At 41.9% G+C, this 144,179-nt stretch overlaps 1 protein-coding gene across 5 annotated transcripts; it reads left to right on the top strand.

Annotated features, from left to right (window-relative positions):
• Positions 1 to 54,497: 54,497 nt before the first annotated feature.
• casz1 (castor zinc finger 1) lies at positions 54,498 to 126,909 on the top strand. Of its 5 annotated transcripts, none has more exons than XM_026153741.1 (19): positions 54,498 to 54,987; positions 95,945 to 96,505; positions 101,856 to 102,756; positions 104,536 to 104,601; positions 107,226 to 107,322; positions 109,688 to 109,852; positions 111,457 to 111,629; positions 111,984 to 112,852; positions 116,041 to 116,173; positions 116,605 to 116,668; positions 117,683 to 117,846; positions 118,204 to 118,326; positions 118,415 to 118,735; positions 118,840 to 119,038; positions 119,844 to 120,015; positions 121,604 to 121,752; positions 123,055 to 123,292; positions 124,090 to 124,461; positions 125,251 to 126,909. In XM_026153741.1, exons 1-19 carry the CDS (start codon positions 54,939 to 54,941, stop codon positions 126,534 to 126,536), a joined length of 6,102 nt encoding a protein of 2,033 aa, XP_026009526.1. In that variant the 5' UTR covers positions 54,498 to 54,938; the 3' UTR covers positions 126,537 to 126,909. The 5 variants fall into 5 exon arrangements, with proteins under 5 accessions (XP_026009526.1, XP_026009525.1, XP_026009524.1 ...); XM_026153740.1 differs by lacking the exon at positions 54,498 to 54,987 and adding an exon at positions 81,992 to 82,093 and having other exon boundaries at positions 107,226 to 107,316; XM_026153739.1 differs by lacking the exon at positions 54,498 to 54,987 and adding an exon at positions 81,992 to 82,093.
• The last annotated feature ends 17,270 nt before the right edge of the window (positions 126,910 to 144,179 follow it).

Genomic DNA, 144,179 nt, shown 5'->3' with positions numbered 1-144,179 from the left:
TACTGTAACTCTATAGGTTGAAATAGCTGTGTTGGTATCACCCGAGGTGACAGGCTATTGCCAAAGTGCTGTATTTGTTGGAACCATTATGAAATAAAGTGTGTGGAAAAGGGCAATATTCAGTTTGAATTGATTCTTGGAAAACTCAAGAAGTGAATATGCTTTCATTTTGATGGTATTACTATGGGCAAAATGTGTTGTGTCAGTTTCACCTCGCCATTACTTTGCTCCATTAAGGCAAAACCGAGTGATTTTATTTTTGCCCAGTCTATTTTCTGTGATAAAATGAAAATCTGAAAGCTTTATTAAGTCTGAGTGACACCTAAAGCTGAGAGCCAACAGGAAAATAAGTCATGTGGGATCTAGTTTCAGTTCATTTTTGCTCAATTCCCATCTCCTGATCAAATACTGCACTTTCCAGTAGGGGCTTAATGGGAGTGTCAAGTTCACAAAGGCCCTCTCTCTCCCACTGACTCCATTACCTGATAACAGCGCTGGTTTTGGCACTTATTTGCACAGTGCAGGGCTAAGCTCGGCTTGTGCCGTGCGCATTCGAAGCAGGTTGTAATTGAAGCTGTATTGAGACCATTTTATTAATTTTTACAAATCTTCCCTGCCTGTATTTCCGAGCTACTACGGGCACTAACCCATCTCATTTTCCTTTGTGTACTCTGACTACTTGTGCTGCTCTTTTGAATGCTGCTTCTCTTTAAGCCAAACAAACATGACCACTGGTGTCTTGGGTTCAGGGCCTTTCAAACAACCTTTCAATAAAACAAGATCAGCTGTGAGACATACAGGATCTCACATGCTGGGCAGCCCCGCTGAAAATACCCTCCCTCCTGTTTCAAAGCCATCAGCTTTTGGTTCCCCCAGGAGAGCCAGCATTATCCTGCAGGGTTTATTTAAACTTGTTGGGAAGGTCTTGCCTTTTCTTTTTGATACACTAGGTTATTTGACATTTAGGCGAACCCTGTCACATTTAAAACCTGATTTTATTCGGCTTATTGGTTCAGATTTCAAAACTTTAGTTGCCAATTTCCCAGTAAACGCAAACAGTGGCAGATTTAAGATAGGGGTCGAGTAATGCTGCGCCTGCCGCACTTGCAGCTCGTCCTATGTTTAGGCATAGGATGACTGATGATGCGACGCCTGCGAAGCCTGCCATGCTGCTAGACTTAACATTTTGTGAGAGACAGTAACCTGAAAGAGAGGAGAAGCATGAGGAAAAAGGACGGGAAAAAAAGCGACAAATAGGGACAGATGACACAGGCATCTTTTACAGCTTGATAGTGCAGTCCCCGACTTGTTTTTATTGACCTTTTCTATCTACAGTAGAAGATGTGCCACTTAAATAAATGTCATTTGACCATCTTTGGTTTCAGTGTCACACGCTGACATGTGGTATTTTGATAGAATTCATCCGTTTGTGTGGATAGCGTATCCACTTCGGCTGCTGTGTTGCGTCACCTTATATAGGGCTTTATTTCACTCGATGTGGGCACTTTCAGAGCATCCTTAACTGCCTCTTAAATCAACAAACTGGTCAGTCTCAGTGCGTTACTTTTTTTTGTACCACCCTAGGAGGACACTATGCTTTGGCTGAGACATTATTGGACCATTAAATCGCCACCCCTCCCACTCGCAACCACTTTCGGTTCTGTTTTAAGGCTTTGGAATTACGTCCAGGTGGTGGGGGGTTGCAAAAAAGACTGCTGGAAAGGCTACTTATTCTCTTAATGATGTCTTGTCCTTTTTAAAAGTCGTCATCTTCATTCACAAATGGATGACTATAGCAGAGGAGCACCCCGAGGGACTGAGGTCATCCCAACCTCCTTGTCCCAGCAAAGGAAGTTACTGTGTATGAAATGAGGCATGACAGTTTGCGTTAAAAATTAAATTTGTTGACATCGGGTGGGGGGTAGAATGTAATGGCACATAGTAATTATTATAGGGGTGGATTAGTTAGGCAGGTATTTATGATAAGTTTCCTGCCCATTAGTAGCTGCGCCCAGGGAAATGGGGAATGTTTTGTTGCATGCCAAATCTAAATCTCCAACTTAATAGTGTATTTAAAATGTGACACTGTTAGTTTTCACTAAACTGCTGTAAATACTGTATCTTTTTATTCAAGTATACAAAGTTAAAGATGTTTCAAAGCTTTTGAAATTTAAGCCTTTTTTCAGTGTCTGATTTTATGACTAGAGGCTCCTTACTCTGGTGGTTTACACAACTGCTTAACACGGGAAAGATTCCCGGTTCAGTCTTGGGAGGAGATACGAATGCCTTTGGGGGTGTGACAGGAAGGGCATCAGGTGTAAATAAATAAATAAATAAATCTGCCATATCAAACATACAGAGCTACCTGCTGCGGTGACCTCTTGTGAAGAAGAAAGTCCCTTTCATGAGTGATGCAGTGACTAAAAGTTTAGACCAAGGATCATTATTTTTATCAAATACTTTTGAAATATTAGAAGGTTTTTACTAATGCACAGACTTTATACAAACTTGGATGAGTTTTGCTCCTTCGGGTAATTTTTCTGTCCTGTTTAGTAAATAAAAATTTAACTGGAGGAACTTGCTCTATATATTTTCTCATTTTTAGTGCTGTAACTTTTTAGAGTTATGCTTTTTTTGTCCTTTTGTATGCACTGTAGATGTATTTAACTGTGATTTCATGGGAGTATAATAACATAAAAATAACAAATAACAAAACAAAAACAACTGGACATTCAAGATTTTCCCAAATTATATTTGAAAGGTTCACAGAAGTTTGAAAAGTAAATAAGGAGAGCACCTGAAACAATAGTACAGTTTACTGCATGTTGCCTTTTCCTTCAATCCCCGAACCTTTGGACTGCCTACAAGCTCACATCAAGCGAGCGAGGTGTAGTCGGTGATATACATGACACGCGTCTCTAAGGACCCTCTGATTTGTATAATATCCTTCAGACAAGGTCATAGCATTGCCTACATCTTTGAAGATAGAGGAAAGAGAACATGTTCCCCCCTCATTGTGCCTGTGGAATAGAACAAACGTGAGATCACGGTGTCGAGGGGCTTCCACTCTTCAAAGTTGATATGAATCAGACATGAAATGATTTAGATAAAGTGATAGTTATCTTGATTCCCGGCGCCGTCCGTTGAATAGACACGGCGACGCGCGGGGAAGCTGAATGGCTGTGTTTTAGTGTGAAATCCCGGGGAAACGTATCCATCTGGTATATGAATAATTTAGATGGCTGAAGTTGGTTCCTGTTGCTGTTGTGTTTGCGCTCAGCTTTCTCTCTCAGCTCAGCACCCCCACCATCACCCTCCCTCCTTGACATCACTCCTGAGGTTTGTTTGTGATGCTTAAAGGGAAGTTGGGCCACATGAGGAATCGAGGGGAGGAGAGACTCACTTTCCCTCTCTGCTGTGCTTTCTGTGTCTTCTTTCTTTCTTAGATCTACACAAACCTCAGATAAACAGTTAAACACCCGCTGACACACATAGCCTGTCAGCCAGCCAGGCATGTTGCATGTGGGAAACACTCTTCAGATATCGAGACGCTTTGTTTTATATGGTAGACATTGCACACGTTTGAAACTTGTATACACTGGATTCTCTTAATTGAAATCTGATTTTTTTTTAGTGTTCACTGAGCATCATGGTAATGAGGCTGGGTGTGACTGCAGATGGATATTTATTTGACACATATAAATGGATATTTGGTGGAAGGTCTTCCAATATGGAGCAGTGTAAAATGGATTCAAAGATCTGAATTGTCCCTGCAGCACCAAGCAAAGGCAAACACACGCGTGCACGTACAACAATCACACGTATGCAGAATTTACGGTTTCAGCGCAGATGTACAAAATTGCAATTGTGCACATGCACTTGCATAACAAACAACAGCAACAACAAAACACGTGTTCTGGCAAAAATGTGCAAAAGTGTTTGTGGACAGATAACACACAAACATGCAAATCCACTAATATGCCAGGCCAGCTATACTAATCCAGTCCCTGTCTTTAAGGGAACCAGTCAGGATGAGGAGGGGGGATGGGGGGGGGCATTGAGGAATAGGAGGAGGGAAAGACAGAGAGAGGGAGAGAGAGGAGGGAGAGGGAGGGAGGGGATGTGACAGGCCCTTGGAATCTCAACCTCTCTCTCCTGGCGCCCGCACTAATCAACCCCTGTAATTTATGCAGAAAATATGATTTATATTTAATTTCACTACACTTGCATTGTTAATTTGAGATGTAATTAACGCGTCGCCACGGCAACTAATTTCTCAATGCCGTAAATTATCACCGCCTTTTCATCAAAATTCAGTTACTTTGGCTCCTGTGTGCAGTGTTGTGATGCAATTAGGTTACCAGGGCAACCCCAAAGTGTTAATTTTCTTTTGTTATATTGCAGCGAGGCAGAAGTTTTTAAAACACAAATCATATTCACTTTTTTAGTGAACAAAGAACTTGGGACTTTTTTTTCTTTCTTTAGTTAAAAAAAAGGGGGGGAGGGTGGACGCGATGTTGAATGTTGGATACCGTTCTGTCGTTTATGAGCCGTTCATATATAACCCTGCACGCTGCTCTTCACAACACTTATATATGTACTGTCGTGACGTGGACTGAGTGATTGCTGAGAATTCTTTGATATTGCGAGCAGGGGTGCTTCAAAGTTGTCCTTTGGGAAAGGGCATGTTTGTCAAAGGAAATCTATATAAATGAGAAATATGTACAAATTTAAGAGAGCTCTCTTTTCTCTCTCTTACTTTTTTTCCTCATACCAATATTCTCTCTCTCACACACACACCACAGCACATTTTCAGTACTCACACTCTTTTTATTCCCCCAACAGTGACTGTGAAATGACTCAATATTTTAATCAACTGTATCTAATTTGCACTCCAACAGAAGATAGGGCCACATGTGTGCTGTTGTTGCCTTTGCTGGCAATGAGTATGCCCACCGGATGGCTCTGAGCCGCCCTGGATTGCCACGCATGGCAGTCTCTGTGGCCCACTCGGTGCGTCCGTCTCCAATCCATCCCCCCTTAGCTAGTCTTCAGTGGAAATATCAGGTCATTGGCTGCTAAGCTGTGGTTAACTGCAAAGGTAATTAAATTTGGGAGCAGGCTTTTTGAATCTTTTTAGCCTCTTCGGTAATACCAGCAGGAATTACAGCGTTTTTTCGAAGCGAGGTGCTATTTTGACACCCTGGCAGAAGGGGGCCAAGTACCAGTGACCGCACAGAGTTTACAAAAGCCAAAGTACCGATTTGCAGGAGACTCTTTAGGGAGACCAAACCCCCCCAAAAAGATCATTTAATTTTTCCAGTTTTTGAATATTACCCATTGTAAGAGAAAGACAAAGCCCTGCATGTCTGGTGTTTAAACTGTGCATAGCAAAAGTGCACTTGCCTTGCTCATCACACTTGTGATAAATACTAGACGCTGTGCAGAAATCTGAAAATGCAAAATTGATTCCACTGTCTCCAAACCAGTGATTTGTAACATATTGTCATTAATGTACTGCTGTTTTTTTTTTTTTTGTTGGGTTTGTGTACAAAAGTTAGAAGCTTGAGTATCCCTCTTCAGCCTCAAGCAGCTGACAAAGTTATTTGTCCAGTGATGTCAAACTTTCTCTAAATAACAATTAGAAGTCACAATGAGGCTGAACCGCCTAATCAAAAGCAGCATAATAGGACATCTAACCTGTCTGGCATGTCTTGCTTGATTAGAACAACATAGTCAAAATATACTTGCTATTGTCCTGGTGGGTGCAAAGTACGGCTGCAAGGAAAGGTCATCAAGGAAGTTTTTATGTAACTCGCTCTGTAAAAACATTACGTTGATTAGACTTGTTTATTTATTCAGGTCCAAAAGAGTATTTGCTTTTGTCGCATTTATTCCCATTTTGCCAGCACAAGGGGCCCTGGAAGACGAGTTACCAAGGAACACAAAATTTTAATTAGTGTATTTTAATCATTCAGGCTTTTCAAGCTAATCCACAGACCCCTGAGAATTCCCAAGATGCAGCTCTGTGCTGCTTTACCATTTATTGTTGAGTCTATTATAATTACTGTTAGCAGGTGGGGGCAGGGAGACGTTTATTATGTTTTTCCATCTTTATTATAATTACCAGAAAAAATGAAAGGATGCTGTTTCATTAAGTTTAGAGATGATGCCATTTTCCCCCTGTTTTCCCCTCAATCTCCTTCCTGCCTTTGTTTCATAAAGCTATTGTACTGGCTTTCATTCCAGGGCTTTCATACGTTGCACAGCTTTATGAGAAAAAAACAACAAAAAGAAACAGATCTTTTATTAAGAACAGAGGGGGAAGATGGTCTTAAAGAACTTAATTTCTGAGACAGTTTTCCTCCCTTTTTTTCTCCTAAATGCAGGCAGTGCTCTGAGAATGAAGTTGACACATCCTCTGAAACACAAATGTTTAATCGAGTTGGACTGGGATCAGAACAGAAATGCAGAAAGTAGAATATGTTTGCCTCTCTTTCACACTTGTCAGTAATGAAAGATAAGAGGACTGCAGTAAATCTTTAAGCCCCATGCTTTTGGTGCTCTGCAGGGATTTTAGCATCATCCAGAAATATTTTATGTTTGTCTGTTTGTTTAAATATTATTTTGCCACTCCCTCTTCCTCTGCTCGAGTCCCAAATGTGTGGCAATTGTGTATCTAAAACAATCAGGCTGCTGAAGTGATGAATCAAATAAAGTGGAGTTTTCTCAATTAGAATCCTTTTTGTGTCTGTATTTATGATACTTCTTGGAGGAGTAAATAAAGAGCCAACTTCTAGCACAGCAGTGTTGCTTTTTAAATGAAGAGAGGCTGATTTACGAAGTAAATGTGCCTTTTGTGCATGACAGAGGAAAGCACATCAGCCGTTTTCTGCTGGTGCCGTGTGGGTTGACTAGTTGATCAGAGCTTGTAGTATGGTTATGTTGGAGTCAACTACATCGCATAAAACTTAACGCTTGCTATCATTTCAATGTCTGTCAAGGGCACCATTTTGGCAATGATCTCATCAATTTTCTTAAGTGAGCAGATCTGAAGCCGTCACTTGGCCAGAAAGCAGTATGCCCAAGAATTGTATTTCACATTGATATGATTAGACTTCCAGTTCTGTAAATGGTTGCGGTGCTCCAAGTCTTTCTTCATAAACACCTGAAGGGCAAAACTGAATACATACAGTACCTCTGCAAACACTCTGGATTTAAAACAAACTTTAAAACGGTAAAAATTCATTACCCAGCAGCAGCTATGTAATAGTCGTGTCATTACCACAAGTCATGACAAGACAGGCGTAACTCTGAAGACGCGAATGGGCAGATTGGCTCAAGAGATAAACGTTGGGGCTTACTTTGTCAAGCACTTGAAGATTGTTTGCATCCACGGTGTAATATGTAACAGAGATCTGAAGCTCACTGCACCTGTGTCAGTAAAACAAAGCACAACTTTCATGTTGGTTGTTAGATGACTCGTCTTTCTTTTGATTTGCAAGAATTAGCTGGAAATTAATAATAAATAACGAAAGAGAAAGCGATATTCTTATTTGTAGAAAAGCTGTTTTACAGGTCTTGCAGTACGTGAACCTGAACAGAGCATGTCAGATGTTCTCGTTGACAAACTGTCAGATCATTCCAGTTTATGTGGGTGCCATGTGTAACTGGTTGTGATGTTTTATCTCTGTTCTGCCCAGTAAGAACAAGATTTGTTTTATTGTGACATGGTGATCTTTGCACTGCATGGGTCTTGCAATATGCTAATTAATTAGCAAAAAACAAAAGAACAAATGCTAACTTCTAATGGATTGTTAGCATTAGCATCCGTTGAAAAGAAGACGACTGGATTTCCTTAGGTTTTTTTCTTTTTTAATGTATAATAAAATAAACTGTAATGACCTGGATGAGTGAGAACCTATACAAGTATACATGCTAGCTAGCTACAAACATTTAGCAGTTGCAAAACATCTGCACAGGAATGCAGTTTTACATTTGTGAAAACTAGCCAACCTCTATTTCATTTCATTTTTCTTTTTTTAAGTGTGTGAAAATGTGAAGAAAGTTTAACCCATTATGATAGCAAAAAGCACATGACTTGTATATTGGTGTCTGCCACAAACATAGTCCAGTAAAACTTGCCACTGTTGGGGAAATTACATCAAACATACTTTTAGTGTGCTACCTTTCAAACAACTGTAGTGGGGTGTTTTGTTTTTTTTTATCATGTTGTTTCCAGTGATGGTTTCCAGTCACATGGGCCTAGGGACCAATTGGCAACCTCCTTGCAAACTCCTGGCAACTATTAGTCGCTATGGCAAAATTGCTAGAGCATACCGGCAGTTACTGTGAAATCATCTGCTAAATCCACGCAGGCAGTCATGCAGGTCTAGAGAACAGTCAGTGAACCTCCTGGTGATCATAGCTCACAAGGGAAAAATGTGTATTCCCCAACCAGTTGTCAATTGTTTGCCGAAGGTTGTTTGCTTTGGTTAGTTGAAATTGATTGCAAAGAAACATGCTGCACCAAAAACCTTGTGATTCTTTGATCACTAGCAGATTGCTACGTCACCTGTAGTTTGGATGGAATTGCATGGAAGTGGTAGTGAAACTGAAGAGTGCAATGCACACCAGAAACAGAGACTGTCACACTTTTCACAGTTTCACTACCACTCTGCGGTTGGCTGGCAAACTATTGTGCAGACTGTGGCTGTCTGAGCCCAAATCAATCATCAGGAGGTTTTTGGAGCAGACCCTTCTTTGCGACTGATTTCCCTTAATGACAGTCAGCAAATTCCAGCAACTGCTCGTCAATTGTTTGAAAATACAGTTTTCCCCAGCAACCAGATGTTTTCAGGGGGTCACCATCCAGTCTCTAGGCCTGCACGACCTTAGCAACTATCTAGCTGTGCAGCTATGGTATCATTTGGCTGGGAGTCACTAACCAGAAAACAGCACCATCCTCAGTAACTTAAGCCTGTCATGAATGTATTTTCTCAGTGGTGAACTGTAACCTCTGGCTCTGACAAATTTGTTGGCTAGAGTGAGGGAGAAAACACTGCCGAGCGCTATGGGTGGATGTAAACCTGCCACTCTTCAACAAGCACAGTGTGTTTTAAAAAGTGTCCACTTAAAGCAGATTTACATTTAGAATGATAGGTGACAGCTGTACCTTCCCATCCTGACCTGACAGTTTCATCCCATTCTCATGAGCTTGGCATTTCCAGAAGGCACCAATTTCATTTTGTGGTAAAAGTCACACTGTACGGCCACTAAGCTCACCTTTTCTCACTTCTCTGGAATACTTTGAGGGTTTTTTTGGGGGGTCAGAATTGGCACACATGACCACTTGGATGGACATAAGGATGGACTGGTACGACTGGAGTGATCAATGCCAATGTCAGTAATCTCAAAACATCTTTTGGTTATAAATCAACTATTGATTCCATGTTTATGAAAAAACACAGGGCATCATAATGTTACTTTCTGCAAGTCCAGAGTCTTCACTACATATATTTTGTGAGCCTGCTCAAACATTGATGTAAGCTGCAACTCGGCATAGATCCAAAAGTTTCTTTTTAAAAAAAAAAAATTGTATCTATTGTGACGCCATGTAAATCTGACACTCTTGAGGTTTCGCCTTATTGACTATTATTAGCTTTTGGACATCAAAATTATGCTCTAAGTATCTAACACCATGTCATGGCACTATTCTGGGATGTTTTGAGAGCAGAGAGTAGAGAACAAGTGATGATCTCAAGTGGAAATTTTTATGTTTTCATGAAAAATTCCTCATCTTCTCATGAGGTGGCTTTCAGGACCCCCTCACCCCCCCTCCCCCCCAGATATATTTCAGGACAGGTCCTAAAAAAAATGAATGAATAGACATTTGAAGACTGAAAGAGTATCCTAATGCAATTACAGTGTCTTTGTGAAGTGTCATGATTTTGGAATTATAAAATCACTCTGGATTGGCAGTGGTAATTATGGTGGGTGAAGGAGACATTCTCTCAGGCCTGTGTTGATGCAGCTTGTCACTGCCCCGTCTTTTCAGTCTGTTAAAGGGTTTCGTATTTTTATAGCCTAGTGTTTTTATACAGAGCTTTGTAATTGTCAAAGAATTTAGTTATGTAATATGTGGCTTTAAATTAAAAATACATTGCATGACATAGCATAATAATTAAATATTATACTTCTCATTATATAATGGCAAACACCTTCTACCAGAGGTGTACTAATACTGTGTTCACTAAACATAATATAGAATTATTTTATATTTATTTGCCCTTTTCTTATTTTCAAATTCTTAACTTTGATTCATAAATGATTTTGTAAGATTATATAAAATCAATCTAGATACACATTCATTCATTTATTCATTCATCTGTTGTTTTATCTCTACAGAGCAATGTTTTTGAAAAGTTTATGAAACCGCAATCGCAAAATATGTTTTACAGATACTTTTAAAACCCAAAATCTTCCAGTTTCCTTACTACTTGCTAACATGTCTGTGGTACAGTAACTGGGCAGTAGCACGGCCTTGATAAGCATTGCAGAATAATAATGAGTGCATCTGTCCTTCACACACAGCCAGCCAGGTGATGTTTAGGTTTTTGTATAATAGTAGGGCAAGTGATTCCATTAGCATCCATGATGGGTCTCTTGGGGTCACTGAGGACAGAAAACATGGATGCCCGTTCTGCCTTTTCTAGCCTTTTATTTAAGCTTGATGTCTGTTTTACTATGATACAATACAGAAGCTCTTTACCCAGTCTCAGCCGAAGGTCCATGCGCTTAGTTTGAATGAGGCAGGCTAACCAGGCCTGATAAAAGTGGCATTAAAACATCAGACTTTTCCCCTCACACAGCACACATCGACATCATACAAATTACTGCTCAATTTGGCTGCAATCATGCTCTTAACATGGAGCTGGTTTGGAGAGGAGCTTTTCTAATTATGGGCAATCTGTAAAAGATTGTTGTTGTGATTACAGCACAGACATATGCCCCAGTGCTGAGTACTACAAACTAGACACCAGTAAGCTAAAAGCCCAAGACCCTTTAGCTACTGACCTACTAATGAAGGTTTTTGTTGATATTTACATGGTAGTGCATCATGACTGATATTAATCATTAAAACAGCCATGGCTGTTTTCAAAAATATGTGTCCAGTTGTGGAGTTTTGACATCAAAGACAAACCAATTATATGTCACTGTGTTATAACAAACTGGAACTTCTCAACGTTTGGAAAAAGGCTTGGGTGTAATTGCGAATTAAGATTGAGACATTGTGACTTTTGTTATTGTCAATAACATATCTTAATATAATGATTGCAGCATAGGTTTGCATATGCATATCTATGTGCTCTTTAATGGCCATGAACAAAACTGCATGGACATCTTCACACATACAATTATGTTTTTAAAAAGGTTATAAATCCCAGTTATTTGGATTTTTCTATATATTATGGCCAATTCACAGAATGAAGAATTTTAAGTGCCACAGGCCTGGCAAAAACCAACCTTGGGGTGTTTTTTTGCTAGTATAAACTAATATATAGAAATACCATAACACTGTGTCCAAATTTGCCACTAATTAATTATTTGTAGGTTTAACAGTAGTTAAGGCAGAAACACAAATGGTTAACAGATTTTTAAAGAGTGGAATGAAAAGTCTAGAAATGAGTTATTACCTTTTGGTCTTTTCCTGTTTTTACCAAACAGAAGTTTTGTGGTTGTGACACTGAGGCCATGTGATCTTGGTGTAGGTTGTTCATACCGTAATAGGGATTTAATTTGTGGTGAAAGATGGTGTCAGTTGCTGAACAAAATGCGTCAGTATCATAAATGTTTTCTTTGATAATCCAAAATGCTAAGGAAAAATCTTTTGTTAGTGTAGCCACTGTGGATTCACCTATTGGTTAGTGGACTAACCATAGACTCTGACCATATACTTTTTATATTAATTAATTTTTGTTTATTTAAATGATACTGCTGGAGAGTGAGGTTAACACTTTTCATAGAGAGTATAAAACATAAACTTAAGCCTGAGTTGAGAATTTACATCAGTGCTGAACTGCCTTAACCCTGTAAAGTCGGTCGGAGCGGGTGCGCTCCGTTTTGCGTAACTATTTTTAAATCCTGGTAGCACTGCAACCACGTAAGCTAGCGCAATAATTGTTTTTGCATATGAAACCGGAGGAGTTGTACTTACATCTTATGCCATCAGCTTGTCCTCGGTCACAGTTTCCTTCCACATATAGCTTTGCAAAAACTGCATAAAAAGCACTTGCAGCAACAAAAACATAATATTCCAGAAACACGCTTTGCCGATCCGATCAGCTGTTTGTAACACTTCCTACGTCCATCAGCGCGAACTATCGCATGTCCGCCATGACCTGCCCGAAACCGGAAGTGACGTCATTTTGCGGAAATGTAGTTTTTTACCATCAGGACCTTATGAGCCTATACTGGTGTTTTTAAAAGTTATGTTTGACTTTATGACTTTACTGTGTCGTTTCTGGGATGCTTAGGACTCAAATTGCACTGCTGGAAATAGTTTATTTTGATGCATATGCTGTTTTTTTGCAAATTTGCATTATAATATTTATTTTCGTTTTTCCTGCAGTATATAAAAATTGGTGTATTTCAAAAATAAAACTATGAAGACACTTAAAATAAATCTCCTCTGGTGGGAAACTATTTTGTGCAACTTTTTTGTATTTACAGTTTTGAGGGATAAGCCTCTTAAATTTCTCTAACTAGAAATATATGTTAAAAAAACAAAAACGATTTAATTTTTTTTGTAGTTTATTGCACTTTTTTGCAATTTATGTAATTACTATGCACTTAATGCATACATATTATTAAAATTTGGGCTATAATGGTTGTATTGATGTATATCAACTTGAAATGCTCCCAAAAATGGCACTACAGCATGTAAAAATATAATATAAGCTCTGGCGGACTTGGTTCTATGGTAGGTCTTAAAGGGTTAAACCTGCGTGCTATTAAAACGCCATCAGATAGTTGTGATTGGAAAAACACTTCTGGTCATATAGAAGTTTATGGGAAAACAGCTTTCTGTGATGACTGCTGTAAACACTTTCCTGCTGAGTTTATGAACTCAGTCACTCATTTTGGGTCACACTGAGTAAAAAAATTATATGTTTTATAAATCTTCATCATACCAAAATGGAGAATTTACTGTGGTATGAAACCCTATGCTCACTTGCCTAGTTGTCAGTCACAAGTCAGTAGCCAATGAGTGTGCAATTTCAGTCAGACCCGCCTCTAACTATTATATCCAATACTTAAAAAAATGGGGCTTAACAAAAAAATGGGTGATTTCACTGAAGGTGGAACCATTCAGCTACATATGACTTTAAATATAATTTAAAGGGGTGTGTTTTATAAGCGTTCATCCTGATTACAGTTTTCACGAGGAGGGATCGATTCACTATTTGAGCCAGTCTCAAGTGGACTTTCCATTAATTGCAGTTTTTAGGTACACAAGATTTAAATAATTTGCGATATTTGTTATTGTAATGGCCTTTAACTTCTTTCAGGGTACAACAAAAAGGTCAAAGCCAAAAACATTTAATGCCAGAAAATGCTTGGGATTGGATCGGACATTAAAAAATATTGTCATTGTGTTAATTTGTTTCACCGACATTTAAAAGGTAAGACAATTTAATAGAACATTTTTGACGACATTAGCAAGATTCATTTAAATCCTAATTTTAAAAAATGCTTAAAGTACAAACATTACATCCAGTGTGACTGTTTTTGATTAGAAAATTAAAAAAGATGGATTGTGAATTGACTGTTTTGTGTAACTGCCTGGCTTTTCCACGGATACTGTCTTTGTCTGTTTTCCTGCGAGCGTCCAGGTCTCTGTCTGTATTGCAGTGTTCTGTTATTAATTCAGTTTTCTGTGTCCTGATCAAGAGGGTTTGAGTAGGACACCAATGCAGCTTTCAAAAAAAGACTTTGGCTCCAGCTCGCCTTAAAAAAACTCCTCATCCACCCAAACCGCCACACGTGCCCTTTTCCTGTCTCCTTTTATTACGCAGCCATGGTCCTCTTACGAAGGCTTCCTCTCCAGTGGAATACCATATGTTTCTAGTTAAGCCCAATGTCTTTTTCTCATCATTCAAGACAAGCATTTGCCAAGCCAAAAGCATTGAGAAAGCCCAACTTCTGCCATTCTTTTTCTTTTTTTCACCCGCCTGACATGTCTCAGAATATTTCAAATTGCTGAGGTTTTAAATTAATTTACAGCCACAACAAAAGAGCTCAGCATTTTAATAGCATTGTAAGTAATTTTAAGTTAATTCAGTAACCTTTGAAATAGAGTTCAGGCAGCCACTAAATTGTGGTTGCTGTTGATGAACACAGAGGTCACACAGAGGGTTCCAGCTTATTCATCAGAGGATTACTGGGATATCATTTTTAAATTGTCTATTTTTTTTTAATCCAATGGCACAGTGTGTCACCGAAACACTGTGGAGAACTTAAAAACATTCGCTCGTTTGGTTTGAATTATTTTTCTGGCTTCAAAGTTTTCGTTTTCACTCGTTCCGTCTTTGAATTGTTATTGTGTTTAAAATTAGGCAAATACTTTTTGGAAATCAGCAAATTTGTCTTTATAGATTCTTTCACTGGACGGCTCCGCTGCAGGATGAGCGTTTGAGGTCAACTTTAATGTGAATTTTCTTGCTATGAGGAAAAATCTTCCAGATGAATGCAGAAATGCAGCTTAAGTAAGTGAGAACAATCTGCATTACTCAAACTGCACTTTTTAACTCCCGCCGCCAGTATATTATCTACACAGTCTTTAAAATCCCTTTTCAGCCATCACTGTTTCACAACCAGCATCAAGGAATAAGTGGCTTCCTTCATAACGCATTCAACAATATGAGAGTATGGCTGTGGTGTCAACTCCTTTTTAGTGTGAATTTTCCCCCCACATTAAATGTAAGCTGTTATAGGGCCCAGAGGAGCTCAGTAGTCTATTTTCCAATGATGTTGTCAGCCATGTGGCTTACACCCCTGAGAGGTGAAGGTAATCAGCCTTTTCATCTCCAGAGAAGAGGCAATGTCGAGGTCCTGGCTGACTCCATATTTTCCTCAGCCGTCCTCGCCGCGTTTGACCAAAGCGTCCTATTTATGGATTAAATCTTTAATACTAAACTGGAGCCATCTCCCTAACCGTGCTTTAGTGTGACACCATGTTTGATGATGATTGTTATCATTTTGATGATGAATATGTTTGTGTGTTAACAAAACAAATGGCTTATTTTTGGATTATGAGCACAAATTCTGGTTAAAGTCTGTATCCACAGGTTAAAGGTTTCACCTTTACAGTTACATTGAGATGTATCATTTTATCAGCATGTGTAATATATAAATATGCCAGCGTGTTGTTATTTAAGTCTCCAGCCTATTCAAGTAAATGTGTGTTCTTGCTTGTTCAAACCTGGACCCAGATTTTTTAATGCATCCTATTTAATTTTTAATTTTTATTTTTGGAAAGCTGTAATTTGTTTCAGAGTCAATATATTGAAAAATGGAGGCTCCAGTTTGTAGCGCGCCGTGCGGTACATGGCTCTAAAATGAATGAACAAACAGTAATCAGCACTTGGGGATGTGATCAAAACCCAGTTTTAAGAAAAGGAGCAAAACCCTAAAGTTCCTCATTAAAAGCTTTGAAATCACTTTTCTTCTCCGAGCTCATCCGTGTTTGCATTTCTTTTGTGTAGGTGTTGAAACAATTGCTCTCTTCTGTGCACCTCCCTAAAATAGCAGACGTACAGGGCTTGTAAGAAAATTAGTCAATTTAATTTCCTTGAGTAATGAAAATGTCATGCACCATTTAATAAAACTGCAAGAAAAAAGTCTGCGTTTCACACGCTGGAGATAGCTAGGGCCCCGTGGATTTGAAACTTTGACAGTTGGCCCTTTTGATGTTTTCTCTGAGTTTTGTTTCTTTTCTTTTTTTTCTTGATGTGATTTCAAATTAATCTCAACAGCTTGGATGTAAATATGAAAATGAGACTTGTTTGGTCTTCCCCTGACAACCCAGAGCACTGCTGGCTGAGGTAACTGATATCTCTTTCCCCTTTAAACTGCAAATTATTTTACGTTTATGAGTTTGTCTCATCTTCAAGGTCAAAAATGTAATTTTTGCTCTTTCAAAGGGTTATAACCTTAAAAGAGAACCTCAATCCTTGCTGATTAATAAGAGACTCCCGCATTTGATGTTTCAACTGTGACATTTTAAACTTTAAATATTTTATATGCATACCTATGAAAAAAATGAAGATATGCATTCATGTGGAATAAACGCTATTGCAGAGAAGAAAGGCTGGGCCGGGTATCATTTTAATAGAACAGTTAGAGTGCAATGGTTTTTCTTGGTGATTTTTATTTGAGGTTTTTATGTGTGCGCAAGCTGATTTAAAGGCACACTAAATCATTGGGGATGGGGAGTAGTGGATTATGCATTTAATCAAGGAGTAGGCCTTGGGAGAGTGGCTGGCCGAGTCACTAGGGCATCAGTGAGGGGTTGGCTGTAACATGGGGTCTATCCTCTTTGTTCCTCGTTATAATGGACCATTTTTACGTCGTTTGTTAGGAAAAAAATGATAGAGCGCGTGCGCTTGCTTCAGCTTTGTTCCTTTACTGGAATTATGCGACTGCTGAATGTGTTTAAAACGCTATCATTAGGCAGTGCTTAAACTCAGGAAGCTCTCAGTACCATTTTTGCTTTTTGCACAGCATGTTTTTACTTTGGTAAAAGTCTAAAAGTCAGAGTTATTGTTTACAATATGGAGCAGAAATCACATGGTTCTGCTTGTACTGCACTGAGTAACTTCACAGCTAGGCTTGTTTGCACATGTATAGACAGCACATATAGTCTGGCACAGTGCATATATTCTTTTAGTCCATCATACAGGTCGACTGGTGAACGAAAATTGCTGCTGTTTCAGATCCGGTGACTGATTTTTCTCTGGTTAATTAAATGATTAGTCCCCTTAAGTTAGAAAAAAAAGTTTGCTGGCATTTTCAGATTTCCCGTATCACATTTTACCACTCGTTGTGACTAGGACCTCTTTATTTATATAGTTTTAACTGGAACTATCTGTCCAGAATGCCACTTTGCCTTTTGTAAAGATACTTGATTTAATTGCTGAAATATTATGATATAATTGAAAGCAATCCAGATTACATCAAAGAGTTTGGCCTGTAATTGCAATTGTAATTTTCATTAGTGATTTTTTTTCTGCACTTTTGTCAAACACATCACGGAAACAAAAAGCTTTGCAAACTGCACGGTGGACTCTGCAGTGTTTGTCTCGCTTCTGTTATTAGTCTTATCGTAGCTCCTGCAGCGTTTCCCATGAAATTAAAATTTTCCATCAGCGGTTCGGTTTTTAGACATGGGTTGACTTGTGACGTCACGTTGAATACTTTCTCGCACTGACACTGTACATTATGGGTAAGGGTGCATGCATGTTTAAAAACTGTCTACAAAAGGATTTTTTCGCCCACTATGGTTAAGTATTTAATATGAGTGTCCTGTCAGCTTCAGACAAGTCATCGCCACTGTCTCCAAGATGTTCCCATTACCACTAGTTCTTTGAAAATTAATATGTGTGCTTAATGCTTGATGACTTGCTTTCCTACTGGCCAGTAGAGCTTAATTTATAATTGAAAAGCCACAGTGTGCTTTGTATGTCAGTGCTGTGCAACTGTCTCAGGTCTTAATCAGGATGACGGCATACAAATCAAGAGTGATTTTGGAAAGCAAAGAGAAACACTCACATTTCAGTTTTAAGTTTCATGGATGAGCTTGTGAGCTAGAAAGCACACGCTGGATATTCTTCTCATAGGTTTTGTGCAGATCATTTAAGATACTGGGGCTTGTGTGTGTGTGTGTGCATGTATGTGTTTGAGGGTGTTCAGTTGTTACTTATGCTAAGATTGCAACTTTTTTTGTCTGTTTGTTTCTTTTAAACATAGGTTTAGTCAGCAATGCAGTTGAAACTCTTTCCCACCTACCAGCGCATGCTTGACTCTTCTGCACAGTTAGATGGATAGGTGAAATATTTACCCAAAGTAGGATTTAATAAACAGGGACATGTTTTCTATAAGGGCATGGTTTGTTTTCTCCACCTCTTCGCTCCTGTGGGGGATTAATAGTGTCAATCACATTGACTGGCACCTCTCAAATCACACCCTTGCAGCAAAGTGGCTGATTTTGTCAGGGAGAGAATGGCGTTATCGGTAGAACCTTGTTTAGAGACTCACAAAACCGCTAAACCCGCAATTCATGGGAGATCTGTTTACAATCTGCACCGGCCATTGACTGCTAAACAGCCCGCGCAGATCCATCCTGGGCCACTCCGAGGAGGAGAGGAGCAGAGCAATTACATCCTCAAACAGCAATCTGAGGCTAGGTCGGCATGCAAACAGACATCAAGTGCACACACAAACACTGACAGATTCAGACACGAGCAATACGTTTGCTCAAGACTTTGCAGAGTCCTGTTAAGCTTTGGGTATGAATATGCTTGGCCTAGCTATAGTGGCGGATGTGTACCGTGCAGTACAGTTATTTTGCTGATTTGTAGGCCCGAGTATCTAATGTTACTTTCCTTCTTCCGGAAGCAGGATAAGAAATTTGCAACGTGATACCTGAAATTTCTTCATACTTGAAATACTTTTCGGGAAAAGTGCTTGGATTAAAAGAACGCGAACAAACGGAAACAACATTTTTGTTTACAAAAAACTACAAATGACCAAATGCTAAAAGGGTACCAGCATCAAGTTTGCATTAATGTGACACATTAGATAAATTAATAAGGTCTGTTGGATGGAATTCCAATTTCTGTTCTCCTGTCACTTTTCTCATTCAGGCAGTTTGTAACATTTTGAATCATTTAGCACACAACGATCGAGACATTTTTGGCACCGTCGCCAGATTTCAAACAGCAAACCTTTTAACAAATATATTTGCCCAAATAGCCAGATCTGTATGTTTTCACTAAACTTGATAAAATCCCAAACAATTGCAAAACTAAGCTGAATTTCCTTCACTGAGCCTAAAACTGCAATTAAACCTAGACAGCTTCATTTCCATGTAACAGGTGATGCAGCTACTCAAAAAATCTGGATCCAAGTGCTGTCCTTTGAACTGACTCCGCGCCAGACGGGGAGGTTTGTTTGCCTTACAAAGCAACGTAGCAAGCTATAAAGCTATCACCAGAAGATTAAAAGCATTAGAGGCAATGTCAGTGGATCATTTTATTTTGCCTACCTTATTGCTCGTCAGCATGTTTTTTTTTTTTTTTGGTTGTTAAAGGACATATGGTCTTTTAATCCAAAGTGGTTGATTGTTGTTTTTACAGCCCCGGATGTGTTTCTCGATCAGAGTGCACTAAATCATTGTTTCACCCAGTGAAATATATAAATTGCTTAGGGTTGTCCAGTGGTGCACATTCTTGTGACGTACTTAAAATAGAGATGCACTTATATACTTATATATATATATATAAGACAGACATAATTATTCTGTTACGTTATGTTCAAGAAATCAGTTACCGTGTGTTATACAAATGTATTTCTGGATGAGCGCTCACTGGTTTAAAAGTCCTGCATAGGACAAATTTGTCAGTTTAATATTTACTGTACATTAAAGCAATATGTAACAATAGGTGTCGTTCACGCTTTACGGTTCTTGAAATGCAACTGCTATTCTCTATAGTGCCTCTGGCATTAAAACTTGAGGATGATGCAAACAGCTAAGTATATTGCTCCATCCATTAAAGGATTTTAATAGTTGAGTTACATTATTGATTTTATTTTACAGTGATAAATACATCACTGATTGAAGGTTTTTCCACATCAAAGATGAATTGCATGAGTCTGGCTTTTCATACAGTGGGAATCGAGATTGGATGTGTGAAAGCCATAAAGTCTGTGTATGTGACATCTGTGCTAGTACAGCCTTTTCACAGTATTGTTTTACAAAGCAGTAATGAGTAATCAGATGAAGGAACCACAGTAGCCGTAGTCTTAACGCATTTTAATTTGTTGTCCAATGTACGGTGCGTCTTAAAAATCAAAATACACCAAAATTGCGCCGTTCTCTACTTGAACGTACTGCACGTGTTCACAGCTCTTACATAAAAATCAAATTGATTTAGTTTATAACATTAAATGAAAAAAATAACATTAAACTCAATGCAAGTTAAAGATTATTTATGTGTTGAACGTATTTATTTATTTATTTTATGTAGACTGCAGAGGGTAAGAGATTGTTGGTTGGTTAAGCATCTCCTGTCAACATGCCAAAACAAGACACAGTGCACTGTAGAGCAATAACAAACCAATAAACAAAGAAAAATGAATATATCTAACCACGTGCATGTGAGAATTTTTATCAGAATTTTGGTATTTAGAAGATTCAGAGTGAATGATGATATGTGACAATCAGTCACAGCAATTAGTGTTACTGTTAAGAAGCCTTTTTGTTTTCTCTCACCCATACAGAATGTCACAAATAAATCCTCACTTACATTTGCATATTAATTGGATCTGAGACGTCAAGCATCTTTCATTAAGCAAAATGATCTGCATATTTGGAGACATAAAATAGTTTATTTCAATGTGGGAAAAGAAGTCATTGAAAATTGACCGCATATGGGATGTAAACTTTGGCTGATCCATTAACCCTTTTACCCCCTGGCAGCATATCGTACACAAAGCAAAAACAGGCTGATTAGCAATGGGGATGATGTTTCTCAGCCTCAAACAATGCTAAGTAAAGGAGCAACGAGATCATGTGTGTTATGGTTTTGGAACAGGTGAAACTTTTTTGTAACGTTGCAGTTTTTGTGTTATTGAACTGAAAGAGCAAATCTGATTTAAAAAACAAGAAAAGGAAAATTATCTGTGCTTCCTGCGACATGGAAATTATACAGAACTCCACACAGTGACTGATTGGTTGCATTTATTGGAGGTTTATCTAGAGGTCGCACTAATACAACCACAAAATGAACATATAGAAATTCAGTCTCTGTGGTTAGATGTGGAGGTATATCATATTAGAAATCAGAGATGCAGTCAGAAACCGGCAGGAAATAAATTATCCCCATGACTTTATCATGTCAGTGGTTGCCCGGGTTCATCAGACAGTTCAAGTAGCTGGTACTGGAAGACTTCTGGTAACATTTTGTGATCGGGGAAGCCATGAAACATACCCGTGCCGAGCATTGGCAACAGCTTCGGCTAATTTGAACACTTTTGCTTTAACTTCCTAAAAGCTGTTGATGTCCAGAGAGGGCTTACCTCGCGTGAGAAAGAAAACTCGTCAGTTTGGTTTCCTAATTTGCATGGGACTGCGTGTGCCTAAAATACTGATACCTAGTGAATTTGGATGAAATGTCACGCAGTATTTTCCCAGAGAATAGACTGGACATTTCTCTGGAAAGCTCTGAGGAAATTTTGAATTCAAATATGACATAAATATTACCTTGAACTTGAGGATAAACTGATCTGACTTTGGTGGTTGAAAAATGACAAAACAGGTCACATTTTTTTTATCACATTTTTCTAATGTGATAAAAATTCCAGTGTTATCACGTTTTACATCCAAAATCCTCTAAATGGGCAAAGTATTGGACCATTCTGTCTTACTCTTTGAAGGATATTTTCAATCCCCTTGGCATAGGGCTATAAAATTAAGTACATGGAAATGCAGTCCACATTTATGAACATTTGTGAAGGAATGGATTGTTCTGTAGAGCTCACTGAATTTGAATGTGGTCCTGTGATAGGATGCCACCATTGCAAGAAGTCAGTTTGTGAGACTTCTTCCTTCCTAGATATTCCACCATCAACTGTAAGTGGTATTTCTGCAAAGTGGAAATGTTTAGGAACCACAGGCACTCAGCCGCAAAGTGGCAGACCACGTAAAGTTACACAGTGGGTTACTGAGGGCTGAGGCGTAGTAGTAGTGCATCACAGTTACGGCGCCTCAGAAGCTGCAGAGCTCCAAACCTCCTCTGGCATCAACATCAGCACAAAAACACTGCACTGGGAGCTTCATGCTCCTGTAGGTGAAATGCAGGGGTTGGGGGACTCCAGGCCTCAAGGGCTGGTGTCCTGCAGGTTTTAGACGTGTCCTTGATCCAAGAACCGCGGATTTAAATTGCTAAATTACCTCCTCACCATCCCTTGAAATTCTCCAGAAGCCTGGTAATGAGCTAATCATTTGATTCAGGTGTGTTGACCCAGGGTGATATCTAAAACCTGCAGGACACTGGCCCTTGAGGCCTGGACTTCCCCACCCCTGGTGTAATGTGTAGGTGGCCCAATACTTTTGTCTATACAGCTTGAAGTCAGCACGGACACTTTTCTAGTAATTATTCTAACTGAAACAAATGGCAGTTTTGACTAGCTGGACTATGTTGCTGGGTTAGAGACGTTTGTGAAGTATTCATGCTTGTTGTCTACTTTTGTTGACACGTAAAGCCACACACTATATAACTTATGAGTCTGGAAAAACATGGATATTAGCCATAACTTGATTCATTAGTGGACTCATACAACTTGGTATTACTGTAATTGAACTGAATTGTGCCCAGAGGTGTGTCCTGCACGCACACACAAACAAACAAACAAACAAACAAATTGCATTAAACAGTAGAGCTCTTTCATCGTATATCATTTTACTTAGCGTCATCATGGATTCATGATATTGGAGCGACTTTATTCATTTGTAGGACATTACATGTTCTTTCTTTTGCACTGCACCGCAAAACAGAAGTGGTACAACCAGTCCAGAAAGCTGGAATGTACCACAAACGTTATAAGCAATTGCACAATGTAAAGAACCATATTTTCGAGCTCGACATTTCTGCATAAATCATACTTGCATTTGAATCAGCACTTCTGTTTTTATCTCCTTTTCGGATTAGGCCTTGAGGGACCCAACCCCGTGATTATCAAAATCCCTCGTGTCATCTGCAGTTGTCTTTCAAAGTTATTCTCAATAGCTCCGACTCTGCCCTGCTAATTACTCCAACAGCTAACTTCCCTTGAAAGCATCATTTGAACATAATGTGCTATTGTCTTAAGATTGTGTACTTCCAGTGATAAAATTCTCTTTCTCTTGGTGCACTCTGTTCTTCAAAAGTAAATAAAATCCCAGGACAATAAGAAATGCCAAACAAAGTGGACAACGGGGGGAAGGATGTTGTTTGTCTGAAATCTTTGTGTGTCAGACACAGCCATGCTTTGTTTGCTGTGTCTGTTGGCCAATCTAAAGGGAAAAGTGACATTGGTTGTTTCGATATGATTAAGACACAGAGGCTGGTAATGGAAAGGCTGTGTATCGCGTGGTCTACATAGTTAGGGGCTAGACTTGTGAATAATTTGATTAGGTTGCAGGGGAATATATCTGGAGGATTATGTAAATGGCGGTGCCCCCATGCAGAATTCTTTTGAACTCTTCAGAACTCACATCTGCCGGGGTCGACAGCTAGACAGGATGGCTGCCTTCTTGTAGCCTGATTCCTCTGTGTTGGAGGAAGGTGTTTAAAGGTCATTTTTGGTACAAACAGACTTGTCCTCAAAGACCTCTCTCTTCTAAAGAACTTCAATTTATTTTTTGTTGATGCCCGTGCAATTATCATTTTCTTTGAGTCAACAATAGCTGAGCTTAGGACAATTATTGTTGTATACTAATTAGCCAGACTGTGTGCGTGTGTGTCACCGGTAACCTCTTGCATGCACAGGATATGTACACAAAGGAATAGCTTTGACCTGTTTACAATATATTTAAGGTTATATCTGCCTCTCCCTCTGTGCCGTCTGATTATGAGATTTTCCCCCAAGCCTTATTTGGTGTATTTCTGGGTGGGGATATGTTTGTGTTGTGCACTATGGCAACCAAAGTCAAGGTGACCAAGAGCATGTAGCACACATTAGATTACCAGAATAGAGGCAAGCAGACAATGCAGTGAGCACAAAATGGCATTTATCTGCAGCCTTATTGTAGGGAATTTTGAGACCATCCTTTGGCTGACTGTGGATTTATTGTCTTGGTGAGTCTGACCACTGTTAGGTGTATTAAATCACAGGGACCAGTGCTTGTGCAGTGGCTTCTGTGTATGCTGTGTGGCTGGTCACAAGCACCTTAACAGAAGTGAAGAAGTGGGTATTTTGGCTTTATTTGAACCACATTTCATAATAGAAAGTGTTTCTGTGAAACCTCTTTTAACATTTGAGGAGCTTTGACACCCTTATGAAAAGATAATCCTTAAGTATTGTTGAAAGACTGAGCGAGTGCAATAAAGTAGGCATTTTACTTGAAAGCCGTTTGAATTTCACTCGAAGCAATTCCATTATTCTGCGCTGTAAGTGTTCTGAGCTTATTTGATCAATCGCCAGAAAAGCTGAAATGGTGTAATATTAGCAGCTGGTTGAAAATCTGGTCAGCTCAGAGCAGCACGTGTAGAGTATTTCTGGCAAATTATGCTGTGCTGCGGCTGCAAGCGAATGTTTGGGCCTTTGGAGATGAATTTGTGTTTGAGGCTGCTCTGCAGAAATCCGAGTGCCAAAACAGTAAAAACACGATCATTTTGGCAGGCCGGGAATCTGTGGGATTTAGTCTCGCTTAAGAAAAGTGGAAAAGAAAACAATCAGGCTATTATCGCTCTTAACCTCTTGTAACTTCCGTCCACATATGAACATCTATACCGTGGAGGATATGTGAAATGTGTGGAAAGTGTGACTTTCTGCTTATGGGTGTTCACAGCCAGTTTCCTCTCTCACAAAAGCCAAAGTCCTAAAATATTGACTGAAAATAAGCCTGACAAACCTCCCACTTCCCTTCTTTCAGAATGCTCTCTTTTTTTTTTATTCCCAGGAATGTATGCAGGGCACTAAGCGGTTACTTTACCAACAGGAAGGATGATACAAGGACATACTGTAATTATGTTCAAAGATACAGAATCAGCCCAGTTTTTACTTGTAAAACTTAAGCAATCAGTTTTGGAATCTAACAGAATCCTCTTTTGTGGTTGTCATGTGCTATTGAAAGAGTCTGTTTTGCCCCGGCTTGTGACCACTTGTTGAAGGGTTTGAGAGTGATTTAGGGAGGGCAGCTGGATAACAGAGATTTTATTTATCTATTCTGAGAGCCCTTTATTTTTGCGAGCAGTTCTCAGCTTGCAGTTGCTTGACTTTATGGCAGATTTTCTGAATTGTGTGGAGTGAGTATGACTAAAGGGAGGAACAGCTGTGGGGGTGAATGTGTGTACTGTAAAAAAATGTGAAGAAAATGGAAAATGCCAGAGATGTTAAACAGAGGGCAATCTAGATGTTTGGAAGTGCTGCTTCAAGTGCTAAAAGCTGATTTCCTGTGGCTCTGTTCTGGTGAAAGGAAAGAAGGGCAAAACATTTTCCAAAGATCAGGGACTTTTGCATGGGAGATGTATAGTGTTAATGCTCTCTTAATTCAATATATTCATATTTTGACTTTATAAATGAAAGCTTTTGATCAGGTATGACCTAAAAAAAATCACAAGAGTCGCTAGAAATAGGAACTTTTTCGACTATGTTTCTCACAGCTTTGTGAAACCTCTCCAGGCATCTGAATGTGTGATTGTTCTGTGCCGCTACGTGTGTGAGGATAGATACAGAGGCATTATTACCCAGGAGAGGTCATGGGTCAAGTATTAAGCAAGCTGCCTGCTTGGAGCCCTGCATCAGAGATTTCACTCTGTTGGCCCAGGAAATACTCCTGTGTCTTGTCTAAATAATCAAGGAGTCCTTCAGCGTACAGTTTTAGAAACTGATAAATAAACACAAGAGACTGAGACTAAGAGGAAGTATCACTGCGAGAAGCCCACAGTGCTAAAGTGAAGATTTTCTTCCTCTTAATTACAGATCAACAAAGTGGTGTTTACAGGTCCTGGCTCTGGAACAGGAATGCCCTGTTGGTCGTGCGCTTTTACCTTTAGTCTCATTTTCTTCGTTTCATAACAATGTTGTTTGACCTTCTACATAGGAACAATTTGTTTTTAGCCTCATTCCTCTAAAAACGCAGGAAAACAATAGAAGCGGCTTGGATAGGAAGTCACATCTCACCCTATCAAAAACAGATTAGAAACGCGAGAAAAGGCCAAAAAACATGTATGCATGAAAACAGCAGCACTGCTGGTGAAAACAATGAAAGCACTCTGGATGATTTTCATTTGATTATTCTGTCCTGTTATATTTGTGTACCTGCCTCCTACTTACTAATGCTATTCTGAGTATAATTAGTATAGTTGATGTCAATTTTGTGATTATTTGCAGTTTTATTAAACATAGTTTCAAAAAAAAAAAAAAAAAGACCTTAAGCTCTCTCTTTTATCTGATCAAACTGCCATCATCTGAAAGTTCCTGGCTGCCTCCTGTTAGAATCTCTAAAGAGGGACAAAGTTAGAGTGAGCATTATCACACAAACTCAAAATAACCCCAGAATTCAGACAGTGCCTTATTAGGTCATGAATCCACAATGGGAAGGAAGTGTACAAAAATTTATTGACAATGCGAGTGTTTCTTTGAGTCCAGGCACAGGACAAGATAACCTAAGTTGGAGCTGCTGGCCGTGACTTCTTCTCTGAGACCAATTAAGAAGGTTTTGCATAGTTTAAGATGGGTTTAGTTGAATTAGTTAAGGTAAAAATATGTGGGGCTTTGAATATGCTCGGCATACACAGACACACGTTACTACCTCAGAGTAACTGGATAACTTATGTATCTTAATCATTTCTATATTATTCTATAGCTGTAATATCTTGGAAGTGACAAAATATGGGGAAAATGTCCTCCACACCTCTGTTACTGTCTATTTAAGAATATTATGGTTTAAGTTTGCTCTCTGGTCACATGATAGTCAAGCCTCAAAACTGTTATTCCAGTTATGTATTAGTTACTGTAAGAACAAGACAGCTTAGTTTAGAAGGTAAACTACATTTACATTGTAAATGAAAACAACCGCGACCTGCCTATTTATAGATACGTTTGTAAAAGCACTTGTCTGTTCCCCAACAAGCCTCACTTGTGTTTTGTTCCGAATCCTGTCCTTGAAAAGGACAAGAAAACTGACAGTCCATGGGTGTGTGCTTGCCTGCGTGTCTGCGTTTGTGTGGCAGTTGGATAGGGTGGGGTGTATGGCGTCACAAGTGCTCCAGTTTAGGAAAAGTGACACTTTGCCTTGAAAGACTCTTCAGGTCAGCTAGATAAGGAATTTAGTGGCTTTATCACAAATGCCACTATTTAATTTAAAAGGGTGAGGCACTTAGGATCTGGCAGCAGTCTTTCAGTCTAGTGATAAATTTGCAAGAAAGTGGAAAAGATTGGAGCCTGGGAGCAGATTAGCAGGATACAAATATAGAAGTGACATTATAGTGGGTATTAGTCAGGTGCTGAACAAGTGGCTGGTTTCTGATAGCCCTGAGAACAGGGCCTGACTGCAGGCTTGTAGAGTGGGTGGGTGGGTGCGGGGGTTCTGGACACACTACAAATAATAGAGCAGTTAGTATAAATAAGGCCAGTTGTAGCGCTTCTAAACACCTTAAAGTGCTGTAGAATATTTATAGTGCCTTATCAGTCTCAGTTTTGATAGCATCGTGTTAAATAATGAAGCTATTGCATTAAACTTTGTTGATTCTTTGTATAGCTTTTCCTGTCATCGTTCTATTTTCTTCTGGGTAACAGTTGAAATATGTAGAAGCCTTAATCAAAACAGAAAGAAGACTTACCCTGAATTACTCGTTTTGTTAGAATAGAAACAAACACTCACACAACATAACTGCAGTTGTCATGCACAACCCTGAAATAACCCGGTTAATGATATTAATTACTAATGTAGTCAAAAAGAAGTTTATTTTTAAATTACATTTAATCCTCCAATTTTCTTCATTTTGCTGATGTATAAAATGTTGTCAATTTAAACTGACCCGTAGTAATTTCAATATATGTGCTGTATGACACACACTCCTTAAATTTGGATACTTACACTGGTACATTTGCACCATGATGAATTTATTTGCATTGCTTCTAAATTTAGACAGGGTGTTTCCTGAAATCAAGCACGGCACGAACGGCAACACAACACAACGCGTGTAATGTTAATGTCTGATAAAATAATATGTTAGGTTGTTGGCTAGCATCAGTATTTAAGGGGCGTCCACACGTGAAACGATTTGCTACTACGTGGCAGCCACGAATCATAGGAAGACGGTGACATTCGACAACTTCAAATAACAACGGGCGATTCAGTTCTGGCAACTTTGAGCCGAGTGAGTGAAGTGACTTCCGGTGAGTCGCTGAATCACATATGGCAGGGGGATAAATATGTTAAAAGGTCAAGCAACCAGAGCCTGGGATGTCCACTAGCAGCCGACTAATGATAAAGTCATATGCGATGAGCACGCTTGAGTGCAAATTAAAGGTACGAAACATTGTGACTTGAGACAGGGCCAAAGAAATGCTTACGTTTGAAAAGTTCTAGATAAATAATAGTTAATATCAAATTTTAATGATACGTTTTCTTTAGCTTGACCGACCTCATTTTTTCACCTAGTAAGAGTTAACAAGACATTTCATTTTGTACTGCTCAGACTTTAAAATGTCATACTTTCATTGCAAATCAAGTTATAAGCTAACCAAATATTGCTGTAATAACTCAGCAGCAACTTTTAAAAAAAATATAATGTGTTTGGTTACATATCTCCTACATACACCTGCATATCTGCAGATGTGGGAAAGCCACTTCTTTTACTTTAATTCCACTCTTGTTCTCATTAATTTCAATACTCGATATCTCATTAATATATAACTAGAATAACCAAGTTTAACAGTGGATTGAGTCCCCATATGAGATGCTGGAGCCAGCCAATGGTTACTATTTTGCTTCATGATGAACTAAATTAACCTAAAACTAAATTAAGCTAAATTATAACTTTATCATAAAATGTGTAAGTGATACTGTGTTTAATATTGATTGATTGGATTTTCTGTGGCAACATCTGTCTCTCTTTTTCTCCCCATTTTCTCCCCATACATTTCTATCTTTGTATCCTCTATTTTTTAAACTAAACTGTCCTTTTTCCACTTGTCCGCCCTCCCCTCTTCCTCTCTCACGTTCTTTTTTTGCAACAGTTGGTGTGTGTTCATCTTGGCAGCGCTCCATAGTCTGTTTGATGTGGTTTCCAGAAGTCCTGAACTGCAGTCCCTGGCCACTCTTTCTGTCATCGGTAGACCTGCTGTCTCTTTAGCCTCCATTGACTCCTTTTAACCTCCTCCTACCTTCCTCACGTCGAAGCAGCTGCTTTCTTTCCCGCTGCACATTTCTGCATGGAAATGATCTGATTCCCATTATTTGCTAGTAAACTGCCTTTTGCTGTGGACCGCATACACAAGCAAACTCTTACTAATGCAGTGTGCGCTCTAGTCAGGCATTCACAACATTGCAGAACATCTTCTAGGCTCTGTTCCAGGCACTGGAGAAAAATGAAAGAAGCCTACTATTTCCCCGTTGTAAATATAAATTAGGGAGGCCTAAATTTATGATCTGCTTTTTAAGTCATGAGCCTCCCAAGGCTTGTACTTTTTCCATCCCAATAATATGTAAAACTAGATCAAAGTTAATCAGCTCTGTTGAACCCATTTCTACCAGTGACCTCTACACACTGTAATTTGAGTGATAGAAGAAGGAGGGGAAGTAGAGACGACCAGATAGTAGCTTCAAAGAGGGCCTGTAGAGGACAGTCAGTGACCCTATATGGGTGCCTTTCCTGCATATAGCAGCACGTTTAAAGGGAAACTGATAGGCAGGTGAAATATCTGCCACTTACAGAAAAGAGGCAGTGACTGGGGAGGGCAGACAGGACAGAATGGATATGGATTGGGTCACAAGGCTGACGAGGCCATCCTAAGGAAATGAATATTCCTTGCAAAGTACACTTGGTGACTCTTGGGTCTAAGGACAAAACACAAGTGCAAAGGAAATTCATTCCTCACTTTTATTTGGCATGGAGAAGCAGTGGATCATGTTTTTAACATCGCATAACACTTTACATGCTATGTTAGGCTTTTTATAGCGATACTACTTCAAAATGTGCTTTGCTGCGTCCTGACACTACTTATCGTAACAATGCCGAAAATCTTTCAGTTTTCAGCTGAAATACAAGGGGGGATGTATCAGCCAACTTCTCTTTTTTCTTGCTCTGAAGTGTATATGTATCCACTTTCACCCCACCAGCGGAGATGCATGTTATTACCGGGTGGACTTCCACTTTGTATCAGATGAAGGCGGTGCGGTGGAGGCACAGCTAAACATGCCCAGGGGGCTGGAGTGAGATTGGTGTCTCGTTTTCAGGGGCAAACAAACACATACAGGGAGCAGACATGGCTGTCACATCTCCCTTAGCTCCCCTGTCACCCCTGAGGGCAGTGGGCAGGGGCAACCTCTGTGCTCCGGTGATGCCTCAAAAAATCTCCACGTACTCTCGGAAAGAATACACAACCAGACGCACGCTCGCATCGTTTGCGGCGCAGACACACAGATGCGTCAGCATATGTTGCATTTGTTCTGGCTGCTGAACAAACTTTCTAAAATACAGCAAAATTAGTCTTCGGCATTCCCTGGAGATCCCCACTTTGACCTTCTAAGCTGAAAAGCAGCGTGTTTAGTCCACAAACCTGGCTCCATTTTTAACTTTCCCAGATTGATCAGTGATTGTACTGGCGCCGAGCAGCTGTATAGCTTTACATCAGCGAGGAGGAGGTTTAGCGGTTTTCAATAGTATTTCAGGATATCCTTGCTGCTGCTGCTGCAGTTTTTGGCAGACTAACAGCTGCCACCAGCATTAGTGTACAAGCAGACACTTCTTAATGTTCCCCAGCCCTGGCCTCATGTGTCACATGGACTCCATCCAGCCTAACCCACTTGCCATCCGCAGTGGCTGAACTGGTTGAAAACCGTGTGAGACCAGCAATTTGCAGCATGCCTGAAACTATCCTTTCATACCGGTTTAAAGTTAGTAACATTAATGTGACCGTGTTTTAGTGGCAAAAGGCAAACAGAGGACAGACACCTTACTAATTATGTGCGATTTATTATCGCAGATGAAAATTACTTAAGGTCTCTGGACCAAGGGAAATTAGTTACATAGCCCTGTTGCTTATAATTTGACAACACTGCCTTGAATTCACTGAGATGTAAAATTAATTCTTGCAGTTGTTTTCAATGGGACTTTCATGTTTGCTTTGCTCACAGTTAAAAATCTGAGAAAAATACAAATGATTGGGCTTGGCTCAGTAACTTCATTGTGCAGGGAAAAGAAAGCCAAACTGGACGGGGTTCAGTGGTTTTTAGGCCTTTTGAGGGTTGGTGTGTCAGGATTTATGTATTTAATTACACACTCATTCTGCTAATGTAAGTAGAGAAAAAAGGAAAAAGGATAAAAAGCTCCATCAAGCCTATAAGCTTGTAGTTTCCCTCTTACTGAAAGTTGGCCACTGCTGCTGTTTAGCTCCCCTTGAACTGGCCTAATACTTGTCTATTCCGATTAGGATTAGTATGTGTAGCATGAGCTCAGGGACCCGGGCCACGTAATCTAATAAATCAAGATAAAAAACTCTGAGATTGGTTTACAGAGGGCTCGGATTTACTATTGGCCATCTCAGAGAAACAGGGATTAGCACAGCATTTGGTGCTGTACTTACACAACCCCCCATTCTGTGCATAGGAAGAGCGAGCAAGCAAGAGAGAGACCGAGGCAGCGGGAGGGAAAAAGACTTAGAGGGAGGGGGTGGAAGAGAAGCACTGGCTAGGGTTTTATATTGCCTAACAGACAGCAAGTTAAACTTGCAGTGACAAGGTCAGGTAAGTCCTTGTACAAAAGGCTTTGTTCCATAGGCAGATTAAAGGTCTCTCTGACAGTTTTTACACTTTTGGATCATGTTGAACATATTAGAAGTTAATCTTGTCTGTGAGGGGCAAGAAGCTCTGTGGTCACACGCATGAGGGAAAGCAGGAGAGAAGATAGAGCTTCACAAAAAATAATGAAACTTTTGCGTACATTTTCAACAGCTGATGTCTTCTTATGACCTGGGTGGTGCTTCCTAGTTCCTTATTTCCCTTCTCTAATCTCCTTATTTAGCCTCCCAAAGCCACATGTAACACATACTTACACCACTTTGTGCTGTGTTAAGATTTTTACATTTAAAAGCAAATTTTCCTATTTAGTAATAATGAAGCCGGAGAGTTTTTTTTCCCCCTGTCATCCGATCAGGTGGTACAAATGGATAAATTTAGAGTTTGGGTATCACTCTATCTAATGTGGTGAATGCATTTTTAAAAGTTCTGTCGGCATCAATAATAATAATGCATCATTAGCAACATCACGTGGAGCTGCAGCTGAGCTGGTTGACACAACACTGCATGTGCCTCTCTTTAAAACAATAAGATTATGTTTCCTGGAGTCTGGTTTCATCTAAATATTGTGTCAAAGATGAGTTTCAGAACATTTGCATCAATTTGCAAGTATTTAAAGAAGTCCAAAGGTGGGGTCTGCAGCTGTGGCAATAAAAAAAAGCTCAGTTTTAAAGACAGTCAGTTTGAACTGTACTGTGAGGATTTTATCATCTGCTTCTTTAAAAGATTCAGAGAAATCTTTGTTTGCAAGGATCAAGGCCAAAAAACAGCACTGAATGCCTTTGATTTCTGCACTCTGAGATGCCATAATATTAAAAACTCACGTTTCTCTTCTGCAGTGGAAGCACTGCATGGACTCACTTCCAGGAAATCCTCAGGAACACAACCATTGTGAGCAAACACAGTTCATCTCTGCATCTACAGGTGTTAATGCAAATCTGTGCCATGCAGAGAGAGAGAAACAGATAAACAAGGTCCAGACATCCTGCTACCGTCTGTGAACCTGAGCGTGTTTAAGAAAGACTCAGGTTAAGTGGAAAACTTTGTCCCGCTTTAATTTTGTTCCAAATCGTGGATGCTGCCGTGTTCAAACTAAAGACAAGAATGACCATCTTCAGTGTTATCACTGCAGAATGGTCAGATGGCATCGGGGTGAATTAACATGGTCATCTTGCACCTTTGTGATTTCACCTTTAATGCTGCACAGTACTTACAGACTTTGGCTCAGCATATTGCTGCCATACAGGCGAGTCTTTTAGAGAAGACCTTGCTTATGTTAGCAAATAACAGTCTAGATTTTGTAAAAGTCCAAGAGATAAACCGGCGTGCCTGCAGTTCAGACCTCTAGTTCAGAAAACATTATGAAATGAAGAATACTGTAAAGAAGGACCCCTTTAAAAGTTGCTTTTAATATTATAGCAGATGGTCTCCACACTTCCTAAATGTTTATAGAGTGCTGTTAAAGAAAAGGAGATGCAGCTGCTAAAAACACAACAACAGTATAAAATATCTTTATACTAGTTTCAGTTGAACTTTAAATTAATTATTTGACATTTTATACAACAAATCCAACATGTTTGGACGCAGAGTAACAGGTAACGATTAAGGCGCAGTGTTTCTGATTTTGCAAAATGTAGATTTAAAAGTACAGTGTGTAGTTTCAGTGTAGGACAGCGGTTTTTTCATTTTTTATTTTAACTGATAAAAGTTCTTAAGATTTAAAGAATTGTGTGTCTGTGTGCGTGAGTGTCAGTTATCTATAGGTGTTGTTTTTTCCCCAGAAACTGAGACTAAATGACTAAAAAATATCCACCTGAAATTTGAGCTCTTTCTATTTTCTCTCTGCCTCCAGGGTTTCACATAAAGTTTTACATATCAAAAGTGGAATGTCCTTTCATCTGCTTGCATGTCTTGTTAAGCAATATCAAACACGGCAAATTCTTTCTACATCCACATATAAAGGTTGAAAAATCCTAGCAACACATCCCAGCTTGTGCAAAAGAGGCCTTTTCTTTTCTTTTCTGTCTTTCTTTCTTTCTCGGGGAACTGTTAGCAATATCACTGGGCAATTAGCAAGGAAACGAGAGAGAATTGGAGAAGCCAATTACTTCTGCGAGTTAGCTAAAGGCCATTTTAAACTGTGTGCCCATGACATAATAATGTTTATGGTAAATATTATAGTTGGAGACAGTGAGTGCATGGCGTGAGAGGCAATGAAAAAAAAGGGCATCAATCTCAGATCGAGAATAATTTATTAAGATCTGAGATGCGGCAATTACGTGGAAAGGACCAAAAAGAAAAAAAAAAAGAAGAAGCCAACTCTCCAGGAACCGCATACATGATTGCAATCTTGATTAAATCCCCCTGGATCTAATGAGTTGATTTTCTGCTGTTAATATTGCATTGGCTGATGATGGATTCGTTAAGATAATGGAACGAAGCTAAAATATAAATGACTCCCTGTCAAGGAGCAGATTTTCGTCATTTTCTGTCTGACACCTCCGCCGTGGGGATTTGGTGAGGCCTTTTTGTGTTTAGAACCATCAGGATCTGGAATACTAATTGCTCATGTGTGGACGCTTCTAATGCTTCTCCTCCTCTCTGCACCCCCTCACCACCGCCGCCACCCCCTGCCTATCCTCTTGGTAAATATCTGCTCCACATCTCTACGCAGAAACAAAGAGAGCAGCTTCTTTTCTTCAGTGCTGATGAAAGTGTTCCTGTGCACGTTTGATATATTAAAACATATAACATGATACACCAGTTTCCACATAAGTCGGCTCATGTTCTGTGAGCAAAAACTGTTAAGTCACAGAGATATGACACAGTGCCAACAAAAACAGAAAAATAGTTTCTTATCGACCTGTGCTTCTTTTAGTAATATGGCCTCGTTTGGCGCATGCAGAGCAGCTGAGCCAGTCTTTTTGTTTTTTGCTCCGTCGCCCGTCTAACGTATAGAATATTGATCACATCAGACATGAACTACAATCCTGCGTGTATAATTTTATTCCCAAATGTGGTGGGAACCTGTAATAATCTAGAGCAATGCTCGGATATGAATGTCCTGCGGTGACGAGAGCGTCATTTCCAAAAAGAAACCCCACCACAGTATTTAGAGCTACAGCGAAGCGAGTTTTCAGTCGTCTGATTCCAGGGAAAAAAAATCACACAGTTCATGTAAAAGAATCTGATATGTAGCTCAACGTAACACACCTACCAAATTCCAACCCGTCTTTCTTTCATTTTCGTAATTACCATTGTCGTCGAGTTTCATGCTTTGGCCTGACCCTTCCTTTGTGGCGATTATGATATTGTTTCTTTTCTTTTTGTGGTTTTTTTTTGTGCGTTAGTACAGGGAAACCCGTCTGATTGGGCCATCTGCAAGATCCCTTTTCTTCTGTGTGTCACTTTTTGTGTCCTTTAACATGGTTTTACTAAAAAGTCTTTTTTAATCAATCAAGAAGCAGGCAGAAAATAGGCTTTGTCATGGCTAGGCCCAGGGTCGTGTGATGCCTGCTTTGCCTGGTGACAGGTCTTCAAAAGGGATAAAAAGGAATATTTTGGGGGCAAAACGGGGGTTTCCATGGCACCGGCACTTGTTGCACATTGATCACCATTCTTTGGTTCTGCATGAGATTGAGGTTTCAAAGGGCTGGACAACAAAAATTAGGCGAGGAGGGGACAGCGGAACTGTGTAGGTAGCTGCCCTCAAGCCCCTGACTCTGTCCTCTCCTAGGGGAAAAGGAGAATAGGAGCCAGAAGTGACAGAACAAAAAGGGGCCTACTAGGTGCTGTCAAATATGCACGAGTAAATGATCAGTTGCTCACTCTGCAGTGCGTTTAAAAACTCAGAAGGAAACACAGGCTAGAGGACATAAAGTACAGACCTATTCAGTGAGAAGTGTATTCTTGTTGCGGCTTCCACTTCATGTAATTAGAGGTTGTTTCATGTAGAATGAGGTCACGTAAACTAGTAAGTTTCTGAGTTTATGTGTGGGAAATGAAACCAGGAAACTTAGACAATGGGCTGGCAGTCATTACAGCAACGAGGGTTATTATTTAAAACTGTTCTGTTGAGCTGAGTAGCTTTTCATGTGTTCCTGTTATTTAAATTGGTAATAATTGCAACATTACAGAGGGATATATCTGCTCGTCTTGTGTACCATCTTTAAGTTTAGAGAAAGCTTTAGTGTATGCGGTTGTGGTTTGCCTCGTGTGCGTATACATACATATATATGCCATCGGCATATGCATGCATGAAAGCAGCTGCATAGTTCGTAGATGATTAGCTTGGAGCTCCTTGAACTTCTGTAAAAATGTTGTTCGTGCTGATTACCTTTGTGCTCCACCTTGAATTTCTCTAACAAATACACATTATTCTGACTTTGGGAAATGGCATTGCGAGGTCAAGGTTTTTTGCGTGTCAGGAGTCCTTTAAGCAATTTGCAATAATTTCCATAGCATCATCACTGCCACCCCAATAACAAACAAGGTTACACACGTGTTGCTCGCACAATCAACGCCAAACATGTTTTGGTGTTGGAGGGCTTCAGCTTGTTTGCACTTGGCTAAAAAGAGGTCAAAAGCTCCAGAAGCACATTTACCTGCAGGTACCGATCCAGACCGAAGACTTTTTTGGCATTTCGAAAGAGTTGCATATCCCTGCCTTGCTATAATGACAACTTATAAGGGTGAAATTTGCAATGTAGGGATTGTGTAGCTGCATGCTTTTCTAATTTTTTGTGTGTTTATATATTTATTTTGCTATTTCAGGTTCTCAACAATGAGCTTCCAGTATGTTTAAAAGGTTGCTGCAGTTGGGATATGTTTCTTGATAGGATTTTATCATGCTAGGCATGCTCTGTTTCCTGATGAATATATTAAAATTATTACTGTGCAAACAGAGTTTCTAATTACTGACCTGCTTGCCATTGTACTGTGCATTCTGTATGCCCCCCTTCTTCTCCATGCCTTGTTTATTTATCTGCACCAGTGAATACAGAATAGTCTGTGCAATGTCATTTCCATCCACATGAAAATGATTTTGAAAATGCCAATCTTGCCTATTATACAGTGTAATTACTTGTCTGCTTTTTGATTTTATCATATCTTCAGCCAGTGGGAAGATACTTGGAGAGGCTAAACATCTTAGCAAAGCTTGTCAGCAGATGATTTGGAGTGGAAAAAAATATCCCAATGAAAGTGCTATCTGTCACATGTACAAAACCGATGACTGTAGTTTACTGAAGGGTTTACCCAGTGTGCGTATAGCTTCTTTTAAGACTCGGGCATTGAGTGAAGGCATGCCATTAAAGGTATGTATGTAGAAGGAGAGGTTTTTTCGGGACAGCTAATAAAAATCTTTGAGACGGTAAATTTGTGATTCTCATGAATGACGTTTTTCCCAACTACTCCCTCAACAAAAACATTCTTAAAAGGCATTTAAAATATGGGTAGATGGCACTACCTTAATGCATTCTTGCACTCTGATCAAGCATTTGTCTTTTACCTTTGTTTCCACTCAGCAGGTTTTTCAACTCACATGGCCATAAACGATATTTTTCAAGTTCAATTTGTTTGTCGCCGCTGCACCGACATGCCGTTTCACTGTTTCCTTGGACATAATGTGTAAATATCTGACCCTATGTATGCGTGTGCACTGTCACCTATGTTACCGGAGCATTTGCACTACATCCCAGAAAAGGGCAACCCTGTTGTTTACTTGTCTGCTTGCAATGTTGCACAGGGGGTTGATCAGCAGAGTTGATAGGAGCTGCAATTTAAAAAGAGGACACTGCAGCTCTGAACAAAAACAATTAAAGGAAAATGAAAGACGGCCCCCAAGGGTTAAAAATAGAAAATTATCAACATGCATGCTGGAATTCACTACCCCGCACACCACCTCGTGCACCAGCACCCACCCCCCCTCAAACTTACTGGGCCTGCATTGTTATGTATGATCAGATCTGCCAGTTCTTCCTCTAAGCTCCTTGTCACATTTTGACTTAATGAAGTGCAACTTAGAAGGGAATTGGGTTCATCATGCTAGTCGCACGATGCTCCCTTGTTGTAGCAAACAGGAGTGGCATGGGACCGAAGCGCTACAGCGCGAGTCGTTATCATTCCGGTCAGTCTGTTTAACACAAAATTAAACAAAGAACTAATTAGTGCCTCATGAATTAATAACTGCACTGTTGCCGAGAAGAAGTTAGGTTGCTGAGGGGAGATATAAAATAAGTAGGAAGATCAGGTTAGAATTATTATTACTTTTTCTGGGATGCATGGGCTCTCAAGGTTAGGAAACTTTTGAGAGGATTTAAGAGTGACTCAACTGGTTCTGCCAAAGTCAGTTTCTGCCCTGATTTAAAACTTTGTCTGCGCTTATTGATGTCATATACGAGGGTGTGTTTGTCTCCGCATGAGAAAAAGCAGCAGGTTCATGTTTTAACAATGAATGCCATTTTTCCACAATATGAATATGGAGATATCTCACCACATACTCTGGCCCCGTCAGCTGTGTTCGTTATCTAAGTAGTATTTGAATCTCTGTATCTCTGCCAACAAGTAAGCTTTGCCCCCAAGGTTTCAAAGGGAAGTGATTTGTTTTATTGTTTGCTCTATAAGACTGTGTCAACTCACCTTCAGCTAAGACGTAGGAAGCTACTATTAGAATAGTCCAACTTAATTTATTTCTGGCAAACGGCTGAAATATGAACAGACGTGGTTCATACACAACTGTACTCTGTACAGTTGCTCCCCATGCTTCAATGGGCTTTACAAACTATAGTCTCCTCCTTCAGTCACTGCTTTCCCCCAGCTGGGACATGGGGCCTGGGTATCTGTGCACTATTATTCTGCATATCAAAAGGAAAGGAGTGAACAAAAAGTACCCATCTTCCTCTTGCATCATCTGGAGGCTCGTTACATTATGTCAGCCACTGCAGATTAGATTGAGCTGGGTAAATGTATGGATTTCGCGAGAACATGTATGCACGTGCATATACATTGGAATAATCAGTGCCTGGGTTTATTTATTTTTTTAATGTTTTTCCTTTGCTCTTCTTTTTAGATGAGGTGAGCTCCTGTACGCAGTGACTCCCCAGGAAGAGAAAACGAGGTAGGACAAATCCCCAACATGACTGATTACTGTCCCCACCATCTCCCCTGTTCATATCTCCAACAATATCAGGCATCTTCATTAATCCCCGTGGATCAATGTGTCTGGGGGTTGTAAAAATTGACAAATGACTTATTAGAATCCCACCGTTTTATTTTCCAACTGATTAACTCACAGCGATGTTGTACACTATACAGGCTCACTGATGTATCTGTTTTCCAAAGAGGGCCCCCCCTTTCTCTCTTTCTCTCTCTCTCTCTCTGTGCCTTTCTTACTATGGGTGATCTATACGGAACCAAATGCACTCCTAACACTGTTTGTGAGAAACCCTGTCAGGCTGACTCAAAAACTACTACAACCGAATTATGCTTTTTCCTATAAATACACCCATTTTGTTTCCTGACATAAACAGCTGTTGAGAAGTGTGTTAGCTGACTTGCTTATTTACATATAGAATATAAAAATACAACTAATAATCTATTAGAGAACTGGAACTTTGCACTGGCGGTAATAAAATCAGCATGTTATAGCGCTGCAGTTTCTCCATTTTTGCACGCTATACTCTTATTATCAGGGGAACTGTTCTTTTATGCCTGTTTTATGTTTAGATGTTGTTGTAGCAGCATCCCACATTGTCATCTCGACGAAATAATATAATTTTTTCCACTTTATGGCATTTATTACTGTAACAGACATTAGACACAGACATCTAAGTACAGATGACATCCACCAAATTAACAAGAGTATAAAACCTTTAGTTGCTGATAAAAAAAAAAAAAAAAAAAAAATCTGCCTCTGTACAATTTGACTCTCGAGAGGACACTAATGACTTGTGACTTGAAGAAACTGGGTTGCTTTTTTTTCTCTCTCCCTGAGATGAAACCTTCTGTGCTAATGATGTTAGCTGGTATGAGCACAATGCTGATGTGGGAGTCTGTCATAAGGATGCATACAACAGCCCTTGCCCCTGGCCTCCTAGTCAAGAGGGATCTAAACATTCAGAAGTGACAGTCTGGGCTGTCTCATGTCAAACCAGAGACCCCTCGCTATCACCGGGTGTGGGGGGGGGGGGGGGGGTTGGCATGGCCGGGAATTGAGGTGGAGGGCTACACCAACACTCCTTTGTTTCTGGTGGTGTCACTCACGCACCAGAAAGAAGACACACTCCCTGTATCAATCAGAACCTAAGATGCACACCCAGCGCGCTTCCCAGATTTCCACAAAGATTGGATAATTCATAGCAAACAGGATGGTCAGCTGAGATTTCTCTTTACACAGGTATGCACTCGCACTCGGGGACATCTTTAAACAAGTTCCTTTGGAAGTCGAAGCAAAGTTAAGATTCGACTGCTGTGTAGACTACTTACAGACTCCTGCCTCTGACCGCATAACAACAGCATAACTGGTTACAGTTAGTTTAATTGGCTTTTGATATACGTTAATGCAACTAATCATAAAGGCCAGCTTGCTCCAACACGGGGCTGGCATGACACACACACACCACCCCGCCCCCTCCTTCTCTTTTTGGCTCCCACAGACGTAGAGGCTAGAAAGTGGAGTCCCTCTCTTAGACAGTGGGAGGAAAATTAAACTGCCAAAATTGTTTTCACTGGTTACAGGGGGTCTCGGGGGACCTCAAGGCTTTTAATTGAGCTCACCGAGCAGAAATTTGTATGGCTGCTTACAAACAACATTGATGTCTCCCTTTTACTTCTCTTTGGTCGCAGTGATAGATGAGGCAGACTGGGTGTGATTGTTAAGTAAGGTGACGATCTGCTAAATTGTTTGTTCTATATTTGTCCCCCCCCCCCCACCAGCACTTGTAGATCTTTAGAGAAAATTTATGACTGAATTGAGAACGATAGATAATTGAAACTCAGACTCTTTGTTTGGTGTTTTGTTAGTTTTTCAGAATTTGTGTGTAGGAGGGCAATGATTCTGTAATAAACACGAGTTCATTCAGTCACAAATAAAAGTAAATAAAGCCCACAGTTCGCCGTAGGAAAGATAATTTGTCTCACTGAGAAAAAGAGCAACAAGTCATGTAACTCAATTTAGTATTATTGTATCACTCAGTATAGTATAATAACAAAAAAGAGAGGCTGCCTTTTCGTTTTCTGCGCTTTTCTTTCTCCTGCACTTTTTTTTTGTCCTTTAAAATTTTTCCAGTGTGTCAAAACAAGCAAAGGCTACATGGAAACGGCAGCCCTGTGTAAATATTTATGATGTAACATCTCCATGTGAATAGACTTTCTTCCCAATCCATCCATCATTACCGGCATATCGTGAAAGCCCACCTCCCGGTGGCGGCTTAGGGCCTTAGGAAGCTCAGACAGGAGCGGCGTGTCCCCCTCTCATTCAAAGTATTTGTTTTTCTTTTGACTTGGGGCAGCCCAGCTGTGAGGGCATTTCATGTGTCAGCCCCTCCATTTTCATTCAGGGCTGACTTCAAAGCCCATTTTGCTCCATTGTTTGTGTGACGTGGCTGCTGGACCTGAAAATGCCCAAACAGAAAAATGCGATGTAGGTCAGGTGCCCCTGGAAAAAAAAAAGTGATTCTTATGGTCAAAACATAAAGCCCTGGTTACCGCCTAACACTAGCTCCTCTGCCTGTTGTTGCTCACATTCCTCTTTATTTGTTCACAGAGGAGCTAAATGGAAGTTAAGAGTAAGAATAAAAAGGCAGTACTTCAGAGTGCTTGGCAGAAAATCAATGTTTTAAGTCTAATCCTTTTTTTTTCTTTTTCTAATTTATAACATTCCACTCAGGAACAAAATGTCAAATAGCTTACTTGCTGAAGATGTTCGCTAAATTATATTAGGTTGGAGATTGCGCTGAAGCTCTGATATTTTTTGGCTTTATTTGCTCCCGCTGCTGCGAGGGAGACTAACAGAGAGACACAGAGTATCTGTTGGGGCCTGTGCGTGCACACTTCTTTACCTTGTGCAACGGTCTGAAATGTGAAACATGTCTTCATTTGGTACAAACAAAGTGGGATGAAGGATCTGCTGGAGTTTTTTCAGGCTCGACAGTCTTTAAGAATGTGAAGGTGCAGTAGATTTATGAGGTTGTGTGTTTGCAGAAGTAGGTAAGTCTACTGCCTTACCTAAGTGGATTACAAGGTTTTAGGCTTTTCTTCTTGCACAACTTATCGGCAGAAAATAGGCGTTGCAGACGTTAGCGAAATATTGCCACCCAGACTCTCATAACATTATCATTAGCCATGGAGGATTGCTGAAATGTGATTAATACATCACCATTTTGACAGAGTGAGGCTGAAAAGGTAATATGGATTATTACAACGGTTGTAGAGCTCAATACCGCCATCCAAGTTTATCCATTTATCTGCAATGATGAGACTCCTTTGTGTTGTATGGCATTGTAACATCTATCTAAATAACAAAAGATATCTCTCCCATACACAATTGTTGTGCTGTTAATATTCAGCCCATGCAACAATGCACATGGGAATGGAGTGCGGAGACAAAACTTGACTCAGAACGGGGAAAAGACCATAGAACGTTATGAGCATTACGAATCGATGCTCAAGCCTCTAGTACTGGCCACTTTTTCCTTGGCTTAGGTATCTGATTACCTTCAAACAAAAATATTGCTCCTGTATTGTTCAATTACAACTGGTTGAGTGCTGGATGATGCAATTCACAATCTGAGAGCTATTTTTTCTTTCTTTTTGTATACACTTTGTGTGTGTTTCATTTAGTTGGCCTTGGACGATACACGTTGAATAAATGCCATTTTTCTGCCGTTTCAAGTGCCTCTTTTCTCTCTGGATCCATTCAAGCTTTCAATACCTTTTCTCCCCCACTCTTCTCCTGTCTCTTTTTTCCACGAGCAGGAGGGTTTTACTTTACTCCTTTGTCATCCTAATTGATTGCATTAACCTTTTGAGTATTGAATTTCCTGTGCATCACGCCGAGCACAATGTGGAATATTATCATAATCCTTCCAAGTAATGGACACAGGGCAATCAACAATGCTTTAGGAAAAGTACATCTTTGAAAGATGGAGCGTCATATTATTTTCAGCCCAAAGACCTGGATAGAGTAAGACTTTTAAGCTTTAAGAAACTTTGTCAATAAGTGAAGTACGCTTGTTTTTAACTAGTTAAAGAGGTTAGGAAGGCTGCTGCCAGTGTTTGTTTTGCAGGAGGTAAAAATGTCTTGGCTTAATGAAAATTACTTGTGTCTAAAGACTCACGCAATAGACTTTAGATTCACTTAAACACAGTTTTATCATTTGTTAGTGTGAAAATAATTTTTAAAAACGCAGTTTTTTTTAATGTCTCAGAAAAACACCTTAGCAAAAGAGTTTTATTTTTGCCCGCAAGAAATAGGATAAGTGGTGGGGTATGACTCGACATTATCATAAAATTATCGCAAATTAACAAAATTACAAGGTTATAGTTGGGCTCACCATTATGTAAAGCACTGGGAGTTTCAAAGTTCGCCTTCCTGTTGGGATCCTGTTGTCCAACTATATGCACAATGTTCCTAACAGAGCAATTATATGTTGGAATTGGAGGGTCACTTGGTGTGTGAACACTGACTGTTGTTTGTCATTGAGAAACAGTAATGTGGACCCAAAAATCAGAGTGACTGTCACTGTGAATGGCTTTCAGCAGTCCTGACTTTTCTTAGAAATCTCCATCTCTTATAGGCTTACTGTCTAAATCTGGAAAAAATTTAATTGTGGCATAAATAGCACGACAAATTTTGTGCTGGTTCCAGATATCTCGGAACTCTGATGTCACAACTCCAGTGATAGCGTGTTTCTGACTGGGACTCACCATTACATTGAGAAACTGAATGACATGACAGTTATTGCTAACTAGCCAGGTAGCATAACAGTCAGCTTAAGTATTTAGTACATTCAATTTATTTTTAGGATTTCAAAACAATTACACATTTTTGCTGCTCTTTCTAGCCAAGTTGCTTCTATCTTCTCATCAGATTTACTGTGTCACTGTTGGCTTTCCTCAGGTAGCTCCTCTAACTGTAGCGATAATGAACCAGGACGGTGTTTTACCTCAACAAAGTGTCACAAAATGTTTTTTAAGATGACACTTTGGTGCGTTGAACCAATGGCAGCTCTTTGAGTGTATGCACTGCCACAGAATGGTTTGCATAGATGATGAGTGGATGATTCTTCTGCCAAACTATAGCAAAAGTAATACAAGTGCCTATTGTTGAGCACTGCTAAGTTTTCAACTTGCTACAGTTGAAGAGAAATTAACACGTTATTGAAGGCAAATTATTCACTAATAACTCGAGAAAAACAGGCAGACATTTGGAAGAATCAGTCCAAATAGAGTTGGTTTCAAAGCATTATGGGGTCACCATGGCATTAATCACACGTTGAGGCAAGCTAGCCAAGCCTCACTTAGCAGGTAGCATTAGCAAAGCTAGCTGCCTGAACCAGCGACGTCGCTCCATGATTTCATTGGCTATCGGCTGCACTGCCATTTTTTTCATTCGTCGACGCCTGACTTCAGAAGTAGAATTTCTCTCAACTTTCAGTGCAAGCAGCACAAGCAAAGTAACGCATCATTATTGTCATTATTCAGTTCAGCAATGTGTGACGTGACACCATTCAAAGTGAATGAGAAGCGAGAGCACTGAAGCCTAAAAAGCATCCGCATGAGTCGGGCTTGTATTTAAATTCATTGTATTTAAATGAAATGCCTTCATTTAAATAAAAATTTTGGATTTACAGAACTCATTTTATTGATTTTTAAAAATATATCTTTCATTTTGATATTAAATTGTTTTTATCTTTGTATTTCTATATACAAGGTGCCAGAGATATTTGAAAAAATACTATAAAAATAAATGCTAAAACATGCAATTATACAATATCAAGTTGCATTACTTAGTGATTGTTTATTCGGGAGTTTTGTTAGACTGACAGTGAATTAAAATGAGGACCCTAACCCTGCATTAAAAAAAATGTAATCCTATTTTTATGTTTTAATTTTAAAGTTTCATGTTGATGGGTCAGCACAGCCAAGCTTTTGTCCCAAGGTAACCCTGTGATTTAACACAGACTTTAATCTCTTTACCTGCTTTACAATAGGCTGTTTTGGTTGTGCAGTGGGGGTGTAAGTTGATTTTCCCTGTTTTCTTTTCCTTCGAACTATCCAGGGCAAATCTTTCCATATTGTGATATTATTATCTGTCTTATCTGGCTCAGAATGATATAGATAAAAATTTGGGCAGGGACAGTGAGATAAATGTAAATGGACATCATTGTATTCCTTGTATGAAACTGCACCTAGGCTATTTTAATAATATTAAGGCCCCAAGCCTAAAACCTACAGAAGACACTCCAAGGATAACAGTACAATAATTGCTTGTTAACAAGGATGGAGGTAGCCTGTTGGCCTATTGAGTTTAATCTGTTGCTTTAGCTATTTTATTTAAACGCTATGGTAAAGGAAGAAAAAGTAGTTTATGTTGCAAGACCAATGTAATACCCATAACTGTCTTATAAAGGCTTAATGTCAGAAGGCTTTAGGGGAAGTGTCAGTAGAATAACACTGATCAGCCTTGAGCTTGGGAATTAGCGACAGCAAATCTTAGAGCATAACGTGACAACTGGGAGAGTTTGGAGTGCGCAGAAACTTTTGCTGAACAAGTTATTTTATGTAGCTTATTACAACGTATTGTATTTATTCTGAATATTATACCTGCAAAGGCCACCACACTTGATGGAGTGTTGCAGAACAAAAGCATGACAGTAACCTGCATTTAGTCAACAGCCGGTATTATGCTGCGTGTAGCTGAACATTAGTGGTAAGCAAAGATATAATTTTTTTCTTGCAGTGGAATGAAATGTTGTTGATCATCTACCATTCACGTCCCCCATATGTTTATCGCACAAACAGCCTAGTTGTTGTGTTGCTGACTTATACAGAGTGTTGTTTGCTTCTGTGTAAATATCAGCATAAATGCATTAAAGTAATTGATTGTTGAAAAACAGACAAAAACTGTTATCATGTTTCCCTGGTAACGGCAAGTATTATTTGGGCTGTGTTGATGAACTGAAGCAAAACACCCTGTAATTCATATCAACTCTATTATGTTTTTCAGCTCAAATAGGAAAAATCAATTGAAACAAGCTCTTATGCATGGATAGATGCTCGTTATGATCAATACTATTTTCACAGGGATGGTGCCTTTGAGCTTGATTGAGGCCAGCTTATACAAAGCTAGCCAGTGGTGCTCGGGACAAGTGTAGACACGCAGATATTCAGAGGGGATACAGTCACTATTTGGCCACATCTTTTGGTGCATCCCACCTGAGTTATATTGATCAAAACAGAATCATGTGATTGAGTGTGGATGTGGGTCAAAACATAAGTCAAGGTCAGTCAGTAGCACAAAGCATAATCCCGGTCCATTTTTTGTATTCCATCAGGCATCACTGGTATTCCACTGGGAACCTCTGTGCCCTCGGCATATGAAAACTAAAGTCCCCCCCCCAGTTCAATTATACAAACCCGTGAGCTTCAGAATATTGACATATCTCTGTATTCTGAAAATGTCATGGATAACGATCAGGCTGTTCACCAGAAAATGTTTCCACAGAAACCAAGATTTTGAGTCAAGATGTAGAACGTATTGAATTTGCAAACCGGCTGTAAGGTCAGGGATACCTGCCTGCAGGTGTGTTTGATAAGCACGAGAGCTTGTTTCTTCCAAGGCTATTGTTATCGCACATCCTTAGCCTCGCACGGCGTTCGCAAAATAATACATATCTTAGTGTAAACCAGGTGTTTTGCAGAAGCTGTGATAAGTGGGTTGAGTGGTGTGTAGAGGTTACATAACAGATCTAGTTATGCTCAGTGATCACTGTTAATTTCCATTATCACCAGCCCGTTGCACAGAGATAGACTTTATCCACAGATATAACAAATTGTAAAACTTGAGAAATGTATTTCAGTTCATTGGTCAGACAGAGCTGTCTAATTGCTGACTATTGTAAAGAGGACAAGGTTGTTAAGTTTTCTGAATCAATTAGGACTTTTCAAATTTAAAAACTAAAATAAAAAAAAACTACACCTGACCACAGAACGTGGTCAACCGCTCGCGCAGAAAACATTTACCGCATGGGAGAAAGTGGCTTATTTCTGTCTTACCTGTTGCACTCCCGTTTGTTAATTTGTGGCGAAGATATGTGGAGAATTTCAAAGGCACAGTTTATCCCAGCGTGGAAGCCCTTTCTATGAGCTGCCCTTGCAAAAAGAATTGGCCTGCTTATTCACATACCTTAACCTGGCTCATTCACAAAAACATATCAACTCCCCTCCAATAAAGTGGACAATGTGGACATTATTTCTCCTGCTTGGTGTTTTGGTTGCTCTGTGTTTACGTGTTTAAAGCCTCAGTTTTGCTGTATGCAGCGACAGCTACAAACAGAATCTTAATTGATCTAATCTGGTTACTGCAAGCTATTTTCAACAGTTCCATTAGAAAACTCCCATCCTCCCCCACTCTTTCTCTCTCCCTTCACCTCCCACACTCTCTACCCCCCATCTGCCCTGACCTACATGGTTGTCACATGGCCCCGGCTCCCTGGCTTGGCATTTTATGGAAAATCTGCAGGAGATAAAGCCACAGGGTTTAAAGTGTTATCCCTGCCTGTCCTTTGAGAAGGGCTAAACACTGAATGAGGTGTTATTGCATCAATGCTGTTGGACACACACAGGCACCAAAGAGGATATCTTCCTCCCTCCTTCCCTCTCTCTCGCTCTCCCCATGTGTGTGTCTCTCCCTCTCTCTCCTCAGTTTGATTGGATTTAGTAGAGTGTCACCACTGTGACTTTGGGGGATTTCTCTTTCCCTGTCACTGTCTTCTGCATGCTTGCTTGGGTTATTTACTTAACTTGTCCAGAAAATGGACTGTGATCTGCAGCTTAACGCCAAAGCTAGGGAGAGACAAGTGCTTCGTGGTAGTTAAGATATGCTTGACAGGCACCTAGACACTCAGTTGACTCTCTGGCTTGCTTACTCCCTCGCTGGTGCTGAGGGCTTAGTTTTGCATTGTGACCGAGTCCCCTTCACACTGTTGTCTGCCTGTAAATTTTCTGCTGCCCTTGCTATTCAGCCAATTACAGCAAAAGAGCTTTAGTGATTTTTTTCCTTCTTCATTTTTTTCCACCCTTCTCCCCTTCTCCTGGTGTTTTTATATATTTATTTTACAAGGGAATGACAAGCATTGCTGAAGGTTAAAAAAATGCTGAATTTCATAGTGCGTATAATGTCATCCTTTTTTATTCTGTAGCCGGACTAATCAATAAAAAACAGCTTCATCTTGTGTGGAACAAACACATACGGCGCAGGTTAATATAACTTCCTGGCCTGCTGCGTTTAAATTTTGAAGCTTTTGTGCTCCTGTCTCACGTTTAAATGAATGAAAGAACAAGGGGCAGCTTAATACAAATTTCAGTTATTTGTAAGCTTGTAAGCTTTCGCCTAATTTAAATATGAAAGATGTCAATATTCATGAATCCCAAAGGTGAAGCACATTCATAAAAATTAGCAGTTTACTTTTTGGAAAAGTGAAGATGCAAACCTTTTGTGTGGGACTTGAATGGAAGAAACTGTTCACCTAAAGTAAGTATTTAGTTAAAGTTTAAGATTGTCAGAGGTTTTTCCCTTTTGCATATATTTTAACCATTTGTTGTCCTCCAAATATTCCTCTGCTGTGTCCCTGGCCGCCAACCTTACTACTCATAGCTATATATTCAGAAAACTGGTTCAGGAATACACACCCTTAAACCTCTCTAAACAATAATGAGGTGTACTGGATTTCAGCGCATACACCATATGTTCCTCTCAGGTAAGGTTTCTAAGTTGTTTAGTTTCTTTGGCACTAGGTCGTGCTGCAAGATAAGATGCGTGTTAAAGGCCTCTGAAAGACTATCAATGCAATGTCAAATGTAATGCGGAGCCACAAAGCAGTTAAAGAATGCATCCAGAGTGCTCTGCCATGTTGCATTCTGGTGCTAAAATGACCAGAGCAAATATCTTCCCAAAATACTGGATAAGATAAGGCAGTCGGCACAGCTTTGCATCACTGTGGTGGTTGGTTGTAGTAACGCTGGAGCTATACTTGACGGGGTGAGTGCAGACTTACAACAGTCCCTCAGTGACCAAAAAAGGAACGCCACATAGGTTTTATTGTTCTATCTCTCATAAAAACAAAACCAGAAGTTACACAAGTGATAATTGTGCATAAAAGAAGTGACACCACAAAATGCGCAGTGTTCCAAAACAAGAGAACAGAAGAATAAAAGAGTCTTTCCACCAGTCTAAAATGAGCCACGCCTAGCAGTGGGAACGGAAAGCAAAACTGCTTAATGTGACAAAATAAAGACAGAAACACTCCAAGGGAAAGTTAGAATTAGGATCCTGAAAGATTTATGCCTCCTTTTTATTTATAATTTGTTTTCTTTTCCTTATTGGAATTGAGTTGCAACTGAATATTTGATGAACACAGCCTAGAAGTAAGGATGTTATGTCAGCAAGGAAACAAAAAGTAAAGAGAAACAACCAAGAAATGTATTTTGCAAAGTTCGCACTTTGGAATAAACTAACATGCCTTTGCTTTCACAAGTGGCTTGTTAATTGACTGGTGGGTGGGGGGAGGTTTGGGGGGGGGGGGGGGGGGGAGTTCGCTATCTGCAGGTTGTGCTGAGCCCTAGCGAGGCTAGCTGCGCCTTTCCGTATGCACCGCGCCGAGTGCTGGGTACTCTCCGTGCACAAAACACCATCTGCATTTTGCTGTTAACGCGCCTTCACATCCAAGGGAGGATTAGGAGAAAATCCCCAGGTTTTTTTCAACCAGTTGACAAATATCAGATTTGTCTCTAAAAAATTAGCTCCATCTATATCTCCCACCATATGACACACAAAAAAGATTATCTGTAATACCCAGCCAGCTTGGGTGGGGAAAAAGCAGATTAAAGTTTCAGTTTGGTCATATTTACGCAGCCTCTTCAAGTGCGAGACTGTCTGCAATCCACAGTCGACAGACCTCTTCGCAAAGAGTCCTCCCCTCGTGTGTACACCCACCCCCAAGCTTTACCTTCCAGAAACAAGATGTCTGCCTTGAAACAATTAGACATCATACTTAAATAATTCATCATTTCCCAGTGACTCTTTCTCTTCTACGTGTCCTTTAAACAGAGAGAGTGAGCTGCCAAAAGGGCTAAAGTGAATAACAGCAGCAGGTGCCTTTTCAGATGGAGCTTTGTAGTCTGCAGTGGGTGCTGAGCTGTTATTTTAGTGGCCCACTGGTGAGGAGCAGGGGAGGGCTGGGAAATGGACCTGCTAGCTGACCCCCAGACCCCAGAGCTGTCCTGTTAGCACTCCCCCCTCCGCTCCACGTTACCAGGAGTAACTCCTGGCTTAAGTTGTTTTTAAAATCTAACAACGCAACATGCAGCTGTGTTTACCTGTGAAGTTTAAGAACCTCGCTTCCTAAAAATAAACTCCTTTGACCCTCAAGGAGGTCGTTTGTGTCTGCAGTGACAGATTGTAAGGCTGGGCGTGCATGATTATAACACATCAGCATGCATCAGAGGGATTTAAACATACGAGTAAGATGCTCCTCTTTAAGCCTCCACTAAGTCAGTGTGTTCTTCCTGACCATTTCATTATCAAATACATAATCATCATCTGCCGAGGACAGAACCGAAGGCCTAAGGCCCTACCTGGTGTCCTGGATGTTGACTTCCTTGCTTCCGCTCAAGACCACTGCCCCACCCAGAGGTTGCTTTATGAACACAGGAGCCCCATAAATGAAATTAAGGTGTCAATTAGTCAATTACAGCATAATAACTCTGAGGGCAGACATTTAGAGACAAAGAGAACCTCAGCTAAGTTCATTTCCTCCAGCCCAGGAGCCTAGCGTTTGGCACACGTCACTCCCCACCCAGACTCGCTGAATAAGGGCCCCAGTGCTCTCCCTAATGTTATTTTCCCCTGGATATCTTTTTTGATCAACAATTTCCTTTCATGGGTTTGTTTTTCAGATGCAGGGGATGCACTTTTTCTCTCCCCAATTTGGCTAGGGAGAATTTTATAATTTAGTAATTAAAATCTTTGTTAGGCTTTAGAAATTGCAACTAATTGAATTTAATGGGAAGATGAATTTCAATTTTATTTGATTAGCAAGACCCCTGGCATAGGTATTTATGGAAAAAACTCTACAAAAATATGCTGTGTGGGCTAAGATGGCATAATAGAATTACAGATAATCGGATTTCACTGTCATGAATTTCACTCTAATTTCACTATAATTTTCCATTAGATAGCTGGTTTACAAATATTTGCTCATCTGCGATGGGAAAGGCTATCTGTCTAAAATGATTACCGAGCGAGCCTTCAGAAATATGTCCCTTTTTTTTCTCCTCCCTTTTAAAACCAGATTGCGAGGGATCAAAATTAGGAAGATTGCATTATGGATGTCTGCATCCGGGAGAGCAATGGGGGAGATATGATGATTACGGCCGGGGGATGAAAGCGGTGTCAAGAAAAATGTATGACTGAAAAACATAGGCCTATTCTATCTACCGAATCTCTGCTCTCAACACAGTGCCGCCAAGCAACATGCTATATCGTGATTCATGTAATATCAGCGCCCCAAATATACCTTCTACTTTATACACGTTAATTGCTTTCAAGTATGTACCTTTAATGAGATTTTCATTGCGCTTTTCCTAGCGTATGTATGTCAACGCATATACAGCTACACAGCAATTATGAAAATCAAATGAGTTTCGAAGGAATCATCGTCATGAGTCATGCAAATGATGATCATCAAAATGTGGTGTGTTGCGATCATCGCTGTTGTGGCTGCATCTGCGTGTAAGTTTAATATTCCGCTCCTTCTCCGCTTAAAAAATAAATATATAATGCAATATAAACAGACGTGAGAGGGAATAATATTCCACATCATAGACAACCTCGAGGAACACTGAGGTGAACTCTTGTTGAAAAGCCTCTGCTTCAGAATTAAGCTTTTACACGTTCAATTTCCTGCCAATTTTCAACAACATGACAGTGAGTATCAGGAATAAACTTGCTTCATTGTCTGCTGAAAAACAAACCGTTTTTAATTTGTTGTGTTCAAACTTTAAGACGCAGAGTCGGAGAGGTTCACGCCGGACTGTTGCTCCTTCTGTCTCTCACACCCCCACCTGTGCACTCCACCCGTCATGACAGACCCCAATACCCCACGCCGGCTCACACCCACTCCAGCCTATTCGCTCAGTCACTTTTTTGCCCCCCGAATTGCTAGAGACAGCAAGAGGGGTTCAAAAACACAATCTGACTTTCGGCAAAGGTCAGATTTCTCACTCGGCATGTCTCTGGGCTTTGGGCACAAAAGCCGCTGAATTCACATCTTTCAACTGGGCAATAGCTTTTGTCCTGGGGAATGGAGGACTCGGAGTGGGCCCTGCACCAGACCAGCCCCTCCTGGAGCGCACGGTCAGGGGCAGCCAAACGTCTGGCCCCAGCGGCCCTTTGACTGATGTACCCCTACCATGTCACATGCATAGGAGCGCGCGCACACACGCTCACACGCATACACACTCCACCTTGCCCTCAACATTCTCCCGCATGCACCATACAATACCCTCACGCCACATCAAACGAAAAGCCCCACAGCTCCTTTTGAAAAGTAATGGTTTCGCCCCCAAAGATGGCAGCTCGAGGGTCCAGAAGGCTGTAATGCATGGACGACAGACCCTGCCTCCTGTGGACATTGTTACATGAATAGAATTCACCCTGCACTCGCCCCCTTGATATCAAGTTTTTGAGATACTGTGGAAGTTTTTATTGTTATGCTCCACCTATGTGAGACAAAAAGCATCACAGCGTTAGAGCCAGGCAGATGTTCTCACCACTTCAAAAATTTCTACCACATCAGTGGCATGCGATCATTTTTAGTAACTATTATATTTTCAGGTTTCAATCTAGCAATTCACACGGGCCACAAATCCATTAACAACATATATATTTATTTATTTGTACGGAGACTGACACAAAAGATTTTTATCCAGCAACAGAACAAAAGCGCGGTCGCAAGTCAGGTCGTGCACAACAAAAACAATTCGATTTCATTAGATCCCGGGCTAATAAAAGTAGTATTTACAGTACAAAGTTAAATCGAGGGTGGAACCTTTTGATAGAAACTCTTTTAAGGTCATTTTCCTTTATGTGGGTTAGGAAGGAGGAGACAAAGCCTTATTTTTTTCCATTATTAGCCAGGATGAGTCATCATAATTTCAGAATCAACCAAAACCAGTTTTATGTACATACTTCAGACTAACAGCACTCAGGAACTGAAGCCCGACCTATGTATTATTGTATTATGGTCCAAAGCCATAAAGTTATTCATTTCCTCTTTTCTGTGTCCAGTAAATGCTAGTTATACAACACCTTTATTCAGAGTAAACCTGCCGTGGAAAACAGGAATATCCAGTTACCTTTGAAAGTTGAGACTTTCTTGTTATTTTGTGTCGCTCTGTAAATTCCACATTCTTGACACACCACCATGTTTACAGTATATGGGCATTATGTACAAATGGTCCCGAGGCGCTTTGCATGCTGCTGCGGAAGAAACTGCCAGGCAAATAAAGGGTTTGTCTTATAAAGTATTCATTGTCACCTGGTAACGGCCGTCGTTTATCATTTCACCTGAAATTACAATGAAAACTGATAGCTTATCAGAGGGAGGGAAGGAGAACCAGAGCGCTCTGAGTGAGAGACAGAGAGAGAAGCAAAGAAAGTATACCATGCAGGGCTGAAATGGAGAGGATTGCTATATTGTGAGGGAGGGAAAGAGTTATTCGCTTTAAGCTAAAGGGCTGGAAAATGTATTTTGTGAAATCTTTTTCTAAGCTTAACGCTTCTGTGATAGACATGAGGACAAGCATATTTATCAAATAGTAATGTGCCTGGCTTTATCCTGCCCTTTGACTATGTACACATCAAACATACAGTCTATGATTTAATAAGTGAGGACAAAATTGTGGAAATATTCTTCCACTTACTGTAGTTGTACTTTATATATAGAACGCTAATTAAATATGTGTTTAAAAGCAGCTTTTACATGTAGTCACACTGCATTGGATTTAAATAATTAGCCTCAAAGTATAATATGTTTTAATAAACGTATACTCTTATTCTCTAGAAAGCCCTTTTTCTTTTTCTTTTTTTTTTAAGTGTTGTGTGCCCCCCCTTCGCTCATTTGAATAGAGGCAGTGGAGGCTCCACCCAAGAGAGTTGAAAGGCTAGAAGACCACAAAGATGGAAAGGCCAGCCCACTGAGGGAGGGAGAAAAAAAACTGCTCCGGTTCCTCTGCCATAATTTCCTATCAGCCTATTCAGACAACATCACCAACAGCTTTGTCTGTGTGTGTGTGTGTGTACGGGAGCAAAGCAAGAGAGGGAGGCAGCGCACGAGAGGCAGAGAGAGAGCGCCACAGAGAGAGAGAGACAGAGCAGGGAAGGGGGAGGCTCCATATTCTTTCACCTAACCCCCCCATCACCGTCAAACCACAGGAAGGAGGGGCCAGACCCTAAGCTGCCAATCAAATCCGCTCGTGGCAGCCGGCATTATCTCAGCAACAAACTATTGACAGATTACATGTCAAGGAGTTTAGTGCTTGATTGAAGGAAGCCTCTTTTTTTTTTTTTTAATCTAGTTACTTTTCCGCTGTATTCCCCCCCTCCAACAACCAACATTCGAATGACTTTCTAACAGAGTTGAGTAATATTATGAAAGTTACATGTCTGAGAGGATTTAACTTCGACTTCCCTGAATATGGTGAGTACTCTTCTTCTTTTCTGTCTTTGTCAGATGTGTTTTATTAGCTGACAGTTTAAGGTGTGCCTTTATCTCTGACTAAATATACAGAGAGGGGAAGTTGTTCATGATTAAACTATGTGCCAGCTCGTACGTATACCCAAGTGTTGCGACACCATTATTTATAGCTCTTTGACAGTGCCCAAAGGTGACTGCAGTATCAAATATGATTGCCTGTTTCCTCAGCACACGCTTCATGACACTGTGTTACATTCAGTACACATGTGAGGAAAGTTCACACAGCAAGTTTCATTTTCTCTTGACAGAGTACGTCTCTCTTCTAGAGAGCAGCACAACTCCCTGTCAGCCTGTTTTTGTTTCTTCTTCTCTTGCTTATTAGTTCTTTCTTTCAGCTATACTTTTTTTTCTTATTTTGATAAGTCACAGTTTGAGTCTAGAAATAAAGATATTGGTTTGGCACACACGCAGGAGCTGGCAATGCCATTAGGGTAACCTGAATGGCCTAAGGGTTTGTTGCTAAGGGGACAAAGCAAACAAACTGTTGTGTTGCTTATGTTTTCCACATGTAAAGGGAACAGCAGCAGTGTTAACACCTTGCCAGGTACTTCTAAATAGTGTACATACAGTGCACAGGCTATTTTCATGCATTAAACAGATAAATTAAAAGCATTAGAGGTGAGGTAAAACTGTAACCAAACGATCCATTCGTTTGAGTGCTTTCATACGATGATTCTGATTCATTTCCTTTTCTATACACACACACACACCTGTGAGGCAGGTTTTTTTTATAAAAACCTGTAGCTGCCAGGTTAACATCAGTGATTCTGTGCGTACTTTTAGAAAGATAAACTTGTTGTGTTGTAACTGGATTATACGTGTAAGCGTCACTCTCCTCACCACTTATAAGACGGGTTTTTTTTAGTGGGATTTAAAAGAAGTCACATTTTATGGTCACATTTAGTTCTTTCTGTTTTGCGCGTGCAGTGTGTTCTCGTGTGTTTTCCATTCGCTTGCACACCAAGTGGTGTCTTCCTTTCATTGTGTGTGTGTGTGTGTGTGTGTGTGTGTGTGTGTGTGTGTGTGTGTGTGTGTGTGTGTAATAATACTCTCAGTATATTTCATTATTACCACATATACATGTTACTGCTCGGTAACTGTACATCAAGTTCTTTTAGACTTAATCGGTCCTCTTTGATCAGTCTTATCGACCCTATTTTTAAAATGCCTTATTTTAAACTCACTTGGTGTGAAAATATTTAGCAGACGTTGTGGTATTTTTTTTTTGAGTAGGGTATTTTTAAACTGATGTCAGTGTTGTAAATTACAGAAAGGTTACCGTGAAAATATATTTATTCTTTTTTTGGTCTTTTTTAAAATATTCCCTGAAAAAAAAAAACTACGCAAGTCATATTTCGAGCGAGCTTTGCACGAGGCTGTTATTTTTAATATGTTTGTCAGTTATGTCTGTTTTTATTTTCATCCTCTTCTTTTTTTTTTTTTTCTTTTCTCCTTTTTCACGGCGCTGCGTTGCACTTCAGACACTTTTGGCACGACATCGGCTTTGACTTGTGCATCGCAGGATTAATGTAAATTAAAGATGTTTTTTGCCTTATCAAATAAAACGCTGACAGACTGTATAGTAGACCACTGTGACCACAGGGTTTCACAAACACTCAGGAGAGGCAGACAGGAGAGAGCTCGGTTATTATGTCTGGTTATTTAAGGTGTCCTGCATTATCGTTTGAAATAACAACAAACAAGTTCAACTGTTATTGTGACACACCCTAATTTCAAACTTTTCGTCAGCTTGGAAAATGTTTTTCTCCCCTCTTATGAGTCATAATGTTGATTGCCTTCTCCCTCACTGAGTCGTCTCATTAACCCTTTGTGGCCCTCTCCATCGTTTACGGCCCTCCACAAAACTAGGATGAAATGAGGGAGAAAAAAACAAGCCCAGGTCTGAAGGCCCTCAATAACCTTTTATCACAATTTAGCAATAACCCGAATCAATTTGATGTCTTAAGCAATAAAATATGCTGTTGCACTCCTATTTCTGCAGCTCCTTGGATGACAGTAAATTTACATTTTTTAATTAAACTAGCTGGAATTTTTATTAGGGGGCCGGGCTATGCTAATGGAAATGTTGTGTACAGCAGATTAACAGAGTTTTGAAATAAATTTAACAGGGAGACGTTTGGAGGGAAAAAACGCGAGTCATTGTCTTTAACCTCTTTCGTGCCGATTTCTCCTGGGGGATCCTTGTATTCTAAGGAGCCTTGTCAGGGAAGAGTGCTTCTCAGCAACGAGGTGATTAGTATCGCCTTGTCAACCGAGGAAAAACACTCGCATTCTGCACATTTATTTATTTAATAAATGTTTAAAATTATACCAAAATGTGAGATTTTTCGTATTGTTCACTTATGTTATTTGAATGTAATGAGACCTCACTCTCTGCTACTGAATTTAGAAATAGATGTGTGTTGTTTAGGGTTTTTTTTAAACGGCATCTGTTTTGTTTTCTTCTCAATGTTAAAAATGAAGATATTTTATTTTAGCATTTTACTGTTTATTTAAAAAAAACTTTAAAACAACAAACCCCTTTTATTTTTCCTTACCCTTTAATTCTTTTTAGATCTTCAAATTCATTTTCTCTATTTTACAAAGTGTCACATGCAGTAGTTAATGGCAGCGTATAGTGTTTGTGTAGTTTTATGGTCCGCTCTCGGTATTTGATTGATGTTATGCGAGGCTGTGTGCGTTATCCCTGGTTTTAGCAGAGTGGCAGGGGTAGAGAAGGGGGGACACAGACAGCAGACAAGGGCAGGGAAGTGTGTGTGTGTGTGAGTTTGTGTGTGCACGTGCACGCTGGTGTGTGTGTGAGTGTGTGTGTGTGTGTAAGGGTGGGGGGGTGAAGAAAAAGAGAGGGACAGCTGAGTCCTGATTGAGCCTGTGCCCAGTCACCAGACACAAACCACCCAACACCATAATTACCTTAACCCCCATCTTTTAATACACAAATCACACCAACTGGCCTTTTTTTTTTTTTTTTTTTTTTTTTGCCTTCACCGACAGGAAGAGGAAACATCAGAGATCAAATGATCAAATAAACTCCAGATGCACGTGGGCTGCTATGCATCTTGCCGCAGTAGCCAAAGTGTTCAGGGCTACTTGATATGGGCCAGGAGTAAGGCAAGTGGCATCACCACCCCCTTTCTTCACTCCTGTGCACTCATGCAGTGGCCAGCACCTAATTAAAACCTCAAAGCTCCCCGTCACCAATCTGGAGTAATGGCCTAATTAATACTTGGTGAAGAAATATTCCAGAATGATAAACAGGTTGCACCTTGGGTCTTCATTGCCTTTATTATCTAAAACATAACTTGCTAAGTTTTTATTGTCACGGATATTGCGTGTTTGTGAAGCTGCTGTACTCAGAATAGGAGTAGTGGAAATCCTGAAATATCCTTCGTAATTATGTTCCCTCAAAATGGAAGGCAGTCACTTATAAATTATACTGTAAATTAGAAAAGCACATAAAAGAAAAAAAATAGTTTTTAATATTTCCCCCCCTCACACACATTTTTATCATCATAACCAGGAGAAAATAAATCTTTTTTCTTTTTTCTTTTTTATCTCTCAGCTGAATGTGCCGTGTCATGTATTCTGGTGCGCAGCAGAGTCAGGAGAGATGCATCCAGTAACTTTTTTCCCCCCCTAATCTTACATATGAAATTATAATTTCATGCAAAGCGAGGGAGTAGAATAATCTCTGCTTGTTGATATGCTATATAAGAGGGGAAAACGGGGAAAATGAAGAGGTAATTAGCAGAGTGCAAGACTTTGGCGCATTTGTCTGAAAGCATGGTCTCCACTGGCCATGAATGAATTTGCATGCTTCGCTTATCGGGGCGCACTTATTAGGCCAGCTGAAAGAGAGATTAAGCCGGCACAAAATGTGGTGACTAATCCCTTTAAATGTGGCAGGGGGTCTTTAAGGTGTGAAGCAGGCCGTACGTAGGTTAGTGGGCATGGAATGTGGCGGACCGCAACTTCCAGCTGAATGTGTGTGAAAGCAGTCAGCAAACGTGGGGTTAACTATCTAATGACAAGGACAGTGATTGACATGGGTAATAGATTAATTGTCTATCTCCTCACCCTCTTATCTCTGGTATACATACAGCAGGTGGGGTCAGACTGGTTTGAGATAGTAAAAGAAATACTTTGCATAGGCCAGTATCAATTGTTTTCCTTTACATATATATATATATTTACCACTGAGTAAAATTGTTGGCAAGTTTAGTCAGTCATACATGTACAGAAAAGCAAAGCATATAGAGAATAGTAGGTGCTGAAACAAATTGGTCTTCACACCTTGCTGCTGCTTTTTAGTGTTGAGTTTATCTCTCAGTTCTCTCAGTTTCAGTTTTCTGTCACCTTTCTCTTGACAGGAATTCTGGGCCTGCCGGGATATCTCTGATTTTATTTTTGATTGGAGGAAAAGAAAAGAAAAAAACAAACAAAACAGGAACAAACATTGAACCTTTTTTTTTTCCCGTCACCTTCACTGCGAGCAACAAAATGTTTGCTCTGCCGGGTTACACAGCCAATACTCCTGTCCTCAACCATAATTGACTGCAAACAGGAGCGTAGTGACGTTTAAACACTGCCCTGCTCTGTCTTTTGTGTCACCGACGCATCTTCCGCACGGTCCCCAACCCGGCACCCCTCGAATCCAGCTCCCCTTCTGCTGCGCGCGTGTGTTTTCATGTGACATTCTATTCACTTGGGTCAGTAGCAAGCAGCACCAGCAATAATTACTGTCTGTACATGATAAATCTGAAGCCCAGCTGTTCATTTCTGTCACAACAGAAAGAGAGGGGGAAGGAGAGGGGGAGAGGAGTTCAGGAGTATGCAGTTTGCCGGATTTCTTTCTTTCTTTTTCTTTTTTTTTTGCTGGGTAACTTGATAGGATTACATGATTCTAGAGTCCACACCTGTTAAGAGGCTGTTAGCAGAACAGTTGGCAGTCCCGTAGTCACAGCTTAGCCTTTTTTCTGTCCATTCTGTATCGTCTTCAGGGGATTTCACCCTGCATGTATGACGAGAGTGTGTTTCTCCAGGCTCCTGCCTCGGGGAGGAGCGAAGAGGGGAGAGCGCTCCTTGTGACACGCGAGCGGTGTATGTTTGATGTTAGAGTGCGTATCCTACGTTTGTGTGTGTTTGTGTGTGTGGTGCGCGCGCGCACGTGTGCGAGACCGGGTCGGCTGACATCTCTTTTTTCCCCTCCCTCTCCGGAGAGATGTTGCCTGCCAGCAGTCGTGCTTCCCTCTCCCAACCTCAGTCGCACCGGAGCCACCCGGGCAACAATGTATATACAAGTAACACGACAGCAAACAAAGAAAAGAATTCATTTTGGTTTGTTTCTCACAAGGGTGTTGGCAGAGTCGCAAAATGCCCAAATACAGGTTAAACCAGACAATTTAAATGATGAAGGGTTAGGTTGAGACGTTTTGTACATATTTTAGGAGTGCCAAAGCCGTGCTGTCAATTAGAAATAGTTTTGGAAGGAGTGGAGAAATGAGTAATGCATAAAAATTGTTGCCTGTTTTCGCTTGTTCGGTTATTATTAAAGTGGGGAAACTGTCCGAAGCAGCACGCTCACGTATAGGGAATACAGTCAGAGGGAGAATTGTTGACAGTCATCAGACTTAGAAAATGACATTACAGTAGGGTGTTTGGTGCTTTGGTGCAACGTGTCTCACTGCCTTATTTGGCATTCAGCAGCTACCCAGCTCTTGGGCTTCGTCACTTTCTGTGGGCCCTCAGCACCTGTTCCCCCTATTGTAACGGAATTTTCTATATTTGGCCAGAAACTGGACTCTCTCAATTTGTGTGTAGATCACTGTCAGTCTGAGAGCAATAAACTCCATAATCTTCAAGGTTGTTTTCTTGTTTTCTTCTGCCGTTTCTCAGTTTTGCTTTGCTTTGTTTTTTTCAGACGACAATAGAAGAAAACATCATTCAACTCGGGAGGACTGCGAAGCGTTTCTCACCAGGGCTTTTAAATGTCATGCTGTCCCCTTGCATGTTATTGACACGTTGCGCTGCCAAAAGTGCAAATTATCTAGCCTCTCGAGCGCAGGAGAAATAAAAAAAGAGCAAAGTTAATAGATATCTTGGGCTAACTTTTAATTGTTCTGATATGTAATCGCTAAATGACAATAAAAAAAAGGAGCAGGGCCACGTTAAAAGCTTTATCTCTCCTGCTCTGTGCCCAAAGTGTCATGTCCATAACAGCACCACCTGATCTACAGAGTAAAATAACCACTAAGGCTTATTGTTTGGACAATATTGGAGCCCCCCCCCCCCCCGCCTCCCTCCCCCGCCTCCCTCCCTCCCTCTTCAACACTCACCCCACCCACCCCCGCTCCCCCCGCTGCTCCTCTCCCCTCTCCCTTGATTCATTTCACCCACTGTCCTCGGCTGCTGGAAAATGGCGTTAATTTTTTTATTACCTGTTTGACTCTCCAGCCTTATTACTGTAGCCCCTTAATGTTCTCTGTAACCGTGGAAACCAGATGAATAAATGTCCGCCAAAGAAAATGAGATGATTAAACAGGTCACCCTTGCAAAACAAATTCGCTTGGTCGAGCGCAATTTGTGTACCAAGCGGCTGTCTTAACAGTTTGCTAACAAGGGGATTGTTTGCCAGACTAACTGACAGAGAAGGGAGGGGCGAGGGGGGGATGAAGATATCGGGGGAAAAGGGTATGATTGAAGAGATAATATTTTAGATCACTGTGTTATTTTGTCTCATCTCTTTATTTTTCATCAGAGTGGGAAGTCTGCAAAACGGGTGAAGTTTAACCTTCCTTTGCCGTGTATTACTTCAATATTAGAGAGACAGTCAGACGCCACAGAAACGACTGTTTTTTTTCCCGGCTCTGCTGTATATTTAACCAGCATTTACAAGTAAGTCTAAAGCAGCCATCCATATTATTGTCAGAGGCATTTGGTCTGTGATCATCCGCAAGTGCACCAGCAAATAGAATTCCCCTCATTTATGTGGCAACCAATCATTACTGCTAATTGTCCTTGAGGCCATCTGTATAGAATGGCTCGTCCTCAATTGGTGTTGGAATGGTACTGGTCATGGATTTACTAGTCCAATAATGATACTTAACTCCTCCATAGTCAGCGCAACCGAGTCGCAACTGCAGTGATAAACATGAAGGAGGTTTTCTTCTCAAATTAAACAGTAGCCCGAACAGCATCCTGGTACAAAGTGTTACTTAGTTTCTTTCCCATGATGCTCCCGCCCTTCCCTTCCCTTGTCCAAGTGTAATGTTCTCATATAACTTGTTTTAAGCAAAGCTCCCTGACAGCCATATGAAACGTCTGGTGTTTTCATCTGGGAAAATAAGAGAGTAGGTCGGGCAGATTTAGCCATGTAAGGATAGGGCAAACATGCAGACTTGGATTAGAATCAGGCCTGCGTTGCCATTCTGACCACAAATCATAAATGTCGGAGACATGGCGGTGGTGTTGTTTATGGAAGGATGCCACGCTGCGCCACTCAAGGGTGTTGCCTGTTTGCATTGATGCACCACCACCACTTACTGCCTCTCGCTTTAAAACAACTTCCGCGTCCCACTCAGCCCAGCCATTTTGTCCCGTTACCAAAGCAGATCCCAACTGTTCGCCGCAGCTTTAGCCTCAAGTTTAAGCAAAGGAGGGGCTGTTGCTCAAAGCGGGACTGTGGCTTCTCTAAGTCGTTTGTGCGACGGAAGATGGCGAGCTAGAAGTTTTTCCACTGACTGAGGGGGTATTTCATCCCAATACGGGGACACTATAGCTCAAAACTGAAAAGCACTTATGCATTATTGATGTTTTAATTTGTGCAAATGCCCAAGTCTTTGTTAAGTGATTATAGTGCTAGGGAGATAACAGGGGAGCTGCTTCTCTATGAAACAAGAGCTCGCTCGCTGGCCGCACTGGGAAGCCATTGGACTAAATCTAACAAGTCCACGCTCCCACTCAGCGGAGGGAGAGAGAGCGAAGCGGGGGTTGGTGAGGGAGTGACGAGAGTTGACTCAAAAATATCAACGTGTCTAAGATAAGGAAAAATTCAGCCGTTGATCTTTTGTCCTTATTTCAGCTACACCTCTCCTGTTTATGATGTTGGGTTTATAGGTCTTTTACATCCCTTATCAAAAATTATTTGATGTAAATACAATGGAACTGACCTGAAAAAGCCCCATGTGTAAATAGTCCTTGTGGCACAGTAGAAACTGACCTTGGGAGAAGAATGCAAAGTTATAATGCTTGCAAAACAAGCCAATAAAATAATACCCCGCTGAAAGAGGGGGAGTTTGGGTAAATATAAAAGAGGAGAGAAGCAATTTTCTTTTGCTGCAATGATTAACTTAGAACAAAGGTTATCAGGGATGACATTTTTTTAAACTCTGTAATTTATGTAATCACCTGCTACACTTACCTGCCAGATAATCAGTGATGGTAGGAAAGGTTGAAATTTTCCCTTTGAAACAAATGTTTGTGCATATATGCTGCGAGCTGAGCAAAAAGCATTTCCCCCCATGTCCCTGTGGAGTCAGTCTCCAACTACATCTTAGATCATTGTCACCAGCACATAGAAACCTATGTTTCCTCTATTGTGCCATTTGGTGTCTGTGATGCTTGTCCAAACTCAGCCTCAGCCTGGCTGCTCCCACACCTGCAGCTGTTCACACAGCTTGCCTTCCTCCAGCACCTAATGCATGTATAACCTGTAAATTATGCTGTATTCATTTAGCTCAGACTGCATTAATATGGGCTCTATGAATGTCAACCCATGAGATAAGTGTCTTACTTTTGGCTTTGGTTTCTGTATTAGTCATTCTCTTTTGTTCTCCGGCTTTATTCTTGCTTTATTCTTTTGGAAAATCTGCTTGAGTGTGTGGAACCAGGCTTTGCCTTCTGCTTTGAGGTCCCTGGTGGAGGTAAAACACAAGAGCACGCGTGTGCACATGGGTACACACACACATACACCCGTACACAGTAGGCTCTCAGGCTTCCCCAAGCATTTACTGCTTTATTAAGCTGTCTCATGAACCCACTACCAGAACATGAGAATACAGGAAAAAAAAAAGAAAAACCCATATTACTTAGATGATTTGATGTCATTTGTGGACTACAAAACACTAGGCTTTATTGTGTGTGCAGGGAGAAAGAGCGGGAGCAGGGAAAAAAGAAGTTGGCTTAGAAATTCAGAATTTCAATTAGGGTACGTAATCTGAACCTGCCGGCTTTGATAGAGGCTTTTTTTTTTTTTTTTTTTACTAAGAATACAGCAGCACTTGTAAAACATTAATTAAGCAGGCTTGTTTTTTTAAAGCATGGAGTAAAGTGTGCTTTATGCAGTCCTTTTCACTGAACAAAAGGCAGTTACCTCACACAGAGGCCTGCTTCACCCAAAACCATTTGGAAAAAAGGGCAATTTGAATTGAAGAAAAACACAAAAGACAAAAAAGACAAGCCACTGAGAGTAATGTTCTGAAAGAGATGATATCATATGAGAGCGCGCAGCCTTTTGCTGAAGAATAGAAATGTATCCCTGCCTCAGTGAAACCTAAGCTTGGTACAGGAAAACGAGCCCCTATTTTAATGACTTTCTACCTGACAGATGACTTTAGACTGCCTTTTGGATCACATTGCTCTGACTTTGTCTCTTACATCACCAAATCATTGATTATTAATAGTTTATATGAATTGTTAATTCGTGGTAATGTGAGTTTTTTTTTTTTTTCTTTTGACAACCGCCTTCTAAATGTAAAGAACTAAAATAGTGTCAAACATATATATATATATATATATATATATATATATATATATATACTAAATTTTTTTCATGGTGATGGTTTGTGGCAAAGCCATAGTGCTTCTGTTTGTAGAGCATGAGTCCATTTGCAATTTCAACTCTTTTTCTGGTTACTGTGGCTATGTGGAAGTGAAAGCTGACATGAACGCTCTAAACAACACTGATTAGCATTAAAGAGGATTACAGTTCATTCACACGCTTTGGTTTTATTTTCCATGAATGTATCAAGATAAAAAACAATGCTGTATATTCCCAATAGATCATTTACTAAGTCCTGGAGCAGATAATAACCAAGGTGATTCTTTTTTTCCACCTATTATAAAAATATGGTTTTATGGTTTCTGCTTCTTGGAATTTATAATAATAAAAAGAAAAAGCAGCAGAAAAGGATAAAGTCCCTGTCCCACGTTTGCACATGGTGCTGTATATGCATTATCCGCAGACTATTGTAAATCCTCTTGCAGAGGGTGATGAGTACACATACAGATGATACATTAAAACTGCCATAACTCGCACACCCAGCAAAGCTAAAAATCAATTGGAATGGATAGTTAAGCTGGCCCCTAAAAATCAATGAGCAATTCATGTCCTTGATCACAGAGTGTCATTCCTCTCAATGTTAGAGGCCGATGAGGGCTGAACATACACACAAGTACCACAAGTACTGACATTCAGCACAAATAGGCAGAAAACATGCCCACGCATTCTGTGTACTGATACAATGAAGTTTACAGTAAATTAAATGCACCCTTCAAGGACACGATCATTTTAATGTACTTTTTAAAAGCCGGTTTCAAATGCGCTCACTGTAAGACAGTGTCGTCCTTTTGAATGTTTAGGCAAACACGACTTAGTTTTGCAACTTTTTCAAACATACACTGTGATGCCGTTAAATGAGGTTTGGGCCACATATCGAAAATAGCAGGGAGTCAAATATCAAAGCTCGTTTTGTTGTTTTTAACCATGCAAAATGTTGCAATCCAACGACATTGTACACCAAGCCTGGAAAATAGAGATGACCTTATAGCCATTACATGGTGGGGGCAGAGACGCACTCACGAACACACACGCACAGTCACAGTCACCGGCTTCCATGTAGGAAGAGTAGAGAGGCGATAAGGTTAGCCAAATGAAGAGGATGAAAATTCTGTTTCAAAATAGCAATTTTGCCCTTATTAATGCCATTAGTGTAACAGTCATAATGGATCAAATCAACGGATGACCGAAACAACTCCCCTGTCTCTTTGCTATGACGGGATCACGTCGAGAACAATTTAGGCATTTTGTGTTGATGAGTGAAGTTTCGAGTGCTGTAGCGTCCTGCAAACCTCCCCTGAATTATGCCCATAGTTGCCCGCTTTGTCGTTTCTCCTTGTATGTCTTCCTCTTACGTCCAGTTTTAGTTTCTTTAAACACACACATATCAGTAGAAGTGACCCCTTTGTTGGGAACTACTGTATTTTTAACCCTGATTTAGATAATGACGCTGTGACAGTCATTTTTGCTCCTGGGCCATTTGCTGCTTTGAGGCCTCTCTTGTCACTCACACTTTGTATCCCTTCGTTACCAATTATAGCCACACTGACCAATTCAGAGGAACGCCACAATAGAAGCTGTCTCAGTGCAACACTGTATGTTCAGCTCCGAGTCTTTTTCTTGTCTTTTTGGACCCTTTTCACTATCCCCTCCCACTGGCTGTGAGTTAGCAGTTGCTTGACCTTAACAGGTGGTCCTCTTTTTTACTCTGGTAACACTGAAAGCGTCATTCAGCCTCAGATTTGGGGAGAGGGCCTTCGAAACAGTTGTCGCCTGTCAGGGGGAAGCAAAGAGTCATAAGAACCGGTGGAACAGTTGCTCGTCCCCTCGTCGAGGTGGGAAATTTTCCGGCAGCTGTCACTCGACCTCTTTACCTCGAGTTTTTTTAGGAGGGGTATTTTTTTTTTCTCTCATTTCCAATAAAGCAGAAATGACTGTTTGTGGCAACTGCAGGGGGGAGGGCGGATTCCAGTGCTGTGTCCTGTCACTCAAAATCTCACTCGTGTGTGTCCTCCTCTACACGTTTCATCAGCCGCCAATCACGACACGCACGTGAGACGTGTCTTCGCTTATATGGTTGGACGGTTTCAGAGGCTCTCTTTTAATGTTGGGTATCATAAAACTCTTGGTGTTTGGCCACGTAAAGGAACAAAATGATACGTTTATTTGCCTCTGTTTTCCTCTCTTCTCAACTGCACTATGCCTCTCTCTCCCTTTCCCTGTCTCCCTCGCTCCCCCCTTTCTCCGCCTCCCCCTCAATCCATCTGCATCATGTCGATCTGTCAGACTGCCAGTGTCTGTTCCAATTAGATTCCACTTAATACACGTAACCTCGATTAACACGCAATCAAGCCCAGATAAATCACGTCCTTTAAGTCCCCCCTCTGCCTCTCCTGTGTTGCTTTGCATTACTCAGTTTTTCCCAACAAGCTTGCTTTGCCACAGTCGCCGTCCCGATGTATAAAATCACACACTGACTGCACGAGCAGGTACCCTTACCAGATGTCTTCAGGGGTGACGCTCCACTTTAGAGACGAGTGATTTTTTTTTCTTTTTCTTGTGTCTCACATCTGCCGTTTCCAGCAATGTGGAGTTCCTCCTGCGTTTCCAGCAGACGCTTGTTGGTGCCCTCCTCACCCAGGAAGATGAAGGTGTCTTAATTACATCTTTGGTTAAAAAGCTACAGAAGACACCCTGGGCTTTCTCTACATTGTGGGAGGCTGTGTAGTCTATTGTCTCGGTGACCTTTTTAGCTAGCGGACAATTGGTTTGACTAGATTACAAATTAAGACACAGCACCAGGCACTTAGAAAGCAAGTCTGTTAGAGAGCAGTTCTGCTGCTGCTGGCCTGTGAAAGCCACCAGACCATACATTTTAAGAAGAAACGGCCACAAAGTCAGGCATCGCGTGCGCATTGTTCCATATCTATAAAATATAAAGTTACATTCGCTTTAATGATGCCTGCAATGCCATTGTGAGTCTTTGCCAGTGGCAGAAAGCGGGCAAAAACACACAAAAGTACTACAGAGCTAAGGATTCATGGCTGATTATAATTCTTTTAACAAAGTTAATAATTTACACTGTTTATGCTAATAGGAGAAAAGAGGACTGTTGAATTACCAAACAGCGAAAACCACTAAAAATACAAACCAAATGAAAACAACCTGGGGCACTGAAAAAGCACACACAGCACTCTTGGGGTCTTCTTTTATTAATCGCAGCTAAAAGTGCTAACATTGACATGTTGAACAGATTAGCCTCTTTAATAACTGGGCGGGTCAACATGGCTACCACTGCTGATCCACGAGGCTATCCTGTTGGGACGTAGATAGCCTGTGCGTTTCATATTCTGACCCTTGCCTCTGTGGGATTAGCCGCTGTGCTAAATATACACTAAATTAGGAATAATAATAACTCCTTTTAATGCATGTGTAGTTTTTACGTTTTTCCTCACATTAAAAAAAAAGGCAGGTTGAGGTATTATCATAATATCCGAGTGTCTGATAAGAGTTTTGTAGCTACGCTTTGTTTGAAAGTGGAATCTGTAGCAGTTAGACTTCTGGCTTTGCCTCATACAGCAGCAGCTTGTGTCATACAGGTTCAGGCTGCCGCTGTACAGCGTTAATGGTTTTAAATATCTCAATGCTAGTTAGAGCTGACAAGGCCTCTCGGTGTGCCATGTGTAAACAGGGCTTGGATTTAAAATAAATTAAGCTATGAGAAAGGCTCACGTTGATCCATTTCTTATCTCCCCCGCTACCTTGCCAGCCCTAAGCCATTGCGAGATGTGTGGACAAGTTAAGGGAGCAGCAGTACTCATTCATGCAGTTTCTTGCGTGGTACTATTACATATTTCTAACAAGCAATGCATACATGCAGCCACACACTTGGAGCTTCCTTGACATTGTTGTTCTCGGTAGAACCAGAAAAGAAAAAAGGAAAAAGTGGTGCATGTTTTATGTAATTAGTATTGGGTGCAAACAAATTGAATATTGAATGGATCTCTGATGGGCCCGTCCTGTCTTTTCTAAACTCTGTCCGCAGCCACAACAGAGTCGCCGCTGTCTCTTTAAAAGGGGGTGACAGTTTCGACTATATGTTGAGCTATTTTCTCTTTCCCAGAGAAAAAAAAAAGGGAATAACGCTGATGAGTTTTAACAGCTTCAGCCAGGCGATGGGCAAATATAATAAGTGTTTTCGTAGACGTCACCAGTGATTATCTCATCTGCGCGTTTTGGGTGAATGTAGTGGATTTAGAGGCTCGTCTCCCATTGTGCTGACATCACCCTTTAACAAACCAAATTAAATCATGGCTAAAATCATTTGAAACTCTCCCAGAGTCTGTCTCTGTCTGGGAAACTTGTAAAGGGAGCACTGTGTGCATATGTATGTGTGGGTTTGAGTGTGTTTAGTCTCGGGGGATAAAGGGGGGGTGTACTGTGGAAATGGGGGCAAATTTACCCACACGCTGAATAATGGGATAAGAGGAGCTAATATTTAACAAATTCTTCAGAGAATTCAAAGGATGGCCTTTGTGGCGCGTTAACGTGCGCTCAGTGTTTCTTTTCAAGCATGGAATCATGTACTTTATTTTCTGTATTTGATGTATTATTTTATTTAAACTCTAATGGATGTTTAAAAAAAAGCTTCAGACACTTCTCAGTTAGGAAAATTGGAGAAGCCATGCAATACGCAGCCTGAAGTCACTCATGGTATGGCTGTAATTGCATGGAAAATCTGTTTTGATACAGATACCACTACACACACTGTACACACAACAGGAAAGAAAAGACAAAATGAGACCTGTATATTTTATAAACAAATTTTGGTGGCGTGCCATCACAACAGGTGACATGCATGCCTGTCTCTTACTGTAACAGCCATCATTAGATGGCCTCTTTAAAACCCATTAGATTGCATGGCAGTGCAAGTTGCATGCAGTCTGTTTGCAAAGAAACCACAGTATTTTTGCTGTTTAAAAAAATGGAAATATAAAAATATATTGTGATGTCATTAGCCATAAGATCGCACAGGAACACTCAGAGATTCGTCAGCTGTCCCGTCTCATCACTTGCATGCCATAGTTGGCCAAGTGTGACCTTGTTAAATGAAACAAAGGTAAGAGAGAGAGAGAAAGTGAGTAACAGGAGTCAGTGAAGAAGTGGTGGCAAAGCAGGGAGGTGCACGGAGGTGGTGGTGGTCGTGTGTGTGTGCGTGTGTGTGTTGAGTCGGGGTGGAAGAAAGGCCTCAACTCAGCCAACCTAGCCTGATGTGACAGGATTAGCTAAGCCCCGGTGAACATGGATGGTACTTTGAGCCTCTGTGTGTGTGTGTCGGTGTTTGTGTGCGGCAGGCAGGAAGTGTGCACAGCAGACTGGAAGCCCAGAACTGCTGCTTGCCACCAGCCGAGCCAAGACAAGACATGGGAGATCAACAGCGCGTCGGCCCATCACTGCCAGCGAGCCTTAGCCCCCATCACCCTCCCCTCCCACCAATGGTAGAGAGCCAGACCATAGAAGATGCAGCCAAAGGAGTCACAGATACATTGGGGGGAAGGGGGGGGGGAGAGAGAGACACAGTGGGGGACTAGTAGGCGGGCAGCTGGGGCTAAAGTGAATGTGGGTTGGAAAATGATCCTATTAAATTGAATTAAAGAGGCAGTCTTCATTTACCCCAAGAATGATGGATTTGGATAATTAACAGTGTTAATGGGTAATGGTAAAAGAGGGCAAGGGAAAACTGGTGGTTGCAGACACAGAGCAAAGAGGCCAGGTCAGACCTGCATTGTAGTCCGTCTGCGAGGCCATTATGGATGACACCCCTTCTTCTTCTCTTCTTTTGACTTGTTCCAGCCAATGGTTACTAGTTGGGAATTATTTTAAGTTGTGAACAGTGTCTCTTCATCACCTCTTTCATTTCAAAGTGTCCCCCCCCCTGCACGTCTTTACCTTTGTAAAAGAAAACCATTTGTGAGATAAGATAATATGAGTGCAGCAGATCAAACACTGTTGTATTGTGTGGTTTTTCGCAGGGCAGGCTCAGTAGCATGCACGCGAACAGAGGGGGGAAAAAGCGATAGGAAAGTGTCGCTGATGAGCATCTAGGTTCAGTGTCGATATATTTTGTGGTAGTGTACTGCTGCAGTGAGTGCATTACACCAGTTTAATGTCCTCATCTCAGGACCTAATTATGGCAGTAGTAGCGTGTGCACGTGTGTGTATGTGTGTGCACGCACATGGTGGTGTGCTTGTGTGTCTGGGTTTTCACTTTGGTCAATGCACAAACCCTATCTGCATGTCCTTAATTCTTGATGATGTGCAGGCCTTAGGCAGTGTGTGTGTGATGGAGAGGATGCCTGTGTGCCAAGTTGAAGCAAGGCAGGGCACGGGCCCTCATCCTGGCGAACAATCCAGTTGCTTTGCTCACGGCAGCCGACTGTGTCACTAGTGTCCAGAGTCTGGTCAGTCTAGTGATACCCTGCCACAAAGGACGCAGATTTATTGGGGACCACTTAGCCTCATTTACATGGACGCTGCCTTAATAATTCAGCTTATCCCTTATGTGAAGCGTCTATTTTCCTCTGCTTTCCCGCGCTCGTGCGAGGTCAAACAGTTTTCTTTTGACACGGAGTTTCGCCAGTTATAGAAGAACCTTGGGTGACGTGTACGACAGCTTACCTGAACCCTGATTAGGCAGGGAATGTCTTAAGTAGGGGGCTCAAATAATTTAATGCTACTTTTCTCCTTTCAAAAAAATTAACACCACAGTCGCATGCGTGTGTGTAACTGAGAGAGTGATAGAGTGTGTGGAAAAAAACAATCTCATCAAGCAGGAGGCCGTTTGCTTAGCAAGAGCTGACAGTCTTTGTGTATGTAAATGAAGAATTTAGACTAATGGAGTTGAACCATTTCTAATTTTGTGATGGCAAGAGGATTTTGATTGAAAGTAATTAAGCAAGCTAGCTGTAAAATTAATTAAAGCAAAAGGAGGGGGGGACTTTTATTGGATTGGATAGCGATATAGCTGCTGTCAGGCAGGGGGACAAATGGGGGTGACCTGGATTCTCTGCCCTCCCTCCTCCCACTCGGGACTTTTATGTCACTTTAATCTCCTTAGAGCGGCTGGTGTGCATTTGTTTGAAATAATCAAGGAAATATGGTCAGAAATTGTCAGCTTTCAGATCTAATTTACCTGACAGCCTCGCGAGTGCGTGTGCACGCGCAGGCATGCATGTGACAGTGGCAGGTCCCTCTTTTTTTCCTTGGCCTCTCCTCAGCTTTGTGGAAAATGCTTTTGACAGTCTTGAAGCATCTTGGTTGTCGGAGGGCGGGCGGGGGGAGATGAGAAACTTGGGTGGTTTTAAGATGGACATTTCAATGAGGCATGTTTGGCCCAGCTTAGCACCTCTGACACTGTTGTGTGCGTGCACACACACCAACATGCTTAATTGCCTCTGTAACATATTCCGACTCCATTTGGCCACTGCACCAGCGCTTCTCAGCCTGTGTTGTGTGCAGGTAGCCTAAACAAGCAGAAGCAGATTGCAGCCATGACAAAGCCTGTTACAGCTACTTAACCGCTGACAAATAAGATTGACCAATCCCACACAAATAGAAATGAAACTTATTGATTGGTTAGTTTCGAAAAGTAATAATATCTAAATCATGTTTTGAGTCGCTCCTGATTTCAGAATATTTTTCCTTTGGTGTTTCAGACTGTGGTCTTTTTTTAATATTAGGCCTATAATTGAATAGCTGTGATATTAAAAATATCAACCAACTGTGCAGTTTGTGTTGGGCTAATAACCAGTCATAAAATAGCCCCGCTAATGTTCTGCGACATTTCTATGGATTTGACCTGCATGGGGTCCGTATTACAGGTCTGCAGAGCTTCCAGTAATTCCACAGTGGATGAGATGCCACTTCCTCTTTAAGGTGCTGGTGTTTGTGGCATAGGTTCTCACTGTGGCCCTCAGTACCCCCTGAAGAGATGGTTAATTAAGGTCTGGGCCCAGTAAACACTGCTGGGACTGTCACCCACCACACCACAGGCTTCCCCTGCTTCCAGCCCTCCTGTGGGAAAGCAGTGCCAGGACAGAGCGCCACCATAGAGGCCCCTAACGGGATTAGGAGCCCTCTGAAAATAGGACCTCAGTACCAAAAGCCTCTCATCCACCTTCATCTGCCCAACGGACACCCCCCCCCCCCCCCCCCCCAGTTCATCCCAGCCCCGTTTGCTCCTCCTCCCCCCCATAAGAAGGCTCCACCCTAGCTCTGTTTTATCAATTAATGTAATAAAAGGTAGAACAAAGAGCTGTCTTTCTCCCACTCTGTAATTAGAGGGGGTGATCTCTTGAGGACTGGCATTCCTTGGGCCTGAAAAACACGATTCACTCTCTCTCACACACACACACACACCCCTCCACTCTACCGCCACCACTCAAGTGGAACATGGCTCTTCGATGTATAAGAGTGATAATGTAAATGTAGTGTAGTCTGCCAGGCAAACCCGGCACAACCTATTTTGCAGTAGCTTTATCTAAGTGTGAACAAATGAATGCAACATTTGGAGGAGTGATACATTATTAACTCTAATTGATTCCTCTATAACACTATACATTCACTGTCACCTTCGCTTTGGCTCACATGAGTACGTGCGCTCCGAATCACTCCTGTCGCTGTCCCTATTCTAACATGTTACGTGTCACCACACACTGTTAACAAATGTGATAAAAACCACCTGAAATGAGAATATCAGGTATGGCGTCTGCCTATGTGTGTTTTTGTCTGTTAAGGTGAGATGCAGCAGACTGCGCTGTGTGTGTGCGTCTTGCGCTCTCCTGTGCTTAACTGTGTCTAGGCGGGTGTGAAAGTAAAAGAGAGAGACTTTCACAGTCACTGGAGCTTTCGATTGGAATTAGTTTTACAATATATGCAAATATCCCCCCTTGAAAAAAGGGGTCTTTAAATGACAGGTTGATATGTGATTAAACGACAATTAGAGTGCTGAAAATAAGTGTCGGCAGTAGGTCAAGCACTGGGCGGCTCAGCTAAAAGGTAGCAGACTATTGAGCAGAAAACATTCCCAGGCGGAGGCCGGGAACAAGACCCAAAACAAATTAGAGAGGTGAAGGGGGAAACGAGGGTGGCAGTGTGTTCCAATAAACCCACAACAAAAAAACAAGTTGTGTTTTTGTGCCTGAGTGACAAAAGAGAGACCGTTCACCATTAGATCTGTTTTTAGTGAGCCGTGATGGACGTGGATTCATCCCTGTACTTCAGGTGTGTACGGTGAAGAACCTGCTCTGAGTCCTAACACTGATTCAAAGGGTAAAACTTGAGCGGTGAGATGGAAACCTTTAGTCTGAGGGCTGCACCCCCACATCTCTGCACTGCCCTTTAAGTTAAAGTACATAGACATGAGGGATTCTCTGTCTTTCTTTCACAAACACACACAGGCACACAAACATAGACGGAGACATAAAAGGGCTCACGCTTATTCTGGCACCGATGGCAGATGGCCCTGTCCCTATAATCCCCTTTGATGCTGCAGTGGGCAGCAGCTCCTGAACATCTATGAAGCCAAAGCCCCAACAAAACTTGAGCTTCTTTTCCTTTAACTAACCCCAATTGCCAAGGAGCTGTTAGCTGTCAGACCTGGTTAAGAGTGCCTTTACCGGGCAGAGACTGAAGGGCAGAGTTTTCGCTCACTCTGTCCCCACTCCTTTTTCTGCTTCCTGTTTGTTTTCTGCCACAGAAGGTTCATTCCACCTCCACAGCACGGCTGTGAAAGCAGGTTGACTTTGTTACTCTAAGTCACAGACTAGATGACACTTACAGCTTTCTTTCTCATTCGCAAGCTGTATATTAGGGCCACAGATGGTAGGAGGTGGGCTAAGAGGCTTAGATTTTATCAAAGGCTCACCTTACATATTGCCAGTTGCTTAAAAAGGGATATTTTAAGTGCTTGTGTTCAGGTTAAATATAATTACATATAGAAATACAAAAAATGTATCATTTATTTTCTAGTAATTACATTTTAAAAGCCATTTTTACAGATAAAATAAATCTATTGGTTTAGCGTTCGCTGCAAATTTTGACTCTTTAATGCTTTTTACAATTTTTACAGAGAAGTAATTTTGAATTTTGTCAGTACTGTCATACTTATTATGAAGGCAGAGAGTTAAGTTAAACACCCCTGATTAAATTGAGGATCGCTCCCCCCAATGTAGGAGTAAAACAGCACTACAAAGCACTTTCCTTATTAATTTTGCACTCTAAGTAGACCTTATTGTGGTCTTGTGTCTTAACTTTCACTTAAATCATTTTCTTCACCTAATGTAGGAAACTCCATGCTCTACCCTCTAATTGGAGGACAGTAGTTTTAATGTATCCTGAGACGCAGAGGCAGCTGTGCCGATCTTGTCTGTTATTTTTTTATTTGGAAACGACCAGATTCTAACCTAAATGGGGAAACACAAATTAGCTGTACGATTACAGAGGGGGAAAAAACCCTGTAGTGTTCGATTATGTATTATCATTTGAGAGCTCTGACGGATAATCATCGCTGAGATTTGCTCACGTTTCCAGCAGGTCTGCTGAGATGTACGCTAGCTAATGGGATTGGGCTTTTTTTTTTCCCCTAACCCTCTCCTGTGGCGATATGGAGCTGGCAGCTGAACTTGAACGGATGCGCATGGTGCTGAGTCGTGCACAGGACTATTTCAAGACTGAAATGCGATTGTTTTAATACTTTAATCCACCTGTCCTTGGCATTCAGGATGTTGCAGAAGTCGCCTAATTATTTCAGTGCCCTCTATCCTTCCTATTAGAAATACAGCAGAGACAGCAGCACTCTAATATTGATAAATAAGCCTATCGGTAAATGAATTTCTTCTTATAATGCTTCCGAATTTTTAAAAAAGGTTTATAGCAGGAAAAAAGTTGATAAAATAGAAAAATATACAAGTTCTCTGAGAAAAAAGGGCATAGCATAATTGAAATTTTAAAAATGCATGTATGCAAAGAGGATTTGAAATACCCCAAATCACTTTAAAGAGCAAGCCATTTAACAGCCAGAATTCTCTGAATTGTTCCAGGTTCCAACAGCGATAGTATGCAAACACAAATATTTTCTTTTAATTAAAAAGGCCTCATCTCTCTGGATCCTCCCCCAAGCCCACTACCAGCTCTCAACATCCGCCTCAACCCCCCACGCCCCCCAAAGTGCTCATACACACACAGACACACACACGCGTGCAGCAGCACAAATGCTTGTGACGCTTCATTCAAATCCAGAATCACTCATAGCCTCATACATTCAGCCAAATCAACTGAGAGCTGGTGACCCTAGCAGTGATGGCTGCCCAGGTCAATAGTAGCCCACCAAACGGGCACACCCACACACTCACACACACACACACCTGAAAAGCAGCTGTTGTTTTATTTTTCAACCATCGGAACCTGAGGTGGCACTAAAAGGTACGGAGCAAGGAGAGGTCTGGGGTGGTGATATTGGTGTGTTTGGGCCAAAGGGGGGGGGGGGTGATAGTAATGCATGTTGATGGTTTCTGAGATACTTCATTTCAGAAACAAGGGCCTCATTAACTGTAGTCTTCATCAGGCCAGCAAGCAGCGGGCACATTAGGGGTCCACAGGAAGTTAGAGTACAGCAGGAGAGTGCATTAGGGAGGCCTGGAGAGACACACACTCTCTCTTCCCCTCAGTTTCACTTCCACCTCCAGTGCTTTTCTATATCTTAATGTACCTTTCAGAGGAATTTGGATAGAGGTCAGTAATTATGCTTTTTAAATTATTCAGTCGAGGTCCTCTGTAATTGTGCTTTTTAGAGCTCGGACATTGACAACATGGTTTACTGCACCACTTTTGGGGCACGGTCTGACCGGATGAATGAGTATGGAGTAAGAGAAGGAGTGTCTGAGTGTGTTTCACTGCTCTCACCGACAGCTCGTAGCTGATGTAGGAGTGATCTTTTGAAATGTCAATAAGTGCCAACACCGAATGAACAAAATTAATCCCTTTGCTAACGGACTTTGTCCGCACGTCAAGTTCAGATCCCTTTTCAAAAATTTGGTTAGGCCTCAGCTGTGTGCGGTGGGTATGTTGTGCCGCATGCAGTCAGAGACCCAGCAGACGACCAGCCGCTGTGTGGGAATGTTTAGTTACGAACACAAGCGTGTTATTTTTGTTACATCGACGAGAGAAAAGCCTAAACTGCAAGGGTAGCAGAAAAAAAAATCACCAAACTTTCTCTACAAAGCCAGCTCCGACAACGTTTGACTGCACATGATAACATCGTCCATCCACACAAGTCCTCTTTCAGCCACAGATTATTAACACATCACTGAAAGCGGCACAGAGCGTTTCATTGTTGTTACAGGGTCTAATATTTATATTTATCTAGTTGGGTGAGGCACTGACAAACATGTCACACACCTGCAGTTTTGTAGTACGTGCTACTGCAGTTTGGTGTAAGAGAAAGAGCCTGTACAGTAGAGTTTTGTTGGGGCGAGAGGAAGACTGTAATTACTGTCTGGCGATTCATCTAGTCACTGCATAAAATAGTGTTTATCCAGTCGCCCGTGTTTCTGTCGTGGCTGAGGGAGGGGAGGGTCATGTTTTGCAGAACTGAGACAGCTAGGGCAATCAGGAGAAGAATCGTGACTCCAAAACATTCAGCCTTTTCTTTCTTTTCTCTCCCTTTGTCTCCCTCACTTTCCCTCTCTCCCTCCCTCTTTGCAGTTGAGAACTGGTGCCTTAGAAAATGAGATCTGCCCCCCCCCCCCCCCCCAAACTACCCCCCCACGACACACCCACACACAAATAAACATAAAAAGCTAATTTGTTAGCGCCCTCATTTCAGAGGCCTGAGCAGGAGAATATTGTTGGGAGGAAAAGTAATGCTTTGTCAAATGTTGACATGTGTTGCAAACATGAGGCCTTCAGCAGCAGTATTTCGTGGAGAAGCTCGAGCACATTGTCGGCACATGAAGAGGATGCTTTGAAACAAGATTAGCCTCCAAATGCCCTCCCCATCCATACTCCTGTGCCAAATGTGTATGTGTGTGTGTGTGCCAGCACTAAGATGCTAAATGATCAGATCCACTGAATATTTGTGGGCCTGTTTTCTCACATAATGAGTGTGCATAACATGCTCTGTATGCCACTGTACAGCTGAAGTTGTGTGTACTCATTTGTCCTGCTGCAAAGCCCCATTGTCTGGTGCGTGGTCTACGCTTGGTTTCGTGGGGCCAGACTGTGGCTACTTCCCCTTGGCTTCGGGTCACGGTGACACTGGTCAGGTGGAGTTTTCAAAAAAAAAAAATCCATCACCTCCACCCCCATGCAACCCCACCCCCATAAAAATGAATAAAAATTGGAAAACAACATGCAAGGTCTGCCTAATACAGGAACACTTGCAATATGCTGATGTTTTCTTTTGCACACTGTGTTTGCTAAATTGCCTTTGACTGCGTGCATCAGTAATGAAACTTTATGTCCTTGCGGAGAGGGCAGCAAGTCCGTTCCAGTTAGGACCGGGACCATCTCTCCTGTCTGGCTTTTGTAAGATTTTTTTTCCCCTCTAATACACGTCCTTATGAATAAATGAAGCCCATGAAGTCATTTTTTCCATATTTGTGTAAATTGCTTTAAAAGCATTTTATCATGTCATAAAAAAGTGCAATTGATCTGCTGGGCTTAGCCCATTGGACAGCTGTGTGTTTTGTTAATGGCCACTTTGCTCCAAGCAGCTTATTAAAAAATTTATATAGAAATGCTAAAATTGCATAAATTATTTAGATACAGTAAGCATTTTTTTTGTTTTGGTTGGGCAGGGAGGGGCTGTTATCAGTATGGAAATTTACCATAGTATATTATCTGCTGAAATATAGTAATATATCTGCCCAGACACATATGTGTCCTCCTCACTGCACCCCCTCACATGCAGAGGCGCAGGGAAAAAAAGTATATATTTTTTGATGACTTCGTTTCAGCAACCACGGAATGTCACCCATATCCTGGTTGATTGTACTTTCGAGTTTTATGATGTTTTTCCATTGATTTGTTTCCCCGGCGCAGCTGCCGACCTCTATTGAGGGACGAACGTAATCAGCGCTGACGCAAATTAGATGGTTATTCGTTTCGAAAATTGACAGAAAAACAATAAAAAAGATGAAATGCTCCCAAATCAATAGATATAATGAAATTCAAATAATCCGAGAGATGAGGTCTCCATGGCAACTGATAATGTGGAAAAGAAAACAATTTAATAAAGGACAGACACGCTTTGAAAACAGATTGGGGAGGGAGGTGGCTGTAAAGAGGAGAGGAGAGCAGAGCAGAGGAGGTGGGGAGATGGAGGGATAGAGAGAGGGTGGGAGGGTGGTGGTGGTGGAGTGTTTGTGGCTGTAGTGGTTGCTCTATAGCTTGTTTCCCCCGGCGTGTGAAGGATCTGTGTCTGTCCCAAGGACGCCGGAATAATTAGAAAAGCTTTCAGGCCAGAAAGTGCAGATTCAGGTTTTAATACACAAAATTATTTCAGGGGCAGTGAATCGGAAAACCATTTGTTGGTGACCTTCCTGAGAGGCCTCCCCCCCTCCCCGGTACAGGGCAAGATGGAGGCTATGTGGCAGCGCTGCCTGAGTTATGGCATATTTGTGTTTTTATAGAGGCAGGGGGAATGGAGTTGGGGAAGTTGGGAGGGGGACGTGGGGGTAAATGTGTGTGTGTGTGTGTGTGTTTGTGGCGGTGGGGAGGGGGTCATAGGGAGACCTTCATGTCTGTGTATGCGTATGTATGTGTGTGTGTGTGTGTGTGTGTGTGCGTGTGTGTGTGTGTGTGTGGATCTGGCAGGAGTTTGGGCAGAGGGAGAGAGAGAGCAAAGAGGAGAAGGGAGAAAGTGAAGCAGCGAGAGAAAGGGGGAAGTTGCAGATCCGGCTGTATTTACAGATCAGTTGTCAAAAGGAGCCATTTAAGGGGAATGCGCCCGTTCCTGTGCTGTGACAGGCGAAGTGGCTGTTTAAAAAGCAAAAGAAACTATGAACCAGAGAGGGAGATAGTCAAACACAGGCTTTTTTTCTGTTGAAGACAGACAGAGCAAGGGGTGGCGAGGGAACGAGTGGGTGTTAAGTGACTTCATTTGTAGTCTATTTAAGGTATGTTTTACTTGTCCTTGTGCTGCTCCTCCAACATTTAATACAGGGGCTGCGTTCTAGTTAGCACAACAAGGGAATAATGATTGAGCGCATCGTTCTTATTTCCTGTAAATACAAATGACTTTCCTTCATCTGCCTAAAAAACTGTATTTGATTTCAGTCTTGCTGTCAAGGGAGATTTGCAACTGATGCAAACAGTGATAAGAGTAAACCAAAAGCACAGCTCTGTTTCCCTCATTAGCTTATCACGACTTTAAGTATGTACACTTTCTGGTGGCTTTATTCAACATCCGTGTCCTGCTCTTTTAACATCCTATTTTCTTTATTGCCCTTTGTCAACGTTTTGAAGGAAGTCTGATTGGGCGTTGGAGGCTTGTCTGTCAAGTCGTGACTATTTTTGTGTCATTAGAAGGCTTTGTTTGACTCAAATAAAGGTGATCCACCCTCTGTTCAAATTATACCTGCGGCAGGTCCGGGATATCGCGTCTTGGGTGCAGGTACCCTTATCCTGTTCCAGGTGGCAATAAATGGAAAAACCTACTCACCTCAACCTGATAATTGCTGTTCTGATATTTTAACTGCTAAAGATCCCGATCAAGATCAGGGCTGTTGTACAATATTAACTATCATAAAAGTTGGGCAATATTTGATAAAATTCTGGGATCAAGTTCCATCCATTGTTAATCTTCTTTCACTTTGTGTCAATTATGACTTAATAAGCGAACAACATTTGCATCGACTCTTCTGTCTACTTTAAGACAGCAATTTTATATTTGTTTTAGGTTAATATTCACTTTTAATTGAGTTGTTAACATGTTTTCGTGCACAAAAGATAATTAAAAGCTTATTTGAACTCTTAGTTATAGTTAGATCTTCGCATTTTCACCCAGGGGGATTCTGCTCTTATTCAAAGGCAAACGGAGATCTGACATTCTTCAACAGGACAGCTAATATTCTCCAGTATTGATATTGCGATGTGAAATGTGCCCCACAAGTCGGAGAGAAACTAGAAATTCCCCACTGTACACTAGCTAAGAGACTTCAAATCTAACATGCCAGTGTCAATGAAGACTGTTTTCTTTTTTTTAAGTAATAAAAAAAAAAAGTTGGAATAGAAACCTGAAATATGAGAGCCGATAGCCATCTGCTATGTGTTGAATGTGTGTGTTTATGTGTGCATGTGCGCTGCGACACACACATAGGGCACAGAGCGCATGTTATCACTGTCAACAGCAGCCGTAGCAAACAGCAGCAGTTGTTCTGTGTGTGTCTGTGTAGCGTACCAGTGAAAGTGTGTGTGCTTGTGCGTGCCCACAATCTCTCGCTCTCTCGCTCCCTCACTGGCTGCTGGCTCCGAGGAACCCACTGTAAGTCAATCTGTGCGCTCATATGCCCATGAGTGTGTTTGCGTGTCTGTGTGTGTGAGGGAGTGCGCTTCTACTGTACTACACTTCAGGAGCCAGGGCCGAGCCTAGCTCAACAGGGCTGGAAAGGGCCAAGGGCCAGCTCCCGGTGCACGCCACCCACTTCATACCTGTCTATCTCTCACACACGCACTCGCACACACAGACGCACAAACACATGCACGCAGCTAGTGCAGCAGAGGGCTCTCATTGTAGCAGTGACAGGAGGGCGCCCGTTAAGTGGCTCTCTCTTCCTGGGGCCTGTGTGTGTGTATGTGTGTGTTTTCTTCCCCCATGTGGCTACGGGGTGGAGAAGGGCGCTGAAGGACCCCTACTGGTAAAGTGGGTAAACTCGCACAGCCTCGACATCTGTGAGGAGAGAGGGGGAGGGTAAGGAGGGAGGAGAGATAGACAGCAAGAGAGGAGGACAGAGTGGGAAAGAGGAAAGGAGTGTGAAGGAGAGAGGGAGGGAGAGAGACAGAGGGGGAGAGAGAGAGAGAGAGCAGAGCCTTGGCAGAGAGCAGTTGTGGAGAAAATGCCTTGCTTTGTGGAGAGAATTCTTCCAGGGCAGGAGGGAGAGGTGAGACAGAGCGCAGAGGGCGGTTTGCTGCCAGGTAAGACTCACACATACCTTTCTCTCTCTCTCTCTCTCTCTCTTCCTCCCTCCCTTCCCCTCTCTCTCTCTCTCTCTCTCTCTCTCTCTCTCTCTCTGTCTCTTCCACTCCCCCCTCCCCACACACACACACACACACACACACGCTCACACACTCACACACAGGAGTTGAGTGCTACCTCGAGATGAACGGGTTTGCTACTATTTGCAGTTGGCATGAGTCAGGCACGCATGTGTAGTGATGTAGTGGGTGGTGTCAAAGTGTGTGCACGTCTGTGTGAGAGAGTGAGGAAATAGCAGGTGTACTGTTCATTTTCTTGGAAAAAAAAAAAAAGATTTTCGTTTCCATGTATATTTGTGCGCATTTGCACCTATAGTGCACTAAATGTCAGTCGTGTATGTAAATTTGTCTTAACGGCATTTTTGCTCGGTCAAAAGTTTTGTCTCTGACTTTTCGTGCCAGGCCTTGGAGCACTATGAGCGTCAATGGTGGAAAGTTTGTTTAAATTAAAATAATAATTGAATTAAATAATGAACACTTTTAAGGGCTGTACATTATATTGTTTTTAATGCCTAAATTTGTGTGGTCTTTACTTGCTTTAGAGGGAAATATCGTTGGACTTTATACATTGATATTTATGTATAAATAAACCTAACTAAAATTAGAAATTGTTTGAAAAGCACATAAATCCCTCTCCTCTGAAGTCAAGTGCGCCTCTTTCAGATCTGTTGTGAGGTAATTTGCGGTGTTGGTCGAGATTGATTTGGCTGTTTAGATACAGATGTTGTGATGGAGCGGTTTGTCATCGGAGGGATTTTCCACTCTGCTGATGTAAACAGTGTCTGTTGAAGAAAGGCTAAAGAGTCCTTTTTTTCCCTTGTGGAGACACGGTTCTGAGAGCAATAATCCTCCTTGTGTACAATTAGATTTTCTTCTTTTGGTTAAATAAATACTGTGTCTGTGAACATAAACACAGATTTACATGTGGCCCTGTGGGCGTCTGTCTCCCAAGCAGCACACCGCTTGAGCCCGGGCCTGATATTTCTTGTCGAGGCAGAAGTTGGCCGACTCCAACTTCACACTTGCTGTTTATTTGTTTTTATAACAAATGGAAGCAGCAGAGTGAAAGGTGAGGTCAGAATTGAATTTGGCTTGCTTTACCGTAGCGATCTGGCAACCGCTCTGCTCCCATGTACCATAGAGCTTGCTTTGGTTGTAGTGTTTGTTATTCAACTGATGTGTGCGTGTGTTTGTGTGTGTGTGTGGGAGCACACATATATGTCTTTGAGTAGTGGGTGGTGGTAGCAGCATTCACGAGAGAGACATTTTACTAAGCAGACATTTCCCCCTCTGTTTTCACTCTGACCTGGTAGGAGATTGATGACTGAATTGTGGAGTACATGTTAACAGTAACTGGTGATTTATGAAGATACTTAGGGTAAGTGAGGCCGCACAGGCTGGAGAGGAAGAAAAAGATATAGCCTTTTAAGTTAATGCAAAAATATTGCCTTTTTAAGTAATAATTGTTATTACTACTGCAGGGGTTTGGAGCGAGGTCTGAGTTAGACTTGGATGTGCACAAAGTGCAGTGTTAAGCTTTTCCTTTTCCGTTGGCCAGGCCCCTTCCTTTGTTTCAGGCTTTTCAAGTCTGACTCCTCAGAACAAGACAAGTTTGTCTGTGAGAAAAAAAAAATACGGCTTAGCTAGTTTGGTAGAATAGATTGAGATATATCAAATAATTAAATTGGAAAAAAAAAAAAGTCCTACTTTTTTCCCTGGATAAACCAGAATGGAAAACTTTTCTTGGATGAACCCTTGCACTGCAACAAGTGCACTGTGTGTTTTGGCAGCTTCTCTTAGCCAAAGATCCCTCACAAAATCCGCATGCAATTTTAGAAGAATCAGATTCTTTCCCTTTCCTTGGCTCCTGAACTTGCTTGATATTATGCACACACACACAGAATCCTCTTCTCTATTCAAATATGAGGTTCTGTCCACTTGGATGTGATCTATGGCATTTTTAAGGAATAAAGCAATTTTAGTGAATGTAGACTAGTGCTTCCCCTGAAAGAGGGATGGCTTTCATTTTTTTTCAAGGCACCTCTTAGACTGAGTGAAATGTTTCCCCCGTTCGCTCAGGGACGACTTTATTTCTTACCAGGGATTTAACACTCACTCAGTCCCCTCATAAATACAGCGTCCCTCAGCCCTTCGCTAGCCATAACTCACACACTAACTCTCTAGCTAACTAAACTCATATAGCAGAGCCAACACTTGTTTGTCTTTTACCTCAGCCTTTCTCCCTCTTACTCTTCCTCTCTGTCTCTTTTCCTCCTCTGTGCTGATTTATACGTGACACAATCGTCTTTGACTACCATCTCACCAGGCTCCTGCACTGATCTCCTTGGCCCACTGGTGGAGTGGGGTTTTAGAAGAAAAGTGCATTTGAATATGAGCTACCCTAATCTCCTCCAGGCTATTTAGAGTCAGCCTAATGCTCCAAGAATGAGTGGGAACAACACAGGGGAAAACGCGGACATCCCTCTCAGCGTGTCACAACACAGCTCAGGTCTCCGAAGAACAAAACAAGTATTTTGATTGGCTGATGAAAATCTCTCTATGCAAAGCAAAGAGCATAAAATTCCAGATAAATTATCTCGGGGCACCTGTTGAAGCTTCACTCTTAAAAAATGTCTTTCTGCCTTTAAGGCACCTACATGTCGAACTTATCTTATCCTAGTGGTGCAGCTAGAAGAGCCGCCACTAATAAAAAACAAAGTTATCAAAGGCCACACTGCTTGAACATACTCCTCCTATCCTCCAGGTTTTATGTAGGTTTGGGGTAATCTTGGTGATAAACAGATAACCAAGCAGGCAAACAAGCAAACAGCAGCCATCACATACAAAGCTGGCATAGAGCAGCTGATAAACTTTTAAGCCATTTAACTTTGAACAGATGAAAGTGCTCAGGTGGGATATTACAGTATGGTGGAAGCCTTTAGTGATCTGGTGCCGACTGGCATTTTGGGAGGAGACGATCTTTCTGGCGTGGTTCCCGTATTGGTTGTTAACAGCCTGCTGGTACCTTCTGTTCTCTCTGTTCAGTCCCACTGGCTCAACACTGACAAGTCCTCAAGCATCTGAAGACCCTCTGAAGTCAAAATCGCCCATTTTGATGTCTCGTGGCAGCACCCCGCGTTTTGTTGTATTTGCCTCTGAAAACAGAGGCCCCGCTTGGAGGAATTACCCTCAGCAGTCGCTGGTGTCAGGCAGGGGAGGAGGGTATCATTCCTATTTCCCTCCGTCTCCCCGTTCTCCTCGCTGTCCTTCCTCCCTTTTTGATCTCACCATCAAATCTTCCCCAGTTTTTATGAGTGACGTTTACCCGAGAGCAGCTTGGGAAATGGCTGGCTGAAGAAGACGTTTGAGAAAATGTGCCTGAGCAAGCTATCACCTTTGATAAAGCCATAGTTCCAGTGGGAGAGGAAGAAGAAAGCTATAGCGCGAGAGCATTGTTGGTAATGAAAAATGCCATGAAAGAGGGAACATCTCTCTGATCCCAGCCTGTTACACCAACAATGTATAGTACAACAGATACTGCAGTGGTACATCAAGCAATTTCTCCGTTGCTGTACCACAATGAGCGTTTGCCCCAGCTGACTGATCTGAATCTGGGGTAGCACACTGCGCCTTTATTGCACATCAGCTGGGCATAATCTCATAATACGGCGCTCACACATACACGCGGGGAGTCACACTGGTACTGCCATCAACAGTGGCGTACCTTCAGCTGTGTCATCAGTTGGCAAAAAGCTGGCAAGGCACTTGAGTGCGCTGCATAAAGAGAAAGAAATGATGGGGAAGTGGAGGGTAGGTGGAGGCGCAGAGAGAAAGAAATGTTAGCTTTAGTAATTACTACCTCCACAGAGAAGCAGTGGAGAGGACAGTGAGGCAAGCAAGCGCATGAAGGAGGCCCCGTGTGCAGATAATGAAGGGGTATCATTGTAGCTCTGACAGTGTTAATCTTAGAGCGCTCCACAGTGTGTCTGTGTGTGCGCCTATCAGGTTGTGTGTATGCCCTATGCAGCATATGTAGACACTGCTGGGGTGTATGGAGGTCGTGCTACGGCGCTGTTGACTCTCATCCTACCAGCGAGGCCATCCGGCCCACCTGACAGATTATCCAACCACTGACAGTCGCCGCCTCGCGCAGCTTCTGGAAGCCGATCCCGGAACTCCGCAGCTTCTCGTGTATCCATCGCAAAAAGCGCCGGGGTAGCCTCCCAGCACTCGAACGCCTGAACTTTTTCTTTGCAGGGAAAGGATTAAGAAACGAGGAAATGGGGGAAGAGTTGTCCAACTTTCTTTGTGCCCGGCTTTCTCTGTTTTCCTTTCGCCCCCTCCTTCCCATTTGAAGTTGTGATACACTCATTTAAGCCTCATCGCTCACACACACGAGAAAGTGTTATGAATATGTATCAACACAGCATATGGCAGCAGTAGCACTGGGACTAGGTGTGTCCAGAAGGTAGAGTGCTGCCGATGCATTATTCTCCATTCAAATTACCACAGTAAGAATGCAGCAGAGAGCTGGGAGGTTTTCACTCCGTCTTTAGACGGGGCAGGAGACAAACCTGGATCGTGCGAAACAGCGGGAACGGAAAAGCTGTGATGAGCACAGTAGTTGGCCATCTGAGTTTCCTTGATTTGTTAGATTTTTTCGGCAGGTTCAAACCCGGCACACTCGCTGACACGAGTGTGATTAAAAGCGATATTTCTGACACATTAGGATGCGCGCAGGAAGTAACCTCCTCTAAAGCGTTCATTATTAGATGCATGACAGACCTGAATATTTATAAAATAGGTTTTAATAATTAATAGCAGCAATCTGCTCCTGTAATTCATCAGATTTGCACTTCAACAGAGTATCCGTTTTCACTTTAAAATAATAATAAGAGGAATATTAATGTTGCAGAAATGTAAAGCGGGCAGCTGGTTGCAGCGCAAATAGGCAAGCGCTCTGTGTTGGCTTCCTTTAAACTGTCACTTTTCAAATAAAATTACACTTTAAGCCATCAACACTGCATCATTTTAAAGCCTTCGCTTGTTTGTGCTTGACAATTTACTGAGTGGCTTCTCACAAATGTGGCAAGTCATGAAGATAAAGACGCAGGAAACAAAGTGGGTTTGGTGTAGAATGCAAAAGTAGTTGCTGTGGTTTTATCAAAAGCAAATTTATTTGTTTGAGTCAACTTAGCGGCACTTCCTTTTGTATACTGAGACCCAAAATAGACAGCATTCTTTTTTCCTGTAAAGCAGCTTTGCTTCTTTCATTTTTATTTTTTCCCCTTATTGTGAGTGTTGTTTTATCACACCTTCAAATTCAGTCATAGCACACTCCTCCCTCCACCGAACTCCCAGAAACACAAATGTTCCTGTTTTAAGTGAAAACTGCCACATTTATTTCTGCCTCAAGTTCGTGTTGAACTTTTTCAGTAAACCATGCTGTTTTTCCCTGCTGTCACGACTGACACAGTGGAGTATTTATTAAACCCACCGTGGATCAGTGTTTCCTCAGCTCGTTGAAATGTCAGTGTGCATTTTTCTGTTTTTTTGGCCCGTGTGGCATCTCAGTGCAAATGATGTGACCTGCAGCCACGACACATACAGGAGCAGGAGGAGGGCTCAGAGCGCAATGCCCTGCTGTTTACAAACCTGCAAACAGGCATGCAGCACACCAGCACACACTTAATATTGGTTACAACAGTTTTACTTAACATATACAGTATGTTTACAGTGGCTTGTGCACCGAACCACACTTTCCCAACCACACACGGTACAAATAAACGCTTTGAAATGTCTTGTATGATCACAAAACCCTGTAGTCACATCTATGCTGCTTGTCAGAAAAGTAGAGCATAGCAGTTGTGGCAGGAGATTCGCAGTCACATGGGATGGAAAAAAAAACAACAAAAATGCAAATTCCTGCAAGCAGGAAGATTCGTTCTTATCACTTCCTCCCTTAAACCGAGAAACAGTGTATTTTGATCAAAATGCAATTGTGCTTCCTTGAATTATTTGAAATGCAAAACTGTGAAAAGTGATAAAAACTTAAGAGTGTAAAAAGGCCGAATTGTTGTTTTTTAGACCGGCTGCAAAAGCTGCCCACGATGACATTTTAACAGGCACCTGTGATTCATTCTGCTGCGTAGAAAGTCCAATAGACAAAACTCTGTCAGGCAGAGCAAATGTTTTAATGGTAGCCGGGGATCGATGTTGTCAGCGCAGGCATCCTGTCTGGAAATACGTCTTTCTTTTCTTCTTTTCTTTTTTTTTGTTGCTATTTTTTTTCTTGGGTCCTTCTTTCTTTTTCGAGGAGAGGAGAAAAAAAGGGCAAAAAGGGGGTGGAAGAGGGAAGGAGGTGGGACGAGAGTGGGGTTCGGCAGGATCTGAGGCGAGCGGTGTGAACCGGGCCGAATTTAGGAGAATTGATGAAAAACATTGACTCGTGCTCTCATTCGCAAGGCCTCCGTAGCTGAAAAACAAATTTGAAACATAACCTTGGAAATCAATTAAGAAGTCCCTGAGAGCCGGGGGAAAAAAAAAAAGAAAGAGGAGGGAAAGGTCCACCCTTCTCACCCCCCACCTGCTTGTCTTTTCCTTTCCTCCACTTAACAGGAACTTGGGTCTGCCCATCAGAACGCTGCCGTGTGTGAGGAGGCTTTGTCAGCAGGGGCCTTATTTAATTTTTTTTTTTACGGCACAGGGCCTTATATGCTGTCAAAATGTCTTAAGAGTCTTATTAAAGAAATGCCACAGCTCATTTCCTTGTAATGCAATTCATATGCTGGTGAAAGGGGGCATGTCTAAAGATCTAAACAGCTTTGCTTTTTAGGCTTCACATTAGGGGTTATCTGTGAGGGCTTGTCATTGATTGACATTATCTGGCCTGACAGGGCCTCATATCAAGGTTAACCTCATGGACAAAAGTGCCACCCGCATGGACACACAAACACACTCTCTCACCCACACTCGTAGTCAAATAAGGCACGCTCTCCTCGACTTCCTGTCGAGACCGGTGCTACGTACATGCGCTGGCTTCGTCGGCGTGTGCATGCCAGGTGGAGATTTCCAGAATTAATTGATAACTAATGGAGCAGCGTGTGCTGAGTTTACCCTGGAGGATTGACACTGGATGTGTGCGCGCGCCTGCGTGTGTGTCCTGTGGAGAAACAGAGGGTGGTAGGTGATTGTAAGAGGGTGTCGAAGACTTACTTAGCGGCGTACTTTTGGATTCTGGTAAATGAAATACGTCCCAAAGATAATAATGTGGAGTGACATGCGTCAGTCCAGGGGCGGCTGACCTCTTAGGCGAGCAGATCGTTTACTTCACTGCTGAAGAACGAGCGCAACTAACACTGCGTGAGTGTAATACACGCGCTCGGCACACATCTCCCCTGCTCCCTCCCAACAAGCCACAAAGGCAAAGAGAGATCCCCGTGACCAAAATACAACTGAAGCAGTTAATCTGTACAGATATTAGCTCAAGGGCCCTCGAGAGGTGCACCGCTGAGCCCCTTCTGCACTGTACTACCCACACTGCCTTGCTCCCTCACCAAGAACAGCAACCGTGAGGGAGGGACACAGGGGTCGTCTGCTCATTTACCATGGCGGTTGGCTTATCAAATTGCACTCCCGGTGTCTTGAAGCTGAACAAGAGCTCCAAAACAAAGCTTCAAGAATAAATTTCCCTTGTTTCAGTCCGCGGAAGCACGGTGCCATGTGCAATTGGGTATTTTTAAAGCCTTTTTTATTATTTATTTATTTCTTTTTTTTTTGCCTCCTGCAACACACTTGCAAATTAAATCATCATCTGGTGCCAGCTGTGAGTCCAGATTTGATGTACAATTTTAACAAGTTGGCCGTGTGTCCCATGAATTACCCTAAGCAGCAAACTGAATAAAAGTTGGCTGTTTTGGTACGTAGCTGTCAGAATGACTCTTGTCACTCATGTCAGATTGTTTTTTTTTCTCTCCCTTAGACCATTTTAGCTTGCTTGTCCTCTATTCTGGAAAATCCCATAATTACCCTGTTTGTGATGAAGCTGGAGGGCGTATTTGTCCTTAGATCTCAACTTTCCTGCCTGATTGCCCTCAAGTTCAGAGTCTTTCGTCCTCCGTCTACGCTCGTAATATACATTGTTTTCCTCAGCCATTGTCCCGTGCATTCAGCGAGTGTGTGACTGGAGCCGTTTGTGTCCGCCTTTGTCCTGCAGTGTCTTGTTTGTGTTTTACGGCGGTGTGACGGGAGCGTGGCACTTGGCTGAGGGCTTGTGTTAACAGCCTGTGGACTGAACTGAAGTGAAATAGTCCAAACAGGTCCTTCAAGGTCAGCAGCCTCAGAAAGACAGCAGACAATGTACAAGGTCAAATTCTAGACTAAAAGCAATAAGTGCTTTATTGATGATAAAAAAAAAAAAACAGCAAAAAAAAAAAAAAAACAAGCAGGCAGATGTGCAACCAACTGATTAATAATAAAATAGATCTGCGAGAGAGAGAGGGGGGCAGGGGGAGGGCAGGGTGGAGAAGAAGAAAGCTACCTCCTGACTTTATGTCAGTGTGTCTTTGCACTGTATGAATGTGTCTGCCGGCCTGCGTGTACAGTAGCTTTGGCAGCAAAAACATTGATCTTGTACTAAACCTAAAAAAAAAATCCAATAGAAATCCAGTGGTTTATAAAAAGAACAAAATGTGACACATTGGTGCTGGTGGCAGTTTCCCGTGTGCAGCCTCTCTCTTCATGCCTGAATCATTTCCTATCATTACTGCAGTTTGTGTGATCTGAATAGTACAGTGTGAAAGTACTGTTTCAAAAAAGATCACAAGCAACTCACTTCTCCTGTTTTGACAGTAATCTACATATCATATATATCTCATCAGTATCATGTTTTATGACAGAGACAACGTTCACCACAGGTTCCTTTTTTCCTTTCAGTCACTTTATGAACAATGTGCCTTTTGTATCGTGCCTACTGCGCTATTATCTTTTTATGAAAATAAGCAGAAGGTATTGGACTGTCGTCATCTTTTATGTGCCTTCATCGGTCGTTCACTTGCACTCTCTGTGTGTGTGTGTTTTTTTTTCCTCTCCCTCTCTCTCGTCCCCAACCTGGCAAACCTGCCAAGTAAGGAGAGCTCCAAAGTGGATCAGGCAGTGGCAGATTTAGATTTGAGGTGGAGAATGCTAAGTCCCAGTCCCAGCCAAACCCGTTTCCTTAGGAAGACTCTGAGGGACAGAAGGGCTGGGAGATTTCCATATGCTCTGCCACCCCCTCCACATAACCTGCAGTAGCCCCCACACCCACCCTGCTTGCTCCTTGGTAATATAAAGCCTCCTTTACAGCCCCTTTTGTAAATCTCTACTCTGCATAAACTCCTCAGATGTGCCCACCCCAAACCCCCATCTATCAACTAGTTGGCAATGGCATTGTTTTTAATCATCAGAACCTCAAAATTATTATTATCGCTTCTGATGCGGCAATTAAAACTTCAGGTCAGAGGCACAACGAGCGGTGATCAGCAGCCGAGCTGAGAAGTTTTAATTAGACGATCAGAACCATTAATGCACAAAAAAAGGTGTGCGCTGGGAAATTAACGGGAACGTCTTAATCAGGGTTAGCGACTCCGAAGAGGAGTCAAGTGAACAGAGAGCAAAAAACAAATCATTTCCGCACCACTGGGACAAAACTCAATTAAATATGCATGTGGAAAAATGGAAATTTCTCAGCATCGGCTGCACCGACTGTTAGAAAACTGTGGCAAAATCTCACGGCGGGGTCGGCGACCTGCTTATTGTTATTCTTCTGTAATAAAAATGAGAGAGGGGCCAGATGCTGGGGTCTGGGTGCAATGGCGTAGTTGTCCATCAGTGACTTTCCGCTTGACTTCCTTGCGGCTGCCGCAGCCTCCCTACCATACAGCGGGGCTGGGTGGAGGGGGGGTTGGAGGGGGAAGAGAGTAGAAGAGGAAAACATTCTCTTCCTGCAAGCCGTAAATTTACAAAAATAAAAACATGGTAATTTTCAAGACTGTCTGCGCGTGTTTGTGTGTGGCTCAGTGATTTCCCTGAAACACACATGCACGCACACTCGCGCATACATCTCCCTTGAGAGCCAGAGACATGAAAGGTTCACTGAGCTACACCCTGGGAGCTGCAGCCTTGTCGATTAATCTGCCATAGGTTCATGAAGTTATAACTAGACTTTTTCCTTTTTTTTCTTTCTTTTTTTTTTTTTGAAGAGCTAATGCACCTCTCTGTTGCATATTGTAAAATAATCCTGAGTTGAATAGACATCTCCCAGACCCTGTTTGTATTAATTAACTTGAGATATTGCGGAGGGGTGGGGGGGTTGTCCCTGTGTCAGTCATGTTGAAACTCAGCAGGAATCTACAACAGGCCCTGTATCTGTGTTTGATTAGTTGAAGAGATAAGCTTCAGTTTAAACAGGTAATATCTACCTCTCTTATATACAGACCCCTCCTGTGTGCCTGCTCCATACAAACTGAAACGCTGCGGGGAGCTGGGCTGTTTATGGGGGGGTGAAGGGGTTAGCTGCTCTCTGAATTAACAATAAAGTCGAGTTATTCAATTCTCTATATGCTACACTTGTGGCTTTACATCCTCTGTAATATGACTATACACGTATTTTGGAACGAAAGCTGCCCACTCTTTCCTTTTTTGTGTCACGAAGAGGTAAAGCCGTGACCCCGCGCAGTCACGACCATTGTTAACTCCCACACCCTTTTACCCGTAGCAGCCTTGATTACAGTCTGTGCACGTTCACACAAATAATGCACTTCCAACAGCGTTATTAGGATTTGAAACACCACTTGATTGGGCATGATATCATTCTGGCACACAAACAGACACTCTGCATCAAAAAACCAACAAGACCTGTGGGGCTCGGAGCAGAGGAGGAGTTATTCTGTCAGCGCGGAGGGCTAGACTCTCACACAAGCTGTGTCATCCACCTCTGAGAAGAAGCAGGACCCAGCAGAACTTGCGCTTATGCACCACTGCGCTTATTTTTGACTGAAGATGAAAAAGAACCTGACCTTGTCGAAATGTATTCAAAATAGCTTCTTGACTTTTTCCTCAGGTTTTGGCCTTATACAGACACTGCATGGCGCTCCTTTGCGGTCCTGCACTGTTTCCAGTAAAAATAATGTCACCGCTAACATAAGCAGTTGGGAAAAATTAGTTTCAGCTGTTGTGTTCGAATTCAGACCTGCCTATTTTTTCCCCCAACTCCCAGTGCTTACCGAGGTGTCTCCTTCCTTGACAATTAGCACACCAGGCTAAAACAGACTGTAAATAATGTCCAGTGCATGTGACAGTGTTGTTTTTCTTTCTGATATTCATTAATAAGGCAGAACGCTCACTGGACTCTCAGGGAGGTTGGGGGAGTTGGTCCCAGAGGGAAAAGTTATTCTTTCATGCAAGTCCCCACAGATTTTATCTCATTGTACGGCATCATGCACACAAACGACTTGAGGTAAACAGCTTAGCGTTACCATAGTGATCCTTATTGTAAGCAATAGCAAAAAAAAAAACCCCACAGCACAAATAATAGTTCAGACTACTTCCATAAAGCACTGAATCGCAGCATGTTCTTCCTCGGAGGGAAACTCAGAATATTTAATTTGTTTTAAATCACGCCCTACCTTTAAAAGAAAACACTGAATATGTGCTTAAGATGTCTGATAATTCAGTTTAATGGCTTGCTTAGATACTGAATCAGTAGCACTCGGTGCGCCAGTTATTCTCCTCATTGTTAACACAAAATCATACATAAATAGGCGCTAATGGAAAGAAACAACTGTGTAGGGGTCATTTCCTACAAGGAGCTCGAAATGGCAATACACAGGAAATCGGTAGTTAAAGCATGAAATACTGAACACAGTAAATAGAAAGAATGACCTCTACAGCAACACCCAAATGACCTCAATCTTCCTTTGGAGAGTATTTCTGAAAAAAAAGAAAGAAAAACTTTAAGATTTATATCTTCCACTTCCTAATAGTTTTTCCAGCTGATCCCCCCCCCCCCCCCCACACCTTCTCAAAGTTGCTGTCTTCTTAAAGGTGACCCTTTCACCCCCCGCCTGCAATTGTCTGACACTAAATTTGTGCTGTAATGTGCCTGTGATATACGGGCCCCTCAAAACTACATAATTCCTGAAGTCATTGTTTCAGAGAGGAAGCCCGCAATGTAAATACTGTAACTGAGAAAGCATGTGTGGGTAGCACGGGGGTGCATTGTCTGGCGACGGGGGTGATCTGTAAACTCCCTCAAATTGCATATCCTCTAATGATTCCACAGCTTTGCAAAAGAAAATGAAAACAGGATTTTATGTTGCACCGATGTGATTTACATAATGCAGGCAATGGCTCACACATGATTGTGCTTGGCTTTATGGCTGAGGGAAAATGAAGAGGCTCGTACTCACTGATACAGAAAGTGAATCGAGTCTTTAAGATAGAACTTTGTTACCTCTGATATCGCGCATTTTTCTCCACTGAAACGGTGTATTCGTAAGTCAATATTGTGCATTATCTTAACAACAGTGTGGCTGAGTTAAGATTCAATACGCCATCACGCAAGAAGAAAGATCTCTGATGTGGTTCGGTCTTTAACTGTTTTTCGCTGAGCTGCAACACGCAGCACAACCCCTGGTTATTGTACCACCCTCTTTTTTTATATATATATATCATAAATGCTCTTTAGTCACTGTCACTTCAGACTTTAAAAAAACAACCTCTTTGCAGATTGTCCAGAAATTGCTGCTGGGTGAATGAACTTTTGCTTGCTCTGGAAATAATGCGAAAGGTAACAGAGTGCAGTTTCTGCCCTAAAAAGGTAGCTCTGGATATGGAATGCCACATGCAGCTGTTCCTGCCTCATCACAGGACATGTTATAAAGATAGCCCCACTTGGGTTGAAATAATGCCACCCATTCCTGCCTCAAAGCACATACTATGATGTGCTATTGTTCAGAGGGGCCACGCCGGGGAGAAAAATAAAACGCTGAGACTCATTTAGATGCATAATTTCTTCTGAAGTAAAGATGTGCGAGATACAGAGACGGCGTTTTGCGCGCGTCGTTTTTCTTTTAGGAAAGAGAAAACAGGACAGTCGCTGAATCTAATCTCACTTAATAACCGGTAAGAGATCAGGGCTCTGAAAAGGCCAAAAGTGCTCAGCATTTTCACTCCACATCCTGACAGCTTTAATGCTATACAGCCCCCCCACTCAGTGGCAGGGCCACAGCCTCTTGAGGTGAGAGTGAAGATAACATTTCACAGTGTCTCTATAGCGCTGTCATGTGCTGGATTATGTAGCCGTGTATTTGCAGCTTGTACTACTGTAGGGGGTCTGATATCTATCAGCCTATGGTTTCAGCTGCTTAAGCTTGTTTTTCTCTCTTTTTTTTTTTTTTCCAACCACATCGTGCTAAACTCTGAGCTGACCAAAGAACTGTGACTTAGAAAGATATGTACAGTATCTCTGGGTGTCCTTCCAGGCTCGAGCTGTTATTGTTAAGTGCTTTTTATGTTATTAATAGCAGCAGTCCCTGTTGTATATGTCTGTTTATTTTTCCATTGTGATCTTCAAAATCAGTACAAGTTAGTGACAGGAAAAAGCAGGTTCGAACGATGTTTCCGGTGACACTGAAAGCACGCCTGCTGCCGTTCGTTCAGAGAAAAGTAATATTACTCGAGCTGTAACACAGATAGTTGTGGTATTGAGCAACTTCGCTAACCTTCTATTTGTCTTCTTCTCGTTTCCATCAGCTGAAAGGAGTTTATGCACTGAAACGACCTCAGGAAAACCCAAGATGGCCGCCAAAAGAAAAGGTGGCCTAAAACTCAACGCTATCTGTGCCAAGCTGAGCCGCCAGGTGGTGTTCGACAGCAGCTCCCAGAATGCAGAGGGAGACCAGAGTGTAGCAGACAACAGCGAGCGCGGTAGCTCCCACTACGACGACAACGAGACCAACTTCCCCGAGAGCCTGAGCCTAAATCAGAGCCTAGAGGAGGACCAGAAGCGACGCGAGGCCATTGAGAAGTGGGTCAACGGCGAGTACGGCGATGAGCCCCCAGCTCCTGACGACGATCAGGAGCAAGAACTCAAAGTCAGCAATGACGAAGATGGCCCTCCTGAGGGCGTGTACATGGTACAGCCCAAAGGCTGCAGCGATGAGGAAGACAATGGAGAGGAGGCCGAGCCTGCGGCGGGGTCTCAAGATGGCAGTTACCCTGAAGACAAAGAAGCTGAAGACAGGCCTTCAAAAGATGACGCCTACATGCCGCCGAGTGAGGCCCAAAATCGCCAAGCACCATTCTCCTCTCCAGGTATATTTTCACTGTGTCCTTTAAGCATCCTCTTTCACACGTCGTCTTCTAAATGACCCTTTCACACACGGTACATCTCAAAGCAACACTACCTTTGGCCTTCAAAGGCTTAGACAGAGGAGAGGTGACATTGCCACATCCACATAAGCTTAAGCGTGTCCATTATTGGAAAGGGAAACTCTAGAGTTACATTATGAATAGTCAGTGACATTATTACTCTAAAGAGAGATTCAGCTGGCGGGCCAGAGGGGGGCAAAACATGAACTTAACTGTACGAAGAAATTCATAACTGGAGTAGGCTTACAACGTAAGGCATTTAGGCGTTTATGCATTCTCCCAGCAGCTGAGGGCTAAGAGCGCATGGCAGGGCCAGGCTAAGCTTCATATTACACCCAGGATTACATATTGAGTCTTTGATTTTTTTCCCTAAGCTCACTAAACTTAGCCACTGCTTCAAGCTCCTCTATTACATGGAGGAGTTTGGCTTTTTTTTTTTTTTTGTCAAATCCAAGAGATCAGTTGTCAAATAAGTCAGAAATGGGGAAGTTATATTGCAGCCGCATATCACACTTAAGTGCAGTATTTTAATACCTTCCCACAAACAACAGTGGCTTCAACAGTGAATTCATTTAATAAATTTCTCAATACTGTGTGCTCTTGTAAATGACTCACAGTAAACCCTGTTTAATATTGACATGATGTTCCCTCGGTATAATTCACTGATTATCAAATAGATAAAGTTGGCAGAGACTTCACACTCTCCCCCGGAATGAGGTTGAGTGCGTGTGTTAACGCCACAAACAATCTTTTAAAGAAAGTGCTGTTTGGTGTCATACACTTTGTGACCCTTGAAACTTGACACACACACACACACAGATTCGGAAACGGTGGCCTTGTAATAGCAGAAGTTGAAAACACGGAGCTGTAAAAAAGATGAAAAAACAGAGCTCGGTTATATGAATAGATAAAGCATTCTTCACAGACGCCAGTAGAGGGGGGGGGGAAGAAGGGGGGAAAAAAAGCAATTTGCAGGTGAGACCGGTTGTTGCGGTGCACAAACAAGTCTCGTTTTGTGCGTGCTCACCTCACTTTAACAGTTTTTGTGCTTTCATCTAGGTTTAAGTATGTACCTCAGAGTCGTGTACACATGCTCCTTTTTGTCTTCATTTCTTTTTGTTTTCACCCACTGTACAGCCGTGGCTCTGGCCACACACACACACACACTCATTCAGAATTGGGGGCAGGGGCTTCTCAGAAAATGAAGCAGGTTTCATTTCAGAGGCAAATGAAAAAAGGCTTTGTGGTTTTAATTAGTCATTTTGTTTATTTCACGGCCATAAAAAAGCAGGTCTGTAAATATGCATTACTGTTGTATAGAAGGCCTGCACCTTTCCCTTCACCGGCTCTCTTACTATTTTAAATCTCACAACAAAGCCGATGTTTGAAGACTGCGGGGAGAGCATTCTGCATCAGTTGCAAATCTTGTCTTTAGAGTTTTTTTTTCCTTTTTTTTCTGAGTTGCTCTTTGTTGATTGTAACTAGGGCATCTATATTGCCATGTTTCTGCTCAGCTCACAATTAAAACATCCCCCCCCCCCTTCTCTCTCTCTCCCTCTCTCCGTTTCCCTCTCTCTCGCCACTGTCTTTCAAAGGCTGATATGGAGTGCACATAATTATGCATATAAACATAGTGGCTTAATTATCTCTCACAACATCAGTGACAATGTAATTAACAAACATTGCAAGATCAATGAGAGAAACTGCGACCTTCAAAACATTTAACTCCTCACATTGAGGCATCGTGCGGATTTCCTATCAGTGCAAAACCCCAGAATACTTTTCCTAGATAATTTAGATGTCGCATTAGAGCCCTCATAAGCCAGTCAATGGAAAAAAAAAAAGTCAATGAATAAAAACTTTGAAAGCAATGACAGAGATGCTCGTAGCGATGGATCAAACAGGCTTGACCATGACTTCCATTTGCAATTCTGGGTTCACTGTAAAAGGTTATTGTTCATTTCAAGCTATTTCAAAGTCCTCTCTATTTACTGCCTGTTAATTAACTAACCCAACAGTGAGGAAGTTTGAAGCCTCATAGTTTTTCGTGCGTGCATGCGCATGTGTGTGTGTGTGAGAGAGAGAGAGAGACAAATTACTCCAAACAAATGCACATAATGTCATTTATTCAAAGCTGCTTTTTATTAGCTTAACAGTGTCCATTTAAACAAAACACACTTAAACTCTATGGCATGAACATAAATAGCTCTATTTAAATTATTGTACCTTATGAAAAAGCATGCTTTTCAACATGTTTGCAGATGAAACAGAAAACACTTGTTTTTCAACCTTGTGGCTTACACTATATATTTGTTGTTCGAAACTGACACCGTTCAGAAGGTATCCAGGCTCTAGATTAGTCCATATATAGCTACTAGCATGCATCTTTATCATCAGCAACACCTCTGCCTCTCAGTCCTGCGAGCACTGAAGCTATGCCACACTGATGGCCATGTTTGGTCAGCAAAAGGAGATATAATGCCCATCTGCTATCATATCTGGGAGGGAAAATGCAGCCTAATTGCCTCAAATATAGACAAGGCAGGTCTGTGTCATGTGTTGGCTTTTGTTTGCTTGAAGTGTCAAGATTAGAAACCACTTCTTTGTGGATTTTCCCAGTCCAACAAGCAAGTGCGGACAGAAATGTCAGGCGTGTTAGCGAACAGTGAAATGGATGAAGGTGAAAGAGAGAGGGGGGAGAGTATTTTATTTTTCTTTTAATTTAACGGGGGGGGGGGGGGGGGGGGGGGCTGGAACATCTCAATCTCGATTCAACCCATACACAGTTTCCCACTCGGTGTCACATGACACGATTAAGAGGCAGCCAGATAGTGTTTGAGTAGAAACCTCATTTACATGGTGTTTTAGAAGGGTTATCTCCTGTCGGTCCCCGTCATAATCCCTTCAAGTCCAATCATTTGCCTTTCATTGATAACACGTCACGTGGCTGCGCTGATGAACAAAGAGTCTCGGCTAATTTTTTTTGGGGGGGGGGAGAAGTGGCGATAATACCATGAGGAAATATGAAAATAGGGACGTGGCGCTCTCATGATGGAAACTACTCTCTTTGCAGTAGTTACAGGTATCCTCCAAAAGGAATGGTGAACAGGCCTGAACCTCTTTATCTGAGGTGTTATGTAATATATATTTAACTCAGAAAATTATAGTAACGTGCTATTTTTGATTGTCATTCTTCAGTCACGGAAGAAGTGTAGTTAAACTTTGACTTATACTGGTGTGGGTGGCTCTGCCCTAACTTTAGAGCCAAATGGATATGCTGTGACCTGAGACGCTCTCATAGCAGTAAAATCCAACAAGTGCTAATTTAGTATATATTCAAATCCAATTTTAATATTTTTAAAGGACTCTTCACTCAGATGTGTTGAACACCTTATTTAAAAACTCAAAGGTATAGAAGAAGCTGTTGTCCTGTGCAGTGAATCTGTGTATACAGCATGTTTTTCTGCGGTTTGAGTACATGTGAAAACATGGTAGATTTGATAAAACGATCTGAGGCAAACATGTAGGCATTTCCTCACAAATACCTGATCTATTTCTCTTAAATTTTTCATGCCCCTTCGATCTGTTCGGATACTCTTTCATACTGAGCAGTGGAACAGCCCCAACACAGTGAATGGAAATTTGGGGATTATTTTACATGCTGCGCAAGAGATGTGAAAAGCAGGGCACGGCGACTGATTTAGCAATAACTGAGAAATACGAGACAAGAGCAGAAATATTTGTGTATTAATTACCTCGGCGATAGGTGATATTACCTCTGGCCAGCTCGTGTGTGCTCTGCTGATGAAAACAGCAATAAAATGTTTTTTTTTAAAAAGACTTTGGACCCTGTCCCTGTGACTGTGCCAAGCTTGAGTTAAGAAGGCCAAAGGTTTTACATGGCTCAGTTGACATTATCATCTGCATTACTAGCATATCTGTGTTCTTGCCTCCTGTGTTATATGCAAACTGGCACAGCAGCATTTTTTTTTTTAAGTTGGATCTACAAACACAAGTGTTTCCTCCTTCTCCCGTTTTTCTTTTGATTTCTGTCTCACTCGCTGCGCCATTTCCTCCCTATCCACGCTCCTCTATTTTAAGGCAGAGCTTGGTCCGTCACTGCTTTCAGGCCAAATCATCTTTGCCTTTTCCCCACTCTCTGACCCCATGCGTTAACTTGGATGAAAGTTAATGGGGCAGAATTAATCTCCACATAATGCAATTAAACTATACATCAACTATATTTCGCCCGTGTCCTTGGGGAAGTTGTCCAATTTAATGGACTCTTAAAATAAAAGTGATGTTTCAGTTTGCAAATGTGTTTTCATTTCTGAAGTTGACTTCAGTAAGACTGTTATTTTAAAATATGTTATTCCAAGTTTCATAAGGTGATGATATGAAATGCTTATAATATGAGGCTACTAATAGTGAGAATGAGTCATCAGATAAAAATTCAGGGTTAAATGCACTCATAATAAATGCACATTTCTAAGAAGTTATAAACAGATTTCTGTATATTTTGTTTAATATTTTGGATGACTTTCAGTATTTAGGTATCTTGTATGCATGATATATATACATGCTTTTTATACCTAATTTTCTAGTTCATTTTTATATCAGGAGCACAGTGATTTTAGAAAATTAGATTTCTCTGTGAGTCTGTCCTTTGGTACAGTCCCCTGCAAAATTCTGCAGGACTGGCTTATAGTGCAACCAAAACAGGAAGAGCATTGCCTCAGACTGCTTGTTTGTAGACACATAAATACACGAACATTTACAGATGCTGTAGGTTGCAGTGCAGAAGCACTTTTCCTGTTGTCAAATTTGCTATCGTTTGAAATAACCAGAAAAATAACATCCAGCTATTTTAAACATTTATTGGAAAGGAACACGTGCACTCACAGTTGATGCAGTCATGTTAATTTAGTCCTTTTGCATGACCACAATAGAGCATTATTGTTGACAGAATGTTGTTTCATTAGTTTGCATGACATAATATATTTTGCTCTTTTCCAGATTAATTCATTTGTAACTAGCAAACTTGATGAAAAAATACATTAACACATGTTTTAGCGAGCATCAGTAAGTATGAAGGGAGAGGGAATCATTTCATAGACTGATTGAGTGACCTGAATTAGACTACTGATTAAGATGTCTTGAGCAATGGGTTGACTTGTGATTAATTTCTCTGCTCGACAGATCAGTACACATTAAATATATGCTAATGGAAAAACTTTAATTATCGGAATTATACATATTACATAGGAGATCTTTTCTTGTTGTCTTTGTGCAGGAGAAGCGTCTGCCCTGCGAGACTATGCAGCCAACACCATGAATGAATTTCTGGGAATGTTCGGTTATGATGACCAGCAGGTAAGGGATGAGCTGACCAAGAAGATCAGCTTTGAAAAGCTCAAAGCTGCTACCTCAGACCCCTCATCCCTCAGCAGCGAGGAGGCCTCACGGCGTGCCCGCTTCTCCAAGTACGAAGAGTACATTCGCAAGCTAAAAGCTGGAGAGACCCTACCTTGGCCCATGCACGCTTCCCCGCCTAAACCAGACGACCTCAACTCAAAACTGGCTCAAGATAAGAGCGCTACCATGCTCCAGACCTCTGGTTGTCTACCAGGAGCCGAGGCACAGATTTACCCCTCCAGCATGGACCACAAACAGCCAGTAGCACCTCAGCTGGGTAATTCTCAGCCAGCTAATCCCTCTCACATGCAGAACATGGCCTCCCGAGCGTCCAAGTATGACTTCTTTATTCAGAAGCTGAAGATGGGCGAGAGTTTACAGCAGCAGAATGGTAATGCTTACAAGAGACCCTCAAAGTACGACCTGGAGAACATCAAGTTTCTGCTCCCCTTCAAACCCGGTGAGGGCAACCCTGACATGGGCGGTTCCATCGCCTTTAAGACTGGCAAAGTGGGTCGCCCTTCAAAATATGACATCAGAACAATTCCGAAGCTAATGCCAGGAAACCCCGAGGCCTCACTGGTGCCCAGTGTCCTTCCTACGCCACCGGGGAACCCTGCAGCTCCCGGTGTCCCCGCTGTAGGCGCACCTGGAGCCAGCATAGCGCCAGGGCTTACAGTGGACCAGGCGGGCCACATAAGTTTCAATGCCTCTGACTACCTGAAGTCCAGCTTTTCCAAGACTGACTCCATCACCACTGGCACTGTGTCCTCTGTTAAGTGAGTGTCCTCAAACTTTATAAGTTATAGAAGCTGTAAAAAGAATTTACAGAAAATGTTTATGATTCACATGATGAGATTTGTGTTTCACAGGGGAACTAAGGCAACAAATTGTATATTTCTATTTGGGAGCCTTGAGCAACACAACAGAGGACCTTCTGCACCCAATTAATTCTACAACTTTATGTCCTTAGTTAACAAAAGATGATAAAATATACAGAGTGTTGGATAAGAAATGATAGTAGTTACCCACTTGCATCTGATTTACAGTCTCCCAATTCCCTGGGAATTTGTTAAATGTGACTAAAATATTGTTTGACATATTGCATGTGTTATTTTGCACCAAAACAATCCATAACTCTGCTGAAATCTGCTAAAAACTTACATAGCCTGCCGCTGAATTTATCATTTTAAGTTTGCTGGTGGATACCGCCTTGTCTGCCTTGTACACTCTGAGTCTCTCTCAGTGGAACCCCTTTGGAGCTAATGTGAGGCTCACATACACTTAACTGCTACTGTGAGTCAGTTAGCCTCACGCAAAGGTAATTGCTACCTTCACAGCAGCCAACGGGAATGTAGTGTGAAATGGCGCATAGCGCCCAATAGATCCACGACATGATGAGTTGCGAAGGCGCATGAACTGTTTACTCGCTGTAGCACTCCGTGGAGACTGATTTAGCACAGTCATCGCAAAGTGAGTGACTTCCTTCGTTTGGCTAGGGTGTAACAACTCTCCCTTTAATTACTTTGGAGCCATGACTAACCTCCCAGCGAGTCACAGGGGCCGACTCAACACTGCCTGACGAGTGCACTTTAAAGGAACCAAACGAGGGGTTTGGGGAGCTAACCTACAGTCGTGTGCTCTACCAGTAGGAAACAGCTCCCAGAGTCTGTTTGATTGGTTTTGACCTTGTCTCTAGTTAGTCAAGACCTATCAAAGACACTGTTCAAGAGCCCTCAGGCACCCCTCCCTCAGGTTTTGGCCTTTGTCAGGTTAGGGCTCAGTGAAGCTGCAGTCGTGGCTAACTGACCCAGTCTGGTGCTTGTATACAGGGAGGCGATGGGGTACTAGGGAAAATGTCTGGCAGTGTATCTTCCCCTCTGGGCCAGATTAACCTCAGGTCATCCCTGTGTGGAGCTGCTCACATGGAGCTAAATGCCACTTGCTGCGAGGGAGCAAACAGGACCAATACTGTGTTATGACTGTTATTATACAGGCATTACTGCTGCCAGCTTCATAAAGGGAATCAAAACCAACACAGGTGACAAAAAAGGACCGTTCCTTGATTTCCCGCTTTAAAATTAATTCATTTGACTCGAAACCGACTCAGCGAACGTGATCCTGCGCAGTTAAATCCTCGGTGTTGCCTTACATATTTGTTTGTGTCCAGGCTGATCGGAGACGACTTGACATCAACATTAGAGCCCGAGCCCCTAGAGAGTATCCGAAAATGCGTTTTCAGAGCTTTTTCTCCACGTGCCCATTATCCCGTTTTGCATATGAGCACTCACCAAAATACCCCCATAAAAGATTAATGTCCTTTTGCTCCTGCATTTTGCCTTTCATTGGTCGGAAGACCATGCATCAAAGTGTGTGTGCTTCCATCCTTGATTCATACTTCGCACGAAAACGCTGTTATGCCACAGGAAAATGTATATTGATAGTCCAAAGTTTGGGAGCGGCTTGTAAGTAAATATTGTGTCAGTTTGTTTTTATTAACAACAGGCAGCCCAACCTCACCATTAATCCTGTCTCCTTTGTGTTTGCTCTTGCATTAGGAATGGTCTGCCACCAGATAAACCCGCCAGCGACGACATCAACCTCTACCAGAAATATATTGCCAGGTATGCAAATCCCTCAATGTGCTGCACCAATGAAAAAAAAAACGCACTGAAAACAGAGGCAACGCTTTTTTTTATTATCCACCTATGGTGCATTTTATTCAGTGGTATGAGAATGTCTGTGTGCAGTAAATTAATTAAGAAAAGACTCAAATTTATGTGCTGAGTGGAATCTGAAGGATGAGGGGGTAATGAAAGAGCAATGGCTTGATGATAGCTTACTGGAACTGGCTGAATAAATGCTCACAGTGTGTAAAGCACTAAAACATTAAGAAGAACATAATCCTCGTGCAACTTTGTATTATTAGCTGCGACTGACGTTGAGAGGATATGAGATGAGGCCGCGTTCTTCTCGAGGTTCTGCAGTTTATTGTTGAAAACGCGAGGAAGCGACTGATCTAAAAACTCAGTCATTCACACCAAGAGAGACAAAAGCAACAGGGGAAGCGGGCGGGAGGGTGGGTATCTTATGTTTCAGTGGACACGGAACAATGTCCTCCCAATCTGGATTCATCTTGAGCCGACACTAGAAAGGTGATTATCGCTTGTTTGTTTATTCCGTTTAAAAAGAAAGAAAAACAGCATTTGAAAAGCCAAAGTGGCTTTGGCGTTAATGATTACTTCTCCAAGCCATAACATGAAGGGCACAAATCAAAGCCTTGGCACTGACAGACACGCACATACACACATCCTCTTCTGCGCGCACACATGCACACACACACACAAAACCCCTTCCTTGGACTGATTACATTTTGCAAGAAGATTTAATTAAGGAATTTTTAATGAGGCTTCTGCTGGCACTGCCAAGAACTGTTTTGATATTTGCGCTGCATAATGCATAAAATTTGTCTAAACATCTCGGCAGTTGATGCACGGGGAGGTTGCAGATAAGCCCAGATACAGTTTCAATTTCCGTGTTGGGGTTGAGAAAAAAAAAAAGGGAACGCAAAGAAGAGGAGGGAGGAAAGAAAAAAAAAATGGAAAAGGAGGGCTCATAAAAAGGGCAAATGTAGTACCGAGAGGGGAGGTAGAAGCAGGGGAGTGTCCTCTTTAGAGCCAAGGCTAATGAGTGCACAGTAACACTAAAAAGCAGCTTTGTAAATGCGTTTGTATCCACGTGTGTCGCGAAAGAGAGGAGGGGGGGTGGTGAAAAAAAAAGTTCATCTCTCCACCACGCTACAGTTTGATGATTTAAAGAGCTTTCGTGGTAGTGTTTAGTTGCAGTTTTCACTCTTTAAATGCTTTCATGCACCAACCATTGCCTCGGCACTTTGATCTGTGTATCTCTATTGTAACTGGAGATGCGCTGCAATCTCTGTATCGTGGCGATATTAATATTTAATCTGCTGCTGAATAGCAGAGGCCCATTAGGCCCCCTGACGCGGCAAGTGGGAATTGTCCAGAGGCAAAGTGATACAGCTGGGCACTGAGCAGAGGGGTGGGCCATAGTCTCAGGGGGATGAGGGGGGGCTTTGTGTGTTCATCGGTGTGAGCGTGCATGTGCGTGTGTGTGAAAGATATAGTATAGAAAAACATTTATAGTTTGGCCATATGTTGCCTAGTTTGTCTTCTGGTTCTGCTTTGAACTCTTTTAAAAGAGCCATCAGACCTTTCCAAAAGCCGCTGTCTTTCTCCGTCACTGTTTTCCAGCCTCGCACGCACGCACGCGCTGCCAACTTAAAAACAGTAGTGGATATGCCGTTCAATTAACTTAATGAACTCAGCAAAGTGATCTGTAAATGCAGCTCTGGGATAATCCTAACAAGGAAAACAGAGAGAGAGATGGAAAAAATATTACTTAGCCTCCTTTTCCCCCTCTCCTCTGCACTAACAGATGGAGTTCTTGGCAGAGGCAGCGCAAATGTTTATTTGTGTGTTTTCACTGGTAATTGGAGGATTTTAACAGTCATCATCGTCAGGCTTATAATCACCACCGTAAAAGTGGCTGTACTGTGGCAAGTAGCTGCCTTTTCTTTCTCTTTTTTTTCAATGTAGAACCAGACTAATATCTGGTTTCTGCACTCCAGATAAAAGAAAGCGAAAGGGTTTTGAAGAGGGCAAAGTAGACAGAGCCTTTCCTGCTCCTCAGGGTACCTGACCCTTTATCTTGCAGAGCAAGAGTGTGGTTAACCTGAAAGAACTGTGCATTGATTTGACAAGCTTTCTCACAGCAATGAGAAATAAAGTAGTCATGGGGCTCTTGGTGATTGAGCGGCTGTGTGTATGTCTGTGAAGGAAAAGGCTTTCGGTGTAATAAGGGTCTCTTACGGCTGCTTTAGAAATAAATGGAGATAATTTGGCTGAAATTGGTGTGACAGACGGGTAAATTGTTGCAAGCAGAAGTCAGTTTGAAGGTTTGAGCTGCGTTACCTTGAAGGTGAAATTGCGACATGAGCCTTTGAAAGCTTCACCGCCTGTGTTATTTGGTTCTGTTTCAGGTGTTTTATAATAATTTCTTCATTAATTATTCTTGATTCGCTGCCGATCTTTCTTTCTTTTTCTTTTTCTTTTTTTTGAATTAAACCGACCTCTTTGGAAACTTCAGCTTTTTCCTCCTGATGTGTCCCCAGGTTTTGTTGTCACTGCTTCGTGTGGCTCTTAAAATGTGTCCTATAATTTGGTTTCAGGTTCTCTGGAAGTCAACACTGTGGACACGTGCACTGTGCCTACCAGTACAGAGAGCATTATCACTGTATGGACCCTGACTGTAACTACCAGGTGAGCGTGAGTACCTAATCTCTTATACACATTAAACATTGCTCAAGCATTCACAGCTATTCACAGCTTAGAAAAGGTCATTTTGTTCACGGGGCCACCATCACTGGTTGAAACCAACTAGTGATGGTAAACTGCACTGACTATCATAGCACTCTTAGATGCTGGTCTCCAGTTTACCAAACAGCCTATGGGTATTTGTATCTATCCAGTTTTCAGGCATCTTTGGGCACAGTTGACCTTTTATTACAAAGGTTAATTGTAAGTATCCTTAAATATGGCCCCTTTTTTAAAAATCTATTTGTTCTTTGTTTTTCCTTTTCTGAAGACACTGCCACCGTAAGGGGCCTGGCTTTAATCCACTTTCACGGTATTAATCTTGCCCTGGTCCCATGAGGTGTCATGTATGGCACAGGAAGGAGAAAGAAAACAACACAAAGCAGATCACGATACAGGCCTCGTGTTTGCTGTAGCATATGGCCCAGAAGAGTTAGACAAACACGGGTAGATTTGTCAAAAGATGTAGAAAAAAATCCACGCGCAGCTAGAGCCGTGTGTATTTTCCTTCCTTTCTTAACAAGTTTCTGAATTAAGCCATCTTCAGATGTAATCTACAGTCTGCTCCCGATCAAGAGAGATTACAGCTTGATAAATATTGTTTATGTGGTGAAAAGCATTACAGATCTAAGCTTTCATTTTCTGCTTGAATCCCACTTCACAGTCTGATGAGACACATTCTTGGAGGAATACAAAGGAAAATCATTTCATGTCATTATTTAGAGTGTTAGTTCAGGTTATCATGGCAATTTCCACGGTCAGGTCCACATTTCTCTGTTGCTACTGCGTCGCATGGAAACACAGATATGCTTTGGAAGCCAGTTCCCAGGATGTCAATACTGAAAAAAACAGGCAGGCAGTGATGAGCAGCCCCCTTTCAAAGCGATAACTCATGAAATGTTACATGACACACACTCCTGGAATATTATCCCACTGCCAGCCTCTGGGCGATTGGCTGAGTCTTAACATTCTCCTTTCATGGGCTTGTACATGGGAGAGAGTGTGCATCTTGCCACACTAGTGGGAATCCTAAAATAAATGTTGCAAGTGGCTCCCAACCTTCATCACCACTCAACTGAAAATGAGATCTTTTTCCCAGTCAGCTCTGTCCATGGCCTATTTTGGACGGCTTGATGGATCGAATGTACCATGACCACAGTTCAACCTGTCATCGTTAGATAACAGAAAAGTGCAGGCCTGAGATCTGTAAAAAAAATAAAAAATAAAAATTAGCAAAAAGAGAAAATCTGAGACAATCATCAGCCAGATTACGGAAAAAATGTAATTTAGGTGTGTCAGAAATCTGCAGCGGGAAAACACCAACAACAGGGGAATGAATGGCTGTGAGATCTCGGCTTTTTACTTGTGTGCAAGTGGAACACATGACACAAAGCAATTACCCTACTTTGTACAGCAATTAGTTGCTCTTTAGAGTCGTTCTTTCTGATGTTTTTCCCTCAACTGGAGATAAATATGGATAGAAGACAGAACTGTCTCATTGATTTAAGCTTCTCCTGTTACAGTTTCTGTAACATCAGCTTAAACCCAATTACAGCAGATTTGGTTGCTGCAGGTCTCCGTGGAGTGACTTTTCTGTTTTACCCCCTTCCAGACTCCTGAGTATGGGAGGGATTTTTTCTTTATAAGAAAAAAATTATTTATTTAATAATTTTACAAGGCGGGTGTCTTTGCATATTCATTTATATTTACAGGCGAAACCTGCACCAAAAGTGAGTGTTAATGCTTTAATTAAAAAGGGAATCATATCTCAGCGAATTGAAAGGGAAACTGTTTTTTGGTTCACTTGTTTGTTTGTTTGTTTTTATTGTCTTCTGTTTTCCCCTGTGCACGTCTGAGAAACCATCTGCATGGAACAGAATTTTTCCAGACACAAAAACATCAGAACTGTTATCTTGCATGTCAATTGATTCGTCTTAATTTCTAAAAAAAAAAAAAAAAAGTGTTGGAAGGAAGGAAAAAAAAACCCAGAAACAAAGAGTGTATGTGGAACATACTTTATGTTCCATGTGGAAGCATCTGCATTCAGAGAGTCCCGGGGCCTTTAAGCGCTGCATTTGGATAGAGCGCAACTTTGAGATATGCAAAGTAAATTAATAACCACAGAATGCATCATGTTTAAAGACGTCCTGTCCCTCTATATTGCCGTGCGCACATCCCTCCCCAACTGCCAATTGGCTCCTGCATGTTGCAGCTGCTGCTTCTACAGAGATAAAGTGACTTGTTGCTGATTCTGTGACTGGTTTAAATAAACACCAACCTGTTGCCGTACACCCCCACCCCCCTCCCCTTTTTGCAGAGGTTTACCAGTAAGCAGGATGTAATCAGGCACTACAACATGCACAAGAAGAGGGACAACTCCTTGCAGCATGGCTTCATGCGCTTCAGCCCTCTGGACGACTGCAGCGTCTACTACCATGGCTGCCACCTCAATGGAAAAAGCACCCATTACCACTGCATGCAGGTACACTACACAGACTCGCGTCTCCTCTTCCACCTACACACATACCCACAAAATGAACCCACGAAAGCACATGCACAAACACGGAAACAAATATGCAATTATGGTTCCACATGTTTAAGCATTACATATGGAGCAAAACAACCACTGCTCACTCTGTTAAAGAGCACCAAATATAGATAAATGCAGGTAAATTTACAATTCGTAATTCAAATTATATTGCAGAGACACCACATGCTGTCCATAAAAGAGTGTAAAAGGCACCGTTTAAAAGCACTGGTTTTGTCCAGTGCCTTTAAACAGCCTTTTAGGAGCAGTGACATCATTTTGTTTAAAACAGGTTAAGTCAGGCAAAAATGAGCAACTCTGTATAAATTACGGCCAACTTTGGAAAATCAGGCCACTTGAAATAAGCATGACTTCAGGGTGTTTCAGAGTCACTCGGCTTACCTACATATTTGTGAAATGGAAACTCACTTTTTCCATTTATACCAGAGTGTCTTCGTAGAGCAGTTTGCAAAACGTGTCCTCGGCTAAATAAAAGAAAACCAAAAAAAAAAGGGTGAATATGAGTGAGGCTGCTTGTGCTTTCCCCATCTTTTTACTCTCTCACTCCTTAATTGGCATGGCTAAAATTCAGTTAGGTGTTTATATAAACTATACATTTTTCATCTTTTAGTACCAAGCAGCCAGTTGAAGATTATTCCCCCTCTGGATTTGTTTAATTTTTTTCTACATCTGCTTATTTTCAATGTCATTGTGCCGAGAGCTTCTCACCAGCAGGGCAGCGGTGCAGCGCAGGATGGCTTGAGATATATTCTTTTTTAAACCCCTGTAACAGCGTAATTGTTATTAGGACATTTCAGCCCTTGTTTTAACAGTCCCTGAGAACCTGCAGATGTTGGCATCGGCTCTCTTGATTTAAGGGGGAAAAGAACCGAGAGGAATTTTTTTCATTGTTTGACTCAATATGGAGAAGTTGCCCGGTTTGCGCGGGTGAAAAGTGCCACAGATGATATACAATTGCTGCTTTTAATTCAAACATTACCTGTTTTTTCCCCCCCTTTGTTGGCTCTGAGGGCTCATGTGTACCAGAGCATTTTAAACTAAAGACTTAAGACAGTCATCTTACTCCCGTCTACCCCCTCCACTACTGAAATCTGTTCTCAGAGTTACAGTAAGTTTGTGGCGACTCACCGTTACTCTCCAAATATGAATTTCATTTTCTAAAAGGCTGCTTTGCCAGGAAGGTACTGTACTTTCAGCAGCCTTCTGCGGCCACTGTCTCTTTCAGTCACCTCCTTTTTATTTTTACTTTCCAATTGTCACGATAGCAAGATTGTTTCCAATTCACAGGTTTGAGATGAAACTTGTAATGCTCTGGTGTTGCCACAAATTAAATCTTGAATGTGAGAAAACATCCTTCTTCTACCCATTTCTAGGCCACTAGCATTTTCTTAACCACAATGAGATCCCTCCTCTACATCTAGTACAGTATATCTGATCTTTTATAGCATTTTACAAACCATTCTTGCAAACTGAAACTCATGCATGCTTTGGGCCCAGATCTTGTTTTCGATTACCATGCTCTGACTCTGCTTTTGCAGGTGGGCTGCAGCAAGGTGTACACCAGCACCTCCGATGTCATGACCCATGAAAACTTCCATAAAAAGAACGCCCAGCTGATCAACGATGGCTTCCAGAGGTTTCGCGCGACTGAGGACTGTGGCACGGTCGGATGTCAGTTCTACGGGCAGAAGACGACACACTTCCACTGCAGGTGGATTGACCTAATGTGGTTTCTCCTCGAGATTTTTTTTTACTGTATTAAAACCGACTTTTGGCAAATATTGTTTAAAACAAAAAAAGATTCATAAATTAAAACGGATCAACTTAAATTTTATAGCATTGTGACTTGCATGTGACAAAAATCATTAGAGCACTTTGAATAAAAAAAAAAAACTTTTATTATTTCATCATCACCTCCCAAGAATTTAAACCTCCACCAGGTTGGAGATGGTGATGTGTCACTGAACCGCACCACTTATTATTCCACTTCACTGTAAAGTATTTCAATCATGTGGATCCCCTCCATGAATCCACACCTGATCACATTATCCCGTTTGCTTTTCAGGCGCCCGGGCTGCACCTTCACCTTCAAGAACAAGTGTGACATTGAGAAGCACAAGAGCTACCACATCAAGGACGATGCTTATGCCAAAGATGGCTTCAAGAAGTTCTATAAGTATGAGGAATGCAAGTACGAGGGCTGTGTCTACAGCAAAGCCACCAACCACTTCCATTGTATCCGCTCCGGCTGCGGCTTCACCTTTACCTCCACCAGCCAGATGACCTCCCACAAGCGCAAGCACGAACGTAGACACATTCGCTCTTCTGGTGTCATGGGCCTCTCTTCCACCTTCCTGGCACCAAAGGATGAGCCCGAGGAATCCAGCAACGACGACCTAATGGACTTCTCGGCCATTAGCAGCAAGAACTCCAGCCTGAGTGCCTCACCCACGACCCAGCAGTCCACTACTGTACCACACCTCTTGAGCACGCCCATCACTGCTGTCTCCTCCTCATCCACATCGGGCCACGCCCTCAAGCCGACCCCCTCGCTGCCCAGTGCGGGCCAGCGTATGTCCACCCTGCTGTCTCAGACCTTGCCCAGCAACATACCGGTGGCCCTTGCTCTTTCCAACAGCACCTTGGCCACCTCCAACCCGTTCTTCCCCCTTATGTCCAGGCTGCCTCTCCAGCCACCTCCTCAAGCTGCTGGCCTGATATCCGCTGTGTCTTCAGGGGCCCACTCCATGCCCACCGACTCACTCACCCAGGGCTGCTCCACAGTCGGGGCGGATGGAGCCATGCCATCTACCCCAACCTCCTTTGCCACCTCCTCCATTATGGAGAAGATCTCTGCAAGCAAGGGTCTGATTTCACCCATGATGGCCAGACTGGCGGCTGCTGCACTCAAGCCATCCGGCAGCCCAGACACAGGTCAGTGAGTGAACAGCCAAGTTTATCTCATATATTAATGATGGATAACATAATGTGAATATAAAAAATTCAAAAGAAAACTTTAGAGCTACATCCAAATCCACATGTTTATGATAAGCTGCATGCTTTTTCGCTCTTTGTGGACAGAGCAAAGAGAGAGCACTCAGAGGTCATCTCTCTAACTAGCCTAGAGCGGTGAGAAGGGCAGAAAACCCTCTGCTTTCAAGCTTAAAGGGACATTCCGGAGGCATGGTCCTCTGCTCTCAGCTTGTTATTGTGTTGATCGTTTGTTAGATACCCACAATCCATTTGGAGATAAATGCGCTGACAGGGGAGAGTAGAGCCTGTAAAAGTCTCTTATGATGTTCAGAGTGGGGGCTCCTGGGGGTTGTGTTGAACATGTTTCCTCATCATTGGTCTCTTATCTCTGTCTGCGCCCGTTCCAAGCAAATGGAGGTGGAATGAAATTAAGTTCAGAAATTGCGAGAACAAAAAAAAATAATTTTTTTTTCGTATCCTCTATGAAAACTGATAAAAAGAAAAAACAGAAATCACTCAGGCAGAAATGACTCAATGCAGCAGAGCTAAGAAACAGGCTTTTCTTTTTTCTTTTTTTTTCACCGATGCAAGAACTCAGTCACAGATGCAGTCATCGGCAACGACGCACACTTTTTGAATTTCTGGAAACCTTCTGTTTCCACAAAAACATGTCACCCATACATTTCAGAGGTAATTGGCTTGTCCATGTTTATCACATTGCTCTAAACAAAGCCTCTGAATGAAAATGAAGTTAAAGTCTTCAATTGCTAATGCACTGCAAGCGCATGGTCTCGCATTCAGTTGCAGTGCATCCTCCTGCGCTCAGCCTGAGCAGGTGGGGTACGGATTGTAAATGGGACTGCTCCGGATGTTGGGACTGGGAAGGATTACAATTCCTGGTGGTACTCCTGGAGCAGGACAGGCCCTGGGAGAGAGCTGGGGCAGCTGCTCCGAGGAGCCGAGCTGAGCCCGGGCTGTCAGACTGAGCTCCACCTCTGGGCTTCCAGCAGGTAGTCTGGGCCTCCACAGATGGTGCCATCACCACCCCTCTCGATGGCTCACTTAGTTACAGCGTAGATCTCTTTACTGAAAAACAAGTTATTTTAAATAAGCTCTCCTATTTTAATCGCGCACATTTTCATAAAAGTTTTAGCGCAGACACAGGATGGGGGGTTTGCTGTGTGGTTTTGTTTCTCATATTTGCTTCATAAAATGTGTGAACAGGACATTTGGGGCTAAAATGAGGAGGAAGTGGTTTGTGCTTCTCTGTCAAAAAGGTGTGAGAAAAGTCACTGTGTTTGTGGCTATTTTTCTCAGTGTTTATTTTTTCTTCGGGTTGTGAAACTTCGCCTCTTTTGCGGTGAATTGTGCATTTTTCCTGTTTCTGCCTTCAGTATTTTCTCAGCTTTTCTTTTCTTTTTTTTTTCATTAATGTTCCGCTCTAATTTACCCCTAAGTGTTTTTCCCAGAGATTCAAGCATCTGAAGGGTTTACTAATTAGACACACAGTACAAATGATCTTTCACAAGCTCTGTATCTTATCCGGAGTAATTACATGGTGGTACATTATTCCTGGATAATTTCCAGAAAGAAGCTGCTTTGAGTCAAACTCATTTGTTCTCTCTCTGCTCGCAAAGTGCATGCAAAAAAATAAATAAATTTAAAACAATCACGATGTGCTTTGCAGTGAGATTGTTTTGTACTGTGATCTACCTTGAGCAGTCAGCTTATCTTCTGATTGTATTAAAAATATACTTTACTCAGCGTGGCGATCATGTGTGGATCATGCAGTGAGTGGCTGCTCTTGATATAATGTGCTCTCATTTTGTCTGAGAGATGATTTAATTGTCAATGACAAGGCAGGATTTGTCTGGCTAGTTAATTTTGGGTATACTCTTATCAAGTTGGGGGGGGGGGGGGGGGGGGCAGGGAAGGAAAGCTGGACAGAGACTTGGTAAGCATTCAGTGACCTCAAACCAGCCGCAAAATTGTTTGACTACTGTTTTCCTTTAGCCCCACCCATGCCCCACCCCCAGCCCCTCCAACCTCAGCCATTGTCAAACTGAACTGACACTGACACTTCCCCATCTCCCAGCTTTCAGCTGACAAGGCCCAAGACTGGCTTTTCCACTTGTATTCTGCCTGATATGTCTCTGGGTCATCTTGTAGCGGAGGGAGGTGGTGGTGTGGGCGGGGAGGGAACTCTGGTTGGTTTCCCCTCTTACGTTGGCTGGTCTTGTTTTCTCTGTAGCAAGTAAAAGGAGAGGATCCCCATCAGGCTCAGGGCCAAGGGCACACACTTGGTTGCCCATGACCTTGCCTGTCACAATCCCTCAACACCAGCCCTAATTTTTAAACAACAGATTTCTCACCAAACCAGTCGTGGCTGCTGGTGCACTCCAGTTTTAGTGTCTCAGAGGCTACGCTGGGGCTCCTACCCCCTCCCACTCACATATATATTTTAAAATAAACGCCCACTTATTGTCAACCAAAAGCTCTGCTTTCCCTGTATAGCCCCGGGATAAATTAATATTTCAATCCCGCGGGATTGGGAAAGGGGCGGCCAGAATTCACCTTCCTGTCAGCGTTTTTACCTCAGGTCATCCCCTGGTGTTTATTTATTTCAATTCAGCGCTCCTGTCCTCACTCACAGCATTCACTGAATACCTATTTGGAGGCGAATGTGATCGAGGGGTCACGCTATTTGAACCAATCTGATTGGCTGTCAGCTCCAATCTGACCGACATAGCACCCGTGTTCCTTGTGGGTACGCTCAGTGGCACTGGCTGCCGCCCGTTGTCAGGCCAACAAGGAGCCTGGGAAGGTGGGAAGGGAGGGGGTGGCCAATCTGAGACTGCCACTTTCCCTCAGCATTAGCATCTCACTTAATGACCAGTTAAGAGGCAGCCTGGCAAATGAGTTGTGACAAGTGCTGCAGAAAAAGGAGTCTTTTTCCCCCATATCTCCCGCCTCTCAATCACCATTTAAAAGGCTTGACGGCCTGACATAATTTCGCAATAATTATCACTCGGAGTATTCTTTTCGGGCCAGGACAGGAGTCAGATTGGATCTTGTCATAGAGTAATAATGCTGACCAACAATAACTTTGTTGTCTCTTCTCTCATCTGCATCTCTGACTTGATCCTCAGGGAATGGGCAGCCGGCATCAGCTAGCCAGTTCAATCTGGTTCAAGTGAAGCAGGAGCCAGTGGACGCCAACTCCGGGGCTTCCCAAGACTCCACACAGGAGCACAGCCTGGACCTGAGCAAGAAAGACCAGAGGTACAGATGGTAAACTGATGGTTAATTCAAAGTGAAGGATGGTTAATTAGTGTTTCTTTAACCAATTCAGCCTTATTATTGGCAAAATAACCCCCACAAAAAAGAACATCCAGCTTCTCTGAATGATAGATGATGTCTACTAGTTTGGCAGCTCTGGTTATATACAAAATATTTAATTTATATAAATGTGCATACAATTAGAAAATCCTCCACGTATTTCTCCATTTATTTATTTTGCGTGTGAGTGAGAGAGAGGGATGTTTACATAAACCTTCAACTCCAATCTTCCCTCCAACCCACACCAGATCTTATTTCTTAAGAAGACAGCATTTTTCTTCTTCATTATACAGGCACACCTTGTGTGATAAATAGTAATATTTACTGTTCTCATGCAAATCTTGACTAAACATTGTTCATTTTCCTTGTTCCAGTAATGAATCAAACGGACACCCTGTACCAGGGAATACATCTCTTTTATCCTCGCTTATGAATAAGGTAAGATCCATCCATCAAACGCCTTTCATCCCAAGACAAATTAGCGGGACACGAAGGGGCCTGTTTGTTTTTTAATGTTTCACGGCTAATAAGATGAGTTTGTATCATTTAAATTTTCCAGCCATTTTTCATAGAGTGTAATTTTCGCTGCACCTCTCACAAATTAATACAATGAAGCAGTAGCTGGGTGCCATGCCAGATATATAGAGATGTTTGTTTTTTGATGAGCTGTTTTGAACTCGCCGTCCAATTTTTCCTCCTCCTTTATACGTTTTCTTCCCCCTGCCTCACTCTACATTTATTCATAGGGTTTATAAATTATTTGATTAAAAAGTCAGCGCAGGGAAAAAAAAAAGAAAAGCAGGAAGGCGCTGCCCTCATTTTTTAACAAGTCTAAATGTTAGCGTATGGAAATTTAAATCTGTATGGTTTTTTTGTGAAGATTAAAATGGACATTGTCTTAGTCATATATCTTATCTGACTCGTACAAATATGCCAGGTGGTTTCCATCATGTTGATGATGTCATGGCAGATCAGCCACCATTTATTTACTCTCTCCAACTGATCATGACTTCCTCCACTCCTTACCCCCCTGCAAGCTTCGCCGCCTCCGTGCACCTAAGTGCACGTCGTGGTTTTAACCTCTCTCGAGGACACCTTACCTTCACATTTGCAGTCGTTGCGCCCAAACGGCGGAGACGAGCTGCTGTCTAGCAACTCAGCTGTTGTCGTGTCAGCTTTTTGTTGGTTTGCTGCAAGCCACCACATTACATAAAAGGGTTAACAGTAGCTCCCAGAGGATGCTTGGCAAACACGCTTGGCCTGCACTCAAGCAAAAGCCCGGATGTTTGTAAATCTGGCTGCCCTTTTTAGCTTCGTCAAACCATGCATGCGTGTGTGTGTATGTGTGTGTGTAAGAGAGAGAAAGAGAATTCATTCTCATACTCTCACTAACATACGAAAGTGCCCAGCTAACCCAGCGCCTGGTGGTTTTTGTGCTGTTTTTTTTTGTAGATGTCACAGGTGAACCCTGCCCTCTTCAATGCAATGAACCTGAAGACAGAGCTAGAGGCAGGTGAGGGTGGTGACACCTCGGAGGCAGGACAGTATCTCAGCAAAGTGTTGAAGAGGCCCCTGGCAGAAAAAGCCAACGAGATCTGGAGGACGTACCTCCGCAGGTATAAAAAACAACAACAACAACAACACACATACACAGGAAGCGCGTAGAGACACTGGATTCATTATGAGAGTGAGAAAACAGTCAGAGTGTTAAAAAGTAGCGCACGTCCTTGGAAGGTCTTTCCTGTAAATACTATTCCTCACATACTGTATCAGTGGAAACCCCCCCCTCCAAAAAAAAAAAAAAAAATAGAGAACACGTTCTTGCAGGAATTGGAAATGACAGTGCGCTGGTTACAGTATGACGGACCGCAGACATTTACCGTCAGGTGAAGAGTTGAGCCAGGTGTCCTCATAGGTTGCGTTTTCCTTAAGCAGCAGTAAATTTACAGTCTTTCTTATCTGTCTCTGTTAAGGTTTGACACGGATGACTTCTGTGAAGCTCAGTGCGACTTCCTTCACAAAGTTCACTTTCACTGCTTGGTAGAGGACTGTGGTGCCCTCTTCAGCACTGTGGATGGGGCTATAAAACATGCTAAGTGAGTGTCACGCTACCCTCGCTCTCTGCATTTTAGTTTTTGGCTTTTATCGATCGGTATAAAAAAGAGCTTCCATCTTGTTTTTCAGCTTCCACCTCCGAGCCACCTTGAAAGTGAAGTCGGAGCCTTCGTTCGGTGAGGGCAAGGACTCTGGTGAGGGCGCCCAGCTGCAGCCCGTTGCCCCCGTCTCTATGGCCAACAACCCCTCCATGGATGTTGCACACCTCTCCTCCTCTGGCAGATACAGCTCTCCTCCCCCCTCCCTGCTGGCCTGGAAGCAGCTGACGGGCAGCATCCCTCAGATGCCAGCATCAATGCCCAACCTGCCATCCAGTTCCCCTCTAGCCACCACCTCTCTGGAGAATGCTAAGCCACAAGTCAAACCTGGTTTCCTGCAGTTCCAAGAAAAGTATGTGGAAACCTCTGGGTTTCGTACACAGCGCCCTGCTTTTCTTCTTACTTTCCACAAGTTGATTAAACGATATCTTCTCTGTTTTTTTCCTCCCCATGCAGTGATCCATGTTTGGCTACTGACTGTAAATACTCCAATAAGTTCCACTTCCACTGCTTGTTTGGAAATTGCAAGTATGTGTGCAAGACCTCTGGAAAGGCAGAATCCCATTGCTTGGACCACATCAACCCGAACAACAACCTGGTCAACGTCCGCGACCAGTTTTCCTACTACTCTCTTCAGTGTCTCTGTCCCAACCAGGTGAGTGTGGCTTGATAACTCAGCCAGGAGCTGAATCACCTACTGTCATCTCCCCGAGGTTTCTAAGCATGAAGTATGCTATCTATTAGACCAGTATTTGAGGTTATTTGACTCAAGGCTTTCACAACCACTGCTCGCCGTCTTCCATCTCTGCTGAGAAAGACAGTCGACTCACCCCAGTAATGCCTGTTTATATGTCAATGATGTCATTTTGACTGCCGCATTCTCCTCTCAGAAAAGGCCAATTTAGCTGATATTACCCAATAAATCATTGTCACTTGCACAGTAAACAAGGCTGTCTGGAATAGGGCAAAAATCAGGGGAATGCTTCGCAAATGAAACCTAAATGGCAGCCCCTGCCTGCTCTCATGAGCCCGTATTTGGAAAACCGTTTAAATGAATTCATTAATGTGTTGAAAATCACCCCTCTCACAAAAAGCCCCCCCTCCCTCCCCCCCCCCCCCTTTAGTCTGCATCTCCTGAACTGAGAAGATCTTATTTGGCCCGGTCCTTTGGGATCTGGGCCTTGCAAACAGATGGTGGTGTACAGACATGTTAGAGCGGAGGGGTGTTTGTGGGATGCCTGGAAATGCAAAGTAATTGTACCAAACAACTGGAGAGGAAAAGACTGCGAGGTGTTGATTATGTTTTTTTTCTTCTTCTTTTTTGGGAAGGAACTGTGTGTAGTCTTCGCTTAAACTTTGCACACAAAGAAGGATCCAATAAAAATTAATCAGCTCCTCTGGCTTTCAAACATTCACGACATTTGAGTCATGAAATTGGAAATTATGTGTCTCCACTGCAGCACTGCGAGTTCAGAATGAGGGGCCACTATCACTGTCTGCGGCCTGGCTGCTTCTTCGTCACTAACATCACCACCAAGCTGCCGTGGCACATCAAGAAGCATGAGAAGGCAGAGCGTCGCGCCGCTAATGGCTTCAAATATTTCACCAAGAGGGAGGAGTGCGGGAGGCTGGGTAAGGAAAAAACACTGGAAAAGAAAAAAACTTCTGATCCTGTAAAAGTTTTGTGTCCCGCTGTCTCTGTCTTTGCCTCGCATCAAGCTGTATCAACTTGAGCGGCTTTTAAAAAATACTTTGCCAGGAGAGATCTGAGGATTAAAGGTGTTACGTTGAGAAAGATGTAGCCTAATTTGTGTTGTCTGTTGCAAGAGGATATTCCCCGTGTTTACAAAGGGAGAGAGACCAGTGTTGGCAAACACAGTGTCATGCATTGCGAGAGGTTTAAGAAGCATGAAACAAGTCTGCCTCGTAGGTTTTTGTTGGCGCAGTTTGCATATTCACAATGGCACCTCGAGTCCCAGATGTAGCCTTGCCCGTGCTATATGAGCAATAATGTCAAAGAGGGCAATCACATCCAGGTTGTTTTCTTCTTTCTTTTGCCCCTGTCAGAAATGAGCAATTAGGTTTGTGTTTGTTAATTATCTGGCTTGTCTGGTTTAGCCTGTTTGTGTTGTGAAGCTGCGCCTCACAGCCACCGCTGCCATCACACAGAAATGAATTAAAAGTGATCTGTTTTTTTCAGGCGGTTACACAAGCTTTTCAGAGCGCAGAAACAAAGCAAACAAAACCAGGCCCTAAACAGCTGTTTTTTGTCCCCAGCCTGATCTGCCAAGTGTATTGTTTGGGCTGGAGGGGAAAAAAAACAGAAAGGATTACCACTGCTAGCTCTCCAGTTATAAAGAATTGATGGGTTGCCAGTATCCATGGCAGCAACATTAAACTGAGCACCGCTGCTGATGTTACCTGGTTTCTGTCTCACAAAAGGCCCTCCCGTGTCACGGGGGGTTACTGTTATTTGCTCAACTTTGCGTGTTTAAAGCGTTGTGTGTGCAAAAGCTATTTGATGACACAGACATGTTTTTTTTTCTCTTAAAGTGGGTGCCATGGTTACTGACATGCTAGCACCTGCCCAGCATGTTACTCTTTCAATTATTTCTGCCTGCTTTTATATAATGGTATTTGATTAACAGGCACAAAACGGCACATTCATTTAATTTGAAATCATAAAGCAATTAGAGCTAGACCGGTTAAAACACTGGAAAAGAGCAGAAGAATATAGAACAGACGACACCACAGCGGAGAACAAAAGGGGGAAAAATGACAATGGAGATACTTTGAAAAATGAATTTAATATGGGAATAATTGTATATTTACTTTGGTTTGCAGGGGTGTGTGCATTATTGGCCCACAGAAAATGAGAATTTATTTATGTAAATTCCTAATTGAATAAAGCATGTCAGTGTAATAAAAGAGCTCCACAGGTTTAGTGCACAGAAGCCTTGACTTGCTCAGTATGACACCCGAGTGATCTAATATTCCTCCTACATGTACACTCCGAAACACTTTGAAACCCGATCCCTCTTTTGTCACAGCTATATCATGAAATTAAAAAAACCCTAAAAATATTTCACTTGGTGTTTGATGTATCGCGACGCCGTCACACTTATAATATTGCGTGTGGCGCGGGGAGCCTTTTTTTGGACGCCGCACTGGGAGCCAAAGATAAATTAAGCTCTTACTTTATTCTTTTTTTATCCTGCAGGTTGTAAGTATAACCAAGTCAACAGCCACTTCCACTGCATCCGCGAGGGTTGCCAGTTCTCCTTCCTCCTCAAACACCAGATGACCTCACACGCACGCAAGCACATGAGGCGGATGCTGGGGAAGAACTTTGATAGAGTCCCATCCCAGGTACAAGCACGCCAACGGCGACATGTGATACATTTTGAAAAGCGGTGTCATAAAAATACAGGCTAAACATCTCAACGGTCTGAAGCCTGTGTTGAATAGTTTACTCAAACATATTTTAACAAAGCACACACCCTTTTCCTGGGAGATTAAATAGTGAATAGATGTTCCCTTAACTACTCTACTACAACTATACTATATATTGTTGTTTTTGCTCATTTACACTGTAAAAAAGAGGAAGGGCTAGATATTGTTCAGCATTTGGGAAACTCATTTCTATTTTTTTTTAATAACACTGCATATCAGCTCACCGCGCTTACCTAAACACAGCATTGCACTACCAACTGGGCATATTATTATATCGGTCTTTCTTTTTTCACTAAACATTCAGAGATATACGGCACAAATCTTTTTTTCCTCCCATATTCACTTTGTTGTTCTGCTGATCTGCAGTTCTGCTTTTATTATTCTGCTAATTTCCCTCATGGGATTGATAAAGCATTTGTCTGTCTGTGTGTCTGTGTTTTTCATCTAAATTTTATGTTCTCAGAAACACACCATTGTTTGTGGTTTTTGCTGAAAGAAGATGAAAAAAAAGCTCCCGATCCATTAAGGACTGCTCTTAAAATCTCCCAATATCATAAAATGAAGAGAAAAATAGGGATAATAATAGTTAAAGAAGGTTTAAACAAATGTTAAGCAGCGGAAGTCCTTTCTCGTTTCGATTTTGTCTGTCTTTCGTTCTTTTTAAGGTCGCGAATAACAACAGCTGTTAGCGTACTGGTGGTTACGCCGTCTTTGTAACTTGTGTACCTGGTTTGGTCGGTTTTATCGGGGTTTTTTCGTTGTATATCTATTTCTTTTTTAACATTCAGTTTCCTTTTTTCTGAGTCATATTCAAGGAAAGACTAACAAAGACGTGATGTTCTGTAAAAAAGAGAGTACCGCTCATATCCTGTCATACCAGTCAATAACAAATCACTCATGGCATTCTTTTGATGAAGTTTCTTTTACACGCAGTTTCCTCAGTTAACCTCTGCAGTAGGTGCGGGATGGAGCCTTTGTGGATATAAATGTGGATTTTCTAGTTCTGTTTAGGCTGTTTTTTTGTTTTGTCCTTCATATAATGACAAAAGTATGAAGTTCGTTCTTTCAAAAAATACTTCTGACGTCTTGAAATGCTTGGTTGGATGCCAAGCGCCAACACCTGCGCTCATGACTCTTTATAACCCAAGATGTTTGTTTCGTAAGTCTTTGTGTGATAATTTTTTTAAGCTTTTTATTTTATTTTGTTTTGTTCTCTAGATGATGTCACTCGGCCGCAGGGCGGATGAGATGCAGCAGCAGGCATCGGGTATGGTGCACGGGTCCATAACGATCCAGCCTGGCATCAGCTCCAACTTCTCCAACATCACGGATGAGAATGATGACTACATGGACTACATGGGTGCAGGAGGCAGCCCCTTGGGTCTCTCCTCCGAATCCTCCAACCAGGACCGAAGCTGCACCAGCACACCTGTGGGCAACGACAGCTCTCCGGCAGGTAAGCCCACGTGACTCAGACTCTGACATGTCAGCATGTACGGCCTTTAGCACAGTTTAGTCCACAGGTGTTGTCCACAAAGGTTTTCTACTCGTTGAACATCTCAGCCCACACGTCACCCAGAAAGCCAGCAACTCGTCATCTCATGCATCCTCCAATCACAACTCTGACTTGCAATCAATAGACACATTAGTTTTAATATATGTGGTTGATGACTATGCTATATTCTTATGTTGGGAGCTGCGGACGAGACAGTTTCCAGTTTGCCCGGTCATCCTCATAAAACCTCCATTTTGTACATCAGTGGTTTGAGATATTGCACTGTATGTAGCTTATTACATTTTCCTCTGGCCAGAGATCATCCCTGTGGCTTTATGTCTACTTTAGCACTTTTAGTGGTTGGAGTTTTGGGAGAAAGGAAATGAGAAACAGCCTCTTTTTCCTCAAACTTATTGAATAAACGGGTTCTCCTCTATATTTTTTCCTAAATCTTAGCCTGTCTCTGATTTTCACATTTCTCCATGTGTTGCCAGAAATATCCACTACTCTCATCGTTGTTGTTTTGGCTGGGTTACTTTGTCTTGAATGGGCCTCATTTTGTATCATTCTCTTATCTTTTATCTTTCCCTTTTTGCCTCCCATCCCTCTGTGTGTGCGTGTGTGTGTGTGCGTGTGTGTGTGTGTGTGTGTGTGTGTGCGCGCGCGATTTGGACCCCGTGTTTGTCTTTGTTCCCGTCTGTGTGTGTTTTCTCCCTCTTGCCTGTCCTTCACCCTCTCTGGTCAACCTGTCTCTCCAGGACAAGGCTGCCCCACCACCACTTCTGCTCCTACCACCCCTGCTGACACTAGCGCTACCCAGAATGCACCTCCTTCCTTCTCTCCTCCTCCTCCACCACGACCACCGCCACCTCCTCTTCCTCCTCCTCCTTCCGCTCTTCAGCCTGGCCTGCAGTCCCAGGCCCCATCCCTCTCTCCTGCTCTCCTCCGACCCCCTCTCCCCTCACTCCCATACCTCCTCTCTCCATCCTGTCTGTCATACTCTCTGCTCAGCGCCTCTCTGGGAGCCACTCGGAGTGTTGTCATGCCAACCAACACACCAGCTTTCAGCCCCATCATTGCCACTCCGTCTCCGGTTAAAAATGACGTCCCTATAGTGCAGGATGCTGCAGGTACTTATCCCCGGCGCAAACCAACACTGCAGCTGTCATTCTCAATTACTGAGTCCTGTGCAGCATTTAACTGTGTGATCCAGCCTTTCTCACTCTGCACTGTTGTTATGAAAAGACTGAAAAAAAAGAAAGCATGCAAAAAAGAGAACATTTGTGTTGAAATGCTGAAACTTGCATGCTTACTGTGTGGGTACAGTAAATTGAAAAAAAAAGTCTGCAATCACTTGACTTGCACCTTTGTGCGTAATTTCCCTTTTAGTATCACTAGGATTTAGCGAGAGACAGCAGTAAATTTGGCACCTGTTCTGTGAACCCTGGGCTCTGTTTAGCTTCCATTAACAAGGCTGCATCAGCAAGCTCTTATTTAATCTTGCCCCAAGTTTTATCGAGGCCCACTGCTTCCTGTCTTGCAGAACAGGGAGCACATCATTAGCAGTGACCCCAGGGTGTTGCAAAAAGGTGGGTGCCCCTCATAAAACAAACATGGAGATAAGAGGGTTGGTTAAAACTCCCAGCTCCGCCTTTCTTTGGAGGCCCGAGACACCCTGTAAAAGTGTCATGTCTTACAGTCAATCTATCATCCCCCCTCCTCCTCCTTCTTTAATCATTCTGGAAATTAGGGATTAAAAAAATAGTGGCTAGCTGTGCTTACTCAGCTGTGAACAACTTCTGGCTGAGCGGGGTCCGACATTAGGGTTTTAACCAGGACAGTCACTTGTTTGTAAGTCTGTGGACTTTATTATTTTTTTCAGGATTATTTTTGTTAATGCCCTTATCTCTTGTTTTTAGGCAACACCATCTCCATTCCCACGGCCGCTGGTGCAAAGAAGCGTTTCTGGATCATCGAGGACATGTCCCCGTTTGGCAAGCGCCGAAAGACCGCATCGTCACGTAAGATGCTGGACGAGGGGATGATGCTGGACGGATTCCGGCGCTACGACCTCTACGAGAACTGCAAGGACTCCAGCTGCCAGTTTTCTCTAAAGGTCACCCACTACCACTGCACTCGTGAGAACTGTGGCTACAAGTTCTGCGGCCGCACCCACATGTACAAGCACGCCCAGCACCACGACCGCGTAGACAACCTGGTCCTGGACGACTTCAAGCGCTTCAAGTCTTCGCTCAGCTGCAACTTTCCTGACTGCCAGTTTTCAGGCAACAGCACCCACTTCCACTGTCTGCGCTGTGGCTTCCGCTGCACCGATAGCACCAAGGTGACGGCCCACCGCAAGCACCACGGCAAGCAAGACGTGATCAGCGCTGCTGGCTTCTGCCAGTTCAGCTCCAGCGTGGACTGCGAGGTTCCTGACTGCAAGTATAAGCTCAAGTGCTCACACTTCCACTGCACCTTCCCCGAGTGTAAGCACACAGTGGTTGGCATGTCCCAGATGGATTCCCACAAGAGAAAGCACGAGAAACAGGAGCGAGGCGAGATTCCGTCTGTGTCGCCGAAGCAGGAAGCGGCGCACCACCTGGGAGGAAATGTGGCGGCAGTCCCTCCATCCTCCATGGGTCTGTCTACTTCCTCACCCGGTGGCCTCCACGGTTTGTCCCACAACATCATCACCAGTACTCCCTCCATGATCTACCAGACAGGCGGCATTGCTTCTGACTATAACCACTCATACCTGCCATCCTCCATCAACTTAGACAGCTCCCTCAACCTGGGCACAGACACCAGCAGCTCACTGTTTTTCCTGAAGAACGCCGCCGGTCTGGGCCTCAGCGATTCCCTGGACCTCAGCAAGAAGATCCACCACGACGCAGCGCGATCAGCCCACAACCTCTCAACCCAGCTGGGCCTGCCGGCAGCTCAGGACGACACCACGGGAACATCCGGGGAGGCCGAAGATGACATGTCACCAGAGGAGGAGGTGCAGGCGGAGGAAGATGACGAAGAAGAAGAGGAGGAGGATGAGGAGGAAGAGGAGGCAGAGGATGATCTCAACACTGACTCAAACGATGATTCAATGGCGGAGCCTGACGGCGAAAAAGACAATGGCCAGAGTTTCGATGCTTCCGTTAACCACACTGATGCTTCCCAACTGGAAAAGCAAGAAGATGCTGACCCATAAAAAACAAAAACAAAAAAAACACACAAAAAACAAACAAACTGAGTTTAAGAACTGCAGAAAAATTCTGTGTACTATGATTAAACGAAAAATGAAAGTGGCCTCATTTATCATGTCGAGAGACTTCGGACGACGACAAAAAACAACGAGAGCGTGGCGAGAATGATGGCCCGAAACGATTTATTATGATGTTTACAAGATGACCAACATTATTAATTCAATTATGCATTAAAGGAAAAAAAAGATTACGAATGGAGACACACAGAGTTAGGGCCCTGTTTCACACATGGGACAGCAATGTAAAGCATTTTACTACACATCAGTCTTTTTGTGTGCGTGCATGTTTGACTTTAATTTATTTTCATTTTTTCACTTTTTTTGTGTGTGGACAAAAAAGAAAAGAAAAACACGTTAGAAAAACAAAAACAAATCTCTCTATATAACTATATATGTAAGTGTGTGTGTGTGCGTGCGTGCGCGTGTGTGTGAAAGATAATATACAAAGGAAATTGCTGGCACAGGCGACATGAACTGCAGAGCCGTGGATACATAGAAAAAGGGACATGAATCACTAAGGGAAAAGGATGTGTTTCAAACGTTTGATCTTTTTTCTGTATTATTTTATTATTAATTATTATTATTATTATTATTATTATTAGACACTGAGAGAAAGGGGTTACATTTTGCTTGTTCCCATCTCTTTGGTATTGTTTTTTCTCCTTTGTTCTCAATGATACGTGGACTCGACCAGTAGCTGTTCGGTCGGTCTCAGCTGCAGTCAGGCGTCCTTTCAAGCCGCCAACCTCGACAGTTCTCTCTGACATTCTGCTAGAAGTGTTTTCAACTAGCACCGACTCCAAGCTTAACCCTTTGTAATTTTTAGCCCCAATGTGGAGGAATCAAGTTTGTGCGTGGGTAGTGCACTTTTCTATTAGCTGACCATGATGATAAGATATACTTAGATAAGTCATAAGTATATTTAAAAAAAATATTTTTGTTACCATTTGCATCTTTGCATTAAAAAAAATTGTCCTTTTTGTTGTGTTGTTATAGTCAGATGCATATCGATCTGTAAGCCGGAGAGGTCTTGATTAACGCCCGGCAAGTCACGCGGGGGATGTTTGGTTGTTGGAGGGGCGGGTGGGGGCTTCAAGACTGACCAGAGGAAACGATGAGTCACTCAGATGCAGCAGCAGGAGGGGTTGGGGTAGGGGTGGGGGTGGGATATAGAGGAAGTGTCAGGGAGTGTGTTTTATGTTGAAACTGTACAGACCGAAAATGTCTCACAAAAAAAAGACGAAAAAAAAAAAACGGCATTTTTGTTTTCCATTCACTATGGCTGTGGTTGAGCTCCTGTTGTAATGGTTTTTATTTAATATTTATGTGACCTTCCAAATGAGAAATTTTTAGAGTGTTATTGCACTTTTTAGGTTCATTTTTACCATCTGGGGAATGAAAAAAAAGGAAAAAAATAATGATATATATCTTTTAACAGGGAATTTGCTTTAAAGATGTTGTTTTAGTTCACTTTTTTTTTCTTTTTTTTTTTTGCTTTGATGCACAAATAGATGTTAGTGTGACAAAGAACTGTTGTTCTGTGGTTTATTTAAAGATTGGTTTTTATTTTTTGCTTCTTCTGTGATTGGACAGTACAGCGATTTTAAAAAAAGGAAGAAAAACAACGACAACATAAAAAAAAAAGGAAGGAAACGCGGTGCGTCGGGAAAACGGCGCTCCTGTATGAAACACTAATACGGACTGTGATTTCAATTAATTCTTAAGGAGTTCATAGCAATGCTCACTTACTGTAGTACTAAATTATAAACCTGTCTAAACCACCCTCTGGTTTTTATTGAGCGAACATGTACGACTGAGGAGTGGACACACTGATCATGAATTATCTCCTGAGCTTAGCATTGGATATAAATGATCACAATATAGGGATAAATAATGTGTGTAGATGATATTCCTCCAGATATTGTTTTGAGAAGAAGAAGAAGAAGAAGAAAAAATAAGGTTGTACAGTATTTTCCTCTGTAAAAAATGACTATATATGAACAAAATGCTCTTTGATGAACAGCTTCCTTTAAAAAGAAAACGGTAAAAAAGGAGAAATGAATAATAAAAAGTTAAAAATTCAAATAGCCTCATCATAGTTTGCTTGTGTGCGTGACCTCTCTTAATTAGAAGTTGTTCATATTATAGCGGCGGTGGGATGCCGTTACATGCCGTATATTTTATTTCTTTTCTCTCAAACTAAAAATACACTGATTTGAATTCATTCATGGATGTTTCTCTCTTATTTATTGATTCATTTGATTCATTGTCATTTTTCTGTGCATGATCTCTACCCCCCCCCTCACACACACACACAAACACACCCACCCCCACCCCCCCCAATCCCTCTCATTAACTGAAAATCTTGGTTTGTATTTACTTTGCTGTGGGCGCAGACTGAACTGTCTCCCGGGACTCTGTTGCAGAGCAGAGGCATTTACTACGTTTGTTTTGTTTTCTCTTCATTTGCTGAGATAACTGCAGGGGCTGGGAGATGTTGTGTACTTGAATTCAGTTTAGTGTGTGTGCAGGTGTGTGTGTGGGTGTGAAATTTTGTTAAAAAAGAAAAAAAAAGTAAGAAAATAAAGACGCTGTAATTATTATGACGCATGATCGGTAATGATTCAGCCTGAGGTCGTTTTTAGTCACATGTAGGGGGAAAACTGCTGCTGCTGGACAACAGCAGGGCAAAAGCAGCACTCCTTTTTTCCCCTCTGTGTCAGTGATACTACTGAAGTGTGTGTGTGTGTGTGTGTGTGTGTGTGTGTGTGTGTGTGTGTGTGTGTGTGTGTGTGTGTGTGTGTGTGTCCTGCTGAGAGAGACTCATAAGCCGTGGCTGTTCTGTCCCACCTACTCAAACCTGCAGTTTAATCCATAACCTCATTTTCCTGCTTGTTCCTCTATAAACTCAACTTTTTTTTCACCAAAATAATTGAAAACACACAAACACACACATAAAAAGACAAAAAAAAACATCTGCATTCATGCAGGTAGAGGAATCAACAATATTTGTTGTCGGGGTTGTTCATTCTTCACATTCTGGTGTGAGAACAGGATCAGAGCGAGGACCATTACTGAGATTTAGAGGTCTGCTACTGCTAACAAGATGGCTCTCTGTGTCTTGCTCACTGGTAACAGGGCACATTTATTATTATTACTTTTTTTTTTTTCTCTCTTTAAGCCATGTGCTGGTGTCTCCTCCCAATATTTCATGTCACCCAGTGGCCAGTGTGCTGACTCTGTCCCCTCGTCTACAGCTGTTCCTGTCCTTACTCCTTCTCTTCCTTGTGATGTTTTTTTTTTTTTAATAAAAAAAGAGAAAAAAAAGCACGGGTAAAGGCATCACCATCTGTCTGCCAGCTGGTATCCTGTATATAATCTACCAGTGGAAAAAAAAAGAAAAAAAGAATAAACATGAAAATTATATTACACAAAAACCAGACGGAAACGACCTCCAAATCCTGCATAGGCTGCTGCTGAAACGACAGATCGTTTTACTGTTTTAATTAACAGAGTAAAAAGGATGGTATAAAAAATGTGTGTGTGTGGGGGGGGGTAAACAGAGATGTATTTCCACTGCTGGAAAAATGTAATATGAAAGCAGCCTTCTTACTGCAGAGTAGTGGATAAACAGAGCAACAATTTAGACTTTGTAAAATATATTGCACTTTTGGACTAAAAGCCATCTCCCGTTAGCGTTCAATTTGGCTCGATTTATGAGACGTTTTATATGAAAAGTAGACAATGAAGCAATTTTTTAAAAAGTCTCTACTTCAATTTGTTGCCCTCAGCGCTACTATTCATTCTCGTCGTGTTGCTTATTTCCACTTGGATACAGTGCTGTTCATCTTCATTGTTCTATATTTATGTTTTTGCATGTCTTATGCAAACATTGAGCTTTTCACTCAGTGAAATAAAAAAAACCATACTGAATAACTTTAGGCCTGTTTCCGGTGTCAGTGTGTTTTTGAATTTTAAAACATGTGTATGACACATCTTTGAGCAGATTCATACCTTCTGCTTTCACACAAAACAACCTCGAGTTTTATGTTTTATAAGCCTCAACTGTGTGTTTGTGTGTGTGTGTGTTATTGTGCCAGGCAACACTGACAAGCATTTGGTTGATATGTCAGGAACAGGTTGAGTGAGTGTATGTGTGTGTGTGTGTGAGCAGCGTGGAGAGGCAACAGTTGAGGCTGGGAACATACACGACAGGTGTGCACTGCATATGTGGTCACATGATGCCTATAAGGCAGATTAGGGCCCAAACAGATGAAGCGCTGCTTAATGGCAGCTTTTATTAAGTTCACAAAGCATGGGGGGTGGGAGGGGGGTTGAGCAGAGGAAAAGCAGGTGGCTGGGCCTGTGCACTCGTAAGATGAAGACAGATATTGTACAGTGTAGTCTGAAGAGGGTAGCCACTGTGGAAGGATTTATGGAGATTTGTCTGTCCTGGACTTACTGCCTGCCTGTTCCCCAATCCTGCAGCAATAGACAACGAGGGAGAGCTGGGAGAGAAAAAGACTAGCTAGCAGCTAGCCATGAAACCAAAGTGGGTGAACATGCATAATGAGAATAAAGTATAATAATAATAATGGTCAGCCACTGTAACCACACAGAAGGCTCAGAAAGCAAGAAAAAATGTGCAGCATGTTAAATATCAGTCCCAGGAAATTCACAAACTAAGTTAACATTTGAGAACATCCATGCACTTCAGAGAAATGCCAGCTGATTAGGGCAACTAACAGATAACACAACCTACTGTATATACACATTCCTGCCACTTCATTAGGGACACCTGTAGCTCATTAAAACAAATAGCTAATCCGCCAGTCACATGGCTGAAACTCATTTAGTGCATGCAAAAAAAAGGCATGTAGCCACAATTAAAGCTTAACGGAAAGTGTGGTCACATGAACACGTGCGCTGTAGTGAAGAGTAAATATTGTGCATGTTCAAGTGGATTTACAAAATTAGCCTAAAACGTCAAAAGAGCAGGAACTTATAGTGTGAGATATAGATTCGTACTTTTTTAGGTGCAGCTGAAAAAAAAGGTGTTGATGTGCATAATCGTGTGTGTTCTCACTTTGAGCGTACTGCACTGAGGTAAAGTAAAGGTGTGAAATCCACAGAAAACTTTAGATCAGTAAGGCCAGCGAAGGCACACAAGATTGGTTGTTTTGAGTGTTTGCACTGTATGCACTTTGTGCGACGACTGCTGACATGAAAGAGCATCCACAGCGACATGTGTTACGACCTCAGACGTCGGTACAGTGAGAGGTATCCACAGTACATTTCAGTTAAGTCCACATCCCTTTGCCAAAACTGCCTCCAGGCACATGTCACTGAAACAAACAGTGCTCCTGGTCTGCTCTGCCTGTCTCCACCTTTGTTGCTTCCTGTTACTGTAAGGCCACATATGAGTTACTGGAAACTGGCAAATGTTGATTTAAAAAAATAAAGAAGAATTAAGCCATCATTATCAGGATTTTAATTTTAACAAAGGATAACATGGATCAACTAGACAGTCCTAACGATTAACTTATTATTGCTGACTAAACTCTGGAGTTCAACTTCTTTCCATTTTAGCCTTTATTTGCTTCGATTTTTTGACTCTAACTGTCCTATTTTGGTTGTGACTCCAGGATCATTTCTGGCATTTCGTGGCATCATTTACTTCTGAACACCAAGAAACTGGTGGAGACCAAAACAGAACATAAATTCTGCTCCTGTAGAAACCACAAGTTACTAGCCACGTTTTTCACATTGTACTTACAATGTTGTGGAGAAGAACTACTCTACCCACAATCAGAAATTGAAACCAACCAAGCAGTGATTGTAGTCAGAAAGCAATAACACGGCTAAACTTCACTAAACACCAGAGGTGGGACCAAGTCATTGTTTTGCAAGTCTCAAGTAAGTCTCAAGTCTTTATCCTCAAGTCTCAAGTCAAGTCTCAAGTAATGTCAGGCAAGTCAGAGTCGAGTCTCAAGTCACTGGTGTAAAAGTCCGAGTCAAGTCACAAGTCTGAAACTTTGAATTTCAAGTCCTTTCGAGTCTTTAAAAAAAAAAACGAAAAAATAATGTTGCAGTTATGCTAAATGTAAATATTAGACCATGTAATTTTAAAAATCTGTGTTTTTCTCAACACATGACAAAATAGTGAACTTAGAAAATATACACAAATTGTGAAATTGCACCTCTTTAAAATGCAGCTCAATTAAACCTAGCTCCAAGAATAATTTTCACCGACAGTTCTGAGATAAGCTGCATGTTATTCTTGGATGCGGTTGTAGGACCGGCTTTAAAATCGCATGACAAAAATATCATACACATTAAAAAAAAACTGTATCACCAACATAGCCTGGACAACATTTGCTAGTTAGATGAAGTCAGCTATCTCATCGTAGCATATTTATATGCATATTTATAATCATACGGTTCTTGGAGTGAGTGCATACACTCATGAAGTTTAGTAACTTCCGGTCACTGCAACAAGCCCAGGTACAGTTTACCGACGGATGGGTGCAGGACCTTGAAACGCACCGTGTAGAAAGTAAAGACCATCGTACGTATCATAAGTTTACCAGTCTCACAAATTGTCGTCATAAATACACATTCCTTAACCGTTTATTAATATAACCTTTGAGCTCAACGGTAATTAATTAGTAGTGGAAATAATTTCTGGTACCCATCACAGAAATGTAGCAGTGACAATAATACTGTATGCTGTAATCGTACTGGGCAATTAGTGATACAAAAAACCTGTTTTATCCTGTGAATAAAAGTATGTGTTTTTGTCAATGTACCATAATAACAGAAGCGAAACGCAATATTGTGTCAGGACAATTCACTATTTATGCACAATAAATAAAGGAGCATAGCGCGACAATTTCTGTTCAGCGCCAGACTTGCTTGTAACCTATATCACTAATTATGTTATGAAAATGACGTATTAACTACTAAAAAACACTGACCTTCGTGTAAATGCTTGGAGCAGACTAACCTGTGAGCTGGAGGGTTCTGGGACGTTATATTTGGTCTTTGAATGGCTGCAATCCAGACCATCCGTCGCGTCTTTGTTACTTCGGAAACATGGCTCGAACAATTTCTCTTCAACAACGTAATCCGATAACAACCGATCTCTTTACCCGTCAGCTTCTCGTGGCTGTCATGCGACTGGCTATTGCAGTTAATAATACAACGGCTTCTTGTGTTTCTTTTTATCGCTGTATAACTGATTTTAATTGAAAGCCTGCGTGCGCTAGTACCGCTTGCCACGAGTTCCCAGAATCCTTTGCGGTTCTACCCGTGAATGACGTCACATTTTCAATCTCTTTATAATATGCATGTTAAATTTTATATTTGGGGTAAAATATCAAGTCTTTTCAAGTAAACCGGTTCAAGTCCAATTCAAGTCCCAAGTCATTGGTGTAAAAGTCCAAGTCAAGTCACAAGTCTTAGAACATTTTTTCAAGTCAAGTCTAAAGTCATAAAATTAATGACTCGAGTCTGACTCGAGTCCAAGTCATGTGACTCGAGTCCACACCTCTGCTAAACACACTACATACTACAAAAGATATTTAAACCTATTGTTATACCAGAAAACACGGTAATGAAAAAGATTGATATAAATATTAACTAATTCAATCTGTGATTATCTTGAATCGTGAATTTGGGGTGTATTATGGAATATATATATGTGTGTGTGTGTGTGTGCGCGCGTGTGTGTGTATTAAAAAAATCCCATTTAAGTCTTTTGTATGACCATGATTCATTTCAATCCTGGTTAGCTTGGTTCAAAGCTAAAAACTCTTAATCGAAGGATTTTTTCATAACGTCAAGAGTGGAAATGAATCATTTTTGAGAACCACAGCCCATAAAAAAAGCGGGGGATCACTGTTGAGCTCTATAGGGTATGGTTTAGAGTAGTCAAATCCAGCCCTCGCTTATCTCAGCTCGAGGCTTTGAGTCAAGACCAGCTAACCAGCGGCTGACGTCATGGATGGATGGTGACTACATCCATTTTGTTGACACACAATCAATAGTATAAATAGGTAGCTGTGTATTTGTTTCCACTGTGTGCAGTTGGAAAAAGAAAAACAGGTGAAGTAGTTTTGATGACCATTTTATTCGTGGTCACTTGCTAGTTAGCATGCCCGCTACCTAGCTTGCTGATGCTAGTGCTTCTGGGCATCCTCAACAAGTAAAACCTTTCATCTTGGTCTTTTAAAAAAACAGGAACATGTTGTTGGGGTTTTCTGTAGATTAGCTTACTTAGCCATGTACTTGCTTCTGCGGTTTAAAAATTTCCTTGTGACGTTAAGCGAGAAAACAAAAAAAAGTTGATTTGCCATGGGAGCTTGTTGTTTGAACGTAATAGTAATAGTGAAGTAACAAATACGTCTTCACTCATTCTTTAAAACCAATCTGGTTGAACCACTGAAAACAACTTCACGTGGTAATGAGTACTTACAAAATCTTTTCTTCACCTGAGTTGATTTACAACACAAAAGAAAAAAATTACATGAGCAACCACACTAAGGTGGTTTTAATTTAACCCTGGAGAACCAATGGGGTCAGAGCCGACCCCATTGGTTTTCTAGGGAAACCATGGGGTCAAATTTGACCTAACAATATCTTAGAGAGTAACTCAACAATTCCAGGTAGCGAATTTTGTTACATTCAGCTGGTTAACAGAATTCAGACAATGGACCTTGGGAGATTACGATCCTGGAAGAGTACATCTACTCAGAACTGGCACACAGGACCTTGAGAACACCCAAAGTGCAAAAGAGGAGAACTGACTCAGCGATAGTCACTCAAGTGGTATATTTAATACAAACTTTTTGGCAGTGTAATTACACTGAGAAGCATAACTGTCAGTGTAGTCTTTTATATCACGTGACAGATGATGTCAATGCAACATAGGTAGAGAGAAACTGCAGTAGAGTATCATGGTCTTTATATGTAGATGGAAGTAGCACGGTTTGTTCTCACATATTTGTGCAGTTTGAAGTCCAGTGGCACCATCTTTTTTTCTTCAGAGCCAGACTACACAATACTCAGGTCTGAAATATATGGTCATCATGTCAGTATAGTTGTAAATTCTTCCTGTGACTTGGCTGAGACACATATCAGGCAACAATATTGATCTACCAGTCATAGATCCAGTCTATCACCACTTATGTGACACAGGATCAGCGGGGAGGAGCTATGAGTTGACACCTGGAAAAAAAAAACAAGTGCATATGAAGCAGTATGCTAAGATTTTCTGCCTCCCGTGAGCGTGTTGTTGCTGAAACACCTTTAAAAACCTGCAAAGAAATACACAAAATTATACACCATACAAGGCACACTGGAGCAAGTCTTTCATGAGAGCTTAACAGCAGACGGATTTAGACTGTGACATACTTTCAGCTACACCAGTTGACGTCTGCCTTAAATGTAGCAAGAAAAGTTATTATAAGCAAATCCTGAAGCTGCAAAATTGAGCTCTGGCCACAAATAGAGAAACATTTTGCATAAAATGAATGACCCGTCTTGAGTCACATTGTGTCATAAGAGCAGCTTCCTGTTGATAGGACCCACAGGTATATAATATATTGCGTGTCGTGTATGTATGACATGTCTGCTCCTCTCATTTTACTACTTCATTGGCCCATTTATAGTTTATGTTTTGGGATGAGATGTTTCCGTCATCTCTTTCAGCGCTGTGCCCCGGTTAGACCTCTCTTTAAATCCGCTGCCCTTTGCAATAGATGTTCATTTATCTATTTTTGCATGTGTATGAGCTTATTTTGGAAAGACCCAAGTCACATTGCAGAAAAGGGGGCTGTGTGAAAAACACTGCTTTGCCATTGGTAGCAGCTGTTGCTGCTGAGACACCTCTGAGGAAATGGAGAATTGGACACACACTCATCCAATTTACCATTAACAAGACCTTATTGGATGCATGGCCTTAGAAACATGTGGCTTTGCCTTATGTGGCTCTGTTTAGATATGCTGCTGTTGCTCTTGAATGTTGGGTCTATGATATTATTGCCATCAAAAGTTAGATCAATGCAGAAATCTCAAGTCTGTCATTCAGCTTCAAGAATAATGTGCAAGAAGAAAAACATTAAATGTGTTGTCATCAGCTGACGGCAGCTCCTCTTGTATTTTCAAACCCCTTATCCCTTCAGTGTCTTGTGGCATAGATTCAGAAAATAAAACAGCTGGAAACATTGGTTTATATCGACATGATAGCAGCACATTGTGCATGCATGGTGCCAACTTCCCGTTCCACCACATCCCGAAGGTGCTCCACTGGATTGAGACCTGTTTGAGTACAGCGAACTCATTGTCTTGCTTGAAAAAACCATCTGAGATTAATAGAGGTTTGTGAAATGATACTTTCTGCTGGAAGCAGCCCTCAGAAGATGGGTTCGCAGATGTAGATGGTCACAAAAGGATGGACAGGAGCAACACTCAGGTAGGTGTTGTGTTTAAACAATGCTAACCCCTAAAAGCGTGCCATGAAAATATCCTCAACATCTTCACACCCGCACCACCAGCCTGAAACACAGATACAAGGCTGGGTGGATCCATGCTTTCATGTTGTTTATGCCAAATTCTGTTACAGCACAAAGTCAAGACTCACATTTTTCTGATCTTCTGTTGTCTAATTTTGGTGAGCCCGTGCAAATTGTAGCCTTAGTTTCCTTTACTAGCTAACATGAGTAGCACTTGGTGTGGTCTTCTGCTGTTGTTGCTGTTGTTGCTGCTATTTTCATATGTATTTTTGGCACTTACCATCCATCTGCGCCATTATGTTCAAAAGAAAACAAACATTTTTACAGCTGATATCTCCATCAAAACGATCTATATCAGGGGTAGGCAACCTTTTTGATGACGAGTGCCATCTAAAATTTCCTCAGAAGTCAATGTGCCATATAATTGCATTAGCAATAAATTTAATAATGCTGTATATCAACAGTTGCTGCGCTGAGCGGAGAGCTCCTGAAGCATTTGAAGTGTTGGAATGTGGACATTTCAACATCGCTTGAAAAAACTGACAGCTAGCAACGTCCCTCTCACCAGTAGGCTAAGTGATTTTTAGCCAATTACAAGTTGAATCTGATAGTTGGGGTTGTTAGCTAAGACGCCGTCATTAAGAAGCGGCACAACTAATGTGTCTATGCGAGCTAATTTGTGATGTGCACCGCTGGCCCGGCCATTTATTTTTTAATGCACCCTCTCAGATTAGTTCACTGCGTGTCGTGCCCAGGGCTGGACTGGGACAAAAAACCGGCCCGGGCATTTTGACTAGAGACCGGCCCACCAGGTATTATAGGAAAAGCCATAAAGCCTTTGAATGAAAACAAACGCCGTTGTGACAGTGATGTACAGTCTTGTTGGTATATGTATGATTTCTATATGTTGTACATCAGATAAAAACTTTGGTTGTAAGATTCAGATAATTATTTAATAAAAGCGAGACATTTTAAATGAGAATAAGAAAGTATTTCTTTGTGCCCCCCTCTCCCTGTTAATACCCTGCCTGGCCCCCTGGCAACACTTTGCTAGATCCGCCCCTGCACAGTTACCAGCTGTCAGCTATGTAAAAAAGGATCCTGGTGTTATTTGTCTCTCAGAAACAGTTCATAACTTCCCTTCAACTCGTTCATGTCACCTAAAAGGTAAACCTGTTTCTCCATCACCTGTTCAGCTCTGATGATTCAGTAAGGACATCTCCTGGTTTCATCTTCATGTTTCCCTCTCACCACATATCCAAACCAATATCATGACCAGCAGCTTTTACGGCTGTGGCTCCAGAAAACATCAGCTGATACTAGAAAGTAATATTAAATACATTCTAAAAACAGCTGATCAAGCTTAAACGTGCTGCTGTTGTTTAGCACGACATCCGGCGGTTTCCTCTTTCTGGCGCAAAGTTGGCGATAAACAAACAAGAAAAAAGCAGATCAGCTGATCAATGATCAGTTTCATGACTGAATGAGAGAAGAAGAGGCAGCTGCAGTGTAAAGACGCAGAATAAATCTAGCTTTGTGTCTTTTTCCATTCTAGCTGAAGTACGGGACAAATCGCATTCCTTTTCAGCTCAACACAAAACGCGCAATATTTTCTCTAAATACGGGACGATTCCGTTTTTTATGGCATGGTTGGCAACTTTACTTTACTTACTTTACCAACCTTGTGAATAAAATAAAGTTCACTATCAGTAACATCATAGCACCCACCCAGCTGTATAGAAACTCTGTCATGCTAGCTAGCACGCAGTACGAGTTATTGTAACTGACTGTAAAAACTCAGCACAACGAAAATAAACTCCACCTAAACTTGGTTTATATCTGACCCAGATAGACTGCAGGTCATAACTTCTTACCTGAAGTTCAGTTCACCTGACACTCGAACCGGCGGCCACCTCGGGTCTCTCCTCCTGCCTCCCCTTCCCCTCATCCACCTGGCCTCTTGAGGCAGCTCCGCCATATCCGCCACCAAACAACTGAGTTATTTTTACACATCTGCCAGCATCTGGCCAATTCACCACCTTTCATTGTTTATACGGTTACTAAAAAAAAAAAAAATCATCGGTCCATAAAAACAAAAAAATCACCAGCGATGGCCAGTCCAGCTATGGTCGTGCCATCAGTTAACCCTTCGCGTGCCAACTGTGGCGCGCGTGCCCAGGGTTGCCGACCCCTGATCTAGATGGACAAACAAGCTGGAGCAAAACACGTAGCTTTGATTTTGTGATTTTCTGCTGATCTGTCCCTTTAAGAGTAAGACTTCAAGAACAGAACTGTAGCCAAGAGTGAAGTTTCCATGAGTACAGAAGAATCACTATTAAAGGCATTCATAGGAAAGTCTGACTTGTAACATGAGATAGTTTCAAACATCAAACACCAAAGCTGTTCTACAAAGATCTGCAAAAATCAAGCGATTTCCATCCGTTTTATATTTTCCACATTTACAGCCAACCACACAAAGAGAACTAGGATGTTTTTAAGCTCTTCAACATAGCAACAAGCGTTGACTTCATCCCCCTACTCCATGATTTCATGCACTAACAAATATATAATTAACTTTTAAAGATCCTCTCCTGCACAGAGCTCTTATGTACTTCCCTATATGCTCAGCAGATCTGAATTATTGCTCCTCTTGCATAACACCTATGTGTTTTTGTTTATGGTCTGGTAACATTTTTTTCCACTTTTTCTTTCCATAAACAGATCTCACATTCTTCTGAGGGCGGAGTATCTAGAAAAACGTCATCTTTAAACACTTTTTGTGTGTGCGAGGACCTACAGATAACAAACTATTCTTTTCTCACAGTTTTGATGGAACATTCAGTTAGTAAAAACAAACAAATGGTGGTATGTTATTAACATCAAACACCAGAAAAACTGGATTCAAGTTTGACCAGTTCACACAGAAAGTGGAACAAACTGCCTGGAAACTGCTGATTCGATCTTCATGGTCATGAAGCAGATAATTTTTCTTCTTCTTTTTTCTCTTTCTTTCTCTGAAAAGCTTCATTCCTTTTAGTTTCTCTTATTGAGGGCGTGTCACAGGCAGGGATTCAGTGTTTTGTCTAAGAGCTTTTGAGTAGAAAAAACCAAAGTAGATGGAAACTTCATTGGCGATAGATAAATGTTGCAGATTAGCCGAGCTTTTGTTAGCCTTTAAATGAAGTTTCTCCAAAAATGTTTGCGTTTATGCGTTTTGATGAGTCAGAGCCAGGTGCTTCCACCACTGATGCATTTTACATGCTGAAAATTATTTATTTATTTTTAAATAGCTGAAGCACTCATGTCTTCGATTGTAAGTTCAGATGTGACCGTCATGGTCAGAATTAAACGTGGTCACAGCGCTTAGCTGGGAACAAAAGCACTTCCCATATTTCTGTGAGCTCTGTTTGAAGTGAACACATTTTCACAAAGGGAGTTGGGGGGGGGGTTGTGGAGGGTGGAGTGATGGTGTAACGTTACATGGGACATGTTATTTGGTAAACATGCAGTTGTCATCTTACAAACACAAACAGAATCCAGTGGAAAGATTAGCGTTGAGGCCCTTTAAACAGCTTGTGAAAAACGAGCCTCCTGTCAGCCCTGTTACATAAATGTTTACTAAGAAATACCAAACATTGTGTTCTATTTGTTTTACTTTGCCTCGAGTTTGCCCATCGCCACAGATTAGTCATCCGCAGAGTTAAACACAACTTTGCCAGCAGAGCAAACAACTAGTAGCAGACAGCGACCAGAAACAAGCGCGTAAAACGGTTGATCCAGGCTGGCTCACCGCCACGCGGCCATTACCCTTCAAGTAGTTTGCTTCAGAATTGGACCAGAGGTCTCCGGAGTTGAGTGGGAGCCTTTCATCACTCTATAATTCTGATCCAAAAGGAGAGAGCTCACAGCAAAAAAAAAACAAAAGTCAAATGGACCGGCGCTCTCTCTCTCTCTCAGAAGCTAGAGCAATTCTCATTCCACTTCATTTGCCACAGCGAAGCGCTGCTAACTGGCAACCGAGGCCTGCTGCTGCTGCTTTCTTGGCAAATGGAGAAGTTCTTAAGTGCTAAGCTGTAAATATAGTTAATTTGACGTGAGTCCGAGGGGGACGGGATCATTTTCTTTCAGGGAAAAAGCCTGGCATATTGGCTGACAATAAGCTGGAATGGTCCAACATGGTGTTTCTGCTCAGCGATGACGGCTGGAACACAGAACAGACAGCGTTCGACAGAGCTGTAAAACCGTTTGACTCTGGCACCGGCACAGTGTGACTCATTTTTATGTTAATAATGTGAAAGCCTTTCAGCGGTAATTTCAGCAGAAAGAAAATGATGATGAAAGCGGCTTAAAGTGGTTTGTCTGTTTGTACATACAAGAGCGTTAGAAGTTATTGGGCGTGCATGTGCACCTGCATCGTTTTCGCCTTAATAATTGCTCTCGCTGCGAGCCGCGCAGTCTGAAACGATGTGAAGAAAACGGACAAAGTCATGTGGTCGCACGATGCAGGAAGCGTCGCTCTTTTCTCACTTTCGAAAATGAGCAGTTGTAGGTCAAGCTGGAAAAAAAAAACCCCAACAAAAAAAGATGAAGTTTTGGTCAGAGATGTGGAACCAAAACAGAAAATGTGTTTGTGCGTGAGAACTGGTTGAACTGCTGTAGTAATCTCCGACTTAAAGGAGAGCAGAAAGGTTGAAATAAAACTATGATGAGAAAATCCAGCGGCCTCCGTGCATGAATTACAGACAATGGCAATAACTTTTGGTCTAAATCCTTCACAATGCCGAATAAACGGACAGTCTTTTAAAAAGCAGTCATCGCTTTTCTTTTTCTTCTTTTGTTTTAACTGCAAGGAAGAAGCAACAACACCGCTGCGCTCAACATTTCCCTCATTCAGCATAAACATAAGACCAAAACTGAAAGACTTGCAGCATGCTGGCAGTAGGCCGCAGATGGTGAATGATTGCCAAAAGATGTGTTAGTGTAGTTAGGCTTAGTTAATGTATAATATCCCTCTAAGACACAGGACTGAACATTAGTTTTGTTTGCCCTATTTTGACTACCTGACTGCATCTTAAGTTCCGTGACCTTCTTTTGGGGCTTTTTTTTAAGCCTATTTGCTATGAAAACAGGGGAAATGTACCATTAAGGTCACTTCTCTCATGTGGTCCACACTGGCTGGTTGCGGGGTCACGCTAAACTTGAAATAGCTCGGTTGAGCAGATATGTGACAACTGTTGCGTGTGGTGGAATCTGTTTTTAAAGATTTAAACAAGACTCGGTGGGTTTCAGTGGGTTCGAGTTTGAGAGTTTCATGCCGTGTCTGGCCGGTGACACTGTAGCACAAGTGTTGGGGGGGATTTAAAATTAACGTGTCACAATCAGCTTTATTTCTGTTGAATGACTCTTGAATATCAGCAGCCCCGTATGAACATCACGAGAGCCTTTAAAAAGACCGGTTTCAGTATCACAGCTGCGACCTTCATAAAACAGAGCTGGGCAACAGGTGGGCATCATGTGTGTGCTAATCTTCCACATTATGGTTGTTGATAACAGACACTGCTCAGCACAGCTCAGTTAAAACTCAGTAATTTAATATGGAATACATCAGCAACGTGATATTTGCAGCATGGAAGAAGCAAAGGTTGGGAAGATTCTGCTGATGCTAATAATAGAAAATGTCCATCATTCACTTTGGGTTTCTGTTACCAGAAGAATTCGGAGTACCGCAGACCCTCCAAAACAAGACATTGGGTGTCCACTGAGGGATTTTGGGATTATTTTTTTTACTCGCTCTCCTCCCGTCTAAGGGCATGGAAATGTGGATTGTATTTCGCTGTGACAATCCATGCCAATTTTGGAGGACAAGGTCGATGAATGTACGGCCTTCCCCCTTTTTCGCAGACCCCATTTACTCATTACTACTCACACGTGTCTGGTGGGTGAACGCTTAGGGCTCTGGAAAACTCTGGAAGTGATTCAGCGCATACAGCTTGAAAGGTATAGGACATGATCTTATGAATGTGTAGACTTTTGAAAGTTCTGCTTTTAATAGCCTTCAAGAGAGTAGAAAAATAAAGTCTATTTTAAAGTATTTACAGTAAACAGAAAAAAACTGTGTGACAAAAGGGACAAAACTGATGATTCATTCAGTCCTGTTGTTGTGTGTTATCTAACCTGACTGAAAAGCTTCAGCTACCCTCTTTTCTTTTCTTTATAGGTTGTGTTTACTCATATGCAAGACGCAGTAAATTCCCGGCAACTTCTGTGGTAATTCGGTGGAGTAGTTACATTAGCCAGATTTTCTTTGTGTGGTTGGCCACCGCTGCACACTACAATTGTTGCGACCAAGTGCAATGCATTTGTGATCGTGTTGCTTACCACTCGCCATTCACAGTCAGTTTCCATCTTTGTGGGTTAAGACGGCAATAAAACGGTGATGGGGTCAAGTGGACAGCTACATGCAATCATAATATGATGATTAACTGTGATAAATCCAACTTGTTTCATGTACATACCCACAATTTCACTTTTTAATTCAGCCAGAGCCTCACAGATTTCCATCCTTCCATTAAGACGGCTAGTTGTTGAAAGCAACCTTGCCTTTACAACTAGAAGACAACCAGCTGGCATCCAGTTAAGTCCCCTATTGCAAAGATATGTGTCCCAGACAAGTTGCACTCTTTGGTGCAGGCTCACCTTAGCTGTAGCCTACTTTGCATGTTAATTAGCATTATGTTGCTAATTAGCATAAGCATATTATGTTTAGCATGATGAAGATGCAAAAATGGCCTACATGGTTTCGCATATTTCGCCCAATTTCGATTGCAGTTTTCCAAAACGCATATTCCCCGACTGGTTGGTAAATAATTCCTGGAGGTTGTTGCCTGTTGCGAGCTTAAATAAGTTGCACCAAAAACCTCCTTGTTATTGCTTTGATTGCTAACAAATTTCCATGGTCACAACTACAGGTGACCGGTGCAAACTACTAGAGTTTGGGACCATGTAGGCATGTTCCCTTCTAGTGTCTAAAGCAGTGGTGGGGAGGTTTCTTCTAACCAGTCAAAGTATAAACATT

This window comes from Astatotilapia calliptera, chromosome 20 (genome assembly GCF_900246225.1).
Source record: "Astatotilapia calliptera chromosome 20, fAstCal1.2, whole genome shotgun sequence".
Classification (NCBI taxonomy): Eukaryota; Metazoa; Chordata; class Actinopteri; order Cichliformes; family Cichlidae; genus Astatotilapia; species Astatotilapia calliptera.
Note: the sequence above shows the minus strand (reverse complement) of the source record. Positions and strands in the feature narration are given on the sequence as shown.

Bases quoted from the DNA above. Each gene is read 5' to 3' on its own strand.
- casz1 (XM_026153739.1), top strand. From the start codon at position 82,015: ATGCCTTGCTTTGTGGAGAGAATTCTTCCAGGGCAGGAGGGAGAGGTG. The intron at 102,757-104,535 runs GTGAGTGTCCTC...CTCTTGCATTAG, and splicing joins GGCACTGTGTCCTCTGTTAA to GAATGGTCTGCCACCAGATA. The intron at 117,847-118,203 runs GTATAAAAAACA...GTCTCTGTTAAG, and splicing joins TGGAGGACGTACCTCCGCAG to GTTTGACACGGATGACTTCT.